This window comes from Schistocerca nitens, chromosome 2 (assembly GCF_023898315.1).
Source record: "Schistocerca nitens isolate TAMUIC-IGC-003100 chromosome 2, iqSchNite1.1, whole genome shotgun sequence".
NCBI lineage: Eukaryota > Metazoa > Arthropoda > Insecta > Orthoptera > Acrididae > Schistocerca > Schistocerca nitens.
Genome location: NC_064615.1, coordinates 650025292 through 650169470, shown reverse-complemented (window position 1 = coordinate 650169470; position 144179 = coordinate 650025292). Strand labels below are relative to the sequence as shown.

The 144179-nt window shown below is 41.9% G+C and overlaps 1 protein-coding gene across 1 annotated transcript; it reads right to left on the bottom strand.

The window, feature by feature from the left end:
- Window positions 1-57851: 57851 nt before the first annotated feature.
- LOC126234542 (clavesin-2-like) lies at window positions 57852-139175 on the bottom strand. The gene is made up of 8 exons (XM_049943237.1): window positions 139042-139175; window positions 76478-76635; window positions 70481-70572; window positions 69807-69957; window positions 69328-69521; window positions 69109-69219; window positions 68362-68506; window positions 57852-58023 (listed from the first exon to the last, which is right to left on the bottom strand). The coding sequence occupies exons 2-8, from the start codon at window positions 76593-76595 to the stop codon at window positions 57965-57967; spliced, it is 870 nt and encodes a 289-aa protein (XP_049799194.1). The 5' UTR covers window positions 76596-76635; window positions 139042-139175; the 3' UTR covers window positions 57852-57964.
- Window positions 139176-144179: the final 5004 nt, after the last annotated feature.

Genomic DNA, 144179 nt, shown 5'->3' with positions numbered 1-144179 from the left:
ATATCGATAGATATCAGTTTACAGTTGTCAATAATACAAACAGGAAGGAAATACCAAAGGCTTATGACACAGTTGATGACAGAATCTATTACATAAACTAAAAATATTGGGAATATGAGATGTAGGAAATAAGTACTTTAAGTCTTATCTAGAAAACAGGGTGTGACAAGATGAAATTTCAAGTACTTCAAGAAGATTACTAGTAATACATTTATCAGACTCAAGTTACATTAATCGAGACGTACCCCAGAGGAATGTATTGGACTCAGTTCCTTTTCTGATCTATATTAATGATTTCCTTCATTTTGTCAAAACTAGAGAACAATAATGTTTGCAGACAAGAGTGTAATATATGACATAACTAGAAATGCTATAGGACTAAATATAATAACTGTAAAAATATAAGAAATTTATGTTACGTAAAAAGAACTATTGTATCAATCACTGATGACATCTGTACTGCACCATGGATGAATCGATCAGACAGTCACTAGTACTCGTATTTTTGGGTTGATCCATTAATTCTTGGGTATTCTTTATTGTGTGTTTATTCTTATATGCATGGTGGAAACCATGTCAGTCATAGTCATTAACTATACTGATTTGATTTTTTTGAGAAATTTAAACAGACAAAATAGATTACTACAAATGTTTCGTTGACAACATTGTCATTCTTTTCTGCTTCCGATGTACATAAATCCGTAACAGTATACATATAAGTAATCAATATATCTCTGTGTACCTAAGATTGAGCTGAGTAGAGATTTACAGAACTTTCTACCTTTTCTCACTCAGTTCTAAGACGGAGACGACACAAGAAAAGTGCGGTTCCAGTTGATCATTATTAGCAAAAAGGCACTTTCTATAGTCATTTCTGCCAATATCTAAGACATGTCATTATGTGACATGTAATGATAACGAAAAATAATTTGGCGTATTTATATATAATATAACCGAAAAAACATGTAGGACTACACATTCAAAATATTATTATTATACTCCAGTATGAATAAACCAGCAAAAGGTGATAACAAAATTAATTTTTGTGTTCTGAGTTTTTTTTAAACAAGGATGTTCCATTCTGTTACCAGAAAGGACCAAAGCAATTTAAATTTATAATATTTTTCATACCACAGACAGTTAATGATGAAGTAATTTTATATGGGAGAAAAGCAAATATTAAAGACTAAATTTTTAATCAGAAAATTTATGATGTGGATTATTAGAACACCTTAGTCCTGTTGAAGGGTACAGAGATGGACATTGCTAAAATGCATTCACCACTAAATAGTTTGCATGATATGATGAGATTGTTCAGTGACTCAGAAGCAAAAAACTATTAACTTTTTAGATATCACAATAAAGAAAATGGAATCCATATTTTAGGTTGGTGCATAAGTTCGTAGCGTTACTTTTGCAAGTTCATATTCCGGTTTTTAGGCGTTTATTTATTGATTGTCAGTTTTTACTTGTAGTTCACTGTCGCTGTCCGTTGTGATTTTGTCGTTTGGAGATAGTGAGTGGAGTGCAAAGTGGAGAAATCGGAACAGGTCCGACATACTCTTCTGTTTCAGTTCAATAGAAGGGTGACAGCACCAGAGCCAGCCAGAAACATTCGCCCCGTGTATGGGGATAATGCCATTGGAAAGAGCATGATAAAAAATTGGTTCTCTCGTTTTAAGGGGGGCTGTTTTGACGTTAATGACTCTTCACATTCAGGGCATTCGGGGGTTGATGAAGATCGCTTAGACGCATTAACCCAGGATGATCCTCGTTTTAAGGAGGGCTGTTTTGACATTAATGACTCTTCACATTCAGGGCATTCGGCGGTTGATGAAGATCGCTTGGACGCATTAACCCAGGATGATCCTCGTTTTAAGGAGGGCTGTTTTGACATTAATGACTCTTCACTTTCAGGGCATTCGGGGGTTGATGAAGATCGCTTAGACGCATTAACCCAGGATGATCCTCGTTTTAAGGAGGGCTGTTTTGACATTAATGACTCTTCACATTCAGGGCATTCGGGGGTTGATGAAGATCGCTTAGACGCATTAACCCAGGATGATCCTCGTTTTAAGGAGGGCTGTTTTGACATTAATGACTCTTCACATTCAGGGCATTCGGGGGTTGATGAAGATCGCTTAGACGCATTAACCCAGGATGATCCTCGTTTTAAGGAGGGCTGTTTTGACATTAATGACTCTTCACATTCAGGGCATTCGGGGGTTGATGAAGATCGCTTGGACGCATTAACCCAGGATGATGCTTGTCAGTGTACTCGAGCACTGGCAGCTGTGATTAACACTGATCATTCCACCATTGTGCGACATTTGCGTGCAGAGGAGAAGGTTCAAAAATCCGGTGTATGTGTACCACATGCTCTATGTCAAAATGACAAAAATCAGCAGTTGGGCTACGCGCATCTCTCCTTATTCGTCATCAATTGGCCCGTGAAGTACAGCGACCATTCTAATCCTGTGTCGTTACTGGTGATGAGAAATGGTGTATTTACGCTAACGTAAGGAAAAGAAAGGAACGATTGAGCCAAAACAAAGCAGGACCTCCTGTGCAAAGGCCTACCCACATAAAAGATATTGTTATGCATCAGGTGGAACAACAGCAGTGCGGTGTACAACGAATTGCTTCTCCGAGATGTAACCATCACTGCTGACAATTGTTGTCAACAACTGAGACGTTTTGCAGACGCAGTCCAAGAACAAAAACCAGGAAGAATACGTGAAGTGATGCTGCTCCACGATGACACCCGGCTGCATTCTGCCAAACTGACAAAAAACACTATACATGAGTTGTGTTGAAAAGTAATTCCACACCCACTTTATTCACTCCATCTTGGCCCCCCAGATTTTCATCTTTTCCACTCTCTGCCGGAGAACCTTCACGGAAATTCCTTTCCGGACGGAACCGCATTCCGAACACGGCTCGACGAGTTCTTCGAGTCAAAACCAAGTGATTTCTACAGTCTTGAAAAGATACCCCAGCGTTGGCGGACTATTTTAATCAGTGAAGGAGATTATTGTTGATGACTGAAGTCTCTGTTATGTGTATATGTTGTGTTTAATGGAGTTACGGAAAAACGCTACGAACTTCTGCACCAACCCAATACAAATTCGGAATTTATAGCAAACCGGCAACTACAGACTCATTAGTCAGTAACGGATAATGACCCCAACACTCCTTAAAATAGCATACTTTTACCCAGTGATATGGACGCGTATGACGAACATCTACAGAACAAGTTGAAAAATTTACTAATGCACTGGACTGGTGAGTAAAACTGGCAACCGGCCGCGGTGGTCTCGCGATTCTAGGCGCTCAGTTAGGAGCCGCGCGACCGCTACGGTCGCAGGTTCGAATCCCGCCTCGGGCATGGATGTGTGTGATGTCCTTAGGTTAGTTAGGTTCAAGTAATTCTAAGTGCTAGGGGACTGATGACCACAGATGTTAAGTCCCATAGTGCTCAGAGCCATAAAACTGGCAATTCCAGGGATTAGAAGTTTTTAATATGCCGTTCAAGCTACAAAACGAGGGAACACCAAAGCACGTGAAAATTCTATTTCTCTTGTCTCGTTAATAGCTTATATACACATGCAGTATGAGAGAAAGTATTAATAAGGTTAAGGCTAACATTTTACATGTTAAATTGCAACAGCTGGTTGGGCTGAAAGCAAGAGCCAAAGAACAGACGAAGCCGAGCAAGAACTAAAATCTCTATACTATCTTCCACGAGACAACCATAGGAGGAATTGGGAAGTGAAAGAAATACAAATAGAAGAAGGAAATGTGGTGTCCCTATGTAGCCACTTCATGAAGGAAGACATTCTCAAATCAGTAAAAGAAACAGCACAATGGAAGTCATCAGGCTCAGATGGAATATCTGAGTTTTATTACGAAATTTTGGAAGTCGATTTAACAGCATTTCCATGATGCCATGAACTGTGTTTGGACACATGACGATAGTCTGCGTGATTTTAAATAGACGAAGTTCAGGTCAATATCCATTTGAACTTTGATTGTAAGTTCCAAGACAAAGCATTGAAGATTAGACTGAAACACGTGATGAAAACAATCATATCAGACAACCAGACAAGTACTGTTCCAGCCTAATCTACAGTACCAGCCGTATCTGGTTACAAAACTGTGATAGGGGCAATGTCAATAACAGAAGTGAGTGCTGCCTTGTTATCAGCTGACAGTCTGAAAGCTTTTGACAGAATTAAGTGGCAAGTACCTTCATAGTGTAAAAGGCTGTAAAAGGGTTTAGTCAAGAATTCGTAAACGATACTGAAAGACTATACAGATCGTCAGTAGGGGGACAAAGTTCGTTGGGCGCATTTTGTCAGTGCAGGCTGCTTACATCAAGGGCAGGTATACACTCAGGGGCAAACCTGTTGTTCACCTTTGATTGAGTCAATTGGGCTTAACACCCTCCCCTCCCTTCCCCCTTATCACTCCAAGAAAATGGCGGGAAAAAGGTCAATTGGGCTACTCCCACTAACCTAAGAAATTGATGGGAAAATTTTGGCGGGAAAATACGTCAATTGGGCTACCTCCAATAACCTAAATCATCCCACCACCACTTCTTCCTTGGAATTGGTGGGAAAAGGACTCAGTCTGTTCTGGGCTGATGGATATGATAGGCATAAGTTTTTATTTTGTATGCATTGTGTATTTAAACAATTTGAGTTGTCGTAGGCAGCAGGTCCATCCAGTGTGGTCACCATGAGGTCTGGAGCCCAACTGACCTAGTACACAGTACCGCCACCTGTCATGCTGTCATCCCTCCCGTGACGTAATCCAAGATGGAGGTGCAGAAAAAAAAAATGCGGGAACAGGACTCAGTCTGCGTCGAGCTGCTGGAGAGGAAAGAGTGTACTTCCCTTATTTTCAGTGGGAAGTTGAAAAATTTATTTAGCGAAGAATTTCACGTAGTTTGTTTATTATGCTGATACAAAACACTCACCATGTCATTCTTTGGGTCACAATAAATAGCCTACAAACCTGGAAACTGCTCGTAAATTACCGAAATAATGAAGTACACTGACGTACAGACACGTTCACTATGTGTAAAATTGTCAAAATAATCCATGCAAACATTCTCACACCGCTTAAACAGCCGAAATAATGCAGTGCACAAACACTCATTGCATGTAAAAAAGCTTACGAACTATCGTTAAGAGATTCGACCGCAATGTATCAACGAACTGTTTCCTATAGAGGTAAAGGGTGCGCACGCCGGGGTCATGTGTGCACGCCGGACAAGCCTGTCCCACATGCGAGATGCCTCCGGCCGCGCATGTGCTTAGCTAACCATTGTGGCTAATGCATCGCCTTTGTACCTGCAGGTCCAGCGAGATAACTGCCTAGCAACTCACCCTTGCAGGCGCAGCTAAAAGGTTTGTCAGTGTTATACTGACATCTCATGTTTACGTAGCCGGCCGGAGTGGCCGTGCGGTTCTAGGCGCTACAGTCTGGAACCGAGCAACCGCTACGGTCGCAGGCTCGAATCCTGCCTCGGGCATGGATGTGTGTGATGTCCTTAGGTTAGTTAGGTTTAATTAGTTCTAAGTTGTAGGCGACTGATGACCTCAGAAGTTAAGTCACATAGTGTTCAGAGCCATCTGTCTACGTAAATAATGGCCAAATATCCCGCTGGACACACTGAAGAAATGTTTTGCAGTGCATTCAGAAACTCTTTACGAAAATATCCTAGAATAACACAGGATGCATTCTTCCTAGTGATCCTAACGGGACAGCCTGTCCATTACATACCAAACATTCCCGTAAATTGTAAAGTATTACAGAAATGGTTAACGGTCGCTTTTGTTGTTGTAGGAGCTTTCGTGATGTCTCAGCTGGTCTGCATGGAAATTCTTGTACTAACAGCACCTGTTTATGAAAATATCACAGAATAACAACGAAGGCACTCTTCCTAATGGTCCTTATTAGGCACCCCATCAATCACATGTTTCCCTTCCTGGAAATCGTAACGTCTTGCTTTCAACATAGTCTCAGAAACGGTAAACGTTAGCTCAAGTTCTCACCGCTAAAAGCCTTCATCATGTCTGTGCATGCTTGTGGAAACACTGTTAATCATAAAAGCATTCTTGTTGTTTGGAAAGAGAGCACTGTCTAAGCATAGATGGGAAAATCTGAACAATTACGCAACAGAATTCGAAGCACTGTCTCACAGAAGACAAAAATGGCTGGAATTTTCGGTGACCTACAGCTACTGCTCTTTAGATTTCCTAATGCCACAATGGCGGATGAGGGACAGCATCACGCCAGAGATGGATGGTCTGTTTCAACTTGTCTTTGAACACTTTAACAAAGAAGACATCACGCTACTCTCAGAACCAGTCGGTAGAGGACCCTATGCCCCAACACAGTGGATGTCTTGTGACTGAATGAAGTGTTCTGATTGGCTCTTACTAATTTACCCACCAAACTGCTGCTGCTGCTGCTGGTGTGATAGCACTGTCCGCCATTTTTTCTACAGTCTATACTTCAGCAGCAAAACTATTTTGTACAGATCGCCATATTGCACTGACACTTAAGCCATGTATCAGTGGTCTACAGACCGTCAAATGCGGAAAGACACTTCCTCAGTTACACTGCTCTGCTATTGTTGAGCTAAGATTGAATTTTTTGGTGTGAAACCCGAAAAACTACTGCTGCTGGTGTGGAAGCACTGTCCGTCATCTTCTTCAGACAAGACTTTCAGCAGTAGAAATATTTAGTGCAGATCGCGCTATCACACTGACAGTTAACCCCTGCAAAAATGATCTACAGATCATGAAGTACAGAAATACACTTTCTCACATACACTGCTCTGCCACTGACGACGAAAACTTGAATACTTTAGTGTGAAACCAATCTCCAACCCGGCTATATCACCACATACCATATCGATGTAGTAAACACGCAATTCGTATCCTGCGCCATACAAAATCGCCATTTCTGCATCCCTCATATAAGTGTCGGCCACCAGACACTCATACATATACCAAAAAGACAGATAGCATAAGCACATGCTCTCTATGTAGTCATTGCAGCAATAGATATTTCCTACGAGCTCAGTAGGTCATCCACCTCAGCCACCAGTCACAAGCCATCTGCCCCCACACACACACTGGCCTGACGCATGACTAAAGCGCCCTCAGTGGACCAGTGTGACTCTCCAAACTCTTATACAAAGGCTGGGTCGGTTCCCCTCGTTACTGATTCTGACCCCAACCTGCTTGCTTGCTTGCTTTCTACAATCATCTCCAGACTCTGGAATTACAAGAACGCGAAACTTAAGCGAAGTGCAGCGAGGTGGAGCATGCTGTAAACCACTGAGAACTAGCAAATTATCTTGTCTGTGAAGACCGTCACCCGAAAACTCGAAAAAAATGAGGAAATTGATAATTCTACTCTCGAATACCGATGTCGATGATATAACAGATTCCAAATCATCCTTATAATTTACAAAGCCAAATAAGGTGTTCTCATGTCTAGAGACCCAGCAAACGTGTCTTCTACCCGTCTTTTACCTGCTTCTTGCACACAATTCACACCACAATCTATATTTTCTCAACCAAATAAAGACAGGAAATGTACAGATACAGTCAATCAGACAATCTACACGGGAGGGAATAACGCTCCAACGCAAACACTCGTCCGTATTGAATCTTCTCAAATTTTCATGCAGAGCACGAAGGCTGTACAACACATTAGTTCACTTTTCAGCTATCTAGAGGGCGACACAGGTCAGCTGCATTCCTGTACCCCAGCCGGCCTTTCATTTGGACGGCCCCTGCCGTTAGAAGGAAACGTGAATCGTTTCCGCCACAGGCCACAGGCACCATGTACTCCTCTCATACGAGGCAGAATCGTCCTAGGAAACCGGTCACATATTTTTTATCATTGTACCTACAATTAAATATTACGATTGCGGTCTCAACTGGACAATATTCGACAGTGAGTGAAGTATCAGAAATACCCCATGCCGATGGCTGTGGCTCTGGAAATAGAAATATCTGTACCATTCTTATGACCGGACATAATTTTTCAAGTACAAAAAATCTTTCATTCCCTTTGCAGCTATAGCAGTTTTCCACGTCAAATCCATACCTGCCTCACAAAAGGACATATCCGTTTCCTTTGCTCATGCCAGAACACACACACATACTTCATAACACCGCTGCTCAAGGCGAATCTATAACGCATCCCCTACTATTAAGTATAATACTTTTTCAGTAACTGAATGGTGGCGATACGAAACAATACTGACTGAAAATGAGCGATTGTGGACATGTCTTATAAAATTTTCTTGTTCATGGTACCACTGTGTCTTAGAGAGACGTAACCGTCTTATAAACCAGCTCGACATGAGTTCATCTCGAGAAATCTTGTGTACTTTGATGGATGCGGTACAGTAGTTATGGACTCAGTATGCTCCATTCTTTCACGAGACATGGAATGTAGCGGTCTACTTGTCTACTGCACATTAAATCGGTGCTGCAGTGCAGGTTGGTCAAAAACAGTGTGAGGAGATCTTTCAGTCTCTAACTTTATCCTAAGAATGCGAGAATATCTAGTGACTCTCATCCACATAGAGAAAGACATAAATTACGCACTATGCTCGAAGTGCTAGAAATATGTAGATCGCTGTCTGGCATACTTTGATGTATATGTACGGCAATTAGCAATGAATGGACCTACTGCACAGTTATCCATCTACATTCACAATGGTACTCGCAAAGTAGAGGAAGGACAGTTTAGCGATGAAACAGAATCTGGGAAGCATGCTGCCTCGTCATTGGTTGGTGTTGAAATTACTGTAAAATTGGTAAAATTGTTCACACTATCAACTGTAATGCTTATTATTACAGTACATCAACGGCATCTTTTACCATCCCATTCATTCACTGGTACACTGTTCATTACCACATAATGATTGACTGAGATGGCTGGTTTGAGGTGGAGAAAGAGTCCTGGTGGAGGGGCAATACCTTTTGGGGATGGTTCACACCGAAACATTTATCATGTGCATGACTGCAATATGAGGAATCAATCGAAGCGGAACACTGATCCATCAGCTATTATGTCACCATGACAGCTGAGTTTAAATGTAGAGCCCGTCAATCACCTTTGGACAGCAGTTTTGAAACGCTCCACAACGTCGCAAAATTCTTCCAGCTTCTTTATGCTGTGAATGTCTTTTATTTAAAATCATCCAATGTGTGTGGTTGTGGTAGGAGCAGCAACAACATGATTTACACCATGCAACATGTGAGAAGCAATGGATGAAAACGTGTTAATGTCAGTTTAGAACCTGCTACAGACCTGGAAGTTGTGGTGGAAGCAACAAAATGTATGGCAGTGAAGAAAGTGTTTTGCAGGAGAAAAAACATGTATCAAGCAACAAAACAGGGACCCACTCTTGCGACTGATACTCTGTGGAATATGGTCCTCCTCCTCCTACAGTACGGGCATTGACACTTTACACTGCTTTGTGCAATGGATCAATATGAGTATATTTAATAGGATCACTGCATTTGCTTGATGCCGGTACACATACGGTATTTTGTTTCGATGTATCAGAAGAGACAGATGTGGTAAAAATCTTATTGAGTCCTCTATCAGATCAAGTTAGCGGAGCTTTTATAGTTCATAATTTTCTTTTTTGGATGGTACAGAATAACGATGATAGAATGTTGGGGTGATGGACGTGAATGGACCATGAGGGATGCGGATCTGCTTCCGACTGCAGTACCTGTATGATATTGTGTCTTCCTAATTTTCCCGATAGAAAACACCACCGTAACTGTTCTTACTGTCTTTATACTACCTCGTGTTGCAGGAGCGGGCTTCATTTGTCGATGACCTTACACATCGTACACGGCTGGTGGAGCTATGACAGCACGTTCCCATTTCCACCGAGTGGTCAAAACACGGTCCTGTTGCACTAACTCAATTTAGCCTGATACTACACGGGTTCAGAATGTGGTAGATACAACTCTCTCCAACTTCTGCTCAGTTCCAATCTAAATTGGTGGTGGTAGATGTGGTATCGTGCTTAATCTAACTTAAACTAACGCTATGGACAACGCACAAACCCATGCTTGAGGGTGGACTCAAACCTCCAACGGGGGCAGCTGCGCAAACTGTGACAAGGCGCCTCAGAGCCCCGGCTACCCCATACGGCACCTAAATTGCAACAATCACTTGTGCAAAGCTGCTGGGCTGGAAGGGTAGAGTCTGAGGAGCAATTACAAGATGCATAGTGACTATCTAAAACCATGTTGTAACTGTGTTGTAACAGATAATTTCGAAACAGGTGATTCGTTTCGAGACATGAGAGTGCCATGATTATGATTCACTACTGGCTGTAATCGTTAAACTACTTCTTAATAGGATCAAACGCAGGTATGTGGTTGAATGGAAAGACTTGATTCCAAATCGCAGACAGCATTTCTGGTGGAAAGAATAGCACTAGAGATCTGAAAAGTCTGTGCACATTTCTTACGACATCTATCAGCACGCCATCTACATCTACATCTACATCTACATTTATACTCCGCAAGCCACCCAACGGTGTGTGGCGGAGGGCACTTTACGTGCCACTGTCATTACCTCCCTTTCCTGTTCCAGTCGCGTATGGTTCGCGGGAAGAACGACTGTCTGAAAGCCTCCGTGCGCGCTCTAATCTCTCTAATTTTACATTCGTGATCTCCACGGGATGTATAAGTAGGGGGAAGCAAAATATTCGATACCTCATCCAGAAACGCACCCTCTCGAAACCTGGCGAGCAAGCTACACCGCGATGCAGAGCGCCTCTCTTGCAGAGTCTGCCACTTGAGTTTATTAAACATCTCCGTAACGCTATCACGGTTACCAAATAACCCTGTGACGAAACGCGCCGCTCTTCTTTGGATCTTCTCTACCTCCTCCGTCAACCCGATCTGGTTCGGATCCCACACTGATGAGCAATACTCAAGCATAGGTCGAACGAGTGTTTTGTAAGCCACCTCCTTTGTTGATGGACTACATTTTCTAAGCACTCTCCCAATGAATCTCAACCTGGTACCCGCCTTACCAACAATTAATTTTATATGATCATTCCACTTCAAATCGTTCCGCACGCATACTCCCAGATATTTTACAGAAGTAACTGCTACCAGTGTTTGTTCCGCTATCATATAATCATACAATAAAGGATCCTTCTTTCTGTGTATTCGTAATACATTACATTTGTCTATGTTAAGGGACAGTTGCCACTCCCTGCACCAAGTGGCTATCCGCTGCAGATCTTCCTGCATTTCGCTACAATTTTCTAATGCTGCAACTTCTCTGTATACTACAGCATCATCCGCGAAAAGCCGCATGGAACTTCCGACACTATCTACTAGGTCATTTATATATATTGTGAAAAGCAATGGTCCCATAACACTCCCCTGTGGCACGCCAGAGGTTACTTTAACGTCTGTAGACGTCTCTCCATTGATAACAACATGCTGTGTTCTGTTTGCTAAAAACTCTTCAATCCAGCCACATAGCTGGTCTGATATTCCGTAGGCTCTTACTTTGTTTATCAGGCGACAGTGCGGAACTGTATCGAACGCCTTCCGGAAGTCAAGAAAAATAGCATCTACCTGGGAGCCTGTATCTAATATTTTCTGGGTCTCATGAACAAATAAAGCGAGATGGGTCTCACACGATCGCTGTTTCCGGAATCCATGTTGATTCTTACATAGTAGATTCTGGGTTTCCAAAAACGACATGATACTCGAGCAAAAAACATGTTCTAAAATTCTACAACAGATGACGTCAGAGATATAGGTCTATAGTTTTGCGCATCTGCTCGACGACCCTTCTTGAAGACTGGGCTACCTGTGCTCTTTTCCAATCATTTGGAACCTTCCGTTCCTCTAGAGACTTGCGGTACACGGCTGTTAGAAGGGGGGGGCAAGTTCTTTCGCGTACTCTGTGTAGAATCGAATTGGTATTCCGTCAGGTCCAGTGGACTTTCCTCTGTTGAGTGATTCCAGTTGCTTTTCTATTCCTTGGACACTTATTTCGATGTCAGCCATTTTTTCGTTTGTGCGAGGATTTAGAGAAGGAACTGCAGTGCGGTCTTCCTCTATGAAACAGCTTTGGAAAAAGGTGTTTAGTATTTCAGCTTTACGCGTGTCATCCTCTGTTTCAATGCCATCATCATCCCGGAGTGTCTGGATATGCTGTTTCGAGCCACTTACTGATTTAATGTAAGACCAGAACTTCCTAGGATTTTCTGTCAAGTCGGTACATAGAATTTTACTTTCGAATACTGTATGTGATTATTCTCAATCAATAACTCAGTGAATATATCGCAGAACCTCTGAAGTTACATCGAGATAGTATGCGTTACTGGAGAAATATCTAGGTGGCATGAGGGAGCGGCAAATACCGGCTTAATACCACATTCCTTAGCCGAATCACTTTCTAACTGTCGACGACGTGTAACCACACGATTGGTCTGTTAATACACACTCAGGCGATCGCCATCTATATTAAGTGTTGCGGTATTTGTATGGAAAAACCACTTCATTCGGAGGTAATGCCATATGTCGATTTATAAGGCTTGTATACTTTTTAACATGGATATCGTTAGCGATACTTGTGAGCACCTGTGGAACCAAGACCGCCTGTGTCAGTAACATAGCCATTGCGATCGTGTTTTTAACATCTGGGGGCTTGTAAGACGATTACACCTCTCCTTCTAAGACACAGTGGTACCATGAACAAGAAAATTTTATAAGACATGTCCACAATCGCTCATTTTCAGTCAGTATTGTTTCGTATCGCCACCATTCAGTTACTGAAGAAGTATTATACTTAATAGTAGGGGATGCGTTATAGATACGCCTTGAGCAGCGGTGTTATGAAGTATGTGTGTGTGTTCTGGCATGAGCAAAGGAAACGGATATGTCCTGTTGTGAGGCAGGTATGGATTTGCCGTGGAAAACTGCAATAGCTGCAAAGGGAATGAAAGATGTTTTGTACTTGAAAAATTATGTCCGGTCATAAGAATGGTACAGATATTTCTATTTCCAGAGCCACAGCCATCGGCATGGGGTATTTCTGATACTTCACTCACTGTCGAATATTGTCCAGTTGAGACCGCAATCGTAATATTTAACTGTAGGTACAATGATAAAAATTATGTGACCGGTTTCCTAGGACGATTCTGCCTCGCATGAGAGGAGTACATGGTGCCTGTGGCATGTGATGGGAACGATTCACGTTTCCGTCTAATGACGGGGGCCGTCCAAATGGAATGAGCTGCTGGGGTGCAGGAATGTAGCTGGCCTAACGGTGTCGCCCTCTAGGCGGCTGAATTGTGAACTAATACTGAATATGTGTTGGTCAGCCTTCGGAATCGCGGTGTTCTGCATGGGAATTTGAGAAGATTCATTACGGACCTGTGTTTGCGCTGGAGCGTTATTCCCTCCCATGTCTGCAGTCTGGTTGACTGCACCTGCACATTTCCCATCTTTATTTGGTTGAGAAAACGAGGATTGTGGCGTATATTGTATGCATGTAGCAGGGGAATGACGGGTAGAGGACACGTTTGCTGGTTCTCTACACATCAGAAACACCTTAGTTGACTTTGTAAATTATAAGGATGATTTGGAATCTATCATCGACATCGGTATTCGAGACTGTAATTATCAGTTTCCTCTATTTTTCTTTCGAGTTTTCCCATAAAGGTCGTCATAGACGAGATAAGTTTCTACTTCTCAGTGGTTTACAGCATGCCCCACCTCGCTAAAGTTTCGCGTTTGTAGGGAAATAATTTCCAGTATTTATCTTCGGAATTATACTGTGCAAGCAATACTGCTATGTAAGCGATATTGCTATGTGCTTGATATTGAGAAGTATCGCGTAAATGGTATGATATTCTAGTAAACCATGTGAAGATACTCATGTTCTTGTAATTCCAGAGTCTGGAGATGATTGTAGAAAGCAAGCAAGCAAGCAGGTTGGAGTCAGAATCAGTAACGAGGGGAACCGACCCAGCCTTTGTATAAGAGTTTGGAGAGTCACACTGGTCCACTGAGGGCGCTCTAGTCATGCGTCAGGCCAGTGTGTGTGTGGGGGCAGATGGCTTGTGACTGGTGGCTGAGGTGGATGACCTACTGAGCTCGTAGGAAATATCTATTGCTGCAATGACTACATAGAGAGCATGTGCTTATGCTATCTGTCTTTTTGGTATATGTATGAGTGTCTGGTGGCCGACACTTATATGAGGGATGCAGAAATGGCGATTTTGTATGGCGCAGGATACGAATTGCGTGTTTACTACATCGATATGGTATGTGGTGATATAGCCGGGTTGGGGATTGGTTTCACACTAAAGTATTCAAGTTTTCGTCGTCAGTGGCAGAGCAGTGTATGTGAGAAAGTGTATTTCTGTACTTCATTATCTGTAGATCATTTTTTCAGGGGTTTACTGTCAGTGCGAAAGCGCGATCGGCACTAAATATTTCTACTGCTGAAAGTCTTGTATGCAGAAAATGGCGGACAGTGCTCCCACACCAGCAGCAGTAGTTTTTCGGGTTTCACACCAAAAAATACAATCTATGCTCAACAGTAGCAGAGCAGTGTAACTGAGGAAGTGTCTTTCCGCATTTGACGGTCTGTAGACCACTGATACATGGCTTAAGTGTCAGTGCAATATGGCGATCTGTACAAAATAGTTTTGCTGCTGAAGTATAGACTGTAGAAAAAATGGCGGACAGTGCTATTACACCAGCAGCAGCAGCAGCAGTTTGGTGGGTAAATTAGTAAGAGCCAATCAGAATACTCCATTCATTCACAAGACATCCTTTGTGCTGGTGTTCTTTTAATCATTGAAAAAGGTCTTCTTAGGAACTTTGTGGGTTTTATTGTTCTGAAGAAGGTGTAGTTATCTATGCCGAAACCTAGGTTAACACTAGGTGCTTTTTTCGCAATCGAGGCGGGTTTCTAGTTTTTTAATATATTAACCAACGATTGCTGACGCGCTGCGATGTTGAAGGACCTTAATAAGACGTTGGCCGACATGCTATCAGTGTTCGTCAATGTTGAGCAGGGCAACTTGAATGAGGTGCTACCTTTCGTGACGTTTGCCTACAACACCGCCGAACAAGACATCACATGATTTACGCCATTTTTCCTGGTGCATGGGCGTGAGGCGACTACGACGATGGAGACTGTGTTTCCGTTACATCCTGATGACATCTACGACGACTACATCGGCCAGTGTTAACCAGAGCTGAGGAAGCTCAACAGTTAGCTCGACTCCGCACGCTGCAGGCACAAGAAAACGATCGCTGAAGATATGACGCGAGCCACCCCCCTGTTGTCTACCAGCCTGGTGACCTTGTCTGGATCTTCACTCATGTTCGGAAGGTTGGTCTCTCTGAGAAGGCGCTCTTTGGACCTTATAAGGTTGTAAGACAGTTGTCTGATGTTACTTATCGAGTTGAAGATTTCGACCCCGACACAAGACGACGAAAGGTCAGAGATACAGTCCACGTCCTTTGAATGTAGCCCTATAAGGATCCTGCAACCCAGGGTAAATTCGAAACTCTAGCGACAGGCAACAAGCGGAAAGGTGATGAAGAGCGCAGTGGCAAAGGAAGTTCTAAGAAGATCACCTCCAGGGCGAACATCAGTCATTGGGAGTCGGAGTATGCAGGACCGATGACTCGTTCCCGCACTAGGAGGACGTAACACCGAGACGCTGTACTCTTAAACAGGGAGCGATGTCGCAGAATCCTTGTTGTAGTGGTTATGATACCAGACTGCTGCATGGAGGATCGTTAGTTCGAAAATCACTTGAATTGTAAAATTTTAATTTCTATATTCGGTTCGAGTACATTCTAGAAGTATCCACAAATGACAAGAATCATTGTACTGGAATGTTCTGCAACTGTATATATACCGTATGTGTTCTGGCCGGAGGCAGTTCGCTCCGCGCTCTTGCAAGTGCAAGTGCTGAATAAACCTTCTTTAAGTGAAGTTAGTGTGCATCATTCGTCTAATTACACCTTCTTCCACGTGACAATATTATTTTTCTAGCATACGACGTATTCTGTAGGAAATGGTCCCTAAATACGTTATTGAAAAGAATTCTTGCTCTTGTCACTGTCATTTTAGCAATATTGCCTAAAGTAGTGACTCTGCTGTTACTTTTTGCTTGGTAAATATTATCAACTCCTACAGAAGGTTCGTAACCATTATTCACTACTATAGTTTTTGTGAATTTCATTTCAACTTTAGATTTTTCAGGAGTTAAAGGTGCTGAAACAGCCTGATGAATCGCTGAATGGAGAAAGGCTTCTTTTATGAGATCTGAAAAGTGTTGAGCCGCAGGGTACAATTTGGTACTAGTTCTTTTTCGAAAAATGTCGAAAGAGATCTAATTATTAATTATAGTTAGAGTAAGATCCAAGAAATTTAGTTGACGGATCTCGTTTTGTAGTGCACAGGTGAAGTTAATTTTTCCATGAAGTTCATTAAGAATCTCAAAATACACGATCAGTTCCATTATTTGGTTGGCTGTAAAGATCAGAGATTCATATATATACCTAGAATAGACTGCATACTTAGATTAAATGCTGTTTTTTTTCGTGTTTGAAAAATTTCTGTTTCATTTAAATAAAATATTACAACTTCTTTAAAATGGTGCAAATTTTTACAGAATATGGCATTACTTCCAAAATGAATGAGGATGTTTGCTAGAATTCCTAGCAATGTGTTGCCTATTGAGAGGTTGTCGGGTTCTTGGCACTTTTTCCCCATTAAATTCAATGTAGTTGTCCTCACTACTGTCTCAAGCAAGTTTCAGTAAGTTGTTCATCAGAAATAGTTTTTTTAAAGACACATAGGTAGTTTTCTATGATGTTGATGGTTGTCTGAACTTATACATTGATGTATAATTCGGTAATATCGAATGAAAATAATTTTATTTACTGGATTCTGACTGTTTGTGACTGAGTAATCATTCTGAAAAACGAAAGACATTTTTTAATTTTTCGTGAAGAAATTTTGCCAAATCATGATAAGCATTGTACTGTTTAAATTGGATAACTGAAACAAGTAATTTATGCACCTTGAACTATGAGCCGAATTATGGGACCTGTGGATTCACATTAACTAGTTTTTTTTTTTTTATGGAATGGTCTGAGCAAGTGCTTAGCATCACCAATAGCAGACCTAATTTCTTTTTGCAGTACAGGTGTTGGGTCTCCAATCAGTTCTGAAATACTGTTTTCTCCAAAAACTTTAAACTTTTTGTTACACATTCATGCTTATTGGCAATAACTAAAGCATTACCATTGTCTGATTTCGTTATAGGGGCTTCATTTTCTGTAAGTTTGGCATTAATGCTTGTAATCAATTTTTTATCATTATTAAATGAATAGTGACTTTTAATTAAGTTTCTGTTGAAAATGTTACATATGTCATGGGCTACCCTCATTTGACGAGAATTTTGCATTTTAATACTGTCAAGACCAATCCCAAGATCTGCAATTATATTTTCAACCACATTTTGGTCTGACATGTTTGTTGGTTAACGGTAAATCGTATATTAACTTTTTTTTCTAAAAGGGATGTTTCTTCCTGCATAAAATGCATTTCAGTCTTATTTAAAATTCTATTAAAAATTTATGATCCGACTTATGAAAGCTATGGGTAACAAAGGATTTTTTCATAGATAAAACACGTTGTAGCTTATCCAGTTTCGTTCCATCCCTACTGTAAATCAAATTTTTACAATTATCTAATATGTCAGTAACAAAATACCAAAAGAAATTAACCTGATAATTAAAATGCACACAAAGAATTTTTGTGAGCTCTAAGTACCAAATGTAAGCTTTTTCATTTCGACTGTCTTTCTTTTCGTAAAGAGCACTCATTTTTTGAGAAATAATCTTTTTAGAATTAATATTTATTTAAGACTTTTCGTGAACTTCACAAAAAAAATTAACTTCACCTGCAGTTTACAAGACGAGATTCGTCAACTTTAATTGCTTGCATCTTATTCTAACTGGAATTAATGATTAGATCTCTTTGACGTTTTTCGAATAAGCAGTAGAACAAAATTGTACCTACAGCTCAACGCATTTAAGATCTCATAAAAAAGCCTTTTTCCATTCAGCGCTTCATCAGGCTGTTTCAGCACCTTTATCTCCTGAAAAATTTAAAGTTGAAATGAAATTAATGAAAATTATAGCAGTTAATAGTGGTTATGAACCTTATTTAGGAGTCGATAATATTTTACAGACAAGAATTAACAGCTGAGTCACTACTTTAGGCAATATTGCTAAAATGACAGTGACAAGAGCAAGAATTCTTTTCAGTACCGCATTGAGGGACCATTTCCTACAGAAAACATTGCCTGCTAGAAAAGTAATATGGATTCAAAGTTGCTTTTTCCACTAATAACAGTTTGAAGAAAAATATAATTCAGAATTTGAAATCTATGATGGCTCCTTTGCATAATTCAGGGTTCTATAATAACATAACCTGCAACATTTGTCCAGTTTATTACACTGAAGAGCCAAAGAAACTGGTACACCTAACTAATATCGTGCAAGGCCCCCACATGCAGAAGTGCCACAACACGACGTGGCATGGACTCGACTAATGTCTGAAGTAGTGCAGGAGGGAACTGACACTATGAATCCTGCAGGGCTGTCATAAGTCCGTAAGAATACAAGGGAGCGGAGATTTCTACTGAACAGCACGTTGCAAGGTATCCCAGATATGCTCAGTAATGTTCATGTCTGGGGAGTTTGGTTGCCAGCGGAAGTACTTAAACACAGTGTTCGTATAGCCACTCTGTAGCAATTCAGGACGTATAGGGTGTGGCATTGTCCTGCTAAACTTGCCCAAGTCCGTCGGAATGCACAATGGACATGGATGGATGCAGGTGATCAGACAGGATGCTCAGGTACGTGACACCTATCAAAGTCGTATCTAGAGGTATCAAGGGTCCCATATCACTCCAACTGCACAAGCCCCACATCATTACAGAGTCTCCACCAGCTTGAACAGTCCCCTCCTGACATGCAGAGTCCATGGGTTCATGAGGTTGTCCCCATACCCGTACTCATCCATCCACTCGATACAATTTGAAATGAGACTCGTCCGACCAGGCAACATGTTTCCAATCATCAACAGTCCAATGTCAGTGTTGACGGGTGTAGGTGAGGTGTACAGCTTTGTGTCATGCAGTCAGCAAGGGTACAAGAGTGGGTCTTTAGCTCTGAAAGCCCATATCGACGATGTTTCGTTGAATATTTCGCACGCTGACACTTGGCCCAGCACTGAAATCTGCAGCAATTGGCTGAAGGATTGCACTTCTGTCACATTGAACGATTGTCTTCAGTCGTCATTGGTCCCGTTCTTGCAGGATCTTTTTCCGGCCGCAGAAATGTCAGAGATATGTTCAAATTTGTGTGAATTCCTAAGGGACCAAACCGCTGAGGTCATCGGTCCCTAGACTTACACACTACTTAAACTAACTATCGCTAAGGTCAACACTCACACCCATGCCCGACGGAGAACTCGAACCTCCGGCGGAATGGGCCGCACGATTAGTGACATGGAGCCTCTAACCGCGCGGCCACTCCACGCGGCTATGTCGGAAATTTGGTGTTTCACCAGATTGGTAATATTCACGGTACAGTCGTGAAATGATCGTACGGGAAAATCCCATTTACACCCCATAGGTGGTGCGCACTCGGTGTTTCCATGTAGTGGCATAATCAGCTGACAAACCTTTCAATTTGATGGTAGTCCTACTGGCTTGCTATGCTTGTGGTTTTAAATTGGCTTTACAAGATAACGTAACTTATTTGACTCGAGTGCTTCAGCTAATATGGTCTTATTATCTCCCTATGCAATTTAAAACTACATAAGTAAGACAATCCATTTATAATACATCTTGCGCTGCTGAAGGTTTTTGAAATGTTTGTTGTTCTCCAGTGTTGATTTAAAATTTTCTGTAGGTAACTATAATTTATTCTGGTGAAGACACACTTAGTAGATATCAAAACCAGGTCAATGCAATAAAATTTGCGCAACCAACTGGCTTTTGTTATCCTTCATTAAAACTAAAACATAGTTGCTGAATATCTGCCAGGTTCAAGATTGTAACTCTTTACGTTTCTGCTCATGCCTTTGAACTAATAATAGTAGGTCATATGTATAATACTTCTCGTCATACCGAAATGGCCATAACCTTCATAAGTAAACCAAACTAATTCTTCTATGGCTACCCGTGGATTATGTGGATTATACAACTTCCACACCTGGACTCTTCTGTTCATCTAAAAAATAAGCCTCCTTCTTGTAGCACCCATAAAGGTTTCTCAGTATCTGTTAGGGTTCACCAATGTTTTTTTTTTCCAAAGAATTCATCAGACTGTAATCTTCCCTTAATATTCCTGGCTGGGCATCTTACCTCATTACTGTATTCGTATAACTAAAGTACAAAAATTAAATTTTAAAAACAACATAAAGTTCGTCTGTTCTTGGCAGTGTGCTCATCCCTAAAGGTAAGAGTGATAGTGCATCTTGGACTTAATTTAATGAACCTTTAACGTATTTTATTTTTATCTGGAATTCCTGAAAAAACTACTTCCAGTGCATAGGTTGGTTGTTCGTATTTCCAATAAGTGATAAAACGAAGGACAATTTGTCTGTTCGAAGGCACACAGCAGTTTTATATAAGAGACTACCCGTCATCTTTGTTTCGCAAGGATAGCGCTAAGTATTAACCCCTTAATACCTGAATAACTTTCTGAATGAAAGATAAAAATAAAAAATCGTGGCGAAACACTCAGAATAATGCAGCACTTGTCAACAGCGCTGGTAGCTTCATGAGGAACCAGCACCTACCGGCAATGGCGATCAGAAACGGTTAACTTTCCAATTATTAGCACAGCACTGGCATAATGCGAATTCGCTACATTCGGCATTAAGGGGTTAATATCTATGCTCGGATGTTTATAATGTGTAGTCTTTACATTACAAAGGGAAGTGCTTGATAATTATCTGTGACCCCCATATTAGCGTTTCGAATTTCGTGTGCATTCCACGCAGTGGCTAACGATTCCTTTTCTTTGACCGTGTAATTTAATTCGTTCCTATTTAGGCACTTGCTAGCGAAAGCTATTGCATCTTGACTGCCTTCTTGTGGGTTCCATTCTACCTGGGACAGCTCACAGGCCATCCCGTATTCCAATGCTTCCGTGGCGAGTTTGAAAGGCTGACACCATTTCGGATGTTGTAGAATTTCTGTATTTACTTACGCTTGGTTTATGTTGTTAACATCTTCTGCAGCACCTTAATCCCACATAAGTTTAGTTCACTGTTTCAATTGGGACAAGAGACGTGGATCATTCGTTGGTTGTCCTCTTACATATCGCCTATAAAAACCAGGCAACCCTAATAAGGAGCTAAACTGGTTTATGTTTTGAGCTTCTGGACAGTATTTTCTGCTTGAATCCATTCAGGGTTAGGGCTCACTCCCTTTATACTCACTATGTATCCCAAAAATTGTAACTCGTATCTTCTGAGATGGGATTTTGTAAGTTTTATTGTAATACTTTCCTTTCTTAATGATAAAGAAGGTTCTTTCTAAGTGTTAGATAATACAAGGGGATAAAGTTATAAATGAGTCTTGAAACCAGCAGAAGTGCGACATTACGAAACCAAGGCACCGCCAAGTTGGTCACAGGCGGTGAAGGGGCTGCATAGTTAGTGGCTTCGCAACACTAGAGTGGCGACAGCCAACACTTGCCACCGGTTTATGACGCAGCCTGCAGGAGTACTGCAACTTAATTACAGCAGGCAGGAGTCACCAATACATTCCAAATGGTTCGGCATGGCACACTAACCACAGTAAACTGCAGAAATCAGCATGGAGAATTATTATTTAAGGACGCTCTAACAAGTCAGTCACAATCAAACAGCTGAGCAGTTATGTGGCTTCGAGCCTGCACCAGTCCACACTGCAACAGTGATGCAGACGCTTCTGCCTCAGCCGTCAGAAGAAACACTGCCTGCAGCCTATGCTTCTGCGCGCAAGGATGTAGCTCAAAACTCTACCGCTGTCCCAAGAGTACCATTCCAGGTTCCAGCCACTGGTGCCCCTATTGGGGTACAAATAGAAGCCCCCTATGTTCTGAGCTTGGGAGTGTGATGCAGCCTTACGTACCTGTGGTCACTACTACCAGCCATGCTCACGATGGTTGTGATACACAGGAATCTGGCGACACAGCACCAGCTGCCCAGCAATGGAACATGCAGTTAGCAGCCAGAGAGAGTCGTTTCAGTGGAGATACTATCGCATGCTCTGAACTGCCCAGTGACAATACTAATGAAGCCTCAATAAAGCAGTTATTGTAATCATCATTGAGCCTTTTTCAGCTGCCCAAAATCCTCCCTCTGCAGAGAATTCTGACCCACACTAAATTATCAGACACATCGTGTTATGATTGCTGTCAGGACGACTGCTGGAGATGATCATAATGAAGAAGATGGACAGTCAAAAGACAACAACCAGAACCTTCTGCAACAGGAACGCCGTATGCAACAATACGATTAGGTGCCAAATTCAAAGTTTTGTGTGGTTGTTTTACTAACCTATCTTCGTTCTTTTATTGTTTGGGTATGATACTTGGGTTGGTAGTAAGTAGGTATAGGGAGAAGCAGTACGTTATTCAGCGGGTAATAAATCAAGTAAATCAGCGACAGGGAGAGTTAGGGCATCTAAAGGGGGAAAGGAGGGAACAGACGCTTCCTAGTACACCTATCCTGGACACAGAAACTGCTACATTGGTTACACCAGCTTCAGGTAAATATGGGGAGGCTATATTTGTATTTTTCGATAGTTTGTACATAGCCACTAGGTTAGAAAATTGGAGTAATAAGCAGTTGTTGAGTGAAGCCAAGCTAAAACTTGCAGGGGATGCTAAGATATATGTGATGTGCCATGAAATGTTAAGGGAAAAAGTCACTCATTGTCTTCACGGAAGGGATGGTAGACAGATATACATTATGTGATCAAAAGTATCCGTAAACCTGACTGAAAATGAGTTACAAGTTCGTGGAGCCCTCCATCGGTAATGCTAGAATTCAATATGGTGTTGGCCCACCCTTAGCCTTGATGACAGCTTCCACTCTCGCACGCATACGTTCAAACAGGTGCTGGAAGGTTTCTTGGGGAAGAGCAGCCCATTCTTCATGGAGAGCTGCACTGAGGAGAGGTATCGATGTCGGTCGGTAAGGCCTGGTGCTCTATAGGATCCAGGTGAGGACTCTGTGCAGGCCAGTCCACTATAGGAATATTATTGTCGTGTAACCACTCCACCACAGGCTGTGCATTATGAACAGGTGCTCAATCATGTTGAAAGATGCAATCGTCATCCCCGAATTGTTCTTTAACAGTGGGAAGCAAGAAGGTGCTTAAAACATCAATGCAGGCCTGTGCTTTGATAGTGCCACGCAAAACAACAAGGGATGCAAGCCCCCTCCACGTAAAACACGACCACACCATAACACCACCGCCTCCGAATTTTGCTGTTGGCACTACACACGCTGGCAGAAGACGCTCACCAGCCATTTGCCATACTCACTCACACCCTGACATCAGATCGCCACATTGTGTACCGTGATTCGTCACTCCACACAAAGTTTTTCCACTGTTGAATCGTCCAATGTTTACGCTCCTTACACCAAGCGAGGCGTTGTTTGGCATTTACCAGTGAGCAGCTGCTCGACCATGAAATCCGAGTTTCTTCAGTTCCCGCCTATCATAGCACTTGCTGTGGATCCTGATGGAGTTTCGAATTCCTGTGTCATGGTCTGGATAGACGTCTGCCTATTGCACATTACAATCCTCTTCAACTGTCGGCAGTCTCTGTTGGTCAACAGCCCAGGTCGGCCTGTATGCTTTTGTGCTGTACGTGTCCGTTCACGTTTCCACTTCACTATCACATCGGAAACTGTGGACCTAGGGATGTTTAGGAGTGTGGAAATCCACGTACAGACATATGACACAACTGACACCCAGTCACCTGATCACGTTCGAAGTCCGTGAGTTCTGCGGAGCGCTCCATTCTGTTCTCTCACGATCTCTAATGACTACTTGGTCGTTGATATGGAGTACCTGGTAGGAGGTGGCAGCACAATGCATCTAATATGAAAAACGTATGTTTTTGGGACTGTCCTGATACTTGTGATCACATAGTGTAGGAGGAAGAATACATTGAGATATTACCGCGAGCAACTTAATAGTGTGTTTAAATAGCATCAGGAATCAGTGGAGAGTTTCGTAGACCATATTCACAAAATTAATGTCAGTTCATATGTGTGGTGTCACCGCCAGACACCACATTTGCTAGGTGGTAGCCTTTAAATCGGCCGCGGTCCGTTAGTATACGAGGTGCGGCTAGAAAAAAACCGGACTAGTACTGGTGAAACAATAAAACGAATGCAATAAGGCTGAAAGTCGCGTGGCCTGTCACGTGACTCTCACTCCGCCTACTGCTCGAGTTTCATCTGCCTCCTGCACTCAGTCTGCCCGTGGCGTCTGTTTTAAGTAGTTGACGTTTTGTCTGTGCGTCGGAAAATGTTGAGTGTACAGAAAGAACAGCGTGTTAACATCAAATTTTGTTTCAAACTAGGAAAATCTGCAAGTGAAACGTTTGTAATGTTACAACAAGTGTACGGCGACGATTGTTTATCGCGAACACAAGTGTTTGAGTGGTTTAAACGATTTAAAGATGGCCGCGAAGACACCAGTGATGACACTCGCACTGGCAGACCATTGTCAGCAAAAACTGATGCAAACATTGAAAAAATCGGTAAACTTGTTCGACAAGATCGCCGTTTAACAATCAGAGCAGTGTCTGAGTTAACAGGAGTTTCCAGGATGTCAGAACAAATCATTCTTCGGCGTTCCTTCTGTTCAATTGTGAGACACTTTGGAACCATTTTTGAACACACTTTGTCCATGTTGAAACTTTCATGAAGAATCTGCCTAACACTTTCCTTGTCAACTCCTGTTAACTCAGACACTGCTCTGATTGTTAAACGGCGATCTTGTCGAACAAGTTTACCGATTTTTTCAATGTTTGCATCAGTTTTTGCTGACAATGGTCTGCCAGTGCGAGTGTCATCACTGGTGTCTTCGCGGCCATCTTTAAATCGTTTAAACCACTCAAACACTTGTGTTCGCCATAAACAATCATCGCCGTACACTTGTTGTAACATTACAAACGTTTCACTTGCAGATTCTCCTAGTTTGAAACAAAATTGGATGTTAACACGCTGTTCTTTCTGTACACTCAACGTTTTCCGACGCACAGACAAAACGTCAACTACTTAAAACAGACGCCACGGGCAGACTGAGTGCAGGAGGCAGATGAAACTCGAGCAATAGGCGGAGCGAGAGTCACGTGACAGGCCACGCGACTTTCAGCCTTATTGCATTCGTTTTATTGTTTCACCAGTACTAGTCCGGTTTTTTTCTAGCCACACCTCGTACGTCGGACCCGCGTGTCGCCACTGTCACCGAGCGCCGCCACACGGCAGGTCTAGAGAGACTTACTAGCACTCGCCCAGTTGTACAGCCGACGTTCATAGGAATGGTTCACTGACAAATTGCGCTCTCATTAGCCGAGACGATAGTTAGCATAGTCTTCAGCTACGTCATTAGCTACGACCTAGCAAGGCGCCATAATCCTTTGCTATATATATTGTGATGCCTGTACCGTCAGACCAATGTTCACCAATTGTGGATTAAAGTTAAGTATTGTACCAGTTACCTCCTGTTTTGCTAGTCTTATTTCTTTGACCTGTTCCAAACCTCACGCCAGTCTGCGTGTAATTAAACGCGTGCATTTCGGCCTCTTCTAGCAACACGGTGTTGGCACTTATGCCAACACTTCAATATGAACTAACGGAAAATGATAATGCTAATGAAGCCATCTTGCAGTAAGCTGTGCAGAGAGCACTCTTCGCCTATTTTCGGTCGTTGCAGCCAGGAATGTCTCGAAGTGTTTGGATGGAATTTCCAAAGCCTCTAAACGAAGCCATAGAAACAGCACAGGTGTTAGTCAAAACTGATGTGGACACGAAGCTTCAGGAAAGGAGGTTGTATTTAATACAAATCTTAAATGTTTTAGGCTTAGACATACAGGGCATATGAGTCATAACTGAAAAGAACAGCAGTGCCAGATATGCAGACAGTTTGGACATTCTGAGCAGAATTGTAGGGACAGAAATTCACAGAAACGTGGGAGACAGCCACAGGGCAGACTTCACTCCCAGTTAAATGAGGCAGGGGATCGAGTCTCCACTGTACAATGCTCCCACTAAGAGCTACAGCCTTTAGGAAATCAGTGGTAGAAGATCGCAGGTATCTGTGGAAAGTAGGGGTATACTTGGGAAATTGAAATTACATCTGCAATTCTTGGCACTAAGTGGCGTAGGTGGGGGTCACGAAGCTTAATTTGGTTCCATACAAATAAGTCTCTGAGTAGCGGTTCCGGGTTGATGTACAAATTCTTCCTGCTCTCGGCAGGTGCTAAGAATTCATTCGTGGTTTAGTTTTCCTGGTTGCACATCACGCCATAGTTGACTTGGAATGATGTGTAGTAGAAATGGATGGCACATTGCTTCATCTTGGCTCTATGGCCAGAATACTGTTACTGTTGCAAAGTTCACCCAATGGCCAGGGGCGACCAGCGACCACCTAAACTGCGTGCAAGGTCCCTTAAAGTCCCCTTGAAGGCTATCATACCAAAATGTACGGCAAAGATAATCTTGGCTGGTGTTTCATCTGATCTGCCAATGAATTCTTTGTGCGTTGTTGAATCTTTATCTGAAAATGAAGAACTGAACATAGTTCTGTGTAGTTTATCCTACATATGGTAAACTGAAGGAAACAGTCTTTCAGTATAGATAAATTTAGCCCCGAAGAGATAAGCTGTCAAGCAGTACTCCAATAGCTAATTTAGAGGCACTAGATGAAGACAGATTGAACAACAAGGGACAGTCTGCTGGCTTAACTGCACTGAAAAATAAAGTAGCACATCTGGAGGGCAAGGAGGACATGGAAAGACTTTTAGAAGAATACACTGGGTTCTTTGATACTTCTGCCCCATTACTTGCCATGTTACTAACTCAACATCATATTCCCACTGGAAATGAAGCACCTGTTCATAAGAAGTCATATTGTGTTCCTAAAACCTTACAGACTGCCATGGAATACTTTACAGCTTCAAGATGGGATCATAGAAACAAGTAATAGCCCCCAGTCAGCACTAGTCGCCATCCGCTGTCATACTGAAAGGGTCGCCAGATGGCAACGAAGTATAGTGGTTCTGTTGGGACCACCATTACATACATCAGAAAACAGTGTCAGATACTACCCGATGCCAAATATAACTGAAACGTTAGACAATCTGTACATGTTGATATTTTACAATAGGGATCTATGAAGTGGACACTGTAAATTAGAGGTAGCACCTGCAGACCACCCTATGACAGCATTCTTAATCCCTTCTGGTCTTATCAATATTCTTTACATGCACTTTGGGCTGAAAAATGCATCAGCCACTTTCCAGCGACTATTATATAGTGTATTGCGAGGATTAAAATTGAAGCAATGCATGGTGCATTTAGATGATATAATTGTATATTCCAATTACATCCAGGAACATATAGTGAATTTACACAAAGTTTTCAATCGTTTATGTGCAGCACAGTTTTACAAGAAGAGCATTACTTGAGCCACATTATCAGCTGAAACGAGATTTGCATCAATGCATGACTTGACGTTATCAAAAATTTTGTGACATCCACTACAGTAAAAGAATTGCAATCATATTTAGGTCTCCCAAATTTTGATTGCAATTGATATGTCCAAACATTTGCTGAAATTTCAAGACACCTAACTCAGTTGTTAAGGAAAGGGTTAAGTTTCATTGGTCAGAAGATTGTGCATCAGAATTATTAAGACTAAGAGATTTGTTAACACTATTCCAGTTCTTGCCTTTACAGATTTTCAGAAACAGCCCATACTAACCTGTGATTCCAGCAATTTTGCCTTAGGCTGTGTCTTGAGTCAGGAAATAGATACACAGGAACGCCTCACAGCATATGAACTGATGAGCCAAAACAGAACGATCACCTGTTTAATAGTGTGTTGTTCCACTTTCAAACACAGTACAGCAGAGATTCTGCTTGGCATCGATTCTACAAGCCCTTGACAGAATTTCAGATGTATGTGGCACCAGATGCCTATGCACAGGTCAAGCAATTCCCACAAAATAGTGGATGGTGGTTTGCGAGCATGCACCTGGCACCCAATACGTGTTCGAGTGGGTACAGGTCAGGCACATTTACTGGCCAACACATCAATGTCAGTCCACTACAAAGCCCCTCGACCACTTTGATATGATGACACCCTTGCAACACAGGAAAATGTCATCACTGTTGGGGGAGACTTCAAGTACAAAGGTCCTTAATAACATTCCATAAGATTTCGGGATTGCAGCCGGATCTCATCGACTTCTTTCCACGATATTTCGGCTGCCAACCTTACAGCCATCTTAAGGCGAGTGTTTGACACTGGAGATTGCTAGTGCAAGTCGCTCTATTTATACTTAAAAGTGCCGCAGGCGCGCATGCGCAAGTTACCGTAGCATGCGCGCCACCTGTCGATTCCAAGGCCCTCTACAATATTACTGCATCTATGGAGCGCCAACGAATGCATGAAAAAAGGAAAACATGCACACAGATGTGTCCAAAACAATAAAAGGAAAATTTCAATATCAAATATAAAATTACTTGTCGCTCGACATGTCAGAAGCCATAAAAAATTTTCTTTTGGTTGAAATTAAAGAAATCAACGGGTCCCAGGCCTTATTCAATAAAAAGCCGCCATCACGATTAATGAGATTTTCCACTAAACGTATTTCGACGGATTCCTTCACTACTGAATCCCAGAAGGATCTCGATGGGGCCAAGATTTTCGTGGCCGAATAATCCATAGTATGTCCTGTGGATATACAATGTTCGGCTATGGCCGACTTACTGGGCTGTAAAAGGCGAGTGTGGCGCTCATGTTCAACGCAGCGGTCGTGTACTGTGCGTGTGGTTTGACCAATGTAGGCTTTCCCACACTCACAAGGTATTTTATAAATTCCAGCCTTCCGTAATCCCAGATCATCCTTGGCTGAGCCCAGAAGAGCACGAGTCTTTGTAGGTGGCCGGAAGATTGCTTTCACACGATGTTTCTTTAAAATTCTGCCTACTTTCGATGAAATGTTCCCGACATATGGGAGAAATGCTCTGGACTTAAACACCTCCTTATCCTCTTGATCTTGTGGGTGGTCACGATTTTTCCTCCTTAAAGCAGTACTGACCTGATGTGCAGAATATCCATTATGTTGAAATACCGATTTCAAGTGATCTAATTCGTCTGCAAGGCTGTCTTTATCAGACACGACATGTGCCCTATGCACCAACGTTCGAAGAACACCCATAGTTTGTGACGGGTGATGACAGCTTGACGCCTGTAGGTACAGATCCGTATGCGTGGGTTTTCGATAGACAGAATGCCCCAATGACCCATCCACCCTGCGTTTAACCATGACGTCCAGAAATGGTAGGCAACCATCCTTTTCAACTTCCATCGTAAACTGAATGTTTGTGTGGATGGAATTCAGATGTTGTAAAAACCGTGAAAGCTCTTCTTCACCGTGAGGCCACACTACAAAGGTATCGTCCACGTACCGCCAGAAGACCGTTGGTTTCAACATCGCCGAATCGAGAGCCCTCTCCTCAAAGTCTTCCATATAAAAGTTGGCTACCAGAGGGGACAGAGGACTGCCCATGGCAACACCGTCAAGTTGCTCAAAATATTCATTATTAAATAGAAAGTAAGTAGAGGACAGGGCATGGTGAAACAGCGCCGTTATATCGGTCGTAAACTTATTGCCAATAAGTGACAATGAATCCAAAAGAGGGACCCTCGTGAAGAGTGAAACGACATCGAAACTTACTAACAAGTCCGAATCCTTCAGCTGTAGTGTTCTCAGTCTATTGATAAAGTCCGCAGAGTTGCGAATATGGTGCGTACATTTGCCAACGAAAGGTCTCAGTAGCGAAGCCAAATGACTAGATAAATCATACGTTGGAGCACCGATATTGCTCACTATGGGGCGTAAGGGCACATTATCCTTATGGATCTTTGGAAGACCATATAACCTAGGTGGAATAGAACTGTGAGGTCTCAATCTTTTCACAGCTTCTTGCGGCAGAGAAGAGGAGTTTAGCAACTCTGACGTTTTCCTTTCTACTTTCCGAGTAGGGTCTTTATCAAGCTTCCTGTACGTTGTCTCACTCAGCAAACTATATATCTTCTGATCATACATATCACGTGGCAACAGCACAGTAGCATTCCCCTTATCCGCCGGAAGGACCACCGTCTGAGGATCTTCCCGTAACTTGCGCAGCGCAGCCTTTTCCATTGAAGAAATGTTGCTCTTCTGAGGCCGAGTTCTCGTAAGGGCGCGACATGTTTCCCGCCTGATTTCTTCTGCTGCTTCACTGGATAGAGGCCTGACAGCTTCTTCAACAGCACTAATAAAATCTGTTAAAGGTAAGGTCCTAGGTGTCGGAGCGAAGTTCAGACCTTTCCCAAGTACCGACAGTGTCACGTTGTCTAAATCCTTATCCGTGAAATTTACCACAGAGCGTCGAAAAACTTCTTCTTGTCGTGACGTTGCTGAGAGTCGGTCGAACTTCGATGATTGTCTCAAAGAATACTCCTGACGGACCCAGTCTGATTTGGCCCATGTTACACCATCGACCCATTCCCAGGAAAGGGAAGGAAGATGAGATACAATCTCCATATGCAAATAAAACAGCTCTTTCGAAACCATGTCCAGTTCCCGGCGAGTAAAGCGTATCCTCTCCTTCACAAGGGCTAAACTTGCTTTACGAGTGATGAACTTCGCAGCGGCGGTCTTGATAAAATGTGTCACTCTGGCAAACTTCGGAATAAGGCCATTATCCCGGCATTTCAGTAAGAAACATAAAGCACTTAACAATCTCACACGTTTGTTTCGTAACTTATCCAACTTCTGGATGTTAGATGCCATCTCCTCCCCGAAATCTTATGGAATATTCGATACGCCGGATGAGATCCGGCTGCAATCCCGAAATCTTATGGAATATTCGATACGCCGGGAAAATTTCAAGAGTCACGTCCTTAATAATGTTCACATAATAATGTTCATATAGTTCACTGCTGTCATGATGCCTACAATTACCAGCACAGATCTCATAAAGCCCAACTCAATGTAGCCCATAGCATAATTATCTCCTCACCAGCCTGCATCTATGGCGTGGTGCATGTTTTGTGCAGCCATTTGCCTGGATGACAGCATGTAAGGACCCAACCATTGACCTGATGTAGGAGAAAATGCAATTCATTCGACAGGTGACAGATTTCTATTGATCCACAGTGAAAACTCAGTGATGCTGTGCCCATTGCAATCATAGCTGATGATGCCATTGAGTCAACACAACATATAGGGATTATGTGATGTGGAGCTCCATGTTCAAAATGGCCTTTGAATGATATGTTCTGAAACAAATGTGCCTGCACCAGCATTGTACTCTGTTATCAGATCTGCCGCAGATCACTGCCTATCCTGGATTCTGTGAAAAACACAATATCCTATGTAGCAATCAGTTTGGTTTTCGCAAAGGGAAAAACACATCAGGGATTATCTTGGAAATCATCGACCAAACCTTAACAGCTTTTGAAAACAATAACATGGTATCACTGGTATCATGTGACCTAAGCAAAGCTTTTGATTGCATTCCTGTTGACGTACTACTGGGGAAACTAGAGCCTTGTGGGGGGAGAGGAAGCACTTTAGCTGTGATAAATTCTTATTTAAGCAACCGAAAACAATTCGTTTCAGTCAGAAATGTAAATTCATGCATAATGTAAATCAGCATTGGTGTACCAAAAGGGTGTATTCTTGGACCCTTCTTCTTCATTGTAGCTATTAATGATTTACCTAAAAATATAGCCCTCCCTGTCATGTGTTAAGCTGATGATACAACACTAGTTATCACACATCAGAACATTTCAGATCTGAATAAACTAACAAAAGAAACACTTGATAAGGCCCTGGACTGGTTTGCAGCCAATAAGCTCCTGTGCAATCCTGATAAATCGCAACAACTTTTAATGGGAATATCAAATGAAGTAGGCAATAAGTCAGTAAAACTCTTAGGTATTCACATTGACTCTGATCTCTATTTGGAGGAACATGTCAATCACGTATGTGAAAAAATATCTCGGGTGGCATACCTTATCTTGAAACTAAGGGAGGCAGTGAGCTTAGAGTACCTTAGGGTGACATACTTTGGGCTATTCCAGTCACGTATTTCATATGGTCTGATTATATGGGGCACTACCCTCACATCAAGAACATCTTGAAATTACAAAAAAAGTCTTATGCATCATATGTGAAAGAGGTCGACCTCTTTTTTCCAGACTCAGAATACTCACAATTATAAATTTATACATCTATGTGTCTGTACTCTGTATTAAAAATAATAATTCAGAATTTATTGCCAGAGGGGAAATACATAAACACAACACCAGGATAAGGGTAATTTAGACATACCATGCCAAGGATTAGCAAGAACAGGAAATTCCCACAAAGTTAACTCACTCAAAATGTTCACTAAACTGCCAATTCACGTTAAGTCTATGGATATAATTTTTTTAAAAATTAAGTGATACAGCTGGCTGTCAGATCATCCATTCTATGACATTAAAGAATTCTTTGAGATACCTGAGGAGGATATTAACATTTAAAAGTTGTCAGTAGTTAAACATATTATTGTGTGCTGTGGTTAATCATGTGTAATAACATAGTGTATACAATAAACAATACAATAGTATATTGTATTAGATTATGGTATAGCTTATTGCATTAACTTTTAGAAGCTATCCTGGTGTAATTTGGTACACTGTCATGATTGAAATGTATTCTATAATGTACTGACACTTGTTCATTTTATTATTCTGTATGTACTAGTACATCCTGTATGATGAAGCCAATATCATTGTAAAATTATCTATGGTGAATAAAATTCTTGCTTCTTGATTGCACAATGGGCGATCCTCTGACCTCTACGTTTTGTGATGAGACATGGTCATCCAGTACCATAGGGCCTACTTGTTCTTCCACCATCCTTCAACGACTTTCCATGGGTGCTCAAGACAGAAGTACACCAAATAGCGACCAGCTTCACCATTTCTTGTTTTCAGCTGCAGCATCTCAACAATGTGCCCTTTGTCAAAACCACTCATATCAGTGGATTTCCGCATTTCCGGACCATACCTTTGCTATAATGACAGCCCATTCATCTCTTCCTTTTACATTCTTTCCTTACTGCGCCATGTGGCTGTAACACCACCAGGAGGCATTGAGCCTCACAATGGGCAGTGGTCATAATGTTTTGGCTCATCATTGGACAGCTTAATTGAGCAGAAATAAATAATTCAGCAACTGAGAAAAAAATGCTAGCATTATTATTCAGAATACCATACTTTATATCCAGTGTTACTTATACAGACGTCATTTTAAAATAACAGCCGATCATGTAGTAATCAAATGGTTATTATGACTTGAAGATTGAAGTAGCGGGTTAAATAGATGGGCATTGCATCTCAGTGAGTTTGATTTCGAAGTAATACATCATTCGGGAAGGTAACACACAAATACAGATTATCTGAATCACAAACTATGCACCGTGGAATGTGCTGGCATATAGAAAGATGAACCGATCAAGGCACAAAGCAGTGATCTAGATTGTCAGCGGTTTTCCAGGAGGTCGCATTTCAGCATGGAGGATCGTGTATTGTACAGGAAGATGAGATATGGGCTAAACACTATAGCATCAGAGCGATTACGAAACGAAGTGTTGATTCAATTTTAGTGGGACACACTGATCGCAGAGCAATAGAACGCAGAGTAGCCAAAATTACTGGTGGGTCACAAGCAGTCAGGACATCAATCATTACATAAAGAATTGCATACCATTTGTCCAAAGGGCAGAGTTCAGTGACCAGAAGATTATTCTACAAAGGTTTGGGTTTGAAGTCCTTGAACCTTTTGTGAAAACACCCACAGGAACGTAGTATGTTTTGATAATAATAATCAATTTTCACGTTTCGCTTCTATCGTGGCTATATTAAACCAGAAGACCAAAACCGTAACATATGCAATGGTAAACCAATGGGTACTCAAGTTTGTAACGCCTGATGCAATAAAAACTGACAAACTTTATATTTGATTTAATGAAGCAGTTATGCCAGTTATTGCACATTAAGAAACTGTGGACTAGTTTGTAACATCCACAGGCAAACAGTCAAGCAGAAAGGGCTCATCAGCTGACTGCAAAGTTGTTAAGCTACTACGTTAAGTCACAGCATGTTAACTGAGTCGTTTCTCTTGCATATGTCATGGTAGCATACAGTTCAAAAATCAAGAAGAGCACAGGATTGGCCTCCTATGAGGTTGCATTTGGTCAACTTTTTGTAAGACCAGGAAGTGACATTTTGGCAGTGAAATTCCTCCGCATGGCTGAAAGGTATTTGGTCATAGATGAAAAATATGAAAATCAAAGCATTGGAATGACAGGACTGGACACATAATAAGAAACTAGTGTTACCTAAGTATCACATAGGTCAATGGGTTAGGATGAGAAACCCATATGTATGAAAAGGAAAAACCAAGAAGTGTGTGACACATTATTAGGGCCCCCTTTTGGTTACAGAAATGACATCGCCTGATAATGTTAAGCTAAAACTGCTTACTTGTCCCTTGATAGTCCATATCTGTCAGATTCGTCCCCTTAAGTGAACCATACAGGTCTGCCACCAATGTCGGTAGCACCTTCAAAAAAGGGGAGAGGAATCTGTAGAAAAGGGAAAGGTTGGACAAGAAAAGCGTGAAAGTTGTGTAGTTATACCAACACATCACTCTGCACTTAAATTGTGGAAGGAATAATAAAGTAATTAGAGAACAGCAGGATAGCTGTGAATACAGTGTGTTTACAAATTTTATGTGTTTTCTTATCAGTTATTCAGGTTATGTGTTTTATAGTTATATTGTACAGGATGGCGGGTATGGGCAGGCGGTGGGCGTTGTGGAATAATAGGGTAATTTTTAGAGAAAGGCCATTTATTGGCTAAAGCATGATGAAAGGGGATACATAGGCCTAGGGAGGTGAGGGTGAGCCAGAGCTTATAATTTGGCGAACATTGTTCGCGAAGCTACCGAAAGTGGTTGTCTGCCAAAACTTAAGTCCACAGTGCCGTAGCACCGGGAGAAGCGGGAGATGTTCAGTGCTACAGGGCGCGCATCCGACTCGCGGGTGAGCAAGAATACAAGAGAGCGGGCCCGGCGACGGGCGGCCGGGTATATTCGACGCACCACGCGGCTTCCTCCACCCTGATTGGTCAGGACCGAGCAAACCGTGCGGGCGGCATGGAACTTTCCAGAGCGTCGCCTGCTAAGCGACGCCTGGGGCGGCGTTACCTCGTCAGCACACGAGAGAGGCGCGTGAACAAGGTGCCCTTTCTCGGTGCTGACTTCCTGTTACTAGACCGTGGGACGAAATAATTTACAGGCAGCTAACACTGCCGTCCGTGGCTTGGCCGAAATGGAAAAATGAAGTTACCGGTTGGAGGCTCATATAATAAAGTAAAATCTCTTATTGTCTGGCTCATCCTTTACATTCCTCCCCCTTCCGTGGGAGCGGAGAACGTACGTGAATTCGCTCAATGTAATTTTTATTTGAATGTAAACAAATGTAGCTTGTAAAACAAAGTAACATTACTTGATTAAGAATGGCCCTCACGGAAGACGGCAGGGGTCTTAATCTATGGGAGGGTATAGAGACTCTAAAGACCTCCTAAGGGTCGCAAGGGGACTTACATCAACAATATTGTTTGCATATAAGAACCATCATAAAACATCATAACATCATAAAATATCAAATCAAAATCAGAACAAAACATAGCAATGTGAATTAGATAAATATGTCAAGTGTTCTTGTTGCTAAGTTGAAGTAAAAATGTCTTTTTTTTTCTTTTGTTGGAATAAGTTGAAAATATAAACATATCACCACTGATGAGTCACGGCGAGGGCGAGTGGCACGAGGCGGCGTGGTGTGTTGTCCTCAGCGGGCAGCGTGCAGGCTGCCGGCGGGTAGGGGGCGTGGCCGTGGCCGTGGCCAGGTCCGTGCACTGGAACTCAGCGCAGGGAGGGTATGAGGGGAGGTCCACACATTAAACACAGTTGAGAAGGAAGTTATCACTAAGGGAACACTTCACTACACTACACTAGTTTTTCCACATTGGGTGATATTTCAGTTTCACTCTTAAAACTAAGGGAGGGCACATGCCTGATAGGTTTTTGTTTTCTTTTTTTTTTTTTAGGTCCATATCATTACAACAATAAGAATAACAGTTATCGGGGTTATCGTGGCGCTGGGTACAATGGTTGTACATGGTTTAATGGCGGTTTGCCATTCATTTATGTGTGCCAACAGGCGAACGTAAGAAATTTGTCCTTTTTTCATATTTTAGCAAGTCATCAATTGACGATAGGTGATCATTTGATTTATTAGATAAAGCTGGCAAGTTAGCTGACAGAGGAATCATGAAATGGCTTTCAGGTATAAAAAAAACATAATTAAAGAGGCGCGAATACTAATTGAGTAAGCCATAGTGGCATGAAAGGTTATTAATGGTGTTCCAACAGGAACCGTTTGCTGAAGATCTGCGCGGAGGCTACGTCAGAGTAGCAGCTGACTGCAAGGCCAATCTCGCGCTACGTCAGAAAGGCGCGCGGCAGATAACTTCCAAGGGCAGCGCCGCGTCAGAGCTGCCCGCGGCAGCTGAGAAGCGAAGTCGAGGCGGGTGCGCACGTGCGCGGCGCAGTAAGCATGCGTCAGGTGTAAGCGAGAGAGAGATGAAGCCTACCGACGCTGTCCACTGCGCTGTCTGTACTATACACACTCTCTACATGTTCTCGGGCTCCTGCGCCCGAGGAGTTTATTTATGTGCTCCAAAATGAGAAGTGGCAAATATTAATGTCACAAAAGGGGTATACTGTTACTGAATAAAAGGGAATAGATGCGCGCAATCGATTTGGTTTACTCAACGATGACCAACAAAACAGAAGTGGGATTACTCGTGACATCACGCTAGATGCGTTGTTACAGCGGGTTCTGTTGAAAATTACATTATGCCATAGTAAATTACTTCATAAGTGACAGATACGTCACAACCCCGTAACATAGGTCCTATGAAATCCATTTTAGCCCAAACATAATTTTTACAAAAACATGAAAATATAAAAATGAGTACACAAATGTCATATTTAATTTACTGCATGTTCCATATCACTAAACAAAGAAAGTTAAGTGCCTCTTTGGGCTCACACTCTACATGTAATAACATTCACATTTTGAGAAGAAGTTTCTCGTAACTCAATATATTTGCTGAACATATCAAGTGAAATTGACAGTTGTCTTGTGACAGCCAGAGCGAGAGCACCAGCAGCAGCGAGTACTGTTTGTATAAAGCGTTAATTTTGCATTTTGTTTACGACCTTCCACTAAGGAAGGGATTCTATTTGTGTTTATCTGCTCTGCACAGAAACTAACAGTTCTTGATCGTTAGGAGAGAAATTTATTTTTTACTTATTTGCTGCGCTTAGCTTTTAAATAGTTTTTCTGGGAAAACCTAGCGTAGTATTCGCGTCTCGTATTTCAGTGAGTGTTTCTTGATTATCAGAGTAGCTCATCAGAAGATTATCTTGGGAATTTGTCACCGTATAGAGTAGGGTAAACATAGTCATGTGTAGGGACTGTGGTTGTTGTGAGCGGACGCAAGGAGAATAGGCCACTCTTCGGGGGCAGGTGGAGGCTTTGTCTGTTAGGCTCATCGAGCTCGAGGCGCAGGCGTCGGCTTGTAGTGGCGTTGGGGCAACTGTGGTGAGACCTATGCCTACTTCGGTGGCCTTGGAATCACATGGAACCCCTGATGTCGCTGCGTCTTCCGGCAGTGAGCATCTTCTACATCTACATCTACATTCATACTCCGCAAGCCACCCAACGGTGTGTGGCGGAGGGCACTTTACGTGCCACTGTCATTACCTCCCTTTCCTGTTCCAGTCGCGTATGGTTCGCGGGAAGAACGACTGTCTGAAAGCCTCCGTGCGCGCTCTAATCTCTCTAATTTTACATTCGTGATCTCCTCGGGAGGTATAAGTAGGGGGAAGCAATATACTCGATACCTCATCCAGAAACGCACCCTCTCGAAACCTGGCGAGCAAGCTACACCGCGATGCAGAGCGCCTCTCTTCCAGAGTCTGCCACTTGAGTTTGCTAAACATCTCCGTAACGCTATCACGGTTACCAAATAACCCTGTGACGAAACGCGCCGCTCTTCTTTGGATCTTCTCTATCTCCTCCGTCAACCCGATCTGGTACGGATCCCACACTGATGAGCAATACTCAAGTATAGGTCGAACGAGTGTTTTGTAAGCCACCTCCTTTGTTGATGGACTACATTTTCTAAGCACTCTCCCAATGAATCTCAACCTGGCACCCGCCTTACCAACAATTAATTTTATATGATCATTCCACTTCAAATCGTTCCGCACGCATACTCCCAGATATTTTACGGAAGTAACTGCTACCAGTGTTTGTTCCGCTATCATATAATCATACAATAAAGGATCCTTCTTTCTATGTATTCGCAATACATTACATTTGTCTATGTTAAGGGACAGTTGCCACTCCCTGCACCAAGTGGCTATCCGCTGCAGATCTTCCTGCATTTCGCTACAATTTTCTAATGCTGCAACTTCTCTGTATACTACAGCATCATCCGCGAAAAGCCGCATGGAACTTCCGACACTATCTACTAGGTCATTTATATATATTGTGAAAAGCAACGGTCCCATAACACTCCCCTGTGGCACGCCAGAGGTTATTTTAACGTCTGTAGATGTCTCTCCATTGATAACAACATGCTGTGTTCTGTTTGCTAAAAACTCTTCAATCCAGCCACATAGCTGGTCTGATATTCCGTAGGCTCTTACTTTGTTTATCAGGCGACAGTGCGGAACTGTATCGAACGCCTTCCGGAAGTCAAGAAAAATAGCATCTACCTGGGAGCCTGTATCTAATATTTTCTGGGTCTCATGAACAAATAACGCGAGTTGGGTCTCACACGATCGCTGTTTCCGGAATCCATGTTGATTCCTACATAGTAGATTCTGGGTTTCCAAAAACGACATGATACTCGAGCAAAAAACATGTTCTAAAATTCTACAACAGATCGACGTCAGAGATATAGGTCTATAGTTTTGCGCATCTGCTCGACGACCCTTCTTGAAGACTGGGACTACCTGTGCTCTTTTCCAATCATTTGGAACCCTCCGTTCCTCTAGAGACTTGCGGTACACGGCTGTTAGAAGGGGGGCAAGTTCTTTCGCGTACTCTGTGTAGAATCGAATTGGTATCCCGTCAGGTCCAGTGGACTTTCCTCTGTTGAGTGATTTCAGTTGCTTTTCTATTCCTTGGACACTTATTTCGATGTCAGCCATTTTTTCGTTTGTGCGAGGATTTAGAGAAGGAACTGCAGTGCGGTCTTCCTCTGTGAAACAGCTTTGGAAAAAGGTGTTTAGTATTTCAGCTTTACGCGTGTCGTCCTCTGTTTCAATGCCATCATCATCCCGGAGTGTCTGGATATGCTGTTTCGAGCCACTTACTGATTTAACGTAAGACCAGAACTTCCTAGGATTTTCTGTCAAGTCTGTACATAGAATTTTACTTTCGAATTCACTGAACGCTTCTCGCATAGCCCTCCTTATGCTAACTTTGACATCGCTTAGCTTCTGTTTGTCTGAGAGGTTTTGGCTGCGTTTAAGCTTGGAGTGAAGCTCTCTTTGCTTTCGCAGTAGTTTCATAACTTTGTTGTTGTACCACGGTGGGTTTTTCCCGTCCCTCACAGTTTTACTCGGCACGTACCTGTCTAAAACGCATTTTACGATTGCCTTGAACTTTTTCCATAAACACTCAACATTGTCAGTGTCGGAACAGAAATTTTCGTTTTGATCTGTTAGGTAGTCTGAAATCTGCCTTCTATTACTCTTGCTAAACAGATAAACCTTCCACCCTTTTTTTATATTCCTATTAACTTCCATATTCAGGGATGCTACAACGGCCTTATGATCACTGATTCCCTGTTCTGCACTTACGGAGTCGAAAAGTTCGGGTCTATTTGTTATCAGTAGGTCCAAGATGTTATCTCCACGAGTCGGTTCTCTGTTTACCGGTCAGCCATCACTCCAGGGTGAATGGCGGACAGTGGTGGGCTCGCGTGTGCCTGGCCGAAAGGCGAAGGTGGGATCTGGCCGCGTGGCAGCTGCCTTACCCCTTTCCAACAGGTACGGGGTGCTTCCTAGTGGTGATGACATCGTTTCCGAGCCACCACAGGATGCCTCGCCTGTTGGGCCAGTGGCCGATTCTCCGGCAAGGTCCCGACAGTCACAGAGGGCGGGCCTATTAGTTATAGGGAGCTCCAACGTTAGGCGGGTTATGGAGCCCCTCAGGAAAATAGCGGGTAGGTCGGGGAAGAATGCCAGTGTGCACTCGGTGTGCTTGCCGGGGGGTCTCGTCCGTAATGTGGAGGAGGCCCTTCCGGCAGCTATTGAACGCACTGGGTGTGACCGGCTGCAGATAGTAGCACATGTCGGAACGAATGACGCCTGCCGCTTGGGTTCTGAGGCCATCCTTGGTTCCTTCCGGCGGCTGGCTGATTTGGTGAAGACAACCAGCATCGCACGCGGAGTGCAAGCTGAGCTTAATATCTGCAGCATAGTGCCCAGAGTCGGAAGCGGTCCTCTGGTTTGGAGCCGTGTGGAGGGTATAAACCAGAGGCTCAGACGACTCTGCGACTATAATGGTTGCAAATTCATCGACCTCCGTTATTGGGCGGAGAACTGTAGGGCCCCCCTAGACAGGTCAGGCGTGCACTACACACCGGAAGCAGCTACTAGGGTAGCAGAGTACGGGTGGCGTGCACACGGGGGTTTTTTAGGTTAGAGGGACCCCCCCTTGGGCGAAACTATAAAATACCTGACGGCTTACCAGAGAGAACATCAGCATCGTTGATAAAGAACGTCCGTCCTCAGAGACCAAAAACAGGAAAAGTTAACGTAATATTGGTAAACTGCAGGAGTATCCAGGGCAAGGTTCCTGAATTAGTATCGCTTATTGAAGGAAATAGTGCGCATATAGTATTAGGAACGGAAAGTTGGTTAAAACCGGAAGTGAACAGTAACGAAATCCTAGACACAGAATGGAATATATACCGCAAGGATAGGATAAACGCCAATGGTGGAGGAGTATTTATAGCAGTAAAGAATTCAATAATATCCAGTGAAGTTATTAGCGAATGCGAATGTGAAATAATCTGGGTTAAGTTAAGTATCAAAGGTGGGTCAGATATGATAGTCGGATGCTTCTATAGACCACCTGCATCAGCAACCGTAGTAGTTGAGCGCCTCAGAGAGAACCTGCAGAACGTCGTGAAGAAGTTTCGTGATCATACTATTGTAATAGGGGGAGACTTCAATCTACCAGGTATAGAATGGAATAGTCACACAATCAGAACTGGAGCCAGGGACAGAGACTCTTGTGACATTATCCTGACTGCCTTGTCCGAGAATTACTTCGAGCAGATAGTTAGAGAACCAACTCGTGAAGCTAACGTTTTAGACCTCATAGCAACAAATAGACCGGAACTTTTCGACTCCGTGAATGTAGAAGAGGGTATCAGTGATCATAAGTCAGTGGTTGCATCAATGACTACAAGTGTAATAAGAAATGCCAAGAAAGGAAGGAAAATATATTTGCTTAACAAGAGTGATAGGGCACAAATCGCAGAATATCTGAGTGACCACCATCAAACGTTCATTTCTGAGGAAGAGGATGTGGAACAAAAATGGAAAAAATTCAGAAACATCGTCCAGTACGCCTTAGATAAGTTCGTACCGACTAAGGTCCAAAGCGAGGGGAAAGATCCACCGTGGTATAACAATCATGTACGAAAGGTACTACGGAAACAAAGCAAGCTTCATCATAGGTTTAAGAGTAGTCGAATCATAGCTGATAAGGAAAAGCTGAACGAAGCGAAAAAGAGCGTAAAGAGAGCAATGAGAGAAGCATTCAACGAATTCGAACATAAAACATTGGCAAACAATCTAAACAAGAACCCTAAAAAGTTTTGGCCATATGTAAAATCGGTAAGCGGATCTAAATCCCCTATTCAGTCACTCGTTGACCACGATGGCACCGAAACAGAGGACGACCGAAGAAAGGCAGAAATACTGAATTCAGTGTTCCGAAACTGTTTCACTGCGGAAAATCGTAACACGGTCCCTGACTTCAGCCGTCGCACGGACGCCAAAATGGAAAATATTGAAATAAACGATATCGGAATTGAAAAACAACTGCTATCACTTAGTAGCGGAAAAGCATCCGGACCAGACGAGATACCCGTAAGATTCTACAGTGATTATGCTAAAGAACTTGCCCCCTTTCTATCAGCAATTTATCGTAGATCTCTGGAAGAACGTAAAGTACCTAGCGACTGGAAGAAAGCGCAGGTCGTTCCCATTTTCAAGAAGGGTCATAAATCAGATGCGAATAATTATAGGCCTATTTCGCTTACGTCAATCTGTTGTAGAATAATGGAACATGTTTTATGTTCTCGTATTATGACGTTCTTAGATAATACAAATCTCCTTCATCATAACCAACATGGATTCCGCAAACAGAGATCATGTGAAACTCAGCTCGCCCTATTTGTCCAAGAAATTCACAGTGCCGTAGACACTGGCGAGCAGATTGATGCCGTATTCCTGGACTTCAGGAAGGCATTTGATACGGTTCCGCACTTACGTTTAGTGAAAAAAATACGAGCTTACGGAATATCGGACCAGGTTTGTGATTGGATTCAGGATTTCCTAGAAGAAAGAACACAACATGTCATTCTTAACGGTTCAAAATCTGCAGATGTAGAGGTAATTTCGGGAGTACCGCAAGGAAGCGTGATAGGACCTTTATTGTTTACAATATACATAAATGACTTAGTTGACAACATCGGTAGCTCCGTGAGGCTATTTGCAGATGACACGGTTGTCTACAAGAAAGTAGCAACATCAGAAGACTCGTACGTACTCCAGGAAGACCTGCAGAGGATTAATCAATGGTGCGACAGCTGGCAGCTTTCCCTAAACGTAGATAAATGTAATATAATGCGCATACATAGGGGCAGAAATCCATTCCAGTACGATTATGCCATAGGTGGTAAATCATTGGAAGCGGTAACGACCTTAAAATACTTAGGAGTTACTATCCGGAGCGATCTGAAGTGGAATGATCACATAAAACAAATAGTGGGAAAAGCAGGCGCCAGGTTGAGATTCATAGGAAGAATTCTAAGAAAATGTGACTCATCGACGAAAGAAGTAGCTTACAAAACGCTTGTTCGTCCGATTCTTGAGTGTTGCTCATCAGTATGGGACCCTTACCAGGTTGGATTAATAGAAGAGATAGACATGATCCAGCGAAAAGCAGCGCGATTCGTCATGGGGACATTTAGTCAGCGCGAGAGCGTTACGGAGATGCTGAACAAGCTCCAGTGGCGGACACTTCAAGAAAGGCGTTACGCAATACGGAGAGATTTATTATCGAAATTACGAGAGAGCACATTCCGGGAAGAGATGGGCAACATATTACTACCGCCCACATATATCTCGCGTAATGATCACAACGAAAAGATCCGAGAAATTAGAGCAAATACGGAGACTTACAAGCAGTCGTTCTTCCCATGCACAATTCGTGAATGGAACAGGGAAGGGAGGATCAGATAGTGGTACAATAAGTACCCTCCGCCACACACCGTAAGGTGGCTCGCGGAGTATAGATGTAGATGTAGAAAGAAAAGTGACACCAGTTTGGTGCAGGTGGGGTGCAGATTGTGTCGTTGGATGTCAAGGCTGTTGCTAACAAGAGGAGAAAAATAAAACTCGAAGTTAGAGACTTCTATAGTGGGAACAGAAAGTGTAAGAATTTGAATTAGAGACAACTAAGTTGAGCGTAATTTCTGAAGGACTTTTCCTTTATGAAGGTATAGTGCACGGCGCACCGTTGACACGACATTATCGCCTACTTAACTGTGTAAATGACAATTCTGCGACTCCAAGATAGCTACTTCATACTTCTTCTTCAAACTCGACATCTCTTAAATAAACAAAAAACTTTACTGTGCTACCAAATTCGCCGTCTTTATCCTCTCAACATCTTGCGACTAACTTAACTTTGCGACCAAATTCGCCGTCTTCATCCTCTCAACATCTTGCGATTAACTTTACTTTGCGACCAAATTCGCCGTCTTCATCCTCTCAACATCTTGCGACTAACTTTACTTTGCGACCAAATTCGCCGTCTTCATCCTCTCAACATTTTGCGACTATACTCGCCGTCTCTATAACTCCATGGTGCTGGCCTCATTGGGCCCAGCTGGTTGCTTAAAACTCCGTCTATCATTGGTTATCTCGCAGTGTCCTGGGACACGTCATACAGTTAAATGCTGCTACTTCAATATTCGGTATTCCTTCGGAAAATACAATGGGAAAACAAAGAAGGCTCAAGGTTTTGAACAGAGATTTCCGCTTACTGGCGTTTAGCTGCGGGCTAGACGCGGTTCGCGTCTGACGTTGCCTGATCAGCTGTCGTCAGAGAGAACACTGTTCTCATGAACTCTTCTTCGACATGGAAGATCAAAGTCTGGGCTGAATAGTTTTGTGTCTGTTGAAAGTTGACAGATCAAAGTGGGTAGAACGGACTATGCCGCGAAACGGAAAAGTGGAGGAACGACACAGACAGCGAAGGGACCGCGCGGGTGCCAGCCGCGTCACGTAAGGTACGTGCCCTTGCGGGTGGTTCATGACTCTTCAAGTGTTGTGTTGAGAGAGGAAAGATGAAAGTGGGTAGGATGGACTATGTCGCGAAACGGAAAAGTGAATAAACGACACAGACAGCTAAGGGACCGCGCGGGTACCAGCCGCGTCACGTAAGGTACGTGCCCTTGCGGGTGGTGCATGACTCTTCATGTGTTGTGTTGAGAGAGGAAAGATGAAAGTGGATAGAATGGACTATGCCGCGAAATTGAAAAGTGAAGGAACGACACAGACAGCTAAGGGACCGCGCGGGTGCCAGCCGCGTCACGTAAGATACGTGCCCTTGCGGGTGTGGTTCATGACTCTTCATGTGTTGTTCTGTTGATAATTGAAAGATGAAAGTGGGTAGAACAGACTATGTCGCGAAACGGAAAAGTGAAGAAACGACACAGACAGCTGAGGGACCGCGCGGGTGCCAGCCGCGTCACGTAAGATACGTGCCCTTGCGGGTGTGGTTCATGACTCTTCATGTGTTGTTCTGTTGATAATTGAAAGATGAAAGTGGGTAGAACAGACTATGTCGCGAAACGGAAAAGTGAAGAAACGACACAGACAGCTGAGGGACCGCGCGGGTGCCAGCCGCGTCACGTAAGATACGTGCCCTTGCGGGTGTGGTTCTCTTGTTCATCCAACAGACTAGGTATATGGCCAAAGCTTGCTCGTTCTGTGGGTGTGATTCACTCTGTTTACGTTATCTATCACGGGGGTAGGCATGTGGTATGTCCCTCCAGATAAACATTCAAATACAAATCAAAATAAAGCATGGTTACATCCTTAACTACTCTTCCAAAACAATTTATCACCTAAGACATCATTATTATTAAACAAATAGTTGGCAGTACTCGGGAACTTACTCTAGCATACTTGAAATCCTACAAAATGATTATCCTCATCAGTATAGTAACACAGCGACACATGGAAACACTAGGTTGATACAAATACTAAATTACTGGTGCTGGCAAAACTTTAGCAAAATTCTCTAAATAGGTAGTAATAAAACAGTCAAAATGAACAACAATAAGATAATACATGGACTTAAGTAATTGGACACAAGTAATTAGACATAAGTAATTGGCAACTCGTCATAGTGATACAAGACATGGCAAAACCGCAACAAAAGCAAAAGTTTAAAATATTATTTCTTTCAAACAAAACTTCCTTATCCTCCAGTTACATTTTGTAGCAAAATGAGTGTACGTATCCCTTGGTATTCCTTTATGCTCTCGTTTGCATCTCCATACCAACTGATCTTTGGTACTTCTACCCACAAGAAAACTGTCATTAAGTAATGGCAATGTTGTGTGTAATGCTGTGGAATAGTGTGATGTCACGTTAATACTTCCTTTAACAAGATTCTGATGAAAAATGATTTTATGTCTCCTTCACTGGACAGACCAATAGTTATTAAACGTGTGATAAACCGTTTCCTGTGTTGATTTGCTTTTGCAAATATTTGTGATTATTAGTCACCCAGTCAATCGTTCCGGTGTGTATTGGTTGTTCCTTTTGTTCATTCTCTCACTTACCTGCTTCCATATAATCAATATTGGCGGCTCGACGAAGCTGGTTGCATCTCGAAGACGTCGATACGACTTACCTGTCGGTGCTTTGGTTTAAAATAAAATTAGAGTTCATTTGTCATTTAAAAAGTGTGTAGGGAGCAAAGTATGTTCCTTACTACTGAAAATGTGCATAAAGTTATTCATAGGGTTCGTTATACAATGGTTAAGAATTTCTGTGTTGAGGTTCAGTGCAGCTTGAGGTGCTAAGGTGCGACACGCGTCGCGCTCGTGAGATTGTAAGTTGCTGACAGCACATCTGACAGTACGGCTGCGTCCGGTTTCACTGGCTCGGCGACATAACTGGCGTCCACGCTGGGTCCGTCCTCTTACTACGCGTGGAGTTTAGTCTCTCGGTACTGTCACAAAATTTCCTTCCAGAGTTATCTTATGTTGTTCACGACAGTTATGCATGGAGGATGTTCTTTTCTAAGGGACTCTAATAACTTAAATCGCTAGAGGTCACAAAACTATCAGGTTCCAATTATTTTACTTAAACACTCTGTTCTTCTAAAATTTAGGTAACTGGCAGGTGTTAGGCTTCTAGATAAACTGTATTTTGCGATGGCATTCCAAACCCAACTCCTTGGCTAACGCGTTTCCCACACAGCGGTCGTTCACAGGACAGATATAGCGGCAAGTGCCGGCTTCCTTGACACCATATAGATCCGTTTATTAACCGTGGTGGTAATACAACATAGCCGGAGATCGATCTGAAATTCCAATGTTTTCTAATCCTGACAGTTTCCACAATGCGTACCAGGAAAAAGTTCTCTCTCCGACAACACAAATAGATCCCTATCTTAGATCAGGCTAGTAAAATCTGTAGGGCAATATTGAGCTGGTGAATTTATTTCTATAATTATCACTTTAGGTTGGCTGTTTAAACTGCAACGTGCGAATGTACGAAGGTGTAGCGTGGCTGACGCACGTGGCGTGCAGGGTGAATGGCGGGTGATGAGGAGGGGCGAGGGGAAAGGTGCAGATGCTGCACGCGCCAAAGACAGAGGCGGTGGGTGGGGAAGTGGGAACCGCAATGGCCGCTCTCTCGGCAGGCCGCTGAGAGGGAAGGGAAGGGGGCCGCGTCGCCAGCTGACAGGGAGGGGCGGGACTCGCCGCATGTGAACAGCTGTAGACAACAGCGGCGGTATTTACGCGACTCCTTCCGTGGCATTTAATATACAGAAATACGTGGTACCAAAAAACTTACCTTGTTGTCTGTTCAACATCGCATCATGAAAACAATAAAACAGCACTTGAGGAAGACTCCTTTTCTTTAGAGTAACATATTGGTTGTTTAACTTGGACATACTTATTCTTGTTATTATCGTTGTGTGAACATTTAACAAAACATACATGTAATAGGGTGTATTTCAAAGGACAGGTAGACGGCAGCATGTAGTCACTGATCTACTGGCAGTTACGAAGGCATGTTACTATCATGTTTTTATGGTAAAGCTTTAATAGCTGTGTTCGTGCACTATTCACTAAATTAACAAGTGAAATGTGAATCCCTTTGAAATATACAAGATTAACTGATTCTTTCTCTAAGTGTTCTGTTGAAAAGGACAACTTTCCCCTTAATTCCATGATTAAAAAATGGTTGTGTTTTTAATTCTCGACTGCTACGATAACATTACTGGAGACATTAAAAAACAAGACAAAATGATTACATAACTTCCATCACTTCCATTAGCATGTGACGTCATAAATTCTATTACTAGTTACCAGTGGTTGCCAATTCTTATGTCTACTTATAACTAACATGCACAACTTAATTAAAGGTATAGTAACGACGGTGTTTTCCGTCAATTGATTATCTTGCTGCATGCAGGACTTTTCCAACTGTTTACATACCATCTCAGATCTACTCTCTGGAACGCAAATCATAGGGGTTTGACCTTAGAGCATATCTACGTTGCTGTCTAGGCGGTTGTATTACCTTCTTTCTTGCTTTTTTGGGTGGAACTACTGGCGTAATAGGCCCGGTTTCACTGTTAGGCGGGGGTGGCTCGGGTCCTTTATACAGTTTCAATCTGTCAAAATGAACGATCACTGTGCGTTCCGCTAACTGAATTTCCGCATTTACTGGTGAAGTAAGCCGGATGATACGGTACGGTCCTTCATAAGTAGGTGTAAACTTTTTGGTTCTTCCCTTTTTAACTACTGGATTGCTCAACATTACTAGGTCTCCTACCTTGTATTCAGGCATTTTTGCTTTTTGATTACTTCTCTTTAACTGTTGGGCGGTGGCTCGGGCATTGTTCCCTCTTAATTTTTTCCAAATGGCTTTTAGACGTCGAGCTAGACCTTTCACATCTTTGGATTTAATTCCAGGGGGCAGTTTGTCAATTTCAAATGGCGAATTCATAGGGCGCCCATATACTGCTTCATAAGGTGAGTACTCTGTAGCTTCATGGACACGGCTGTTATATGCTGACGTAACGTATTGAACATACTTGTCCCAGTCAGAGTGATGTTTATTAACATAGTAAGACAGCATGCGCATAACGGTGCGGTGGACTCGCTCCAGGCGACCGTTTGCTTTTGGGTGGAACGGCGTCGTTCGCCACTTTTTAATTCGCAATAACCGACAAACTTCGGTAAATACCGCAGACATGAAATTCGTACCCTGGTCTGTGAGTATAGCTTCAGGGCTTCCGTATGGTAACACCAAATGGGTGACAAAAGCACGCGCTACTGTTTCAGCGGACATATCTGGTATGGGAATGAGAATCAAGAACCTAGAGAAATGATCTATAAGGGACAGAATGTACCGATTATTTTGGGGGCTCACAGGGAAAGGACCGACAATATCTGCTGCTACTACTGCCCAGGGATAAGTGGCTTCTGGTACCTGCTGTAAAGGCACTTTCGTTCGAGGTGGTAATGACCTCTTAACGCAAGGTAGACAATTTTGTATATACTTTTGCACGTCTTTCCGTCTTCCTGCCCAGAAATAACGGGCGGCTATTCGGCAATTTGTGGCGCGAAGGCCGTTATGACATGCCTGCAGGCTATCGTGACACTGTGCGATAATCTTGGAACGTAATTCTTTCGGGATTACTGCCTGTTTACCCAAGTGGGTCTTTCGATATAAAATTCCATCTTCAACGGAAAATTCAGGCAAAGCCACATATTTCTGACATTCGACGTCTCTTTGCTGTGCCTCCCTTAATTCTTCAATAGAAACGTCATTAGCTACGATCACTCTGACTTTTCGGCTTAATGCGTCGGCGTTTTGATGTAACTTCCCCGGTTTGTGTTTCACCTCATACTCAAATTCGCTCAATTTCAAAGCCCAACGAGTTAGCCTACTACTAGGGTCTTTTAAGCTCAACATCCACTGTAACGCGGCGTGATCAGTGATGACAGTGAATTTTCTCCCATACAAATAACATCGGAAATAAGTTACACCAAACATGAGTGCTAGAAGTTCCTTCTCAGTTGTGCTATAATTTGACTCTGCTTTATTAAGCTGTCGAGACGCATAACCAATTGGTCGTTCTTCGCCATCTATCTCTTGTGACAGGATGGCTCCTACAGCATAATCTGAGGCGTCCACTGACAGTATGAATGGTTTTTCAAAATCCGGGTTCGCTAGTACAGGGGCTCTAGTTAAAACATGTTGAATTTGTTGCATAGCTTTATCACATTCTTTGGTCCAAATAAAACTAACTCCTTTTTTCAATAAATTAGTCAGGGGCTTAGCAAGGGTGGCATAATTATTCACAAAACGTCTGTAGTAGTTTGCAAGGCCTAAAAATGACTGTAGTTCTTTGACATTTGTCGGTGTTGGAAATTCCTTTACTGCGGTGGTCAAACGGGGGTCCGGTTTGACACCTTCTCCACTTATTATATGACCTAAATATTGTACTTGTGACTGGGCGAAAGCACACTTTTCTAATTTTACACTCAAATGAGCTCCTTTTAACCTTTGCAAAACATCCCTCAGTCTTTCTGCATGTTCTTTTATCGTTTTAGAAAAAATAATAATGTCATCTAAATACACCAAGCATGTTGTAGGTTTCAACCCACGCAGCAGCAAGTCTGCAAATCTTTGAAAAGTGGCAGGGGCGTTTCTCAATCCAAATGGCATCCTTACAAATTCATACAATCCTGTAGGTACAACAAAAGCAGTTTTATGGCGGTCCTGGGGTGCAACAGGGATTTGATGGTACCCAGAACGCAAATCAAGGGTGGTAAAATACTTACAGTTGCCCAATCGGTCCAGTGTTTCATCAATGCGCGGTAACGGATATGTGTCTGGTGTCGTTACCCGATTTACTGCCCGCATATCGACACATAGGCGATAGGCTTTCTCCCCATTTACTGATTTCTTTGGCACAACGACCACGGGAGACGCCCACGCACTCGAGGAGGGTTGTATGATTCCTGCAGCTAGTTGCTGCTGAATCGTATCTTCAACTACAGACTGCAAATGATATGGTATACGGTAAGGTTTTTGTGCAATTGGCCGAGCTTCTCCGGTCGGAATTTCGTGCTGAACCAAATCCGTAGCCGGTAGAAACTGCCTCTCTTCAAACAACCACGAAAATTCCTCTAATACTGGTTGCAACATTCTTTTCTCCTCACTGTTTAAATGACCTAACTTCTCTGTTAACTGACTCCTTAACGTCGACGCGACATATCGCACTTCCCTAACTGAACATTTCTTTCCTTTCCTTCCTTTCTCATCTTTATCTCGCTGCTTCTCAGCTCCTCTTATTTCCTCAAAAATTTCCTGTCCACTGGCAACAATAGTACCCTTCGGTATCACAACATCTTCTACACCAAAATTATCTATACTTACTGGTATCGCAAAACCCTTCTGTCTCCTCTCCGGTCGGCAGATACTTCTCTTTATATGTACTGACTGACGATCTAAAACATCATTCTGGGTGAGCGGGTCAACCAGAATGTCTGTCTCGGGCTGTTCTTGATTTTTGACATCTATCCAGAGAATCATTCCACTTCCGCCTTTTATCCTCACAGGGTCAGTGGTTTTTATCGCCCACATCTGCGGTTTTATGGGAGACTGTGAACGGCGCCTTTCGCAGCTCCCTCGCGTCTGACGGGGGTGCGCACTGGCAAATCGGTGAATTGCTTCGCCGAACTGCACAGTTCGCGTTCGATAATCCACTATCCCCTGATAACGGTGCAGGAAGTCATTCCCTAGTATGATGTCAAATTCACCCTTCTTTAGCCTTACTACCTCCATCCTCTGACTGTATTTACCCTCGTTAATTTGCAGATTCACTACACACGAACCTGCAGGGACAATTACTTCCTCTCCAAGGCCACTGATATGGTACCGGGGTGGCTGTAACACCCTTCGATCATTTTTCTCCACAAACAGTACACTAACTTGAGCACCAGTATCAACTAAAATTCTAACTAATTTGTTCCCGAGTACGCCAAATAGACAACGTGTTCCACCTCTTTACATTTTTCGATCCTAACCGGGTGTATTATTTTTGTCGGGGGCGCGGGTGGGTGGTGGAACCTGCCCCCCAAGCGTTTCCCTGATTCGACCCCACGTTGCGGCGGTGGCCGCGCATCTGATTAGAAAATGGAGACTTTGTGGGGCAAACATTATTAGCATGACCTACTGTCTGGCAAATAGTGCAATACGGCGCGCGACAGCGCATTGCCGTATGGTTGGGCTTCCCACAACGCTGACAAAATACTTCTTTTGCTGGGACCGGTACTGAGTTCGTTGGGCGCGGGGCGGCAGCGCAAAAACGCAACACCTCTTCGCGTAGCATTGCCAAACGAACAGCTTCAAACAGAGAAGTGGGGGAGGTTGCTTTGACTTCTCCTCCGATGCGGGGGTCAATACCGCGAACAAATGCATCAATTGCACGCGCTTCGGCTTCTGAGCGCAAAATTCTGTTTTCACTGGCATTTTCACCTAGCTTATAGGTACGACAAGATACTGCTCGTATGCGATCTGCAAAAGCATCAAAATCCTCATTAGGCTTCTGCCTAAGGGTTGATAATTGATCTCTGTAATATGCGGTACCTCTGGTATCGGAATAACGCGTAGTCAATCCGCGGGCCAATACTTCGAATTCGTGCGTGTCACGCAATTCGTCCACCGTTTCTATGAACATTCGGGCTTCCCCTGTCAACTTCAGTCTGGCTACATTGACCAGTAGATCATCCGGCCAGGCACACGTGCGACCCACATCACGAATATTTTGTAAAAACATAGCCACATTTTCGTGGGACTTCCCAGAAAACGTGGGAATGAAATCAGCCGCAGGAAAATTGCTTACAGTCGCCATGTTAGCAGCAATTGTGGCGTTTGTATTAGAGACAGAATTAGTGTTAGTTGCTTCTGGATGAACATTTGTTACAGGGGCGGAGCTAGCCACAGGTATGGAAGTTCGCGCACTAGCTTCCAGCGTCTGTTTCAAGACGCGGTTTTGCTCAAGTAGCTCCTGATTTTGTGCGAATAACTGGCGCATTTGTGCATTTATGGCCTCGAGCGGGTCTTGCGAGACAGGTGCCTCTACGGGGGTATCCCGTTCCGTCGCTCGTGTTCCCATCGGCATGTTTACAATATTATGGGACGCTAGTGACCAGAAAAAAGTAATGATTGTTACAAAAAAAGGACGGCCACAAAGATTCTCAATCCAGCGGCGGAAGATCGTCGAAGCTATAGTTGTAAGCATCGCGGCGACTTACATGGTGATGGCGGCGGTGCGACGCATTGGTGGCGGCGACGGCATGGTGCAGTGGCTGCGGCGGCGGTGGTCGGTGGTCGGCGGGCGGCAGCGGGCGGTGGCGGCGGCGTCCGGACCCTCGGGCAGCGGCAGATGTGTTGGCGGCGGACGGCGCTGGCTCGGCCGGTCGGCGATGGCGGCTGGCCCCTGGCGCGTCGGTGACAGCGGCGCGGCGGCAGCGGGCAGCGCGGCGGCGCCCGGCTCACGTGGCTGACTGGCGTGGGCTGCCTCGCTGCAGCGCGCGCCCTGTGCGTGTTTAGTGGAGCAGCCACGGCCCACGTGCAGCAAACGTGGCGGCCGGTTGGCGCATTCCATGCGCGAAGTGTACGGCGTTTTGCCGGGAAAAATTTAGTGTAGCGACAAAGTCACTACGGGAACGCAATCCCACTTCTGACACCAATTGTACAGGATGGCGGGTATGGGCAGGCGGTGGGCGTTGTGGAATAATAGGGTAATTTTTAGAGAAAGGCCATTTATTGGCTGAAGCATGATGAAAGGGGATACATAGGCCTAGGGAGGTGAGGGTGAGCCAGAGCTTATAATTTGGCGAACATTGTTCGCGAAGCTACCGAAAGTGGTTGTCTGCCAAAACTTAAGTCCACAGTGCCGTAGCACCGGGAGAAGCGGGAGATGTTCAGTGCTACAGGGCGCGCATCCGACTCGCGGGTGAGCAAGAATACAAGAGAGCGGGCCCGGCGACGGGCGGCCGGGTATATTCGACGCACCACGCGGCTTCCTCCACCCTGATTGGTCAGGACCGAGCAAACCGTGCGGGCGGCATGGAACTTTCCAGAGCGTCGCCTGCTAAGCGACGCCTGGGGCGGCGTTACCTCGTCAGCACACGAGAGAGGCGCGTGAACAAGGTGCCCTTTCTCGGTGCTGACTTCCTGTTACTAGACCGTGGGACGAAATAATTTACAGGCAGCTAACACTGCCGTCCGTGGCTTGGCCGAAATGGAAAAATGAAGTTACCGGTTGGAGGCTCATATAATAAAGTAAAATCCCTTATTGTCTGGCTCATCCTTTACAATATTTATGTTTTACGAAAGACTAGATTGTAGAGGATGTAATTTTTGTGAAAGGGATTCACACAAGTGTAAATAAACCAAAAACATTTAGTGTTTAAGTTCTTGTTTGAAGGAATTTTGGGTGAGTATATATTTTCAATGATACTAGTACCAGCGGAACTTTAGCACTTGGGTTGACAGAAAAACATTGATATACCTGGTATAAGTTAATTACACTCTAAGATAAAAAAAAGATGCATCACGAAGGAATTATCCCAATGGGATGGACATCAGTAACTGTGATGTACATATACAGACAATCAAATTATTACAATTTCAGAAAAAAAAAACTGGATGATTACAAACTGAACAAGTCAATAATGTGTTGTTCCAGCTCTGGTCCTTATGCAAGCAGTTATTTGCCTTGGCATTGATTGACAGAGTTGTTGAATGTCCTCCTGAGGGATATCGTGACAGATTCTGTCCAATTGGCACATTAGATCATCAAAATATGGAGATGGTTGGAGGACCCTGCCCATAATGCACCAAACGTCCTCTGTAGGGGACAGATCTGGCAACCTTACTGGCCAAGGTAGGGTTTGGCAAGCACAAAGACTCTCGCCGTATGTGGGCGGACATTATCTAGCTGAAATATAAGTACAGCATGGCTTATCATAAAGGATTGCAAAATAGGACATAGAACATCATCGAGTACCGCTATACTGTAAGGGTGGCGCAGATGGCAATCAAAAGGGCCCTTTTATGAAAAGAAGTGGCACCCCAGAACATCACTCCTGGTTTCCAGGCTGTATGGTTGGTATACCATCACTGTCTGGGGTGTCTCCAGACACGTCTTCAGCTTGGAATCTCATTGACTGGAGTAGAACAGCCTCTAGTGAAGAGTCCTACATCAAGCTGAGCCCTGATGTCCAGCAAAGATGTGCCTGGAGATGCCTTGAACAACAGGGGGATACCAACTTGACTGTCACCTGCCACACGCACTGACATCCACAACTGATGGCCTAGGATGCCATTTCTTTTCATAGCATGACCCACTTAGTTGTAATCCACGGCACACTTATAGCACAGCGGGACATCAATGATGTTCTACGTCCTGTTGTGTTGTGCTTCATGACAAGCCATCCTGGATTTACTTTTCAAAAGACAATGCTCACCCACACACTGGGAGTTTTTACTGCTTGTCTTTGTGCTTAACAAACGATATCTTGGCCAACAACATCGCTGTGTCTCTCCTCAATTGGGAACGTTTGGAGTGTTATGGGCAGGACCCTCCAACCATCTCGAGATTTTGATGATATAACATGGAAATTGGACAGAATTTGGCACAATATACCTCAAGATGACATCCAGCAACCCTATCAGTCAATGCCAAGCTTTCTCTTGAGTAATTAATCCAATTTTTCTGAAACTGTATTCAATCTACTGATTTCTGTCCCATTTGGAGACCTCTATGGTGGTGCATCGTTGTTTTTATTTACCTCAAGCAAAAAACTATCCATTGTAAGCAGATTTTTCCAGGTCAGGAATTATGATTGTTTTTCACCTTTATACAGATTCAGGTACACTCATTTGAAGCCAAAAACTTGGACTGGCACCCTATTCCAAATGGTTTCTGAGAGAGAACACATTTAATGTACATTTGTCTTTGGGCTGTTGGTGCGTGTGCTATATTCATTGGATTGATCATGGTAGCACAGTTAACTGGCAGTTAAGATTATTAGACCATATGCCATTAGATTTTTGTTTCTGAGGTTGGATGAGGTCCAAGGTATATAAATGAAAGATGAATACACAAGATAAACTGCTTGGTTGCAACATGGATGCTGCTGATCTCATTAGTGAATGTCCAGAAGCACTCAGACAACCGACACAACTTGTTCTACCAAGAGTAGAGAAATGCATTGAAGTTGATGGCTGAGGTATTCAAAAGTTTATTGTGAACTGTGCAACAGCTTTAATGTGATGTGTATGATAATGCTTAGAGGTGAATATGTTAAGAACACATATTTTTCAATTGATATTTTGTAAAGCTTACATTGTAATGTTTATCCGTGTCATGTGTAAACCTGGCAACACAGTGAATAATGCAGAAAATAAATAACAATGGATATTAAATATGTCGACCTAAGAAACCATTTGGGATAAGGCATATGTCCATATTAGGTTTTTTGTTTCAAATGATCATTCCTGTCACATCCCTGAAAATTGACCATTTCTCCTGGGACACCCTGTATATTCAACTGCCTCTTTCACACCAAGATAAATCATGAGTCCTATAGAAAGTGAAATGAATGTCACCAACACAGACACTATACAAGCAGTATACAAAGAGCAAGACATTAATTATCAAAGACACAAAACAGTTTCGCAGTATTGGCCTGAAATTATTTAACGCACTACAGAAAGATATTCACTTATTATCAAAGGAGCACCATAGAAGTAAATTTTTTTGTAAATTAAAAGTGTAACCCCTGTACAATACTGAAGACTTTTTCCCTGGTAATAGAATAGTAGCCACATCAGTTGAAACTTAGTGCCATGACCACAACAGTAACTTTGCTGTTTAACTACTCTATGTTCTAGTACTGATTTTATAGTTGTGTCATTATTGTAAAGTATGCTGTAATCTAGTTCTTAAAATTAATATGTTTTTAGCATCTATTTTGGTATCATAGTTTAAACTGCAATATTATATTCATTTTATTGTGGTAATATCATTCTAGTCTTGACACAGTTTATCCAGCCATCCATGGCGAACAGCATAGTATTGGTGATAAATTGGGAATATGATTGTAGTTGGAACATCTACTATTGTTTCTTGCTAACATGTGTTATTAACTCTTATAATTTGCACTTATGTCTCTTCTCAGTGGGGAATTCTATGTTTATATCACCACATATTCATTGTGTTTACTGTGTCTAAGAATTCCATATTATGGAAAGTACTCATCCATGTTGGAAGACACTGAACATGAATTGTGCATATGTGGACATTATTAGAACTGTCAGAAAAGTAGGATGGTAGTTTGGAATAAAATAATGATATAGGCAATACTAAAGAAAGTAAGCAGACTTAAAAAATATATGATAACACAGACAGCTGGTGTACATGGTCCTTCACATTCAGTTTATTATTCTATTGTAAAACGACTAAGAATCTGTAATAGAATAATGTTCAAGATACTTTGTTTGAGAATAATGTTCAATATACTTTGTTCAAGAATAATGTTCAAGGTACTTTGTTTCTAGGATATACACTTCTGCATTATTTCAGTGATATTATTGATACTCATTGCAAAAATGTTTCTGTTGTTTTTATTGAATAACATAGTACTAGAATTCTGTATTGTATTTTACTGACTTTTTATACAATTGTTTACATAACAATTTCTCTTACCATCTAAAGACATACATGTTAGAAATAGTCAGCTAAACCTTGACATTCATTTTCAAATTCCACTTTTGAAACTGTCTTGAGGTTTCATACCATATCCATATTTGTTCCATGCTGAAAAAAAAGTTCTGAACATCAGTTTTTCATTATTCATAAAACATTTAGATGTCTGAGCAAATTGACACATAATACAATGTTCGGGAAAATTAAATAATATTTTAAATGATTTGGGTCTGAAATAATGTTAAAAATATTAAATACTTAAAAAATGAAGATGTTAGACAACTAAATTACACTTTGGAATATTGACAAAAAGTTGAATATCTTTATGAGGAGACAAAAAAACTATTAAACAAAAGTAAATACAATGGTGGACCATAAAGGCCAACTTTAATCCAGAAGTATAAATAAATTTGAGAATAATTTTTTTCTGCAGGAATGTTACAGAAGTCACACTAATAAAATTTCCTGAAAAGGAAGATTTTATGTGGCCAATATCACCAACCAGGTGTCCACCTGACTGAATAATCACCACCAGACTGTGGCCAGGAGCAAACATAACAATCCAATACAGAGCATGCTGCTAGGACTAATATGCTGAACTGTGGAGCCGCTTCATGAATGAAAGTATCTGAATTCCCCCCTACAATTATAGCTTCTCTAAACTGCATAGTTGAGAAATGTCATTACAACAGATCCTTCAATCTCTCAACCCATGTGGCTACAATCTCTGTTTACTTATTTGTTTCATTTAATTATTTATTTAGCACTTTTACTTTTTCATCTACATTCTCCTTTCTTATCTCTTCCTCATTCTTAAGGAATCTATTTATCTCCCTTTCAATCTATCTTTACTTCTCATTCCATCCTCTCTGGACTGAGTCTGGTACTGTACTAACTGATCTACTCTCACTGATGACTCCCCATTCGCATCTGTCCATCCTTTTCCTCACTGCAGATGGGCCACTTCATCCTCTGGTATGAGTGTTCTGCCCTTTCTTCTCACTCTTCCGCAATCTATCCACCTCTCCTCCTCAAGAAATGAACTGATAGTTCACAATGCTAGGACTGTGTTGTGTACTTTTACTTTTATATCTGTCTATTGTAGTATTAACTGAAAACCGGTAACTATAATTGTTACACCATAATCACCAGAGGTACAGAGATCTAAAAATAATCATCATGGGTGTATCACTATGTCCATTAGCACTTACTGGCAACTTAGTTGAGGCAAATAATCCAAAACTGGTCACTGACAACTTTAGAAGTGCTCAGTCAGATCAATATTACTGCAAATTGACATAAAAATCTCCACAAATAATGAGTCTTGAGTTAAATCTGCATAACCTTATTAAATCTATTTCTATCAGTTTTATGAAGCTTAAAGTACGTCCTGCTGGTGGCCCGTAAATGTCAGTACAACGAGTTTGTATGTTTCCTGATTCATTAGTGAGTCACCACATTTGAAGATCTGTTCAACAAATAGCTGCTGAACCACACAACTGGTGACTTAGTTTTTTCCTTCTCCATTTTTTGTACCTGTAACAACTACCCCTTTCCCTTTGCTTGTTTCACCACATTACAATATTAGCTTGTTTTAATCAATACAAACTGTTCAATTTCACTGATGTTCTGATAAATGCAACATATTTGGAGATATTCCATCTGCCTTTTCACATTTCAGTATATTAGTTATAGGAGTTAATTCTGTTTATTACTGGGGCTTTGAGGTTTTGTGTAAGTTAGTAAATGAACGTTTCTGAAGTTCTAAGGCTTTGTAAAAGCGGCAGAATTTTAATTTTTTTAGTAGCTGTTTCAACTGCAGCTGTATTTATTCTATAGATCTATGTTTTGGGTATCTTTTGAGAGAATTTATGCTAAAAAAAGATCTAAAAATGTCTAAAGAAAACATTGAAAATCATTGGGATAAGATGGACACCTCTTTAATTTGAATGGATGCTTCCAACAGCTTCTTACCAGAAGCATTCAGATTCAAATCATGGTGTCTATGATACATAAAGCCCCTACTGTTTTAAGGAATTTTCCAAACTCTGCAATCACACAATTCACAGAATGCCTTCTGTAGAGCTTAACGTACCTCTCAGAGTGACAACAATTTCACACTAGTGTCAGGAGCATTCTCAGCAATGTGCCTGATGCCATCATCAATTGTGTGAATGAAGTTTCAGCCCAAACTGTTGCCTACACCTCCTACCACTATTACATGATCTTCTTTTCCAAAATCATTCTCCAAAGACCAAAATCACAGGTGGCATGATTGCCCCAGCAAGTGGCTTCACTATAGTAGTGACCTGGCAACCATTTATTGAAGGGTTTTGTACCAATTCTGATAGTCTTCTGCCCTGCAATAAGGCCTTCTTGATCTTATGAACACTTTCCTTTCTAGCCTTACCTTGCACCACCTACATCTACCTGCCGGATATTGTCAGACTGCTTCTAAAGTTGTTAAGTTGTCTTTATGTTTTATCCACATTTTCCAGAGTACTGAAGCTATTTAAAGTACTAGACTGAAACTTTCAGATTCGCACTATTTGCTGAATATTTTCACTGATTTGGACAGCTGAAATGCAACTTAGCCTTCTCATCTAGTCCTAAAATTACTTCTGTGAACTGAAGTTTCCAGTCATGTTTAAGTTTAAATATTAACTGTTCTTTTTTTAGTATTATATAGTGATAGAAATAATATTTGCATCTGGTCAGAAGTGAAGAGCATCATATTCATGGAGATCGTATCACAACATCCAATATGAAAATAATCCTTTTTGTCAATATAATGTAAACTGATATTTAAAAAAAATCTGCTCACCAAGCGGTGACAGGAGAACTCACACATAAAAAATGGTTTTATTTATGCAAGCTATCAGAGCCAGTGGCTCCTTCTTCTGCCAGAAGAGTTGAAAGGGAATGGAGAGGGGTGGAGGAAAAGGAGTGGAGAGATTTAGGAAAAGGGGTAGAGTTCAGAAAAGTCATCCAGAGCCCTGGGTCATGGGAGACTTACCAGACAGGGAAAGAAGGAAAGACTGATTGTTGGGGACTGCACTGGATGAGATTTTAAAACCTGGGAGATTAAAGGTGGTAGACAGAGTAATATCCAAGGCAAAGATTACTGCTAAAACATCATGGATTAGTTAATAAGAGTGAAGAAACTAAGTGCATTGTATGTAACAGAGGTGGGAGGTGGATGGCTAAAAATAGACAGGTCAGAAAATGAAAGATTTAGAAAACTAAACTGGAATGCTTCCCCCATGAACCATGGACCTTGACATTGGTGGGGAGGCTTGCGTGCCTCAGCGATACAGATGGCCGTACCGTAGGTGCAACCACAACGGAGGGGTATCTGTTGAGAGGCCAGACAAACATGCGGTTCCTGAAGAGGGGCAGCAGCCTTTTCAGTAGTTGCAGGGGCAACAGTCTGGATGATTGACTGATCTGGCCTTGTAACATTAACCAAAACGGCCTTGCTGTGCTGGTACTGCGAACGGCTGAAAGTAAGGGGAAACTACAGCCGTAATTTTTCCCGAGGGCATGCAGCTTTACTGTATGATTAAATGATGATGGCGTCCTCTTGGGTAAAATATTCCGGAGGTAAAATAGTCCCCCATTCGGATCTCCGGGCGGGGACTACTCAAGAGGACGTCGTTATCAGGAGAAAGAAAACTGGCATTCTACGGATCGGAGCGTGGAATGTCAGATCCCTTAATCGGGCAGGTAGGTTAGAAAATTTAAAAAGGGAAATGGATAGGTTAAAGTTAGATATAGTGGGAATTAGTGAAGTTCGGTGGCAGGAGGAACAAGACTTTTGGTCAGGTGATTACAGGGTTATAAATACAAAATCAAATAGGGGTAATGCAGGAGTAGGTTTAATAATGAATAAAAAAATAGGAGTGCGGGTTAGCTACTACAAACAGCATAGTGAATGCATTATTGTGGCCAAGATAGACACAAAGCCCATGCCTACTACAGTAGTACAAGTTTATATGCCAACTAGCTCTGCAGATGATGAAGAAATTGATGAAATGTATGACGAGATAAAAGAAATTATTCAGGTAGTGAAGGGAGACGAAAATTTAATAGTCATGGGTGACTGGAATTCGTCAGTAGGAAAAGGGAGAGAAGGAAACATAGTAGGTGAATATGGATTGGGGGGAAGAAATGAAAGAGGAAGCCGCCTTGTAGAATTTTGCACAGAGCATAACTTAATCATAGCTAACACTTGGTTCAAGAATCATAAAAGGAGGTTGTATACCTGGAAGAATCCTGGAGATACTAATAGGTATCAGATAGATTATATAATGGTAAGACAGAGATTTAGGAACCAGGTTTTAAATTGTAAGACATTTCCAGGGGCAGATGTGGATTCTGACCACAATCTATTGGTTATGAACTGCAGATTGAAACTGAAGAAACTGCAAAAAGGTGGGAATTTAAGGAGATGGGACCTGGATAAACTGAAAGAACCAGAGGTTGTAGAGAGTTTCAGGGAGAGCATAAGGGAACACGTGACAGGAATGGGGGAAAGAAGTACAGTAGAAAAAGAATGGGTAGCTCTGAGGGATGAAGTAGTGAAGGCAGCAGAGGATCAAGTAGGTAAAAAGACGAGGGCTAATAGAAATCCTTGAGTAACAGAAGAAATATTGAATTTAATTGATGAAAGGAGAAAATATAAAAATGCAGTAAATGAAGCAGGCAAAAGGGAATACAAACGTCTCAAAAATGAGATCGACAGAAAGTGCAAAATGGCTAAGCAGGGATGGCTAGAGGACAAATGTAAGGATGTAGAGGCTTGTCTCACTAGGGGTAAAATAGATACTGCCTACAGGAAAATTAAAGAGACCTTTGGAGAGAAGAGAACCACTTGTATGAATATCAAGAGCTCAGATGGCAACCCAGTTCTAAGCAAAGAAGGGAAGGCAGAAAAGTGGAAGGAGTATATAGAGGGTTTATACAAGGGCGATGTGCTTGAGGACAATATTATGGAAATGGAAGAGGATGTAGATGAAGATGAAATGAGAGATAAGATACTGCGTGAAGAGTTTGACAGAGCACTGAAAGACCTGAGGCGAAACAAGGCCCCGGGAGTAGACAACATTCCATTAGAACTACTGATGGCCTTGGGAGAGCCAGTCATGACAAAACTCTACCATCTGGTGAGCAAGATGTATGAGACAGGCGAAATACCCATAGACTTCAAGAAGAATATAATAATTCCAATCCCAAAGAAAGCAGGTGTTGACAGATGTGAAAATTACCGAACTATCAGTTTAATAAGTCACAGCTGCAAAATACTAACACGAATTCTTTACAGACGAATGGAAAAACTGGTAGAAGTTGACCTCGGGGTAGATCAGTTTGGATTCCGTAGAAATGTTGGAACACGTGAGGCAATACTAACCTTACGACTTATCTTAGAAGAAAGATTAAGAAAAGGCAAACCTACGTTTCTAGCATTTGTAGACTTAGAGAAAGCTTTTGGCAACTTTAACTGGAATACTCTCTTTCAAATTCTGAAGGTGGCGGGGATAAAATACAGGGAGCGAAAGGCTATTTACAATTTGTACAGAAACCAGATGGTAGTTATAAGAGTCGAGGGGCATGAAAGGGAAGCAGTGGTTGGGAAAGGAGTGAGACAGGGTTGTAGCCTCTCCCCGATGTTATTCAATCTGTATATTGAGCAAGCAGTAAAGGAAACAAAAGAAAAATTCGGAGTAGGTATTAAAATTCATGGAGAAGAAGTAAAAACTTTGAGGTTCGCCGATGACATTGTAATTCTGTCAGAGACAGCAAAGGACTTGGAAGAGCAGTTGAACGGAATGGACAGTGTCTTGAAAGGAGGATATAAGATGAACATCAACAAAAGCAAAATGAGGATAATGGAATGTAGTCAAATTAAATCGGGTGATGCTGAGGGGATTAGATTAGGAAATGAGACACTTAAAGTAGTAAAGGAGTTTTGCTATTTAGGGAGTAAAATAACTGATGATGGTCGAAGTAGAGAGGATATAAAATGTAGACTGGCAATGGCAAGGAAATCGTTTCTGAAGAAGAGAAATTTGTTAACATCGAGTATAGATTTAAGTGTCAGGGAGTCGTTTCTGAAAGTATTTGTATGGAATGTAGCCATGTATGGAAGTGAAACATGGACGATAACCAGTTTGGACAAGAAGAGAATAGAAGCTTTTGAAATGTGGTGCTACAGAAGAATGCTGAAGATAAGGTGGGTAGATCACGTAACTAATGAGGAGGTATTGAATAGGATTGGGGAGAAGAGAAGTTTGTGGCACAACTTGACTAGAAGAAGGGATCGGTTGGTAGGACATGTTTTGAGGCATCAAGGGATCACAAATTTAGCATTGGAGGGCAGCGTGGAGGGTAAAAGTCGTAGAGGGGGACCAAGAGATGAATACACTAAGCAGATTCAGAAGGATGTAGGTTGCAGTAGGTACTGGGAGATGAAGAAGCTTGCACAGGATAGAGTAGCATGGAGAGCTGCATCAAACCAGTCTCAGGACTGAAGACCACAACAACAACAACAAACTGGAATGAAGAAAGGAGTAGAAATTAATGTAAATTAAGCCAAGTGGGTGACGAGAAGAAAGGACATGTTGTATACTAGGTCCCAACTGCGGAGTTCTGAGAAACTGCTGTCTGGGGGAAGAATCCAGATGGCATATGTGATGAAACAGGCACTGAGATCACAACTGTCATGTTGAAAATCATGCTCTGCAACAGGATATTATGTGTTGCCAGTATATATCTGCTGCTTATGCCTATTCATCCTAACTTATAGCTTGGTGGTAGTTATGCCGATGTAAAAGGCCAAACATTGTTTACAGAGCAGTTGGTATATGATACATGTAATTTCACAGGTGGCTCTCCCTTTGATAACTTATGTTTTGCCAGTTACAGGAGTGGTATAGTTGGTAGTAGGAGGGTGCATAGGGCAAGTCTTGTACAGGGACAGTCACAGGAGTAGGAGCCATAGGATAGGGAGATGGGTGCAGAAGGAGCATAGGGTCTGATAAGGATATTTTGGAGACTGGAAGGGTGACAAAAAGCTATTCTAGTTGCAGCCATCCCGCTACCCTATGGCTGCCATCCCTGTGACTGTCCATGCTGCAAGACTTGCTCTACGCATCCTTCTACCACCATTCATACCACCCCTGCAATCCCTGTAACATATACCATCAAAGGGAGAGCCACCTGCAAAATGACATGTCATATACCAGCTGTTATGTAAACACTGTTCAGCCTCTTACATCAACATGACTACCTTCAAACTATCAGCTGGGTTGAATGTGCATAAACAGAGGGTGTATACCAACAACACACAATATCCTGTTGTAGAATATGCTCTACAGCATGACAGTCATGATCTCAGTGCCTGTTTCATCACATGCAGCATCTGGATTCTTCCCCCCAAAAACCAGTTTCTCAGAACTACACAGGTGGGAACTGTCACTACACCACATTCTTGGTTCTTGACACCCACTTGGCCTTAATTTACATTAATTTCTTCTGTCTCAGCATTTCTTCACAATAACTACTCCTTTCTTCATTCCAGTTTAGTTTTCTGTATCTTTCATTTTCTGACCTGTCAGTTTTTTGCTATCCCCCTCCCCCCTGTTACATACAATGCATTTAGCTTTTTCACTATTATTAACTCATGCACAATGTTTTAGCAGTAATCTCTGTCTTGGATATTACCCCTCCATCCACCTTTAAGCTCTCAGGTTTTAAAATATTGTCTAGTGCAGTCCCCAATAATCAGTCTTTCCTTCTCATCCTGTTTGGTAAGTCTACCCTGACCAGGGCTTCTGGGTGATTTTTCCAAACTGTACCCTTTTTCCTAAACCTCTCCAGTCCTCATCGTTCACCTCTCCCCCCTCACTGTCAACCCTTCTGCTGGAAGAAGGAGCCACTGGCTCAGAGAACTTGCATAAGTAAAACCTTTTTTTATGTGTTTGTTCTCCTGCTGCTGCTTGGTGAGTAGATTTTTTTATCTATCCAATTACATTATATTATGAAAATAAGGCTGACATTCCTCACAGTGGTGTTCTTTCTCTATGATTCTGTGGTAGTCTGCACACTTGACCATTTCAAGAGTAGAACCTTAAGCCAGGTATCTGGCTAAAAACCCTTGTTCAGTAAAAGGCAACAACCAAGGAAGTACTAAATCTGATTTCTGTAGATTATTGTCTAACAATTTTTCATGTGATCTCGTCTATCTGCTATGCTAAATAACTTGAGTGGTGAAGTTTGTTTGTGGGAGAAAATCAAAATGATTCATGAAAGATAATTTAGGTTTTGAAAATAAAAACGTAATTTATGAAAGATAATGCTCACATAATTTGTAGAGGCAGATAGTCTGACGTAAAGAATTGATTAATGGAGATTGTTTGATAGATGAGAACATTCACTGCCATTGAAACAATCAAAATAAATCATAATAATTCATTAGGTTACACACAAACATTAGTTTTATGATAACTGATGATTTAACGTCCTAGGTACATGTATGATAATACTGTTATAACTGCAAATGCACTAATATTATAGTTTTGTAACTATGAAATTGTAAACAACAGCATCTACATTGTTGGTTTAGGGAATCAACAATTGCCAGTGATGGATCACACCCGAGAGCACAAAATTACACAGTCAGTGTATGTATTGTGTTTCTGTGTGAAATTTGTGGGTTAGAGCAATGGATGAGTTATCACTCAATGAATTGTACTCATGTAACAATGTTAAAAATGTGCTGCAATCAGTTTTTACAGCAATTAAGCATGGTTTTATTGTTTTATTTTGTGTTGCTATGGCCATATGACATAATGACTTCATATTACAGTTTATACTGTTATTCAGGAACCGTGAATCGCTCCAAAGAGTGTAGTTAAATCAGAAATGATCACATACATTAACAGGAAATAGAAATATAAAAACATTGATACTCTTGCAATTAAATTGTAAGATTTTGCCATGATCAGCTTGTGTCATAAAAGTGGAAATGTATAGAAGTTAACAGTAAGAGTTGAAACAAACAGGGCTACAGCTAATGATTTTCAGCTATTCATTAAACAACCTGACACATTATTTAAGTTTTTAACTTTGAAACAGAATTAGACAATGTCAAGCAGAAACTTTCTAGATGATACCTGTTCTAGAGCTATCATTTAGTCCTTTCCCATTTTATGTAATCTACTTCTCTCTCATGGAATTTGGTCTATTGTTGAAAACAGTTTTGTAGATGCATCAAAACCACAACATCATAGTTTGAATGTCAGGATACAACTTTCTTTTAAATCAACTGAAATCCATTTTTTACAATTAATTAAAGGTGGACTGCATTAATGGTGATGACATCAAGATGCATACTACTAACAAGTGAGTCTCTGAGTTGGTGAAGTCACTTCACTGTACATTTGTGTTTTTGAGTAACATATTACCCAGACTGTTGGAAGAAATTCCACTTGATTTTCATAAAATTAGGTGGTTCCAACATGATGGAGCTCAAGCTCACGTTTCCCACGTCATTTATGAACACTTGCATTAGGTGTACCCTGAAGGTTGTGTAGGAAGAGGAGGCCTTACATTCTTTGTCAGTGTGGTCATATGATCTGAGATTATTTTATTTTTTCTAGGGGGGGTAATTTGAAAGGTCTTGCATATGAAACACTTGCTGAGACTGATCAGTCTCTTCTGATATGAATTCTAATTCCCTATAACATTGTTTGACAACTCCAGGGTTTCTTGAATGGGTACAACACAACTTTGCACACTAGTGTTGCCTTTATTGAAACAGGAGGATATCACTTTGAAAACATTTTGAATGCAGCACTTTACGCAGGTCAAGTAAACAAATAAAAGTATTACAAAATTTGTCATGAGCAGACCAACAGTTTTCTTATTTTTCACCCATAAATATTGACTAAATCATTTAAAAACCAGGGCTCCCTTTCTCAAAGTGATACATTTGTCTGTTTCTAACATACTTGATAGCTTGTATCATTACAGAAACACTCAGTATAAGCAATGCTAAAACATATGCATTTGAATGTGTGTGTGTGTGTGTGTGTGTGTGTGTGTGTGTCCATGTGTGTGTGTTTGTATGTGTGTGTGTTTAAATGTCTGATGAAGGCCTTGTTGGTCAAAAACTCATTTTCTGAGAGTCTTTTTGCTGTGCCTATCTGTGCCTAAGCATCTCCGCTAAATGGTGAGTAGCAACTAGCATTTTCACATCATTATTACATTTCCTGCTCGATTTTCCACTGTTGAATTTTGCCTAAAACATATTAAGTTAGATTTCCAGTCAATGGCTTAGTTTTTGCAAAATTTTCTTGGTTACCTTGTTGTATGCATGCTTCATGAGAAATTTAAATATGACAGTTCTTAGAAACAGCACTGATTAACACCAAACTATGAATATATTACCTTTGATCATGTTTTCATTATGTTGAATTTTGGATCTGAACGAACTGAAGTTGAAATCAGGAAGCATTCCTCCTAACTGCTTTGGTAGTATCTCAAAAGGCACATATTCATGCAGGGAAGACATGTTTCTACCATGAATATGAATCTGAAAAATTTAGTCATTAGAAACAGGTCTAACATTTACATCTTCATATACATATTACAACAATAATGTAGTCTTATTATAAACATTGTAGAAAAGGTCTTGTGGAGTCTAAATACTTGAGGATTAAGGGAGGCTGCTCACCGAAAAGCAGAGGTGTGGAGTTGTCTGTAGACATACACAAATGAAAGAAAACTTGCTAGCTTTTGAAGTTATCCTTTGATGAACTCTCTCTCTCTCTCTCTCTCTCTCTCTCTCTCTCTCTCACACACACACACACACACACACACACACACACACACACACACACACCATAATCAATCCACCTACCAAACAATAGCACTGGCACTGCTAGTCTATCTGGCACCACATAGGGACATAGGCATGCGTATGCCGTTCGTGTGCTAAGGAAAACTTCAAAAGCTAGCAAGTTTTATTTCTTTTGCGTGTGCCTATCAACAACATAGGATTTCAGTAAGTGGTCTCCTTTAATCCTAAAGTATTTATGGTCTTATTATAATATGTTGCTACACTAGAATAAAGAAAGTCTCTAAGAAAGGTAGCTGTTTCAGATTATACCCATATTATCTTGATATAATACTCACTCTTCTTCTCAGCTTTTCTTTCAAAAATGGTTTACAAAGTGCAAACACTGCACTAAAAAGTGATGGTGCATTTACAACATGGATACCCTTGAGCCTCAAAGGGAAGCTATCCTGCAAATCCATATTTTCATACATAAAATATTACTTCACACAAACATATTTTTTTCATAAGCATACATGGCATAATATTAGTTGCAGTAATGGAATGCTGATTTTTACCTGGAACATTTTAACGAAAAGTGATAAGTTTGATGGTGTTGCAACTAGGAAATGTTGAAGTCCGTACCCTGTCATATCCACAATAAATACTGCACCAGAAATCTGAACATGAGGATCTTCACAGCAAAATGAAAGCACTGTTGCTGTCAACCGGAAGCATTCTTCTAAGACAATCTTTTTGAAATCCACTTTTTCTGAAAGGCTGTCATTTAATTAATCTTGGTAATAAAAAACAATTCTATTACACTTAATCTGAAGAGTTAATAGTACGTGTACTTAAGAAAGTATTATAATCAGTCACATAAGGAGTTATGTTATGTGAAAAATACTTACCTTGAAAGACTTTAAATAAATGTCTGTACTCATGCAGCAGATTCAGAATCAGTAAATAATTGAATTTTCAGTGTGTCAAAATATTTAAGTGCAACTATATCAACAATACATAAATGCAGTTATTGATCTTTAAAAATGACACTTACCAAATCTCATGATAACTACAATCCTTCCATCGTTATCTTTTTGGTCTAGCACTGTCATTACATCCATGTCATAAACATATCCTTTTTCTGATGGAAGACAGCATTCAAGTTGTTTTGGATGTGCCTTTTTAATTTTGTAAAAGTTTTTGAGCTGAAGGCAGACCAGAAACGTTGTTAAAACAAGGGTGTAACAGGAAAGATCAGTTCAGACAACCTCAAATATTAATTTACTTCCTTCACCATAATGACTCACAAGATCCAAGTGAATTGAGATTCACAAGAAAGATCAGAAAGACACGATGTTTCATGTGAATATTAAGGTGCTAGATTTTTCAATACAAGTAGAAGAAAAATTTCAAAAAAAGAAAAAGTTTTGAAACTAGCATCACTAATTGAATGAAAGAGGTGATGTGATGAATACATAACATGCCAGTGAAATGGAATGCTATTACACATATATAAAAAAATTGCTTCATTTATGCACAGTATCCCACTGTTGTAAATAAACCAAATATCAGTGCCATTTCAATACTACATCTGCTGTTAGACCTTACTGGGCTATATACATATCCTTTACCTATGTACAGAGGTAAAGAGAACTTCAGTATTTTGTTGAGACTTGCAAACTTACAATGGAAGAAAATTAGCATGCTGGTACAATTCCACAATCTTACCAATTTGAACGCTTCATTCACATTGTGTTTTCTTGCTCTTAAAAAAGCTAAAAGGAATATGTCATCAGTTCTTGAATATAGCCCTTTTTCACCTGAAAATTGACAAAATACTTTCTTTATTTTTTGAAATGAATAGATCTTGTAATTTTAGCACACAAAACACAAATTTATAATTTCATGACTATATTTTGATAAGAAATAATATGTCCAAGAAGTGGGCCCTGAAAATGCACTGTCATATAATGTGAACATGTCACAAAACATTTTTCCTTTCAATAACTTTTGAGAGTGCCCATATTTTGCAAAATTATGCCAACAAACAAATGACACTTTCATGATGACTGACTGATTTTTTAATATACAATTGTCACCCAGAATCTTTGTTACATGTTACAAAATCATGAAGCCATAAACTACCAAAGGTTGTCTCTCTAATGGAGTAGTCAATGATTATCAGATGATGAATGGCAAGTAGAATTCCTGTTATGTATTCATAGAGTGAGGTGGAGCAGTGGCTAAGCCACTGAAATCACATTCAGAAAGGGCAGTCTAATAATCGCTATGTGGCTATCCAACATCTGATTTTCCATGATTTCCCTCGGAGATTACGATAAATGATAGGATGCATACTTTGCAAAGGTCACAGCCAATATCCTTTCCCATCCTTGTTCTATTTGATCTTGAGCACAACCTCTAATGGCATTGTTATCTACTGGCTGTGAAAACATGATCTTCCTTTTTTGAGGATATATTAAAAACACAAAATTGCAGGGAAAACAGCTGGCTGCAATAGAAGTCTTGAGAATGTTTCATTGCTTCCCTGTAGGCTTTAGGAGTGATGCAAGTTAGAGGCAGAAAGCTAGTGAACAATGATGGTAATGGAGTCAATTGATTGCTGGCTCAGCCACACCTCACCTGTACAGACTATGAGATATCACAATGTATTGCAGAAAGAGAAACTGTGCTAGAGAAGAGAATAAAACAGGGTTGTAGCCTATCTCCAATGTTATTCAAACTGTATAATAAAAAAAAGCAGTAATCAAAACCAAAGCAAAATTTGGAGAAGGCATCAAATTTCAGGGAGAAGAAATAAAAACTTTGATGTCTGCCAGTGACACTGTAGTTCTGTCAGAGACAGCAAAGAATGTGGAAGAGAAGTTGAATGAAATAGATGGTGCCCTGAAAGGAGGCTGTGAGAGAAACAACAACAAAATCAAAACTAGGCCAATGGGATGCAGCTAAATTTGAACAGGTAGTGGTGAGGGATTTATACTAGGAAATGAGATGCTACAAGCAGTAAATTAGTTTTGCTATTTAGGCAGTAAAAGAATAGATGGTGGGTGGCTGAAGTAGAGAGGCAATGGCAATGGTAAGAAAAGTATCTCTGAAAAGGGGCATTGATTAATATATTTAAGTGTTAGGAAGACTTTTCTCAAGGAATTTGTCTGGGGGAGGGGAAGGGGGGGGGGTTAGCCTTGCACAGGAGTACAATATGGGCAATAAGCAGTTCAGAGAAGAAGCGAATAGAAGCTTTTGAAATTTGATGTCTTTTTATATTCACTGATGGAAAAAAAGTCACAACATCAAGAAGTAATTAATTCAGAGTAATGAAATTCTGGGAATATATTTGTCTAGGTAACATATTTAAGTGGTTAATATTGCACAATCACAGGTTAACATAAGCATGAGATAAGCCACTGCAAATGTGAAATGCTGGTACATTAATAACTGGTTTAACCACCAAAATGTTGAATGCAAGCATGAAAACATGTATGCATTGTTTTGTAGAGGTAGGCGCAGGATGTCAGTTTGTGGGATGGAGTTCCATGCCCATGACCATGCCCATTTGGTCGGTCAATACAGGGATGTGTAATGCTGGTTGTGGATGACACTGGAGTTGTCCTCTGATGATGTCCCACATGTACTCAGTTGGAGACAGATCTGGTGATTGAGAAAGCCAAGGGAACATGTCAACATTCTGCAGAGCTTGTTGGGTTACAACAGCAGCATGTGGGCAAGCGTTATCCTGTTGGAAAGCAGCCCCTGAAATGCTATTCATGAATGGCATCACAATAAGTCGAATCACCAGATTGACAAACATATTTGTAGTCAGGCTCTGTGGCATAGCCAAGAAAGTGTTCCTGTTGCTACACAAAATTGGACTCCAGACCATAACTCCAAGTGTAAGTCCAGTGTTTCTAGCATGCAGATAGTTTGTTGCAGGTCCCCAACTGGCCTCCTTCTAAGCAAACCACTGCTGTCATTGGTACCAAGGCAGGACAGCTTTCATCAGAAAACATGACAGACCTGGACTCTGCGCTCCAATGAGCTCTTGCATGACACCACTGAAGTCGCAAATGGCAGTGGTTTGGGGTCAGTGGAATATGTCCTACAGGGTGTCTGGCTTGGAGCTTCCTTGAAGTAATCGATTTGTAACAGTTCATTGTGTCACTGTCCTGCCAACTACTGCTCATATTGCTGCTGCAGATGCATTTTGATGCACAAGAGTCATATACTGAACTCTATGGTAGTGTCACATGGCAGTCTGGAGCCCTGTGTTCTTGTGACTGTACATTCCCATGAACACTGCCGTCAGCAGTCATACATGACACAGTGGATACATTCTACATCTACATCTACATTTATACTCTGCAAGCCACCCAACAGTGTGTGGCGGAGGGCACTTTACGTGCCACTGTCATTACCTCCGTTTCCTGTTCCAGTCGCGTATGGTTCGCGGGAAGAACGACTGCCAGAAACCCTCTGTGCACGCTCGAATCTCTCTAATTTTACATTCGTGATCTCCTCGGGAGGTATAAGTAGGGGGAAGCAATATATTTGATACCTCATCCAGAAACGCACCCTCTCGAAACGTGGACAGCAAGCTACACCATGATGCAGAGCACCTCTCTTGCAGAGTCTGCCACTTGAGTTTGCTAAACATCTCCATAATCCTATTACGCTTACCAAATAACCCTGTGACAAAACGCGCCACTCTTCTTTGGATCTTCTCTATCTCCTCTGTCAACCCGACCTGGTATGGATCCCACACTGATGAGCAATACTCAAGTACAGGGTTATTACAAATGTCTGAAGCGATTTCACAGCTCTACAATAACTTTATTATTTGAGATATTTTCACAATGCTTTGCACACACATACAAAAACTCAAAAAGTTTTTTTAGGCATTCATAAATGTTCGATATGTGCCCCTTTAGTGATTCGGCAGACATCAAGCCGGTAATCAAGTTCCTCCCACACTCGGCGCAGCATGTCCACATCAATGAGTTCGAAAGCATCGTTGATGTGAGCTCGCAGTTCTGGCACATTTCTTGGTAGAGGAGGTTTAAACACTAAATCATTCACATAACCCCACAGAAAGAAATCGCATGGGGTTAAGTCGGGAGAGCGTGGAGGCCATGACATGAATTGCTGATCATGATCTCCACCACGACCGATCCATCGGTTTTCCAATCTCCTGTTTAAGAAATGCCGAACATCATGATGGAAGTGCGGTGGAGCACCATCCTGTTGAAAGATGAAGTCGGCGTTGTCGGTCTCCAGTTGTGGCATGAGCCAATTTTCCAGCATGTCCAGATACACGTGTCCTGTAACATTTTTTTCGCAGAAGAAAAAGGAGCCGTAAACTTTAAACCGTGAGATTACACAAAACACGTTAACTTTTGGTGAATTGTGAATTTGCTGCACGATTGCATCAGGATTCTCTACCGTCCAGATTCGCACATTGTCTCTGTTCACTTCACCATTAAGAAAAAATGTTGCTTCGTCACTGAAAATAAGTTTCGCACTGAACGCATCCTCTTCCATGAGCTGTTGCAACCGCGCCAAAAATTCAAAGCGTTGCTTGTAGCAATTGTAAATGGTAAGGCTTCTGCTTTAGCCTTTTCCGTAAGATTTTCCAAACCGTCGGCTGTGGTACTTTTAGCTCCCTGCTTGCTTTATTCGTCGACTTCTGCGGGCTACATGTGAAACTTGCCCGCACGCGTTCAACCGTTTCTTCGCTCACTGCAGGCCGACCCATTGATTTCCCCTTACAGAGGCATCCAGAAGCTTTAAACTGCGCATACCATCGCCGAATGGAGTTAGCAGTTGGTGGATCTTTGTTGAACTTCGTCCTGAAGTGTCGTTGCACTGTTATGACTGACTGATGTGAGTGCATTTCAAGCACGACATACGCTTTCTCGGCTCCTGTCGCCATTTTGTCTCACTGCGCTCTCGAGCGCTCTGGCGGCAGAAACCTGAAGTGTGGCTTCAGCCGAACAAAACTTTATGAGTTTTTCTACGTATCTGTAGTGTGTCGTGACCATATGTCAATGAATGGAGCTACAGTGAATTTATGAAATCGCTTCAATCATTTGTAATAGCCCTGTACAGGTCGAACGAGTGTTTAGTAAGCCACCTCCTTTGTTGATGGACTACATTTTCTAAGGACTCTCCCAATGAATCTCAACCTGGCACCTGCTTTACCAACAATTAATTTTATATGATCATTCCACTTCAAATCGTTCTGTAGGCATACTCCCAGATATTTTACAGAAGTAACTGCTACCAGTGTTTGTTCCGCTATCATATAATCATACAATAAAGGGTCCTTCTTTCTATGTATTCGCAATACATTACATTTCTCTATGTTAAGGGTCAGTTGCCACTCCCTGCACCAAGTGCCTATCCGCTGCAGATCTTCTTGCATTTCGCTGCAATTTTCTAATGCTGCAACTTCTCTGTTGCTGCAAAGTCTTTTTACAATATCACAGAAGGAACATTCTGCTTCTTGCAATCCTATTACATGATTTTGTTCAAACTCTATGAGTTGTTGATAATGGCATCTTTATTACTTTAAAGGCATTCTTGATTATCATCAACTCATCACATCTAGTCTGAAAGGTGACTACCATGACTGTTACAACACGTATTTAAAGGAAACCTGATTTGCATCCTCATAGAGGCATTGCTAGCACCACTAGCATAATATTTGAATAGACAGCATCTTTCAGATGTAGAAATGGGCCTAGCAATGTTTGTTTATGTCTCACAACCTTTTTTTCATCAGTGTACATGTAAATAAGTATATTGATATCCTACATTGCTTCAAGTAGCCATAAGTGTTGGTAAACTGTAAAGATATGTAAATGCATTAATATACTGTTGTAATTAAGAAGTTGTACATGTGTACAAAAGTGTTCCAGTAATCTACAAACAGGTGTCAATAAGTGTGATAGTAACCTTTATGGTCCTTTAATTATACAAAATTTTATTTACTCATTAGCTATACTTATATTTACCTTATATGTTGACAAGGCCAGTTGTATCAAAATATACTGAATGACTGAAGTAAACATTCTAATAATTCTATGTCTATTAATTCTAGTAATTCAACTATATTATGAAAAGGATAGATAGCCACTGACCACATAGAAAAGGCATTGAGTCACAATGAAAAGAATGCTGAACATTTAAGCTTTCAGATACAAATTCCCTTCTTCAGAAATAGAAAAAAACCACACAGTCACACAAACATAGTTCAAATACACATGGCCCACAGTCTTTGGACACTGCGGCCAAAACTGCAGAGCGTGACTGTGTCTGACATAAGCAGCAATCTGGGATGAGTGATGGGGTAAGGAGGAGGTGTAGGGTGGGGAGGGAGTGGGATAGTATGTTAGGGGTGGTGGAAAAAGTGATGCCATGAGAGCATGCAGGAATGTAGTTAACACAGGATAGGGCTGCTATGTGCTAGGCTGTGCTGTAGTGAACATGTGTGTGGGAATGTGTGTTTTCTATTTCCAATGAACGACTTTTTTGTCCAAAAGCTTAAATGTTTGGAAACCAACAATTCTCTATATGGTGAGTAGCAGTCTGTTCTTTTTTCTTTTCATAATGTTGTTGTTATTCCATCATGGACTTTATATTGTTTAAATTCAGATAATTCATTTGCATATCTGAAAAATAATACCCAAAAAGTAAGATACATCATACCTTGAACAAGTGTTCGCAAGGCATATATGTTGTCTTCAATCTTTGTTGGATCTTCCAACACCTCATGCTGTGCACGTTGCTTCCAGCTCTCATCTAATGATTTGTGAAAACTGGACATATCCAGGCAATGTTTTCAGTTCTTTGTCTAATTTCATACACTGTCATGAAAGAGTGATATTAGTTGCATATTAAAAATATTATTGAGTATTTTATAAATTGTAGCTTTTTACATCATATAAGTTATCACAAGACAATAATGACAATTTTTTGTTAAAGATGTAGAAATATAAAGGCTGTACCACCCAGTCATACAGTAACAAGCACTTAGTTGTAAGGAGGATACTGTAAACTGAGAACATGGTATGCTCCATAGCATTTGTAATAAATTGCAAAAAATCCAGACTACATTTGATTAGACAACTAAATAATGTGAAATATTAACATGGGCTGCAAACAGACGTTAGTTTGACAGATGTGCTAATTTTGTGGACAGTGTGAGAGCAAGACACATTCATGATAAAACACTTCTGAAACATTTTCTTCTTTGACAATTTTCAGAATTGTTTCTATTTACATGGATGATTTCATCCTGTATAATGCAATGCAGCTTTTTTTTTTTCAAAAAGTTTTAAATCCAGCTATCAAACTTACTATACATCCCATAAATGTTAATGCGCTTTAAAATATTTTAGTGTCACACTAAATCATAAGCTATCAAAATTCTAGAAATGAGTTTCACAGATTCCACTTGATGATCTCTACTCATGACTAAAAGGATATCACATGTGAAGGGAATGAGTTGAGTTTAACAAATGGTTACTGACAAAAACCATGCAAAATCATTTTCCCTGATGTAGGTTTTTTGTTTTATTTCTGAAAATAGTCTAGGATACAGAGACAGACAAAATGGTGCAAATGGCTCTGAGCACTATGGGACTCAACTGCTGTGGTCATAAGTCCCCTAGAACTTAGAACTACTTAAACCTGACTAACCTAAGGACAGCACACAACACCCAGCCATCACGAGGCAGAGAAAATCCCTGACCCCGCCGGGAATCGAACCCGGGAACCCGGGCGTGGGAAGCGAGAACGCTACCGCACGACCACGAGATGCGGGCACAGAGACAGACAGGTGAATACTCATTTGTAGACCATATTTGTGATGAATCAGGTCATTAGCTCATTTGGTCAGGGATGGGAACTAGGTGGCAAATTAGGATGGTAAACCTTCTTATTGATCTAGCATGCGTGATATTCTACACAGTTTGTCACATCCATTTAAGCAATTGTCATGCATTTTTGTGTGTCCATATCATAAATATTGCACAAAAGTAATCCAAGCAAATAGAATAGAGATTACATGATTCATACAAAACAAGTAATATGAAATGCCGCTTCTTACTCTCCTTACGTAAAGGTGACCTTTTGGCATCAGAAAATTAGATCTCAGAAACAAGTACAAACTCATGCTGAAGATGCATTAGTTAGAACTGCAAGAACAAAGACTGGTGGGCAAACAGTCAACTGTAGAAAAGAAGTCACTTCTTAATGATCACCATGAAGTTATGAAATTTTAATCTTGGGTGCTAAAACTAATTACAGATTCCCATCAAAGTTTGCAGCAGAGATATGGTGCAGACATCCTTCCATATTCAGCCACATTTTTATTATACAAACAGATTAACAAGAATGTTTGCTTCATAGCAGATCATTCCAGATTGTAATTAGTATCATTAGCAACATCTCAGTTAAACATTCAGAATAAAACTGAAGACAGCATTTCCCACATTCGCATTATCATTATACTTCCAAATCACTGGTGCATTCAGCATGCCTATGGCTCATATAGTGAACTTGCTAGAGCTTCTGGGACTTACTGGAACATAGGAGGAGGAGGAGATTATTATTTAATGTCCTGTTGACAACAAGGTCATTAGAGAGAGAGCTCAGATTAGGGAAACATGGAGAAGGAAAGTGGCTGTGCCTTTATGAAGTAACCATCCTAGCATTTGTCTTAAGTTGTTGTTGTGGTCTTCAGTCCTGAGACTGGTTTGATGCAGCTCTCCATGCTACTCTATCCTGTGCAAGCTTCTTCATCTCCCAGTACCTACTGCAACCTACATCCTTCTGAATCTGCTTAGTGTATTGATCTCTTGGTCTCCCTCTACGATTTTTACCCTCCACGCTGCCCTCCAATGCTAAAGTTGTGATCCCTTGATGCCTCAAAACATGTCCTACCAACCGATCCCTTCTTCTAGTCAAGTTGTGCCACAAACTTCTCTTCTCCCCAATCCTATTCAATACCTCCTCATTAGTTACGTGATCTACCCACCTTATCTTCAGCATTCTTCTGTAGCACCACATTTCGAAAGCTTCTATTCTCTTCTTGTCCAAACTAGTTATCGTCCATGTCTCACTTCCATACATGGCTACACTCCATACAAATACTTTCAGAAACGACTTCCTGACACCTAAATCTATACTCGATGTTAACAAATTTCTCTTCTTGAGCAACGCTTTCCTTGCCATTGCCAGTCTACATTTTATATCCTCTCTACTTCGACCATCATCGGTTATTATACTCCCTAAATAGCAAAACTCCTTTACTACTTTAAGTGTCTCATTTCCTAATCTAATTCCCTCAGCATCACCCGACTTAATTTGACTACATTCCATTATCCTTGTTTTGCTTTTGTTGATGTTCATCTTATATCCTCCTTTCAAGACATTGTCCATTCCGTTCAACTGCTCTTCCAAGTCCTTTGCTGTCTCTGACAGAATTACAATGTCATCGGCGAACCTCAAAGTTTTTACTTCTTCTCCATGAATTTTAATACCTACTCCGAACTTTTCTTTTGTTTCCTTTACTGCTTGCTCAATATACAGATTGAATAACATCGGGGAGAGGCTACAACCCTGTCTCACTCCTTTCCCAACCACTGCTTCCCTTTCATGCCCCTCGACTCTTATAACTGCCATCTGGTTTCTGTACAAATTGTAACTAGCCTTTCGCTCCCTGTATTTTACCCCTGCCACCTTCAGAATTTGTCTTAAGTAATGTAGGGAAATCATGAAAAACCTAAATCAGGATGGCCAGATGTGAATTTGAACTATCATCCTTCAAAATGCAAGTCCAGTGTGCTAACCGCTGCACTACCCTGTGAGTTCTCATTTCCATGGACATATACTTCTGTCCTGTACAAAGCACTGAAGTTCATGGCAGAGCATACTTCCCATTTTACCACATATTAGGATTTCTTTCCTTTATATTTGTGTAGGGTACAAGAAAATAATGACTGCCTAAACATCTCTGTCTTCTGTTATCAATCTAATTTTGTCCTCACTACTATATAGGAGTGATACCTAGGGACTGTTATATACCCCTAGATTTATTACTTAGTACTGGTTTCTGTAAATTTATAAGTAGGCTTTCATGCGATAGTTGCCATGTGTCTTTGAGTATCCACTAGCTCAAGTTTTTCAAGAGTTTTGCAATGTTACCATGTGAGTCAACCAAGCCTGTCACCATTTGTGCTACAATTACAAATTTGCATTTCATATCCTCTGTTAGATCTGCCTGGTATGTGTATTCAGATCTGGCTTTGTATTTAGGAGCCCAACATCAAAGGTATAAGCATTATATGAATATAACCTAGTATGCTAATTTAAGGAAAGTATTCAGTTTACAGCCTGTGTGAGAAAAGTTATTCCATTATGTGAATGATTCATCAGTACAATGTTCTATGACTGAAGCCTACTATAAACCAATTTTGAAGATGCTGTCTAAACTCATTGGATTAAAACAGAGAAACTTGAACTGTTTTCATCTGTTGCTATAGTAGCTCGACACTGGTACCAATTTTATCCAGTGTCTAGTTGTTTGATTGTTTACTAACATCAAAGAAGTTAAATATTTCTTGGCCTGTGAAGCTGTTACTGATAATTTCTTACATAATATCAGTAGCACATCATGGTTTAGAGTGAGACATGCAAATTAGAAACCATTCTTGAAGATCCAGACTAAACAAATCTCTTATTTGACTCTACATCATGCCGCATCACATTGACAGTGATATCAAGTTGAGGTATTTCCACAAGAACATGTCTTTTGGACATACATAGACAGATGGTAGCTGTATTTTACTATGAAGTGTATTAACTTGAGTATTTGCAGTCTTTTAGTTTCCAGAGAATGAAATATTGTGTCTATGCTTGACATGGAAATGAAACCATCAACCACAAAGACAAATGATTGCTTGTGTTTTATCATTCCACCAAAGGGAGCAGTAAATACAAGGTAGCAACCAGAGGGTGCAATGTATGGCTGAAGCTGAACTGTTAGGACACCTTACAACTGTCTGCAGGTGGTTCTCACCTAGCAGTGCAATGAAGCATTCATAATCTACTGGAGGGGACAATTTGGAAAGCCAAAATTTCCAGTTTTGACTGTTTCTTTGCACTGCCATCACCTTACCGTGTGCAATGGCACATGACTTCGACAGCAGTGGGAACATCAGCTGCATGTCATAACATCGCAACAGATTGTGTAACATTTTCTGAATTAGAACTGGTTTGATGGGATCATAAGTGTTAGCATTTTTTTAATCCTAGAATGTTCAGAGATTGAAATACTTTGTCATATACCCAGTGGTAATTCAGATGTGGTGTATTGTATGATATATAAATCTGGCGATGACTAGTGTGGAATATGTCATAAATTATTGTCTTCATTGTTTGACTGATGACCTTTTGAAGCAGCCAGTATTGAAGCTCTCAGAGGCACAATAGTAGTATAAGCAGTGTTTTAGGAGCAACGAGAATTACAGTTCCAGAATGAGATTTTCACTCTGCAGCGGAGTGTGCGCTGATATGAAATTTCCTGGCAGATTAAAACTGTGTGCCGGACCGAGACCCAAACTCAGGACCTTTGCCTTTCGCGGGCAAGTGCTCTACCATCTGAGCTACCCAAGCATGACTCACGCCCCATCCTCACAGCTTTACTTCCACCAGTACCTTGTCTCCTACCTTCCAAACTTTACAGAAGCTCTCTTGCGAACCTTGCAGAACTAGCACTCCTGAAAGAAAGGATATTGCAGAGACATGGCTTAGCCACAGCCTGGGGGATGTTTCCAGAATGAGATTTTTACTCTGCAGCAGAGTGTGCACTGATATGAAACTTCCTGGCAGATTAGAACTGTGTGCTGGACTGAGACCCGAACTCGTGACCTTTGCCTTTCGCGGGCAAGTGCTCAGATGGTAGAGCAGGGTTGATAGGACTCAGAAATTGAAATTTTTTATGTAAATGAGTTAGTAAGCTTTGAGATCTGTCATGCCCAAGAATGATGAAAATTTATAGGTGACACAAAAAGTTTATTGCAGCATCACCCTAAAATCTTTGTACAATTATCAATATTTATTTTACAAAACAATAGAACTTAAAAATTTGTGGAACATGACAAATGAAGAATAATCATTAGAGTTCATGGTCTTTTGTGCTTGAAGTGTGCTTGCTTGTGTGTATGAATAATGTGTGTTTCTCTGTTTCTCCCATTGTCATGAAGGCTGTGGCCAAAAGATTTATGTAACCATGTTTTAATTGTGCCTGTCTGCAACTTAACATGTCTTCTTTACAGTAAGTAGCAATGTGCCTTTTCCTACATTCTTGGCTATAGAAAGGTTTTTATGAAGTTTTATTGTGTGGCACATGAAGTTCTTCTGCAAACATGGTGGCCTTTGGTCTGTGAAAAGTGTTAGAGCTGTGCAACAGTTGTTCTTATGAAGCCTCTCCAAATCTGCTTGACACACATATCATGAATTAGGGATTACTAGACCAGAGTACACACAATGGATTGCACCTGCATGCATTCCATGTCCAGATAAGACATGCATTACAGCCAGATGATGGTACTCATTGAGCGACTTTTGTGATTTGTTTTACAGGGGAGGCTACTTTCCACATACCAGGTAAAGTTAATGGGATTTGGAAATGCCACAAGTTGCCCTAGATAATGTTAGGGATTCCCCTGAAACGAATGTGTGGTTTTAAATCAGGATAGAGCTACTGGCTATTTCTTTTTTGTTGAAAACTGAGTAACAGCTATCACCTATCTGGATATGCTAGAACAATTTGCAGAATTGCAACTGAGAGACATTCAGCCTGATGTGATTTTCCAACAAGATGTTGCACTACCACAATGGGTATTGCATGTTAGAAATTTAATTAACGAAACAGTTCCTGACATGTGGATTGGGCATGATGGTCACATTGCCTGGCCTGCAAGATCCTCAGACATAATGCGTTTAAATTTCTTTTTTGAAGGACCATATAAAGGAGAAGGTTTACAGTACACAAGTATCATATCTGCCTATATTAAGAATGTTGTCAAATGTATGATATCAAATTGAATATTGATTAGACATAGCAATAAAGGGTACACATGTTGAGGTTTATTGTCATTGTAATAAAAACTTGGTGATTTATTCTTTAATTTATCATAAACTACAAACTTGTAAGTTCTATAGATTTTTAAAAAATAAATATTGGTAATTATACAAAGAGTTTAGACCCATCTTGTAGATCCTAGAGAATTAATGGTTATAAACTCACTTCTATAAGTGTCTGAGAATTCTACAATGAATAAAAAAATGTCCTCCATATCCAAGGATGGGATCAACATATTACTTTTAAAAAATACTACATGCCAGGTAAAGTCCTACAATCAATAAGGAATGTTAGAAACATGATTACACTAATAACAATGTTGTTGTTCTTGTTGTGGTCTTCAGTCCTGAGACTGGTTTGATGCAGCTCTCCATGCTACTCTATCCTGTGCAAGCTTCTTCATCTCCCAGTACCTACTGCAACCTACATCCTTCTGAATCTGCTTAGTGTATTCATCTCTTGGTCTCCCCCTACGATTTTTACCCTCCACGCTGCCCTCCAATACTAAATTGGTGATCCCTTGATGCCTCAGAACATGTCCAACTAACCGATCCCTTCTTCTGGTCAAGTTGTGCCACAAACTCCTCTTCTCCCCAATCCTATTCAGTACCTCCTCATTAGTTATGTGATCTACCCATCTAATCTTCAGCATTCTTCTGTAGCACCACATTTCGAAAGCTTCTATTCTCTTCTTGTCCAAACTATTTGCTGTCCATGTTTCACTTCCATACATGGCTACACTCCATACAAATACTTTCAGAAATGACTTCCTGACACTTAAATCTATACTTGATGTTAACAAATTTCTCTTCTTCAGAAACGCTTTCCTTGCCATTGCCAGTCTACATTTTATATCCTCTCTACTTTGACCATCATCAGTTATTTTGCTCCCCAAATAGCAAAACTCCTTTACTACTTTAAGTGTCTCATTTCCTAATCTAATACCCTCAACATCACCCGACTTAATTCGACTACATTCCATTATCCTCGTTTTGCTTTTGTTGATGTTCATCTTATATCCTCTCTTCAAGACATCATCCATTCCGTTCAACTGCTCTTCCAAGTCCTTTGCTGTCTCTGACAGAATTACAATGTCATCGGCGAACCTCAAAGTTTTTATTTCTTCTCCGTGGATTTTAATACCTACTCTGAATTTTTCTTTTGTTTCCTTTACTGCTTTATGCTTTTTTACACTCAATACTTAATAATGGAATTATTTTCTGAGTCATGTATGTTATTAAAACTTTAAAAGAAAGTAGGCACAACAGTTTTATTCAAACAGCAAAGGGAAATACACAAACCACTATTTAAGAAGATGAATATATTGCTCCTTCCTTGCCAATACGTACTAGAAATATTATATTTCACTGCAGAAAGCATTAACAAACTTGGATTGCCACCATCATGACACAAGATCAAAAACCTTTTTAAGACTAGTTCCCCACTCAATAAACCTGTACAGTAAAGGTGTTAAATGTATGGGAATAAAATAATATAATCACCTTCTGGCATCAATAAAAGAAAACTGGAAAATAAATAAATTTAAAATGAATGTAAAATTCCTCTTAATAAAATGCTGTTTTTACATTATCCAGGAATTTTTGGAATATGACCTGTCCTGTAAACAAAAGCAAATCAAAACAGTTATACCTAAGCCATTTCCATGGATATCTTATGATATAACTAGAAATAAAAGTAAATGAATTAAAAACCGTTTGAGGATGTAAGTCATCTTGCCCACTCATGCAGCACATAAGATAATAATATGTGAAGTTGTAACTATTAGATCCTACACAGCATAGGTAAAAATAACACTATCAGAATTATAATGTTCCAGTCTGCTGTTTGTAAAGAGCCTTTAGCAAAATTTTGTGAAAATGCTGGATGATATTCATGTTGTATATGGTGTAATATGAGTTTTTGTATTGACGTATCCGATGTAATATGTTTTTTCATATTGACTTATCCCATATAATTTGTACATGCTTCTGTACTGGTATGATCCACAGGACAAATAATAAGTAAATAAACAGATAACTACTCCATTGACAATGTTTGAGGTTACTATTAATATTGCCACAAGTGGTAGGGCATACAATGTGCTGTAGTTGTTAGCATCACTGAATGGTATGCTGCAAGTTGCCAGTTAAAACTCAACCACCAGCTGTTATTTGTGGCATAGTAATTATCATTTCTGGAAGGTTCTCAAAATATTTATGTTATATTTGTATAAATAGAAGCACACTCTGTCCAAGGAGTTAATTACAGGATGACCATATTGAATGGTTTGCATAAGGACATTCGAACTGCACGGGTGGCTGCAGGGCATGGTGGGAATTAGTGTGCACATGCACACATGTCTTGTTGTTGTCGGTCATTCACACATAAAAATTTCACAGTACAGCATGCCTGAGCGTATAGCACTTGTGACAGCCTACTGTGCAAGCAATAACAGACCAACTGCAGCTCAAAGGTAGTTTGCAACTGAGTTCAAACTGAAGGTAGCTGGTCTAAGTGTACTAACAATCAAGAATTTTATTCGCAAGTTTGAGAGGACAGGTAGTGTTCATGATGACAGCACTGAAAACGTTTGTCATCCAACAAGGGTAAAACACCTGAAAACATTGAGAAGACACGTGCTGCATTTCAAACCAGACCCAGAAAATTGATCAGATGATCCGCACAACAGGTGACAATCAACTGAGAGACACTGCGACAAATTGATATTGAAGACGTGCATCTGTTCCCATACAAAATTTAAACCCATCACCCATTAAGCCCCAGGACCATGACCAGCAGTTGTGTTTCACCAACACTATTGCCCACAGAAATGACAAACAGGACTTTGATAAGGATATGGTTTGGTTTAGTGATGAAGTTCACTTTCATTTAGAGGGGTTCATCAGTAAGCAAAACTGGTGCATTTGGGGGACTGAGAATCCACATTTCATGATCCAGAAGTCTCTTCACCCTCAACAGGTCTTTGTGTGGTGTGCAATATCCAGTCACAGAATAATTGGTGCAATATTCCTTGACAGCACGGTGACTACCAAATGGTACATGAAGGTTTTGGAAGATGACTTCATCCCCATTATCCAAAGTGAGCCTGATTTCAACAAGATATGATTCATGCAAGACAGAGCTCAATCACATCGAAGCAGGAGTGTGTCTGATGTTCTAGAGGAGCACTTTGGGGACTGCATTCTGGCTCTGGGGTACACAGAGGTGACTGGCATGGGCCTCGATTAGCCACCATACTCTCCAGATCTGAACACATGTGACTCCTCTTTGTGGGGCTATGTGTACAACAATACACCCAAAACCATTGTTGATCTGAAAATGGCCATTCAGGAGGTTATCGACAGCATCAATGTTCCGACACTTCAGCAGGTCAAGCAGAATTTTGCTATTCATCTGCACCACATCATTTGCAAGTATGACAGGCATATCGAACATGTCATAACGTAAATCTGAATATCTGTAGTGATGTTTACATGTTAAATAAAGTGTGTGCATGCCAGTGTTTGTAACTAATTTATTTTCAAGAATTGTCACCCTGTATGTTCTAGTTATATGATACTTTTCATAATAAATGTACTTTCAGTGTTAAGTGTTGTGTTTCATTGATGATCCCGCTTTCAGATTTGGACTTGAGTGTGATTATGAGGTGGCAATGCTTTGTGGAGACACCAAGTGCTTCAAAACATCTCCATCACCATGACTGCAATCAGCCAATGGAAATGCTGTCACTGACATGTGCAGGAACCAGAATACAAACAGTACATTACTCGAGAGGTCGATATATTCAATACCAGTGGATTCCAAGCCAGCAGTAAGAGGCACATGAGGCATCTGTCATTGTTTCCCAGAGATGCAGGCCAGGATCTGGTGAAATGGTTAAAAGGATTCAACTGTGCCATCAAATCCATCAAGTGGAATGTCATGATGTGTTTGACTAACTTATACTTTTACCTGGATGGCATAGCCCAACAATGGTCCAAGACTAGTGAAGAAAAGCTCATTAGCTGAAACAAATTTCAAGCTGAACTGAAGAAAACATTTGGTGGCAATCAACAGCAAGTCTGCTTAGCAGAAGAACAATCTAAGAACAGGGGCCAATTTTATGGCAAAACAACACAGTCATACATACAGTATTTTTTGGTCTTATACAACATTGTGAATCCAAATGTGACAGAAGCCAACAAAATCAGAAATTTGATCAAAGAAGTCATAGAAGACATGTATCAAATTACCCTGGTAAAAGTTGTCGTAACAACAGAAGAATTTTTAAAGTGGTGCCAGCATATAGAGAAAGTGCCAAACAGAAAAAAAGGAGCTGTGGTGAAAGAAAGACGACAGACTCCTGTGTGGCCCCATGACAACTGCAAAAGACCAATATGACCTTGCTTTTTTATACATCAGGTTATAAGAGAAGAGATACAGTATCTTATGTAGATCAGGACCATTGAACTAAGTATACATGTAATAGGCACCATGCTGAAGAAGAGGTGTATCAATTTTTGGCACCAATCTGCACCACTAATTCAATGCTTCAGGAAGAATGGACTCAGCCAATTCAGACTTACGCTGCTGCCATCAAATGACAACACAGAATCCAACCAATGCAGGTATGACCAACTTCTCTGCCTTGAATAACACCTACAGAAGAACAGACATTTGGAGGACAGAGGACAAAACAATGGTGTCTTTCCACTGTGGATACCCAGGACATATAAGCTAACGCAGAGAAAGAAGGTGAGTGGTTCAATAACTGTTTCACTGCAAGATGTCAACCATCACAACAGTCCTATCTGCGTGAGTTAACTGCAGATGGGTATAGTCAATGTATGAGACAAAGCTCATCATCATACGCTGAATAAGGTCATTCCCCAGAATGTTGTAGCCATTCCCTGTCATCATATAGAGTTACGAGACCCTTGACTAGCCAGTGAACTCAGGAGACTAAGTGAGGTGATAATCTATGGAGATGAGGGCACCCAAATGAAAATACTCCATGGATGACAGTTACTGAGGTGACATAAAATCTCATTGATGATCAACCTGTCCAGGTGCTAGTTAACTCAGGGCTTCCTTTTTTGTAATGTTTGATGCTTATCATTGACAGTAAAGAAGAGTATGTTCTATTACACAAAAGCTATTGTGCTGAAAGGCGCAAATGGGAAATATGCCCAACTGACAGGAATATGTTTTGCTAGGTTAAGTATCATGAAAGAATGCAGTCCTTTGAATTTGTTATTTTAATATAATGTAGTCATAATGTTAGTCTAGGCTGGGACTTAATGCAGGCATTGGAAGCAGTCATAGACTGCAGAAGATCTGAGCTAGAGATTGACAAAACTATTCCAACAAGCACAAATAAAGAATATTGCTCTGGACAGTTGTCTGTCATTGAAGATGTTACCCTGCAAACATGAACAAAATGAGTTCCAGTCATCAATTGAGATGCTCAGTTAAACTATGAAACTTTTGTCAGTTGCAAAAAAGAAGAAATCTTATCATTATCACTAGCAAGAAATCTACTTGCCAGCGATAATCATAAGCATTGTAGGTGGTCAAGGAGAACTTTGTTTTTAAATGTCACAAGCAGCCACAATTCATTCCTAAGGGTATGAGCTTATGGACAGCCAAATCAATCAAGGAATAGCAGGTTAGTTAGTATTACTGAAAAAAAATCATGCTCCTCCGCCACTACAGATCACCCACAGAAGGAAACCAGTATCAAACTACCAATAGGTTCTGCCCTTAGTGAGGAACAATCTGGTGAATGATACCAGTAGTTATGTGGCGAGTGATACCATTAGATATGCTGTCTTTGAACAAATGATCGACAATCTATTTTGACACGTTAAATGAACAATGTGTCTTTGCTGTCCAGTTGACAATGTCTTTTTCTTAGGACATTTGAAAAATGTCTAAGCCACAGACAACCATGTTGACATGTACTCAGAGTGCAGCCCTCCACCTGCCAAGAAAGAAAAATCTTGGGGAGTATAGTGTATGACAATGGAGTCCATCCCAATGCAGAGAAAATAAGACCAGTCATAGATTTTCTGGATCCTCAGCACGTCCTTGATGTGAGAAGCTTTCCCAAAATGTGCTCGTCCTTCCACTGATTCACAGAGGACTTATTTACCAGGGCAAGTCCCTTGCAAGAACTACTGCAGGGAAATGACTAATTTTTCTGGAATGAGGTGGAAGAAATCTCTCTACTTGTCCTTAAGGAGGTGCTAACACCTTCTCCAGTCCCAGCACTGTTTGATGAGAATGCCAAGACAGAATTTCACACCGACACTGTTTATTAAGAGATAGGTGCAATTCTGGTATAAATCCAGACAGGTGCTGAATACGAGACAGATTATGCTTTCCATGTACTCTCCAAGTTCGAGACGAACTACTTTAGAACTGAGAAAGAGTGCCTTGCAGTTGTTGGGGTCATCAACAAGTTCCATTCTTATTTATTTGGCAAAACATTCACCACTGTGATGGACCACCATCCTCTGTGCTTCCTTTGGTTGGGTTGTTTGGGGAAGGAGACCAGACAGCGAGGTCATCGGTCTCATTGGAGTATGGAAGGATGGGAAAGGAAGTCGGCCATGCCCTTTCACAGGAACCATCCCGGCATTTACCTGAAGCGATTTAGGGAAATCACGGAAAACCTAAATCAGGATGGCCGGACGCGGGATTGAACCGTCGTCCTCCCAAATGCGAGTCCAGTGTCTAACCACTGTGCCACCTCGCTCGGTATAAAGTCCATAAACAATTCCACAATCGTAATTAAGGCTATTCATATGTGTCCATTCTGATCAAATATGCTACATAATCACAAAGACCAGTTTTGGCTACAGCTTCTGGTTACCTGGGATTCATGAAGGCTCAAGGCAGAATCATGCACAGGTAATACTGGTCAGGTCTCTACTGCTCCATTAGACACTATAAGAGCCATGTAAAAAATGCCAAAAATGGAAGTATATGCCACATTTGCCTCCAGAAAACACAACTGACCTCGATCCTGTCACCCAGTGAGCTCTCGCTTGTCGTCGCTGTAGTTGCAAATGGCGGTGATTTGGGGTCAGTGGAATGCACGCTACTGGGCGTCTGGCTTAGAGTTGTCCTTGAAATAACCGATTTGTAACAGTTCTTCGTGTCACCTTGGTGCAACTGCTGTTCAAATTGCTGCTGCAGATGCAGTACAATGCCCCATAGCTCCATGCCGAACATAATGGTCTTCACTCTCAATAGCGCCACGTGACGGTCCGGAGCCCAGTCTTCTTACGACCGTGCATTCTTGTGACTTTCGCTGTTAGCAATCATGTACTGTGGCTACGATCCTGCCAACTCTTTCTGGATTATTACTGAAAAACATCCAATTTCTCGTAGCCCTATTACATGACCTCGTTCAAACGTATTTGTCGCCTTAAAGGCATTCTTGACTAGCATCAAAGATTAGCGGTCACGACCGTTACAGCGTATATTTAAAGCACACATGATTTGCATTCTCATACGGCGTTACTAGCGCCACTCTGATGCGACTGGCGAGAAAACTGAATAGACATTATCTTTCAGACATAGAAAGTCGCCCACCAACTTCTGTTTATGTCGCACAACTACTTCTTGGTGTTGTGATTTTGTTCCATCAATGTATTTATGGGTCGAGTACATGAATGATGTATTTTGGCAGTTGGCCACTACAGGCTTCGACCTCCACACCCGAGACAATGGCTGTGTGCTGTGCAGAGTTGTGGCTCGTTTATATTTCTAATGAGTCGTTTACGAAGTTAGTTACAATCACACTTTAAGCTAACATAACATTAAGAATTAATTCCATTTTAAAATTAGAGACAGACAATCGCAGGACTAGTGGCAGAGTTAGCTACATACTGTATGGGTCAGTTTGTCTTGTCTGTGCTAAATGTTTCATTCACTAAACATTCAAATCCGTTTTTTTTTTCGCACATTGTTGAACAAGTGAAGAGTGTTCCAGCAAGCAAATAATGTGAAATTAAATTTCAGTCAGCCATGAACTTGAATGAAAGAAGAATAACTGTTTCAGCAACAAGAAAAAGAAATGCAATTGCTAATGACTTTGTATGTGAATCTGTTAAAATACCTTGGTAAGATAGCAAAATCTAAGGTGTTACATAAGGCATATGTATTTCACTTTATAATATGTACAATTTTGTTGATTTTATTGTTCTGTTTTGATTGTTATATTGTACCTGAAAACTCTTCCGAAACATAATACAAGAAACTAATCTCCTGCTGATGGCCCTTCGTCACAATCCAGCAATCTGTTTTTGGGCAGTGCTACTGAGAATGGTTTGTTTAATATTATGTTTTTATTGATGTAAGTATCACTCTTTCCAATAATGTAATTGTCCAAGACAATAATTAGATGCAAAGGAATCGATGCCACTATTGGTACTTGTACATGAAATGAGAGTGAAATAGTATCCTGTGTCACACTTATCTTTATATATATACAGGGTTATTACAAATGATTGAAGCGATTTCACAGCTCTACAATAACTTTAATATTTGAGATATTTTCACAATGCTTTGCACAGACATACAAAAACTCAAAAAGTTTTTTTAGGCATTCACAAATGTTCGACAAGTGCCCCTTTAGTGATCCGGCAGACATCAAGCCGATAATCAAGTTCCTACCACACTCGGCGCAGCATGTCCCCATCAATGAGTTCGAAAGCATCGTTGATGCGAGCTCGCAGTTCTGGCACGTTTCTTGGTAGAGGAGGTTTAAACACTGAATCTTTCACATAACCCCACAGAAAGAAATCGCATGGGGTTAAGTCGGGAGAGCGTGGAGGCCATGACATGAATTGCTGATCATGATCTCCACCACGACCGATCCATCGGTTTTCCAATCTCCTGTTTAAGATATGACGAACATCATGATGGAAGTGCGGTGGAGCACCATCCTGTTGAAAGATGAAGTCGGCGCTGTCGGTCTCCAGTTGTGGCATGAGCCAATTTCCTAGCATGTCCACGGGTTACGCGTGAAACTTGCACGCACGCGTTCAACCGTTTCTTCGCTCACTGCACGCCGACCCGTTGATTTCCCCTTACAGAGGCATCCAGAAGCTTTAAACTGCGCATACCATCGCCGAATGGAGTTAGCAGTTGGTGGATCTTTGTTGAACTTCGTCCTGAAGTGTCGTTGCGCTGTTATGACTGACTGATGTGAGTGCATTTCAAGCACGACATACGCTTTCTCGGCTCCTGTCGCCATTTTGTCTCACTGCACTCTCGAGCGGTCTGGCGGCAAAAACCTGAAGTGCGGCTTCAGCCGAACAAAACTTTATGAGTTTTTCTACGTACCTGTAGTGTGTCGTGACCATATGTCAATGAATGGAGCTAGAGTGAATTTATGAAATCGCTTCAATCATTTGTAATAGCCCTGTATATATAATTCTACTGTACGTGTGTATATCACTTAACTGCTCCTAAATGGCTGGACCGATTTGAATGAATTTTTTTTTTTTGTATGCATTTGGGTGGCACCCTGGATGGTTTAGATTCACAAATGATCCCGCCAGATGGCGCTGCAGTCGGTATCTAGGTTATTTATCTATACTTCAACGAAACGGCTGGATTGATTTGAATGAATTTTTGTGAATGCATTCAAGTGGGGGCCTGGATGATTTAAATTCACAAATCAGCCCGGCAGATGGTGCTGCAGTCGGTATCTAGGTTATTTATCCATACTGCAACTAAACGACTGGATCGACTTGAATGAATTTTTATTTATGCATTCAAGTGGGGGCCTGGAAAATTTACATTCTTAAATCAGCACGGTAGGTGACGTTGCATTTTTGTGTGCAATATGGAGCGTATTATATTCAGATATAAGTTATGTGCATAGGATTTTGTTTATTTTACGACATTTTAATTTGAGTGTATTATATTATGAGCGTTTCATTATTTTGACATTTTCATTTTTTTTACGGTGTCTTTTGATATTTCAGGTGTCGCATTTCAGTGAATATTAAGTGTTATATATCCACATATAAGTTACGTACATAAAACAATGCCATTTCTTCGTGGATGAGGAGGAAATATTGGTCGACGGACTTGGAATTCACAATTAATCCAGAGCCGTCGGTTTAATATATCAGCAGAAGATCAATTGACGGACAATGAAAATTTAAGAAACCAGGCTGCAATCAGACTTGCTAATGAAAGTCAAGAGCAACGCAACGAACGCCTTCGAGCTAATGCATTGAGACAAAGACACATTCACAACACGTGAACAACAGCGTTTGCAAGTGTATCGCGCATTGACACATGCATCACTTCTTCGCCTTGCGTTTGAATATGAGTCGGAAATCGACTATTCGTCACATTCACAAATTGTAATCGGTGCTATGAACAAACAATGCCAACACTGTCATGCACTCAAATACAAAGGTGAATCGGCCGGTTTCTGCTGCGCGTCTGGAAAAGTTATATTGCCACCACTGAATTCGCCGCCGGAATCCTTCAATTCATGCTTTCAAGTGACATCATTTGGAGCAACAAAAATCGTTCAGAATGAGGATAGTCGCAATTTTCACTCAAAGTTAAAGATTCAGGGCCAAGTGTATCATCAAATTGGTTCTTTAATGCCGATGCCTGAAACCGATTCAAAATTTCTGCAAATCTACTTCATGGGTGATGAGGAGCAGCAAATAAACGCACGCTGCCAGTACAACCATATCGAGCAGATGGAGGAGCGAGAAATTGTGGGTATTTTAGAACCGTTTTTACAGAATCACAACCAGTTGGTCCAGTTGTTCAATATCGTTTCAAACAGACTGCAAAACGACAACTATACAACAAAGTACCATCTGGGCAGCACGCGGGCCAATATAATGCACCGACCATTAATGAAGTTGCAGTAGCTATGGTTGGCGACGCATTTGAACGTCGAGATATACGAATCCAATGCAGAGATAACACAGTGCATACGATTGAAGACATTCATCACTCTTACGGCGCTTTGCAATATCCATTGATATTTTGGGAAGAAGGAGAAGATGGGTATCATTTAAATATCCAACTAAAAAATGCAGGACAACGTCTGTCGGGTCTACTAAGTTATATTATAATGCATGCTGCCACTGACGCTTCATTCTTGTCGGCCATTCATTTCATTTCACTTTTGTGCACATTTGCAATAAAATAATGAACAAATTAAATACTTATCTTTATACCAACAATGAGTATCATATATCAGATATGCCTCCCAGTATCCAGCCATCGAACAATCACGCAGGATACTACAGAAACCACACTAGTTCGAATTTTTGTAGCTACCGTATTTGATCTGTCTTATCTTTATCTGCATGTTAAAAAAACTCATTATCAGGTTCCGTCATAACTGCAGCCTAATTTCTCTATTTTGCCTGAGTGTGTCAGAAGAAGCGCGAGGCAACATGCCAACATAAAAGAATTGTAGACGTTTTCAAGGTACGTCGGAACTTTAGATGTAGGAGTGTCTCTAAACTTTTCCATGCAGCTGGCATTCCACAAACATTCAGCATGTGTGAACTCAGCATTAAGGTGTTTAAAGAGATAAATATGTATCCTACTTTCATTGTATTGTTTCTGTCGACACAACACCATTCGAGGAATTGTGGCTATAGTTGGAGTCACGAATGATGGCAGCCGATTTTAGGCTTGTTCTGTGCCGTAAGTCACGAGTTCTCAGATACTCCCAATGAGTGTTCCGCAGTGTTCAGAGAGCTCTGCCGTGAATGTTGTACACAGTTAGAGCATTATATGCGATCGTAGCGAGTTATTCGGTGAATTTTTATTCCCTTTGTCGCGGGTTGTCAAGGCTGATGATGCTGAGCGACATGTTCTACACAAGCACATGAGCAACATAATTTGTTGGGTACACGCTTTCATCAAGTGCAAAGCTCTTGTATGCGCATACCGCAACTGTTGCTTGGATCCGACAACGATGCAATCTCCGTCCTTGGATCGACCTTCGCGAGCTGCCGTGGATCGGACTATAACATGTCAAAGGCAGAAGCTTCCTGGCAGATTAAAACTGTGTACCGGGCCGAGACTCGAACTCGGGACCTATGCCTTTCCGGGCAAGTCCTCTACCATCTGAGCTACCCAAGCACGACTCACACTCCGTCCTCGCAGCTTCAGTTCTGCCAGTACCTCGTTTCCTACCTTCCAGACTTCACAGAAGCTCTTCTGTGAACCTTGTAGAACTAGCACTCCCGGAAGAAACGACATTGAGGAGACATGGCTTAGCCACAGCCTGGGGGATGTTTCCAGAATGAGATTTTCAGTCTACAGCAGAGTGTGTCTCCGAATATCCTTTCTTCCGGGAGTGCTAGTTCTGCTAGGTTCGCAGAAGAGCTTCGGTGAAGTGTAGAAGATAGAGACGAGGTACTGGTAGAATTGAAGTTGTGATGAGAGGGCGTGAGTCGTGCTTGGGTAGCTCAGGGCAGAGCACTTGCCTGCGAAAGACAAACGTCCCGAGTTCTAGTCTCGGACCGGCACACAGTTTTAATATGCGAGGAAGTTTCATATCAGTGTACACTCCGCTAAAGAGTGAAAATCTCATTCTGGATGTCAAAGGCAGTATGAGAACATCTGCAGCCTGACATTTACCAAGGCCAACTCGGTGATTCTGTAAGAAAACAACTGATACTGGGAACTCAAAGTTACAGCTCTTGCTAAACATCAACATTTTATGATGCCAGTCTACAGTCTTGTTAGCTATTTGTTGATGGATGGGGAATACATGTATCAGTTGACATAGGGGAGTATGATCGCAACAGTGTTGGGAGGGTATTAAAAAAAAGTTGATTCAGTTAAGCATTGTTTGGGGGCGCGCTCGTCTTCTGGAAGCTAAAACTTTGCCAGAAGACTGCAAGTTTGAGTATTGTTTTGCTACGGATGAAGCTTTTACTCTTACAAAACACATAATGAACCTACATAGTCGCAGGCAATTAATTAATGAAAGTCGTAAACTCTCTAAGACAAAAAAAAAAAAAAAAAACTATGCACCCTGAAGGAGTCACGCAAATTGGTCACAAACTGATATATATATACAGGTATCGACGGAAAATGCAAAACTGTAAAATTTGGCGGTCTCTAGATGAATATGTGACACTACAGCGCAATTTAAATGCGCAGCTGCCAGACGGGGAACATGTCCATTGAGGTAAACAAAGATGGTGAGTTGCCATTACGTCACAAACTTGAAGCCCACGTCCGCCATCTTATATAGCTCAAAACATTACGTTCACCGCATTTATACCTCCACGCTGATCCCCGTGACGTCACTCTGATGTGCCCGTGCTGTTTCGACCTTTATAAATGTCTGTCACTTTTGTGGTCGTATGCCAAATAGCTTATGGTGCTTTGATCGTGTGGAGGCGTAGTTGATTCATCAAAAATGCTAACTTGCTTCGTTTACGGGTGTACTAATTGATCTAATGTTTAAAAGAATCACACTTATTTCATTCATAAGTGGAGCCTCCCTAGCAATATTGTCTGTTGTGTACATGAATTATGTTTGCACTTTTTACTTTTATTGTTTCTTGTATTTTTCATTGCCTTCCAAACCGCAACCGCTCCTGCTCCGAGCAACGCTGTATCGACGGTCTCGTCCCCACACAACACACCGCTACGTGAATATGCCGATTGTTGGTGCAACATCTCATGCCTTAAATTCCTCCCGCCGATAATTGTGTATTGTTCGCATTTCCTTCCTCTTTAAATAAAAACGATTCTGGCTAGAACAGCCGGAGATAGCTGTCTTGTGTGTGATTTATTTATGTATGAGTTTATCAATGTGTGTGTAAAACAGTGTATGTTTTGTTTCCTTTGAGAAGGAAGCTCTCCTGACTATCGAAAATGCAAATAAATATTTAACACAAAACAACCTGTTTATGAATCAGTCTAAAACAATGAATGTAGTATTTCAGACCAAGCACAGTGAAAATTATAATATAAATGTTAATGTAAATGGAAAGACTATTAAAGAAGTAAGCAGCACAAATTTTTTAGGAACTATAATAGACAAACATTTGGGATGGGGGGAGCACATAGATGCACTGTGTAAAAAGATAAACAAACAGATCTTCATCATGCATAAAACAGCTAAGGCTGTGGATGATAAAATCCTCAGATCAATGTATTATGGACTTGTCTTCCCACATTTGTCTTATTCAGTTCATGTATGGGGAAGTGCACAAGCTGGCTACCTAAAAAGAATATTCACAATTCAGAAAAGGGCAGTGAGATGCATTGCAAAAATACCACCAAGACAGACCTGTAGGCAAGCTTTTGTACACTATAATATTATGACAGTATATTCACTGTACATATACCAAAGCATAATGGCGGTAAGGTCAAGTGATAAACACCTCCTAAATAAAGATATACACAAACACAGTACAAGAGGAAATGAAAATTACTACATGATAAACAGAAATCTAAAACTGTCTATGACTGCCCCAGAAGAAGCAGGCAAAAGGTTTTTTAATAAACTCCCCAAAATCATTAAAAAAGAAACAGACCTAAAATGTTTTAAAAATCATTTGAAACTATATCTCACAGAGAAATGTATATACAGTTTGAGTGAATACTAAGATGGTGTTTAATATGTTATATCATTACTGAAATGTACGTTTAAAATTATCATGTATGTTGTTTGGATTTGTGTGTACATATAATGTGAAACATGTAATACCTTTGTATGATTATGGACTATTTCTGTTTAATCATTTGTTTCATTTATATATAATGAAATCAAGTATGATGTTAATAGCTTATTGTATGACACACCCAATACTCTCAGCTGAATTTTCAGCTGGAGTCCATGGGCAAAGAATAAATAAATAAATAAATAAATAAATAAAAATAAATTTGTGAAGAAGACTTTGGCCGAAATCGTATGTGAACAGTCTCTTCGTCGTGCCTGCCTGCTGCTCGGTGAGTGAATAGCGTAATATAAATGCTTCGCAGTATAGTTATTCCCTCAAGAAGCTTCTTCTAAATAATCCACTGCACTTCAACGTGAACAATTATGTACATAACTAGCTGGGGTACCTGGTTTTGCTCAGGGAGTTGATGTGAGATTGTGTGGTAGGTAGAATAAAAGGATAAACTTTAAAACAGAAGAGGTAAAAAAACTATTGAAAATATACTATAACGACTTACAATACTTGTTAAAGCATAAGAGGTAAAAAAAATTATTGAAAACGTATTCTATTTACAATACTTGTCTGTAAACAACATTTTTCATTTTGTTACCCGTGATACATACGCACAAATTTTTCGAATTTTCTTCTCAAGATGACCGTGAGCGCAGCAGGAGTCTTTGAGGTTGATGCCGCAATATTTTAAAGTTTGTCTTTGCGCTTTGCTAATTATAAAACTATTGGCCAGTTTGATTGGAAATTGCAGTCTTTTAAATTGGAATGATAATTCGGTAGAGATCAGTGTATTCTGTGGATAAATAGTATGTCCTTTGTACTTTCCAGTCATAAGTTCGGCTTCTATGATCTTATTCGATAGCTGTTTGACGATCATTCTTGTTCTATTGCATAGTTTTGGTGAGCTGAAATTTCTGAGTAGTATGATCGGAGATCGAATTTTACGTAATGTCCTGTCCATGGCTTCCAGTGGTATTTTATGTGCCATTTTGCATTCATCCCAGAAGATAATTTTACCTTGCTTTAGGAGTTCACCCCGTCCAGATGCTCTTGAGATTTTACATACCGGGAATTATTTTTTGGCTATATTCAGCGGTTGTTGTAGGGCGAAATGGGCAATTACCATAAGTGTGGCTGCAATGCTGGATGACGCCAGTGCGAGAGTGATATGTTGTTTAGCACTTATTTCCGCTCGCAATGATTTATTAGAAACGTTTTCCCGATGCCGCCTGGTGCGTCCAAGTAAATAATTCCGCCATTGTTGTCGATCCGATCCATGATAACGTTGTAAATTTCCCTTTGATTGTTATTGAGGAGTGGTTTCTTGTGAGCAATGTATTTAAGTAGTTCGCCAATGTTGTAGCTTTTTCCCTAATTTTGAAGTTTATCACACTGATAGCATCTTTTAGTGGTGCTTGCATGTACTAGGGTCTGATTGTTTACTGTTAAACGTTTATCTTCTAGGCGACTGAGTGTTTCATTGAAGATGTCGTCGTTGGATTCGATGCTCAGTTCAGGATGTGCTTGTCGGATTTGGTACAGTATATCACCACTCATACTTTGTTTGAAGGAGTCCCATAGCTGTTCCGGATTCGATGGGTTACATGTTGTTAGAATTGTGGCGAATAAGTCTCTCATTTGTTCAGATGAGGCTTCTTGTGGTGATAAATTCCAGTGGTTGTCGTTTTCCAGTAGTCCTGAGCATTGGCATGCTTCTCTGTACGTCTGACATAGATAACCGTCTACAGTCTTGAGATCTGTGAAACTTGTTGGTCCCCATATTTCGTGTAGCAACATCCGTAGACAGAAACATTCGGCGCTGGTCGGATGTATGGTGTATACTCGGCCCTCTTTTCTTTTTCGAAGATTTTTCTTGTTGTGTTCCAAGTAGGGAGTATACATATATTAATGTTTTCGCGAATGAATCCGTTTGGCACAGTTGGTAAAAACTGTTAATGTTGTGTTCTGAGGTGCTTCGCTTCTAATTCTTTTGGTGGTGGCTTTTTTGAAGTAAACTCTCTGTCCATTCTCCAAATGTACTGCTAGATGTTGCACAGTTGGTTCGCGTTCGTGTATGGGAAACCGAAAACCCACCTCGCTGCTTCGTTACTGTTGACGTATCTTCCTATTTGGTACAGGAGGATCTCCTCGTTTTCGTTTTGCCGCGCGGGTTATCCGTGCGGTCTGAGGCGCCTTGCTGCGGTTCGCGCGGCTCCCCCACCTCCGTGGGAGGTTCGAGTCCTCTTACTCGGGCATGGGTGTGTGTTGTCCTTAGCGTAAGTTAGTTTAAGTTAGATTAAGTAGTGTGTAAGCCTATGGACCGATGACCTCAGAAGTTTGGTCCCATAGGAACTTATCACAAATTTCCAGATTTCGTTTTTGTTTTGTTGTCACTTATATATGGCGAATTGAGGTTTAGTGGCCCGCACCGCATTCGATCGATGTACATTCAGCATCTAACGGTTCCAAAGATGTGGTATTTTGTGATGGCTTCATCAAACCTCACTTGTTTTTGTCGGAAAACTCGGGCTATTATGTCGTGCGGAGGGGAAGTTCAAATGTCGTCAACGTTTCCGCCGTTTATGACTGCGTCTCGAAGGTGGATGTGTTCTTCTACATCTACATATATACTCCGGTAGCCCGCTAGCCACCAAGAGGTGTATGGCGGAGGGCACTTTTCGCGCCAAAGTCATATTCCCCCCACCCCTGTTCCACCTGCGGATCGCACGAGGAAAAAACGACTGTCTGAACGCCTCAGTACGGGCTCTAACTTCCCTCAGCTTTGAATGGTGATCATTGTGCGATATGAAAGTTGGTGGTATTAATATATGCTCTACATCCTCGGCGAAGATCGGATCTTGGAATTTAGTGAGCAGCCCCTTCCGTTTAGCGCGTCGTCTATCTGCAAATGCGTCCTACTTCAAACTTTCTATGAGATTTGCAACGCTCTCGCCATGGCTTAATGTACCAGTTACGATTCTTGCCGCTCTTCTTTGGACCTTCTCAATGTCTTGAATCAGACCCAACTGGTAAGGGTCCCATACAGACGAACAATACTCTAAGACTGGACGAACTAAAGTATTGTAAGCAATTTCCTTTGCTGAAGGATTGCATCGCTTCAGGATTCTGCCAATAAATCGCACTCTAGAGTTCGCCTTACCCGTTACTTGTGTAAACTGATCGTTACATTTGAGATCATTTCGAATAGTCACACCCAGATACCTGACGGATGTTACCGCTTCCAGAGACCGGGAATTTATTTTGTACTCGTACATTAATGGGGATTTCGCTTTGTTATACGCAGTAGGTTACACTTACTAATATTGAGAGATAACTGCCAGTCATTACACCATGCATTTATTTTCTGCCAATCCTCATTGATTTGTTCACAACTTTCGTATGGTACTACTTTCCTGTAGACTACAGCATCATCGGCAAACAGTCTAATGCCTCTGTCAATACTATTAACCAGGTCGTTTATGTAAATCGTAAAAAGCAGCGGACCTATTACGCTGCCCTGGGGCACACCTGATGTTACGCTTGTTTCTATTGAAGTCTCCCCATTCAGGACGACATACTGCTCTCTGTCTGTTAGAAAACTTTTATCCAACCGCATATGTCATCGGATAGACCGTAAGCTCGCACTTTTTGTAGCAAGTGACAGTGCGGAAATGAGTCGAACGCCTTTCAAAAGTCGAGGAATATGGCATCGACCTGGGAGCCGGTATCTAGAGCCTGTTGTATATCACGCACAAAGAGGGCCAGCTGAGCCTCGCATCATCACTGTTTCCTAAAAACGTGCTGGTTTCTGCAGATGAGCTTCTCAGAGTCTAGAAAGGTCATTATGTCCGAACACAAATTATGCTCCATGATTCTACAACAAATCGATGTCAGTGAAATTGGCTGGTAATTATTTGCATCCGATTTTCTACCCTTTTTATACATTGCTATGACCTGGGCCTTCTTCCAGTCCCGTAGAACTTTCCGCTGTTCCAGTGATCTGGAAAGGTGCTATATTTGTAGCATAGCCAACATAAAATCTTACGGGGATACCGCTTGGGCCAGATGCCTGCCTGGCGTCTAACGATCTTAACTGCTTTACAATCCCAGATGCACTAAACACTATGTCAGCCATCCTTGCGTTTGTTCGATAATTGAAAGGGGGAATGGTGCTGCAGTCCTCTACCATAAACGAGTTTGTGAAAGCTAGGTTTAGAATTTCGGCCTTCTGTTTATCATTATCCGTTACATTGCCCGTACTGTCAGCAAGAGAAGCTATTGAATTATTTGTAGCGTTCATAGATTTTACGTACGACCAAAATTTTTTGAGGTTATTTTTAGAATCTGCAAATAAATATTGCTTTCAAATTCGTTGAAAGAATCTCTCATTCACCTTTTGACAGCTGCTTTCATTTCGCATAATTTCTGTTTGTCAGCGGGGCAATGAGTACGTTTGAAACGACTGTGCAGAATTCTCTGCTTTCGCAGCAACTTCCTGATATGTTTGTTGAACCAAGGCGGGTCCTTTCCCTCCCTTATATTTTTACCAGGCACATATTTCTCTAGCATGTGGTGGACAATACCTTTAAATTCCGACCAAAGATGCTCAATATCTTTGTTCGCCTGGTGCAGGTCTTTCAAGCTGACGCCACTTCGGCGACCTGCGCGTCGATGGGGATGAAATGATGATGATTAGAACAACACAACACCCAGTCCCTGAGTGGAGAAAATCTCTGACCCAGCCGGGAATCAAACCCGGGACCTTAGGATTGACATTCCGTCACGCTGACTACTCAGCTACCGGGGCCGGACAGTGTCCCGCGGTGAATGCTTGAACCTGACTATGAAGATATTCATTAATGACACTTTTATATGCTTTCCCAAACAAGAAAACTCCACGCTGTTTCTTTGGTTTTTTTTTTACAACTTCCACTGACACAGAAGTCACGACATTATGGTCGCTAATGTCCACTCCCGGTTGCTGAATGGTAAGCACGACAGAATGTTAATCCTAAGGGTCTGGGTTCGATTCCCGGCTGGGTCGGAGATTTTCTGCGCCCAGGGAGTGGGTGTTATGTTGTCCTAATCATCATCATTTCATCCCCATCGACGCGCAAGTCGCCGAAGTGACGTCAAATTTAAAGACTTGCACTCGGCGAACGGTCTACCCGACGGGAGACCCTAGTCACACGTCATTTAATTTTATGGTCACTAATACCTTCTTCTAGATTAACTTTCTCAAAAAGATCAGGTCTGTTTGTCGCCAAGATATCTAATATGTTCCCATCTCGATATGGTTTTCTAACCAATTGCTCAAAGTTGTATGTTGAGAGCGCTCCTAGAATAACTACACACGAGTCTTTGTTTCTGCCCCCTGTGATAGTTCCGAGCGTAGTTTCTTCTGATTCAGTCTTATGTAAAGCATCCGTCCCGCATCTCTTTTTGCATAGGTGTCTACCAGGAATTGTTGGAATAAACGGCGAGTGTTGAGAATGTGATTGTTTGTTTCACTGTATTTGACCATTAAACGGTAAGCATAAACTCCTTAGACATGACGTTTTTGTTTCTAGTCCTGTTTGGCCGGATTTGTTTCACACTAAAATGATATCCGCCCTCTCCGTGCAGAAATACTAAAGGACATCGGAGGGTATCATATGAGCGCTGTGTCTCTGCAATGTGTTGTAGCCCTTCTCTTATTCGTTGTACAATTATGACACGGCTTGTGTTTTCATTGTCCACATTTACGATGGCGACTTCGTCTACCTGAGGGGCATTAAACCGACGTTCGTGTTCTTCACGCGGTCTTTTGTCGGCACGAGTTATAACTTTAGCCATCATAAATCATTCGGTTTAGTGGTGAATATGTGAAGCAGTTGATTGTATTCGTGTAAGATCTTCTGTACACCTCGGACGTCTTCTCGTCTCAATCCACTGATATTCGTGCATCGTTGATCTACATCTACAACTACATAGATACTCCGCAAGCCACCGAATGGTGCGTGGTGGAGGGTACACTGTATCACTACTTGTCAATTGCCGGCCGCGGTGGCCGTGCGGATCTAGGCGCTTCAGTCCGGAACCGCGGGACTGCTACGGTCGCAGGTTCGAATCCTGCCTCGGGCATGGATGTATGTGATGTCCTTACCTTATCTTAGTGGTCCTTATGCGCAATGTGTGTTTTCCGTAACACTTACGTGTTATTGGAACCTACCAGTTACAAATCTAGCAGCCCGCCTCTGACTGCTTCGATGTTTTCCTTTAATCCGACCTGCTACGGATCCAAAACGCTCGACCAGTACTCAAGAATAGGTCGCACCTGCGTCCTACATGCGGTCTCCTTTACAGGTGTTGATGTTTGGTTTGTGAGGGGCTCAACTGCGCGGTCATTAGTGCCCGTACAAAGTTCCAATTTTTACATAGTCCATTTTCTTTTCACAATCCAATCTAGTTCCTCTCACAAATGGTGATGAAACTATGAGGACAACACAAATACCCAGTCCCTGGGCATAGAAAATCCCCAACCTGGCTCGGAATCGAACCGAGAACCCCGTGATCCAGAGGCAGCAACGCTAGCCCCTAGACCTCTACCAGCGGACCTCCTTTACATGTGAACCACTCTTTCCTAAAATTCTCCCAATTAACCGAAATCAACCATTCGCCTTCCCTATCACAGTTCTTACAAGGGAACCTCCCCATCGCACCCCCCTCAGATTTAGTTATAAGTTGGCACAGTGGATAGGCCGTGAGAAACTGAACACGCATTAATAGAGAAAACAGGAAGAAGTTGTGTGGAACTATGAAAAAATGAGCAAAATATATAAACTGAGTAGTCCATGCGGAAGATATGCAACATCAAGGATAGTACCCGCACCGCAGCGTCGTGGTCCCCTGGTTAGCGTCAGCAGCTGCGAAACGAGAGGTCCTTGGTTCAAGTCTTCCCTTGAGTGAAAACTTTAATTTTTTATTTTCAGTTTATGTGACAAACTATTATGTTTTCATCAGTTTTTTGGGAGTCATTATCACATCCACAAGAAAACCTAAATCGGGCAAGGTAGAAGAATCTTTTTACCCATTCACCAAGTGTACAAGTTAGGTGGGTCGACAACAAATTCCTGTCATGTGACGCACATGCCGTCATTAGTGTCGTATAGAATATATCAGACATGTTTTTCTGTGGAGGAATCGGTTGATCTATGACCTTGCGATCAAATGTTTTCGGTTCCCATTGGAGAGGCACGTCGTTTCGTCTACTAATCGCACGGTTTTGCCGTGCGGTCGCAAAACACAGACACTAAACTTATTACAGTAAACAGTGACGTCAATGAACGAACGAACAGATCATAAATTCGCGAAAATAAAGAAATTAAAATTTTCAGCCGAGGGAAGACTTGAACCAAGGACCTCTCGCTTCGTCGCTGCTCACGCTAACCACGGGACCACGGCGATACTCGACTAACGCACTCCTTGCATCTACATCTACATCTACATCTATACTCCGCGAGCCACCTTACGGTGTGTGGCGGAGGGTACTTATTGTACCACTATCTGATCCCCCTTCCCTGTTCTATTCACGAATTGTGCGTGGGAAGAACGACTGCTTGTAAGTCTCCGTATTTGCTCTAATTTCTCGGATCTTTTCGTTGTGATCATTACACGAGATATATGTGGGCGGTAGTAATATGTTGCCCATCTCTTCCCGGAATGTGCTCTCTCGTAATTTCGATAGTAAACCTCTCCGTATTGCGTAACGCCTTTCTTGAAGTGTCCGCCACTGGAGCTTGTTCAGCATCTCCGTAACGCTCTCGCGCTGACTAAATGTCCCCATGACGAATCGCGCTGCTTTTCGCTGGATCATGTCTATCTCTTCTATTAATCCAACCTGGTAAGGGTCCCATACTGATGAGCAATACTCAAGAATCGGACGAACAAGCGTTTTGTAAGCTACTTCTTTCGTCGATGAGTCACATTTTCTTAGAACTCTTCCTATGAATCTCAACCTGGCGCCTGCTTTTCCCACTATTTGTTTTATGTGATCATTCCACTTCAGATCGCTCCGGATAGTAACTCCTAAGTATTTTACGGTCGTTACCGCTTCCAATGATTTACCACCTATGGCATAATCGTACTGGAATGGATTTCTGCCCCTATGTATGCGCATTATATTACATTTATCTACGTTTAGGGAAAGCTGCCAGCTGTCGCACCATTCATTAATCCTCTGCAGGTTTTCCTGGAGTACGTACGAGTCTTCTGATGTTGCTACTTTCTTGTAGACAACCGTGTCATCTGCAAATAGCCTCACGGAGCTACCGATGTTGTCAACTAAGTCATTTATGTATATTGTAAACAATAAAGGTCCTATCACGCTTCCTTGCGGTACTCCCGAAATTACCTCTACATCTGCAGATTTTGAACCGTTAAGAATGACATGTTGTGTTCTTTCTTCTAGGAAATCCTGAATCCAATCACAAACCTGGTCCGATATTCCGTAAGCTCGTATTTTTTTCACTAAACGTAAGTGCGGAACCGTATCAAATGCCTTCCTGAAGTCCAGGAATACGGCATCAATCTGCTCGCCAGTGTCTACGGCACTGTGAATTTCTTGGGCAAATAGGGCGAGCTGAGTTTCACATGATCTCTGTTTGCGGAATCCATGTTGGTTATGATGAAGGAGATTTGTATTATCTAAGAACGTCATAATACGAGAACACAAAACATGTTCCATTATTCTACAACAGATTGACGTAAGCGAAATAGGCCTATAATTATTCGCATCTGATTTATGACCCTTCTTGAAAATGGGAACGACCTGCGCTTTCTTCCAGTCGCTAGGTACTTTACGTTCTTCCAGAGATCTACGATAAATTGCTGATAGAAAGGGGGCAAGTTCTTTAGCATAGTCACTGTAGAATCTTACGGGTATCTCGTCTGGTCCGGATGCTTTTCCGCTACTAAGTGATAGCAGTTGTTTTTCAATTCCGATATCGTTTATTTCAATATTTTCCATTTTGGCGTCCGTGCGACGGCTGAAGTCAGGGACCGTGTTACGATTTTCCGCAGTGAAACAGTTTCGGAACACTGAATTCAGTATTTCTGCCTTTCTTCGGTCGTCCTCTGTTTCGGTGCCATCGTGGTCAACGAGTGACTGAATAGGGGATTTAGATCCGCTTACCGATTTTACATATGACCAAAACTTTTTAGGGTTCTTGTTTAGATTGTTTGCCAATGTTTTATGTTCGAATTCGTTGAATGCTTCTCTCATTGCTCTCTTTACGCTCTTTTTCGCTTCGTTCAGCTTTTCCTTATCAGCTATGATTCGACTACTCTTAAACCTATGATGAAGCTTTCTTTGTTTCCGTAGTACCTTTCGTACATGATTGTTATACCACGGTGGATCTTTCCCCTCGCTTTGGACCTTAGTCGGTACGAACTTATCTAAGGCGTACTGGACGATGTTTCTGAATTTTTTCCATTTTTGTTCCACATCCTCTTCCTCAGAAATGAACGTTTGATGGTGGTCACTCAGATATTCTGCGATTTGTGCCCTATCACTCTTGTTAAGCAAATATATTTTCCTTCCTTTCTTTGCATTTCTTATTACACTTGTAGTCATTGATGCAACCACTGACTTATGATCACTGATACCCTCTTCTACATTCACGGAGTCGAAAAGTTCCGGTCTATTTGTTGCTATGAGGTCTAAAACGTTAGCTTCACGAGTTGGTTCTCTAACTATCTGCTCGAAGTAATTCTCGGACAAGGCAGTCAGGATAATGTCACAAGAGTCTCTGTCCCTGGCTCCAGTTCTGATTGTGTGACTATCCCATTCTATACCTGGTAGATTGAAGTCTCCCCCTATTACAATAGTATGATCACGAAACTTCTTCACGACGTTCTGCAGGTCCTCTCTGAGGCGCTCAACTACTACGGTTGCTGATGCAGGTGGTCTATAGAAGCATCCGACTATCATATCTGACCCACCTTTGATACTTAACCCAGATTATTTCACATTCGCATTCGCTAATAACTTCACTGGATATTATTGAATTCTTTACTGCTATAAATACTCCTCCACCATTGGCGTTTATCCTATCCTTGCGGTATATATTCCATTCTGTGTCTAGGATTTCGTTACTGTTCACTTCCGGTTTTAACCAACTTTCCGTTCCTAATACTATATGCGCACTATTTCCTTCAATAAGAGATACTAATTCAGGAACCTTGCCCTGGATACTCCTGCAGTTTACCAATATTACGTTAACTTTTCCTGTTTTTGGTCTCTGAGGACGGACGTTCTTTATCAACGATGATAATGTTCTCTCTGGTAAGCCGTCAGGTATTTTATCGTTTCGCCCAAGGGGGGTGTCCCTCTAACCTAAAAAACCCCCGTGTGCACGCCACACGTACTCTGCTACCCTAGTAGCTGCTTCCGGTGTGTAGTGCACGCCTGACCTGTCTAGGGGGGCCCCAATAACGGAGGTCGATGAACTACTCAGTTTCTATATTTTGCTTATTTTTTTCGTAGTTCCACATAACTTCTTCCTGTTTTCTCGATTGATCTTTGTTCAGTTTTTCAAGGCCTATCCACTGTGACAACTTATAACTAAATCTGAGGGGGGTGCGATGGGGAGGTTCCCTTGTTAGATGCTCGTTCCACCTCATGTCGCACTGCAACGTTACGCCCAGATATTTAAACGACTTGACTGTGTCAAGCAGGACACTAGTAATACTGTATCCGAACATTACAGGTTTGATCTTCCTACTCAGACGCATAAACTTACATTTTTCCTCATTAGGACTAGCTGCCATTCATCACGGCATCTGGAAAATTCGTCTAAGTTGTCTTGTATCTTCCTACAGTCACTCAACTGAAGCACCTTACCGTACACCACGGCATCGTCAGCAAGCAACCACAGATAGCCGCCAACCCTGTCCGCCAAATCATTTATGTAAATAGAGAATAACGGCGGTCCTATCACACTTCCCTGGGGCACTCCTGACTATACCCTTGTCTCTGATGAACACTTGCCGTCGAGGACAACATATTGGACCTATTATTTCAGAAGTCTTATAGCCATTCACATATCTGTGAACTTATCCCATATGTGCGTACCTTCTTTAAGCCTGCAATGGCGCACCGTGTCAAATGCTGTCCGGAACACAAGAAATAAGGAATCTGCCTGTTGCCCTTCATCCATAGTTCTCAGTATATCATGTGAGAAAGGACAACATGATTACGCACGTGATTAGTGAACACAAGCTTCTCGGTCCCAAGAAAGTTTATTATATTGGAACTGAGAATATGTTCAAGGATTCTGCTTACCTTTCTTATTTACTGGAGTCACCTGCGCTTTTTTCCAGTCGCTTGGGACTTCGTGCTGGGCGAAAGATTCGTGATAAATGGAAGCTAGGTAAGGGCCAATGCCAAGAGTACTATTTGTAAAATCAAAGTGTGATTCCATCCGGACCTGGTGAATTATTTGCTTTCAAACCTTTCAGTTGTTTCTCTACGCCAGGTAAGCTTATTACTATGTTGTCCATACTGGACTCTGTCCGATGGTCAAATGACGGTTTGTTTCTACGATTCTCCTCCGCAATGAAGTCATTTGGAGGCAGGCATTGTACGCTTTTTTATGTTTTGGAGAAAGTATTTTGATTCTTGAGTTTCCCGGCCCTGCGGAGGCACTTCCAGTGGTGGTAATCGAATTTTTCCATTCATGCAACAGAATGTGGGTGTTTGTCTACTGAATTTTTTCGCGTTGCAATATTGGCAGATGTTCTGCATTTTCCCGATTACGACGTGTTTGGTTTGTTATATTTTTTTCCTCGTAGTGGAAAACTTCATTTGTGAGATTGTACTGTTTGCTTGTCCTCGGCCGCTCTTATCATAGGGTGATATTTTGATAGCTGGCTTGAGTTCGCAGTCTTTTATTATAAGAAAGTGTCACAATTCTTTGTTTCTTCAGTCGGTTCATTTCGTTGTTCTTCGGTTTCTCTGTTTCTCACGATGCTCCATTCTCGTTCGTTGGCAACTTAAACGTGGTTCTTCCTCTGTTTCGTTTTTTCGCTGTTCTTTCTGTTTTCGCAGTTTTGCTTCAGAACTGGCAAGGCCTCCCCCTCTTTAACGAAGGCCTCCCCCTCTTTCACGTTCGGGCATTGTCTAAAATATAAATCAAATCAACTTTTTATTAACAAATATCCTAAGTACATTTTACACACTTTACTTTCGATTTATATTCAGTCACATCAACTTTTTATTAACAAATATCCTACGTACATTTTACACACTTTACTTTCGATTTATATTCAGTCACATCAACTTTTTATTAACAAATATCCTAAGTACATTTTACACACTTTACTTTCGATTTATATTCAGTCACTGTATAACTTTAACTACTCACACTTCACTGTTCGTTTCTATCCACTCACTGCACTAGTTTTTCGGTTCTTCCCTTCGTCACTGATAAGAAATTGACGTTAGAATCCACGAGACCAACAGTTACGCAAAGTGTATGATAACTAGTGTAAATTTTCCCGTCGCCAGAAATTCCGTCACGCCACTAAGTTTTAATGTTATGCTAATAGACAGCAGACAGTTTAGATCTCCTTTGGTATATTCTGAATACATTTCAAACTAAGTCCCTATATCTATTTTACACACAGTACGATATGGCTAGGGACTGTGCTTGTTGTGAGCTGACACAAGGAGAGTTGGCTGCTGTCCGTAAACAGCCGGAAGCTGCGTTGGCTACCATCGACAAGTTTCTAGCTAATGCTTGTCATTGGGAGCTCCAATGTTAGGCGGGTGATGGAGCCCCCAGGGAGATAGCAGGGAAGCTGGGAAAGAATTTCAGTGTGCATTTAGTATGTTTGCCGGGAGGCCTCATCCATGATGTGGAAGAGGCCCTGCCGGCGGCTATCGAGCGCACTGGGTGCAATCATCTGCATGTAGTGGCACATGTCGGCACGAATGACGCCTGCTGCTTCGCTCTTTTCGGCAGATGGCTGATTTGGTGAAGGAACATAGCAACGCTCGCGGAGTCCAGGCTAAGCTGCCTATTTGTAGCACCGTACCCAGAGTTGATCGCGGACCTCTGGTTTGGAGCACAGTGGAAGGGCTAAACCAAAGGCTCAGACGACTCTGCGACGGTATCGGATGCGAATTTCTCGACCTCCACATCGGGTGGAGAATTGTAGGTTTCCCCTTAATAGGTCAGGCGTGAACTACACGCAGGAAGCGGCTACCAGGGTAGCAGAGTACGTGTGGTGTGAACATGGGGCTTTTTTAGGATAGATATCGCCTCCCTTGGGATCAAAGACGATTTGCCTGTTAAATCAGCTACAGTGACCTCAGAGAATCTAGGTCCTCTTAGATCAGAGATAGAAAAGATTAATATGAGTTTAGGAAACTGCACGAGCATCCAAGGAAATGTCCCAGTATTAGTATCGCTTACTGAAGATTATAATGCACAGATAGTACTGGGGACAGAAAGCTAGTTGAAACCAGACGTCAGTGACAACAAAATGCTAAGTTCAGATTGGAATGTTTATCGTAAGGATAGGTTATTCGCCAATGGTGGCGGTGTGTTTATTGTAGTAAAAAATTCGATAGAATCTGGCGAGGTTATCACGGATTCTGAATGTGAATTAATCTGGGTGAAACTGAGTATCAAAGAACGGCCAAAAATGGTGATCGGAGGCTTTTATAGACCACCTGGGTCAGAATCTGTAGTTGTAGAACGCTTCTGTCAGAACTTGCACAATGTCGTTAGTAATTTTCCTGATCATGCCGTTGTAATAGGGGGTGACTTCAACTTGCCAGGTATAGATTGGGAATGTTACGCCATCATAACTGCTGCCAGAGACAGAGATTCGTGTGGCATTATTTTGTATATCTTGTCCGAAAATTACCTTGAGCTGACAGTTAGAGAACCAGCTCATGAGGGTAACGTCTTAGACCTCCTGGCAACAAACAGACCTGAACTTATCGATTCAGCTAACTTAGAGGAAGGTATCAGTGATCATAAGGCTGTGACAGCATCTATGACGATGGGTCCTACAAGGAATGTTAAGAAAGTTAGAAAGATACACTCCTGGAAATTGAAATAAGAACACCGTGAATTCATTGTCCCAGGAAGGGGAAACTTTATTGACACATTCCTGGTGTCAGATACATCACATGATCACACTGACAGAACCACAGGCACATAGACACAGGCAACAGAGCATGCACAATGTCGGCACTAGTACAGTGTATATCCATCTTTCGCAGCAATGCAGGCTGCTATTCTCCCATGGAGACGATCGTAGAGATGCTGGATGTAGTCCTGTGGAACGGCTTGCCATGCCATTTCCACCTGGCGCCTCAGTTGGACCAGCGTTCGTGCTGGACGTGCAGACCGCGTGAGACGACGCTTTATCCAGTCCCAAACATGCTCAATGGGGGACAGATCCGGAGATCTTGCTGGCCAGGGTAGTTGACTTACACCTTCTAGAGCACGTTGGGTGGCACGGGATACATGCGGACGTGCATTGTCCTGTTGGAACAGCAAGTTCCCTTGCCGGTCTAGGAATGGTAGAACGATGGGTTCGATGACGGTTTGGATGTACCGTGCACTATTCAGTGTCCCCTCGACGATCACCAGTGGTGTACGGCCAGTGTAGGAGATCGCTCCCCACACCATGATGCCGGGTGTTGGCCCTGTGTGCCTCGGTCGTATGCAGTCCTGATTGTGGCGCTCACCCGCACGGCGCCAAACATGCATACGACCATCATTGGCACCAAGGCAGAAGCGACTCTCATCGCTGAAGACGACACGTCTCCATTCGTCCCTCCATTCGCGCCTGTCGCGACACCACTGGAGGCGGGCTGCACGATGTTGGGGCGTGAGCGGAAGACGGCCTAACGGTGTGCGGGACCGTAGCCCAGCTTCATGGAGACGGTTGCGAATGGTCCTCGCCGATACCCCAGGAGCAACAGTGTCCCTAATTTGCTGGGAAGTGGCGGTGCGGTCCCCTACGGCACTGCGTAGGATCCTACGCTCTTGGCGTGCATCCGTGCGTCGCTGCGGTCCGGTCCCAGGTCGACGGGCACGTGCACCTTCCGCCGACCACTGGCGACAACATCGATGTACTGTGGAGACCTCACGCCCCACGTGTTGAGCAATTCGGCGGTACGTCCACCCGGCCTCCCGCATGCCCACTATACGCCCTCGCTCAAAGTCCGTCAACTGCACATACGGTTCACGTCCACGCTGTCGCGGCATGCTACCAGTGTTAAAGACTGCGATGGAGCTCCGTATGCCACGGCAAACTGGCTGACACTGACGGCGGCGGTGCACAAATGCTGCGCAGCTAGCGCCATTCGACGGCCAACACCGCGGTTCCTGGTGTGTCCGCTGTGCCGTGCGTGTGATCATTGCTTGTACAGCCCTCTCGCAGTGTCCGGAGCAAGTATGGTGGGTCTGACACACCGGTGTCAATGTGTTCTTTTTTCCATTTCCAGGAGTGTATATTTGCTCAGCAAGGGTGACAGGATACAAATTTCAGAATATCTCAACAGTCAGCATCAATTATTCGGTGATGAGGACGAAGATGTGGAGAACAAATAGAAAAAATTCGAAGGCATCGTTCAATATTCCCTAAACAAGTATGTTCGGAGTAAGCTTTTAAGGAATGTGAAAGATTCACCATGGTTTAATAGCCGTGTTAGGAAAGTGCTACGTAAACAAAGAGCACCTCATCTCAGATTCAAGGGAAGTAGAAACCTAGCTGACAAACAAAAGCTGAACGAAGCGAAAATGAGCGTAAGGAGAGCAATGAGAGAAGCGTTCAATGATTTTGAAAGTATGATGTTGTCAACCGACCTGAGTAAAAACCCTAAGAGATTTTGGTATGTGAGTCAAAATCATCTATTCATTCTCTCAGCGACCTCATCGGCACGGAAACGGAAGATAACAGAGAGAAGGCCGAAATACTGAATTCAATCATAATGACTTCAGTCTTCCGAAGTTGTTTCATCGCTTAAGATCGTAACACTGTCCCCCCTTTTAATCGTCGTACGAACGACGAAATGGGAGATATAGTGGTGACAGATCGCAGAATTGAAAAGCAGCTACAATCGCTTAGTAGTGGATAGGCGTCAGGACCAGATAAGATACATATAAGATTCCATGAGGGCTATTCGGAAAGTGGGAACGATCGGTCGCGAAATGGAAACCACTGTGAAAATCCGATGAGGCTTCTCACAGACGTTTTGGGCAGCGTCTCTAGTATGTCCGCTGATCGCATCAAGACGCTCTTTTCAGTAGTGCGCGCAGTGTGAGCGAGTAAAGGTGTCTAGATCAACAATGTCTCCCGCCAGGTAGGAGGGCCCCTGAGAGGCTTCATTCACCTTAATGAATGCAGGGACCACCCAACACAACTGCCACCCACTTTGTTCTTCATGGCAATTCTCAGCCGCACTATGCAGGGGCAGTGAAGACGCTCCTGCAGTCTTTTCTATGGGAAGTGTTTGATCACCCACAACACAGCCCTAATTGGCTCGTCCTGAGTATCATCTCTGTTCACATGAAACTTTGGATACGAAGACAACACTTGGGTACATGCTACACGTTATAGACCAGTGTAAAGAATTTTCGGAAAGCACAGGCAGCTGCCTTCTATGAGGATGGCGTCGGAAATTTGGTATAATGCTCCGACAAATGTCTAAGTCGGAGCGGCGACTATGTAGAGAAAAATGGTTCAAATGGCTCTGAGCACTATGGGACTTAACCTCTGAGGTCATCAGTCCCCTAGAATTTAGAACTACTTAACCTACGAACATCACACACATTCATGCCCGAGGTAGGATTCGAACCTGCGACCGTAGCGGTCGCGCGGGTCCAGACTGTAGCGCCTAGAACCGCTCGGCCACCCCGACCGGCTATGTAGAGAAGTACCTGGAAGGTGTAGCTAAATGTGCGAAGAAAACAGTTTTGATTTTCACTGTGGTTTCCATTTCGTGACCGATCGTTCCTTACTTTCCGAACAAACCTCGTATAAAGATTATGCGGAAGAACTTGCTCCCCTTCTAGCAGTAATTTATCGTAGATCGCTTGAGCAGCGAAAGGTACCTAAGGACTAGAAAAAAGCGCAGGTCATTCCCGTTTTCAAGAAAGGCCGTAAGACAGATCTATATCGTTGACTTCAATCTGTTGTAGAATTATGGAACATGTTTTATGTTCAAGAATTATGACGTTTTTGGAAAATGAACATCTCCGGTATAAAAATCAACATGGATACCGCAAACAGAGATCCTGCGAAACTCAGCTCGTTCTGTTCCTCCATGAGATCCTCAGCACATTGGTGAACAGTGCTCAGGTTGATGCCGTGTTCCTTGATTTCAGTAATGCATTTGACACCGTCCCGCAATGCTGTTTAATGAAAAAAAAAAAAAAAAGAAAAAACGAGCTTACAGAGTATCGGAGCAGACCTGCGATTGGATTCAAGACTTTCTTGCGGATAGAACTCAACACGTCGCTCTTAACGGAACTGAATCGACAGATGTAGAGGTAATATCCGGAGTACCACAGGAAATTGTGATAGGACTGTTGCTGTTTACAACATATATAAAATGATCTAGCGTCGGATGCTCTTTCGCAGATGATGCAGTTGTCTAAACCAAAGTAGCAACGCCAGAAGATAGTAAGATTTTGCAGAACGACCTTTAGAGAATTGATGAATGATGCAGGCTCTGGCAGTTGATCTAGGACGTAAATAAATGTAACATATTGAACATACATAGGAAAAGAAATCCTCTACTGTACAGCTACACTATTGACGACAGACAGCTGGAGACAGCGCCTGCCGTAAAATATCTAGGCATAACTATCCAGAGCGACCTTAAGTGGAATGACCACATAAAACAGATAGTGGGTAAAGCAGACAGTAGACTCAAATTCATCGAAAGAATCTTAAGGAAATGTAACTCATCCACGAAAGAACTGGCTTACAAGGCGCTTGTTCGCCCGATTCTTGAGTATTGTTCATTTATCTGGGATCCCTATCAAGTAGGACTGCTAGAGGAGGTAGAGAAGATCCAACGAAGAGCGGCGCGTTTCGTCACGGGATCGTTTAGCTTGCGAGAGAGCGTTTCGGAGATGCTAAACAAACTCCACTGACAGACGTTACAAGAGAGGCGTTGTGCATCACGGAGAGAGTTACTATTGAAATTTCGGGACAGCACTTTTCAGGAGCCGGACAAAATATTACTTCCCCCCACATCCATCTCGCGTATTGACCACGAGGAGAAAATTCGAGAAATTAGAGCCAATACAGAGGCTTACCAACAATGGTTCTTCCCATGCACTGCTCGCGAGTGGAACTGTGTTGGAGGGATCAGGTAGTGGTACCGAAAGTACCCTCCGCCACAAGCTATTAGGTGGCTTGCAGAGTATGATGTAGACATAGATGTAGATGAAGTGTATCAAAAGGTGATAGACAAGGAAACAGCTAGGGATACATGGGATACTTTAAAGCATCAGTTTGAAGTATCATCGACGGATCAGTTGTTCAACATCTGCACAGACTTTTTCTCCTTTAGCCGGAAACAAGGTGATGATGTTTATACCCACATAGTGAAACTTAAAAATCTATGGAATACGTTAAACAATGGGCTGAAAGCTAAAAAAGAAAATATTTTACCAAATCTAATGCTAATTTGCGAAGCCTTGAATATTTTAGCAAGTAAATTCGAAACTTTTCAAATAGGTTGGTTGTTGTTGATAATGAATGAAAAAAGAACATTTGATGAACGCATAGTGCAGTTATGTATGTTCGAAAGGAATTCCATGAAGAATTTGAACAGAGACAAAAAGCCAAAGGAAGTGGAAGTAAACACAAACCAGATGGCAAAGGCAAGTTAATTAAGGATGATTTAAAAAAAGTGACATTTGCAAATATTGTAAATGATAGAGCCACTGGGCTAAGGATTACAGAAACTGGATTTCCGATGGGGATTCAAATAAAAATCGCAAGAGAAGCGAGTAAAGTTGTGCAACTGCTAATGATGCGCTGATGTCTGTCTGTGAAGAGGCCTATGAATGGAACCAGGTGGGTGGACAATGGAGCTACAAGGCATGTAACATTCTAACAACATTCTCAAGGTTACCTCAAAGTCAAGATTCATAATGTGGATCAAGAGAGCTCGTATGATAATTTGCAGGTAGTGGGGACTAGATCGGGAGGACATGGCGTATTGTTATATTTTGGAAAAAGAATGGCGACTTCAAAGTAGGCATAAAAAGTTCCAATTACGGTACCCAGTTAAAAATCTATGTAATATCGACTTTTAAATCGTTTTCTAGAAAGAAAACACTTAATTACACAATACTTTTTCCTTTACCTGTGAGCTAGGGGGACGGGAGGGAGTGAGGCCGCTTTCCTCCTCGCCCCATCCCTGCCCCTGGGAATGGGAGCTGTTAGTGCGAATTTAGAGAGACCGACTGCATCTTAAGATTAAGCGTGTTGAAGATAGGCAACACAAAATCCAAAAAATTAAGAAAGAAGCTTGTAGCATTATCATTTATTTTCTGCAGAATTGGTTCGCTTCCCAGAAGTCTGTCATTAGCCACAGCATCGATAAAAGTAATGTCGTGGAATCATATTGCTCAAGAAGCCCGGATACAACTATACATAAGGAGAGCCTGCGTGTCTGGCTGGAATGAAGTAATTTGTGTGGTTTCACTTTTACAGAGTTTTGAAACTCTCTCGGTTTACCAAGAAATTTAGGACTACATCGGAAATAATTATACACATCCTTCACTAGGTCTTCTGTGCCTCTAGGAAGGCTTAAACAAGTGAAAGAAGCTCATAGCGCAAATGAATGGCAAATGCATTTCATCAGGAACAGACCTGGAATATCTTACTGAAACGAAGTGAATAAGGAATGACAGGTCCCTACCGCTGCGAAACCAGTCGTATTCTCGTTGTAGGAAATACTATTACTATTATTACAGAATAACTTGAAAATCTCCTAATGTAGTGTATCACTAGTAGCATCCGAACAACTCTCTCTGTTCCCTCTGCGAGTCGCCATATAGCCTGTAGCTTACCATACTTAAGCACAAAATGATATTCTGTGTCTTGGTGCAACACCTAACAATATAGTGCGTACTACCATATCTTGATTTCTTCAAATACTGTTCCGCCAGTGGCTTGCCATCCTCTAGCAAATAAGATAAACGTACAAATTCCCATTTCGCTAGCATGTGGCTTGTCATCATCTAGCCCCAAGCGCCTCAATTTTGCACTGAATGAAAGATTTTTCTTGTTGTAGATGTTCATAGCCAGTTTGCATGCTTAATTAATCTTGTTTGTTCAAGATCCCATTGCTTCCTCTTTGCCAGACTACTTTCTGTCCTTTCTCCTAGGTATTTACTTTTAATCTCCTTTCTGTTGTCACCTACCTAGGAGCTGTTCTGATATTCATCTTATTCTGTGTCTATTCGGTGGAAATCTGTCGACCTCCTCAGCAGCTTGTCCCTGTAATTGCATGGATTCACTATCCATCTCTTCCAAGTATTCCGACACTGTCACAATATCGTCTGTTCAAATGGTTCAAATGGCTCTGAGCAATATGGGACTCAACTGCTGTGGTCATCAGTCCCCTAGAACTTAGAACTACTTAAACCTAACTAACCTAAGGACATCACACACATCCATGCCCGGGGCAGGATTCGAACCTGCGACCGTAGCAGTCGCACGGTTCCGGACTGCGCGCCTAGAACCGCGAGACCACCGCGGCCGGCAATATCGTCTGTGTAACCAGACAATCTACCCTTATTCCGTTCTTCTAGAATGCCAGTCATATTCCATACACCCTCATTTCTCGTCGCCACTCCCCGACCACCATATCAAGGGTACAGTTAAAGATCAAAGGGGAGAGTCCATCCACTGTCTGAATCCGGTTTTGATCCTTACCGACTCTGAAAGCTTTCTTCTGTACTTGATGTTGGATGTCGTCTTGCTTAATGCCTGCTTAATCAGTTCAATGGATTTTACATACAAACTCATCTCCTCCAGATTTTGGAACGGAGTTGATCTATTTACTGAATAATAGGTCTTGTCGAAGTCTATGAATGTGAGTATGAAATTCTTGCTTCTTTGTTTTTGATATATGTTTACCAGTTTTATATTCAAGATCTGTTCTATGCGTGATCTGGCCTTCTGAAGACTCCTTGATACAGTCCCATCTGTGGATTTATATGCTTGTCCACTCTTTTCATTAACGCTTTTGAAAATATGTTGTAGGTCACTGGTATTAAAGGTGTTCCTCTACAGTTCCCAGGCTCCGACTTACCTCCTTTTTTGAGTATCAGATGTAATAGTGTCAACATCCTCAATTCAGGAAGCTGCTCTTCTTCCCAAATTTTACTTATAACATGCCTCAGTTCGAGGGTCGTACTCTCTTTAGCAAACCTCAAGAGTTCCGCAGTGATCCTATTTTCCCCAGGAACTTTATTATCATTCAAGGCATTTATGATGGTCCTAATCTCTACTACAGGTCAGGCGAAGCGTAGGCGGATTAACGTTCTCAGAAAATCTAAAAAATGTCCAGTAAGAAGGAAAACACTACCAGAGGAATCAGAAACCTTAAGAGAAAATTAGGAGAAGGAACCCTCAAGTAGGAGAGGACTTAAGAAAGAACAATTTGCGAAGCATTTATAGAATATTCAATACTAAATTCATTAGTTTCGACTAAATCTGAGACATTCAACTGAATTGGTTCGTGATTTCAGGAGGTATCTGATACTGCAATATTTTCGCAGCAGTCCTGCGCCGGGACGTCATACCGCCCAATTCTGTGGGCCACTCACTGCTCTGTTAAGGTTAAGTTCAGATGTAACGCACACTGACGCGCACTAAAGCGCAATCGCATTTCAAGAGAGTTCAAATGACGAGGGGTAGAGCTTTTCAGGGGGTCCAGGCAGAGCGCCTTAGTCGCTGCAGTTTCTCGCTGTCTACTTCGGTTTCAGGTGTTTTGTAAGCGGTCGTTCAATAGCGGAACTACACTATTCATAAAAAATTGGAAAGTCCGATATATCTGGGATAGTTCTCCAACTGCGCACAGTTATCTGGTTGGAATTAAAAGACATTATGATGCTACCGTCAGATGAAGAAAAATGGATTTAAATACCTCAAGAATTTGAACAGAGCGTAGTGTTTCGTCATTGGATCGGATATCTTGAGGGTAAATATATCGGAATATAAAATCCAGAACGAAATAAATCTCGGGTGAACAGCCTGGTGTGGGTGTACTAAGGACACAATATTTCGGCAATCGACCTTGTTGCCATCATCAGATGTGCTGATGTACTGCCAAGGGACGGAAGGCGTGAGGTATATATTAGATTCCCCCTCCCCCTCCCACGGGTGCTCCCTCCACCGACCGCGCCGCGGGTTCTGTCTCGGTCGTCAGCGCCGGGGTTCGACGCCTGGCTTGTGGCCCAGCGTCTGCCGTCCCTTGGCAGTACATCAGCACACCTAATGATGGCAACAAGGTCGATTGCCGAAATATTGTGTCTTTTGTACACTCACACCAGGCTTTGCATCCGAGATTTATTTCGTCATGAAATACGCCTGGAGAAAATGCAGAATCACATAAAATCCACAAGTTTACATTTCCTTATACTTCGCTTACAATTTTTTTTTCTTTAGTACTGTTGGCGCTATATTAATCTGACCAGCGCTATATTTGGGTATACACCTGCACTTATGGAGAAGACAGGATTTTTCACGGTGTGGCCGTGCGGTTCTAGGCGCTTCAGTTTGGAACCGCGTGACCGCTAAGTTCGCAGGTTCGAATCCTGCCTCGGGCATGGATGTGTGTGATGTCCTTAGTTTTTTTAGGTTTAAGTAGTTCTAAGTTCTAGGGGACTGATGACCACAGATGTTAAGTCCCATAGTGCTCAGAGCCATTTGAACCATTTAGATTCCGATCTATACGGAAAACTCACTGGAAAACCTTATGACATAGAGAAACAAAGACCTTTAACAGAAAACCACGACGTGGCACTTCCTTACGAGATCGTAGGCGATGAAGTATTTGCGCTGATGGAAAAATTAGTGAAGCCCTACGGCAGAAAGAAGCTGACTTATGAAATAAAGATACTTAACTAGCGGCTAACTTTAGCACGAAGGTATGTTAAGTGTATAGCGTGTAATAAATGGGGGGTACTACATCGCCTATTAGATATCAGTGTGCATAGCGCCGAACTCATTGTAGTACCGATTGCAGTAGTTCACAACAATGAGGAATGAGAGATAGATTTAAACAGGAAGACCCCTTCGAAGGGAATCTCGCAATTATAAATGCTACTCACAGTGGACGACCCACTTCGTAAGCGGGTACGTTCGGGCTAAATTTACATACTATTTTGTTATGAAGTTAGACTTGAACATTCAGACCGTATGATATGACCGAAAGTGTACTTGTTAACGATGAAGTTTTTCTTATATATATTGAGTCATTTCCCTCACGGAAGATCAAAACCAATTATTCTTCCCAAGCCTGCCGTTTCAAAATTTTACTTTTATACAATTCCAACACTATATTCCAAATTGCTGGCCTTTTTTCAACTTTGTCAAATAGTAGCTCCATGTCAATATTCACGCCTTCGGTATCACTCATTTTTTCGCAACGTCCAACAAACAAAAGTAATAGAAACGCACAGAAAAAACGTCTGGTCACGACGAAAATACGCGATCATCTCAACAGAACATGTGCATTATCTATCTTTGTAACTGCGCGTCAGCGCGAGTTTGTCTGCGTCTAGAGATTTTTGAGCAAACGATACGTTAACGCGGGCTCATGTGATCGCCTGCAGATTGAATGTTAAATCTCTAAATGCGTGATTCCAAAAGGAGTGTCAGGTTTCCGTCATGAGAACACAGCCGAAGACGGAGATCTGGAGTCCGTGCTGGCCAGTAAAAGCGACTATTATGTTCCCCTGCGAGAAAACACCCATGAGAGCAGCTACATTTGGTCGGGTTTTTATCCTTCACGACGACGAACATTTAATATATATTGATTGCTACATTTTTTTGGGATGGTTAGGTTAAAGTGTAGTGCAGGGCCAGTATACTACTAGATGGCTGTGGGAAACCTCCTAAATACACACTCAAACTGGCCGACAGAATCGAATTTTTAGAGCCCAAGACGAAACCAGTCCAATACTCCTCCCTCCAGTTCGTTACATAATTGTTTAGCACGCTAACTGAAATGCGGAATTTATCGCTCTATGTCTGCATGTGGTGCTGTTTTACACTACATAGAGTTTGAAAAGGTCACTTTTTATTCCTTCTTCGAGTGCAGAAAATTATATTTTCTTTTTCCGACTGACATACACTCCTGGAAATTGAAATAAGAACACCGTGAATTCATTGCCCAAGGAAAGGGAAACTTTATTGACACATTCCTGGGGTCAGATACATCACATGATCACACTGACAGAACCACAGGCACATAGACACAGGCAACAGAGCATGCACAATGTCGGCACTAGTACAGTGTATATCCACCTTTCGCAGAAATTCAGGCTGCTATTCTCCCATGGAGACGATCGTAGAGATGCTGGATGTAGTCCTGTGGAACGGCTTGCCATGCCATTTCCACCTGGCGCCTCAGTTGGACCAGCGTTCGTGCTGGACGTGCAGACCGCGTGAGACGACGCTTCATCCAGTCCCAAACATGCTCAATGGGGGACAGATCCGGAGATCTTGCTGGCCAGGGTAGTTGACTTACACCTTCTAGAGCACGTTGGGTGGCACGGGAGACATGCGGACGTGCATTGTCCTGTTGGAACAGCAAGTTCCCTTGCCGGTCTAGGAATGGTAGAACGATGGGTTCGATGACGGTGTGGATGTACCGTGCACTATTCAGTGTCCCCTCGACGATCACCAGTGGTGTACGGCCAGTGTAGGAGATCGCTCCCCACACCATGATGCCGGGTGTTGGCCCTGTGTGCCTCGGTCGTATGCAGTCCTGATTGTGGCGCTCACCTGCACGGCGCCAAACACGCATACGACCATCATTGGCACCAAGGCAGAAGCGACTCTCATCGCTGAAGACGACACGTCTCCATTCGTCCCTCCATTCACGCCTGTCGCGACACCACTGGAGGCGGGCTGCACGATGTTGGGGCGTGAGCGGAAGACGGCCTAACGGTGTGCGGGACCGTAGCCCAGCTTCATGGAGACGGTTGCGAATGGTCCTCGCCGATACCCCAGGAGCAACAGTGTCCCTAATTTGCTGGGAAGTGGCGGTGCGGTCCCCTACGGCACTGCGTAGGATCCTGCGGTCTTGGCGTGCATCCGTGCGTCGCTGCGGTCCGGTCCCAGGTCGACGGGCACGTGCACCTTCCGCCGACCACTGGCGACAACATCGATGTACTGTGGAGACCTCACGCCCCACGTGTTGAGCAATTCGGCGGTACGTCCACCCGGCCTCCCGCATGCCCACTATACGCCCTCGCTCAAAGTCCGTCAACTGCACATACGGTTCACGTCCACGCTGTCGCGGCATGCTACCAGTGTTAAAGACTGCGATGGAGCTCCGTATGCCACGGCAAACTGGTTGACACTGACGGCGGCGGTGCACAAATGCTGCGCAGCTAGCGCCATTCGACGGCCAACACCGCGGTTCCTGGTGTGTCCGCTGTGCCGTGCGTGTGATCATTGCTTGTAGAGCCCTCTCGCAGTGTCCGGAGCAAGTATGGTGGGTCTGACACACCGGTGTCAATGTGTTCTTTTTTCCATTTCCAGGAGTGTATTTGGGATTGACCATTCGAGTAGATATACGAATCTAAAGTATAGCTCAACTGTGTTCTTTCGAATGTACGAGGGTCACTCCAAAAGAAATGCACACTATTTTTGTAAAAATACAGTTTTCATTCTGCGTGTGTGAAAGTTTTACAGTCTGTAGATACATCCTTCCTGCTTGTTTTCAAACTTAGTTCAGCCTGTTCCCGTGATTGGCGCCGTCACAGCATGTCTTCAAGATGGCTGCTACACTTGACGTTCGTCAGAAGCAACGTGCTGTCATAGAATTCCTGTGCTGTGAAAACGAGACAGTGGGAAACATCCATAAGAGGTTGAAAAAGGTGTATGGAGATGCTGCTGTCGATCGCAGTACAGTTAGTCGGTGGGCAAGCAGGTTAGGTGATGAAAGTGGGCACGGCAATATTGAGGATTGTCCTCGCAGCGGCAGGCCTTGTACTGCACACACTCCAGACAATGTGCAGAGAGTTAACCAATTGGTGACTGCTGACAGACGCATCACAGTGAACGAATTCTCACGCTATGTTGGGATAGGGGAAGGAAGTGTTTGCAGAATACTGGAAGTTTTGGCGTTATAAAAGGTTTGTGCCAGGTGGGTTCCCAGGATGTTGACAGTGACTCACAAAGAAACGAGAAAAACGGTAAGTAGCGAACTTTTGGAACAGTACGAGAATGGTGGAGATGAATTTCTTGAAAGAATTGTGATAGTTGGTGAAACATGGCTCCATCATTTTTCACCAGAGACGAAGAAGCAATCAATGGAGTGGCATCATGCAAATTCACCCAAGGAAAAAAAAAAAAAATTCAAAGCCACTCCTTCTGCTGGAAAAGTTATGGCTACGGCGTTTTTCGATTCCAAATGACTCTTGCTTGTGGACATCATGCCAAGTGGAACCACCATAAATTCTGATGCATATGTGACAACACTGAAGAAACATCAAGCTCGACTGAGTCGTGTTCGATCACATCGGCAAAAGCAGGATGTTTTGCTGCTTCACGACAATGTACGGCCACATGTCAGTCAAAAAACCATGGAAGCGATTACAAAACTCAGATGGACAACACTGAAACACCCGCCTTACAATCCTGACCTGGCTTCTTGTGACTATCATCTCTTTGGAAAACTGAAAGTCTCTCTTCGTGGAACAAGGTTTGAAGATGATGACTCCCTTGTGCACGCTGCTAAACAGTGGCTCCGACAGGTTGGTCCAGAATTTTAGCGTGCGGGTATACAGGTACTGGTTCCAAGATGGCGTAAGGCAATTGAGAGGGATGGAAATTATGTGGAGAAATAAAAATATTGCTCCTAAAGGATGTATCTACACACTGTATAACTTTCAAACATGTAGAATAAAAGATGGATTTTTTAAAAAAAACTTGTGTGCATTTCTTTTGGAGTGACCCTCTTACTTAAATATCTCTGTCGTGGAAAACTAATTTAGAATCAGCAAACCATTACAGAGTTTCTATGTCCACAGACAAACGGTATACTGCTGTGGTGATTCCAGTGTACGACAAAGGGAACTAGCATTCTTATTGGAACTGGGGACGGACGCTGCCATGCTTATGATGTGCTGGGAACTGGTGAATGAAATCTGCGGGCCACTGTGTTAGACCGGCTCTTTTCTGCAGCTCGGTAAGGTCTGAACGAGGATGCGACAGAAAAAGGTTTATAGATATTATTTAAACTTTTCATTTGTTGGTGGAATCAGGGGAAAGCAGTCGTATATAAGTTGATAGTAAGAATGAATTTGAATCAGACTATAATTAAAAGATCTTCAACTTTGTTTCATTGTAATATGAACGACTTCGAGGCAGTTAGCCCCGTCTTCAGATGTACTGTAGCTGATCCCCATACATCAAACCGACTTTATTTATATGTACCAGGTACGTATGAAGATGGATCATGTTGTAGTAAAAAAAACTGAAGACCGTTTAATTGCAGCCTGAGATAAATTCATTCTTACTCTCAACTGAAGACGCTATTTCGAGACACCTCTGTAAGGATTCGCATCCAACTTGACTACAGAACAGCGTTTTAATAGCAGACACCAAGGAATCGGCGTGATTTTACGTGAAGAGTGACAACTAAGAAAAAGATATGAAGAGATTGCCGAAGTTACAGTTCTTCCCCCCACGCTCGACAACGGTAAACTTTCAATCTATTGGATTCGGAGTCAATGATTGTTAGAAATTCGAGAAAATTCTGTAATTAATTAAGAGGACGTACCCAGCTATCTAGAACCAAATGCCCCCTTTCCACCTCCCACAAAATCCCCCCATCCCTCACTACTTGCGGATGGATGCCTATCCACGAAGATTAGGCTTTAACGTACCAGCGGCGACGAGATCATTTGCGACGGGTGCTGTTGCAGCACCTAATCTCTGTCCTTCTACGGGCGAACAAATATTTCTCCTACCACCGATCGAAGATGAACACTCTAAAGCCCTTCACCATGTTAACCCACACGTAGATCCTACCACCACCAAACTTGTTTCTTTCCACGATTATCGTGTCGCTGCTTCTGGCTACGACTTGCCCCCCGACCAGAGGTACACTATTTGATCAAAAGTACCCCGACACCTCGCTGAAAATGAGTTACAAGTTCGCGGCGCCCTCCATCGGTAATGCTGGAATTCAATATGGTGTTGGCCCACCCTTAGCCTTGATGACAGCTTCCATTCTCGCAGGCATACGTTCAGTCAGGTGCTGGAAGGTTTCTTGGGGAATGGCAGCCCATTCTTCACGGAGTGCTGCACTCAGGAGAGGTATCGATGTCGGTCGGTGAGGCCTGGCACGCAGTCGGCGTTCCAAAACATCCTAAAGGTGTTCTATATGATTCAGATCAGGACTCTGAGCAAGCCAGTCCGTTACAGGGATGTTATTGTCGTGTAACCACTCCGCAACAGGCCATGCATTATGAACAGGTGCTCGACCGTTTTGAAAAATGCAATCGCCATGCCCGAATTGCTCTTCAACGGTGGGAAGCAAGAAGGTGCTTAAAACATCATTGTAGGCCTGTGCTGTGATAGTGCCAAGCAAAACAACAAGAGGTGCAAGCCCCCTCCATGGAAAACACGACCACACCGTACCACTACCGCCGCCGAATTTTACTGTTGGCACTACACACGCTGGCACATGACATTCACCGGACATTCGCCATACCCACACCCTGCCATCGAATCGTCACATTGTGCACCGTGATTCGTCTCTCCACACGACGTTTTTCCATTGTCAATCGTCCAACGTTTACGCTCCTTACACCAAGCGAGGCGTCGTTTGTCATTCACCGGCGTGATGTGCGGCTTAAGAGCACCCGCTCGACCATGAAATCCAAGTTTTCTCACCTCCCGCCTAACGGTCATGCTACTTATAGTGGATCCTGGCGCAGTCTGCAATTCCTGTGTGATGGTCTGGATAGATGTGTGCCTATTACACATTACGACCCTCTTCAACTTCGGCGGTCTCTGTCAGTCAACAGACGAGGTCGGCCTGTGCGCTTTTGTGCTGTAAGTGTCCCTTCACGTTTCCACTTCACTACCACATCGGAAACAGTGGACCTAGGGATGTTGAGGAGTGTGGAAATCTAGCGTACAGACGAATGACACAAGTGACACCCAATCACCTGACCACGTTCGAAGTCCGTGAGTTCTGCAGAGCGCCCCATTCTGCTCTCTCACGATGTCTAATGACTACTGAGGTCGCTAATACGGAGTACCTGGCAGTAGGTGGCAGCACAATGCACCTAATATGAACAACGTATATTTTTGCGGTGTCCGGATACTTTTGATCACATAGTGTATGTACAATGAGAATTGTTTTGCGAACTGTATCAGGTATCATAAGGGAAGGGCACGTTCATCCATTCATTCATTGAACAGCTCGACGTTGCTGACTGCATAATAACCTCGCCGAACATCGCACTAATGCGGCCAGAACACACGCTGCCGAATTTCTGGCATACATAACAACTTCTCTGAGCCTCCAGTGTCCAGATGACTCCTGCAGAATCTGTTCGCTTTGCAGACAATAGTCTTGTAAACATGGTTTAATCTCGTCTGGTAGTTAAAGAGTGAAATATCTGCTGTGTTTTAGAGTTTTTACTCTTGGTGGGACGTGTATTCACCGATGGCGAAAATTTCCTTTCTCTTGTAATAGTTGCAAAAACCTTGAAATGACACTTTGTATAAAATCCAAAAGGGCTGACACTGCAATTTGTGTTTGAGCTGTCTCGAGTTGTCAGATACTCGTTTCGGCTCCGTAAGGGATCTCTTGAACGTCATTTGCAGTGCCTATTAACTTTTTCTCTTTCAATTTTCCTCCTTTCCTGATTATTTTTCACTGTTGTGCATCACTGGATTAGCAAGAAGTTACCGGAGAAAGGCAATCACAAAAATGGCTCTGAGCACTGTGGCACTTAACATGTGAGGTCATCAGTCCCCTATAACTTAGAACTACTTAAACCTAACTAACCTAAGAACATCACACACATCAATGCCCGAGGCAGGATTCGAACCAGCGACCGTAGCGGTCGCGTGGTTCCAGACTGAAGCGCCTAGAACCGCTCGCCACTACGGCCGGCCGGCAATCACAAGGGACCTCTTCCCACAGTTTTCACAACACAACAACGCTGTCAAATCTCAGAGATAGTAAACAGTATCCAGTATGTAGTCCGACCAGCCTGGTTAACCGCGTGCGTTAGTTCGCCACTTGCAATATTCGTGGAGGTGCCGTGGCCCGGGATCGAATCCCTCTGGTGAACTGGCGACGAGCGCTGATGGGCGTGCCACACTGTATGTGGCTTTTAAGCTGTTTCCCACCTCTTGCTAGGTGAATACCAGGCTACTACCAATGTCCGGACACAGTCACACGATTCGGAAACATTTCCAAAACGTTCTCACACTTTCGCACTAGACGCTGACAGGTAAAGATACTGTACATTCTTTGGAAATATTGACGTTTTCCGTCAGTTGGTGGGTTCGTTACTATTGAAAGGCGCATGTCGAAGTTGCTGGCTCACCGTGAGCGAAGTGGCCAACCAGTCACTACCTAGACTGCACCAAACATTCAAAGTGTTAATGATGTCATTCATTCCGAGGACAGTGTAATAGATGAAATTTGTTGCAAATTTTCCATTGGTAGAGGAATTATGATTACTACCGTTTCGATCCTGTCGCTTACCAGCTATCCTTAACATTACACCATAATTTCTGCGTCTTTATCAGTGACCGTGTAATACAGTGTGGTGACAAAAGTCAAGGGAAACCTCCTAATATCGCGTAGGACCTCTTTTTTCCCGGCGTAGAGCAACAGTTCAAAGTGGCATGGACTCTACAAGTCGTTGGAAATCCTCTGCCATGTTATTTATATAGCTGCCCATAATTGCTAAAGTGTTGCCGGTGCAGGATTTTGTACACGAACTGACCTGTCGATTATGTCCCATAAATTCACGTCGGGAGATCTGAGTGGCCAAATCATGCGCTCGAATTGTCCAGAACGTTCTTCAAACCGATAGAGAACAATTGCGACCTGGTGACACGACGCACTGTTACCCATAAAAATTCCATCGTTTTTTGGGAACATATGATCCGTGAATGGCTGCAAGTGACCTCCGTTTCCAGTCAGTGATCGGTTCAGATGGATCAGAGGACCCATCCATTCCATGTAAACACAGCCCACACCATTACGGACCCACCACCAGCTTGCACAGTGCCTTGTTGAAAACTTGGTTCCGTGGCTTCGTGGGGTCTGTTCCGTTCTTGAACACTACCATCAGCTCTTACCAACCGAAATCTGGACTTCTGTGACCAGGGCATGGTTTTACAGTCGTCTAGGGTCTAATCAATACGGTCACGAACAAAGGAGAGGCGCTGCAGGCGATGTCGCGCTGTTAGCAAAGGCACTCGCGTCGGCCATCTGTTGCCATAGCCCATTAACGCCAAATTTCACCGCACTGTCCTAACTGATAAGTTCGTCGTACGTCCACATTGATTTCTGAGGTTACTTCACGTATTGTTGCTTGTCTGTTAGTACTGACAACTCTACGCAAATACTGCTGCTCTCAGTCGTTAAGTGAAGGCCTCTACCACTGCGATGTCCATGGTGAGAGGTAATGGCTGTAATTTTGTGTTCTCGGCAAACTCTTCGACACTTTGGATCTCGGAATATTGAATTTCCTAACGATTTCAGAAAAGTTGTGTACCATATGTCTATCTGCAACTACCATTTCGCGTTCTGATTCTGTTAATTCCCATCGCGCGATCATTATCACGTCGGACATCGTTTCACATGAATCAGCTAAGTACGAATGACACTTCCGCCAGCGCACTGGCCTTTTATACCTCCCGTACGCGATACTACCGCCATCTGTATGTGTACATATCCCTACCCCATGGCTTTTGCCACCTCAGTGTATACTCCAAACTACGTCATATCTTGAACACCCCTTCAGTCACCACTTTGATATAATTAGTTGCTTCCCCCATTCCCTCTGCAATAAGCAAATTAAACATCAATGATGCCAAGAGCAACCTTGTCTAACACCTTTCCTGATTTTTTACCTCTTGCGCTCTGGTCTGCAAGACGTATGGGACAAGCGAAATACGCTCATATTTCAAGGAGAATGTAATATTTACTATCAAAAACAGTCTTGACCACAATTTATTTATTACGGTGACCGGTTTCGACCACTACTGTGGTCATCTTCAGACCAATGAGTAAGAACCTCCTTCTGCTGGTTAATCACTAGGAGGTTCTTACTCATTCGTCTGAAGATGACCACAGTAGTGGTCGAAACCGGTCACCGTAACAAATAAATTGTGATCAAGACTGTTTTTGATAGTAAATATTTGTTACACATTGATCACTGATCACTGTTCACTCCCACAATGTATTCAAAAGTAGAGAATGTAATAATTCCAAGAAACGCAGGCACAGATAGGTGTGAATATTACGGAACCGACAATTTAAAAGTCACGTTTGCAAAATAATGACACGAATTATTTACAGAAGAGTGGAAAAACTGAGAGCGGGCGATCTCGCGGAGGATCAGTTTAGCTTCCGATGAAACATTGGAACACACGAGGCAGTAATGATCGTATGATTTCTCTTAGAAGATAGCTTGAAGAAAGCCAAACCTAAGTTTATCGCATTTATAGATTTAGAGAAACATGTTGACAATGTTGATTGGAAGACACCATTCGATATCCTGATGGTAGCAGGAATAAAGGAGTAAATTACAGGGAGCAGACAGCTAACTACAACTTTTACAGAAACGAGATTGCTGTTACAAGAGTCGAAAGACATGGAATGAAAGCCGTAACTGAGAACGGAGTGAGATAGGATTGTAGCTTATCCTCCAAGTTATTCTGTCTGTACATTGAGCGAGCAGTAAAAGAAATAAAAAAGAAATTTGGAAAGGGAATTAATGTACCGATAGACGAAATTAAAACCGTGAAGTATGCCCATGACATTGTAATTGTGTTAGAGAGGCCAAACAACTTGGAACAGCAATTGAAGGGAAAGGAGAGTGAACCGAAAAGAAGTTTCAAGATGAATATTAATAAAAGTGAAGCAAAGGTTACGGAACGAAGCGGAATTAATCAGGCCTAAAGTTAAAGTAAGAAAAGAGAAGAAGCTTTTGAAACGTGGTGCTACAGGAAAATGCTGAATATTAGATTGGTAGATCGGATAACCAATGAAGAGGCAATGAATCAAAATTGGTGGCATAACTTGACTACATGAATGAATCGGTTGATAGGATACATCCCGAAGCATCAAGAAATCGTAAATTCGGTAATGTAAGCAATTGGTGGGCGGGGGGTAAAAGTTGTGGAAGGTGATGAAAGCTTGACTACAGTAAGCAATTTCAAATGGATGAAGGTTACGGTACTTGTGCAGAGCCGAAGACTTATGCACGAGATAGAATAGCGAGCATCAAACCAGTCTGCAGACTGAAAACAACATCAGCAACCATTACTTAGTGCTGCCTGTTCCAGTTTGCTTAAAATGGAATTGCTCTCCTCCTAATTTACGTCCGATTTTAGCTTTCATTGTTCGGTGTAGTACTCCAGTGAGAATTTTATGTTGTGCTATGATTTTCATGTCTATCTCTTCGCCCTTCTTAGAAAGCGTAATAAGTAAAGTGTTTTACGAAATTTGAATGATCAGTGGCTCAGCGAAACTCCTGCAGGTGTGGTCGAAACATCAGGTACGCCAGCTCCAGGAAAGTCATTATGACCTTTTTCTTTGACTGCAGTGATCCGCTAAGTCATTGACTTTCTTGAACATGGCGCCACAATTAACACACACTTTCACGTAGGCACTTTGCAAATATTGAAGTGCGCCATCAAATACAAACGCCCAGGAACCACGACGGACAGCATCATTCTGTTGCAGGATAAGGCCCACCCCACATGTTGTCAAGGTTATTTCGATTACACTGCAGCGGCTGGGAAGATATTACACATCCTCCATACAGCCCTGATCTCTCCCCAAGCGATTTCTATACGCTTAGAGCAGTAAGGAAAGAGATTCGTGGCTGTCGATTTGCTTCGAACGAAGAGGCGCATGCCTGGGTACAATCATGGTTCCGTAGGCAAACGCGAACATTTTTCTGTGAAGGCATTGACCTCGTTGTCTCGCAGTAGAGTAAATGTATTAACAGTTACGGCGATCACTTTTGAAATAATTAACAATTTTCTTACTTTTTCCATCTGTCTCGTTTTCATTTGATCTGTGCATTATATATATTGTATATGTATGTATATTTTTGGTCAAATGTTTGTGCGGAACTAAAACAATGTTCTAGTTTTGAAAAAAAAAAGAAGTTTATTCGCTTGAAAGTAATCAGGATAATTAGGAAAAAAGTTATTTAGTGATTTGAGGGGAAGTTGAAATATTTCACGAACAGCGGCTGCTATCAATGTAAACGAAGTGTTAAAAAGTTCGTCACTTCAAGGACTAACTATTCTGGGTATAAAAAGTTACATTGGTACAATACTTAACTGTCAAAAATAAATTGTGGGATTTTTTTCTTTCAGGCTGAAAAAAACTCTAGCTCAGTGGTCAGCGTGGCTGGCAGCCTCGCAGAGTTCCCGGTTTCGATTCCCGTTACAGGCAAGGAGTTTCCCTTGCTAGGAGTACAGAGCCACTGAGCCTCGTGGTGTGAATAGAGGAGCTACTTGACTGAGAAGTTGCGGCTCCAGGAGCAGTGTGAAACAGTTGCAACAATTTTTCAGTCTCAAACATTTTTTAATAAAATATCCTTCAAATATCAGGAAAGAGAATGGTTCAAATGGCTCTGAGCACTATGGGACTTAACTTCTGAGGTCATCAGTCCACTAGAACTTAGAACTACTTAAACCTAACTAACCTAAGGACATCACACACATCCATGCCCGAGGCAGGATTCGAACCTGCGATCGTAGCGGTCGCGCGGTTCCAGACTGAAACGCCTAGAACTGCTCGGCCACCTCGGCCGGCCAGGAAAGAGAATGCGTGTAGCGCAATAAGTAATTTCCCTCTTACAAGTGCCATCGACATTATTTTTCTTGCTCACTTACTTTTCCAGACAAAAAAAGTGAGTGTCAAAAATAGAATAAACCTGGAATCTTCGATGAGATAGTACACTACTGGCCATTAAAATTGCTACACCATGAATATGACGTGCTACAGACGCGAAATTTAACCAGCAGCAAGAAGATGCTGTGATATGCAAATGATCAGCTTTGTCAGAGCATTCACGCGAGGTTGGCACCGGTGGCGCCACCTACAACGTTCTGACACGAGGAAAGTTTCCAACCGATTTCTCGTACACAAACAGCAGTTGACCGGCGTTGCCTGGTGAAACGTTGCTGTGATGCCTCGTGTAAGGAGGAGAAATGCGTATCATCACGTTTCCGACTTTGATAAAGGTCGAATTGTAGCCTATCGCGATTGCACTTTATCGTATCGCGACATTGCTCCTCGCGTTGGTCGAGATCCAGTGACTGTTAGCAGAATATGGAATCGGTGGGTTCAGGAGGGTAATATGGAACGCTGTGCTGGATACCAACGGCCTCGTATCACTAACAGTCGAGATGACAGGCATATTATCCGAATGGGTGTAACGGATCGTGCAGCGACGTCTCGATCCCTGAGTCAAAAGATGGGGACGTTTGCAAAGACAACAACCATCTGCACGAACAGTTCGACGACGTTTGCAGCAGCATGGACTATCAGCACGGAGACCATGGCTGTGGTTACCCTTGACGCTGCGTCACAGACAGGAGCGCCTGCGATGGTGTACTCAACGACGAACATGGGTGCACGAATGGCAAAACGTCATTTTTTCGGATGAATCCAGGTTCTGTTTACAGCATCATGATGGTCGCATCCGTGTTTGGCGACAACGCGGTGAACGCACATTGGAAGCGTGTATTCGTCATCGCCATACTGGTGTATCACCTGGCGTGATGGTATGGGGTGCCATTGGTCACACGTCTCGGTCACCTCTTGTTCGCATTGACGACACTTTGAACAGTGGACGTTACATATCAGACGTGTTACGACTCTTGGCTCTACCCTTCATTCGATCCCTGCGAAACCCTAACTTTCAGCAGGATAATGCACGACCGCATGTTGCAGGTCCTGTACGGGCCTTTCTGGATGCAGAAAATGTTCGACTGCTGCCCTGGCCAGCACATTCTCCAGATCTATCACCAATTGAAAACGTCTGGTCAATGGTGACCGAGCAACTGGCTCGTCACAATACGCCAGTCACTACTCTTGATGAACTGTGGTATCGTGTTGAAGCTGCATTGGCAGCTGTACCTGTACACGCCATCCAAGCTCTGTTTGACTCAATGCCCAGGCGTATCAAGGCCGTTATTACGACCAGAGGTGTTTGTTCTGGGTACTGATTTCTCAGGATCTATGCACCGAAATTGCGTGAAAATGTAATCACATGTCAGTTCTAGTATAATATATTTGTCCAATGAATACCCGTTTGTGATCTGCATTTCTCCTTGGTGTAGCAATTTTAATGGCCAGTATTGTAGTTGGAAACAGTTGCCGAATTTCACTCTGTGGCCTCCATACGTCAGTAACATTTGAGCATGTTAGGTGCTTCTATTAATTGTTACATAGTAGTAGAAACTATAGATGAATTATTCAACCGTTTGACTTTAGATAGCATAGTGTCTCAACTGGTAACATAGTTTACCTCTTGACTTCAGATAGTAGTGGTTCCTCAAGGCCACACAAAAGCGCATTACATCGACACCTCGTATGCCGTATGTCACCGAGCGTCATTCAAAGGGGGGTCAAATGTTTACATACTCTACTTCATCTTACTTTCAGACAAAACATACCATACCGGATTTATTTTTCAATTTTTTTGTGTATTTGAGCTACTTATTTTCATCTTTTGTGATGAAAAATCCAGTATCAATGTAACACGAATCCTTTTGGGAATAAATAAATAATAACAAAGTAACGACGAAAGTGGTGAAGAGTAGTGGGAAAGAGAGTAACGTCTTGCTTGACATCAAAAGTATGGTTACACAGGACGGTTGCAGGAAGCAAGATATCGGAAGTAGAAAGACGTCGGCAAAAAGAGCTTTCTTCAGTATAAGATCTCTACCTTGCAGGAAGTGAGGAACAAGTTCCTGAAAGTATACAGCATTGTTTGGAAGCGAAACGTGGACCATCAGAAATGATGAGAAGATGAAACTGGAAGCATATAAAAATGTGAACCTATCGAAGAATGTTAGAAATTAGCTGTACAGATAAAGTAAATAGAATTCCGAAAACTCTTATTATACGTTAGAAGTAAGCATAGCGTGTCATTTACAGTAGCCGTAGCTGACCCTGTATCTGTCTCGTATAAAGTAGGGCCAAGAGCAAATCCGTTCTATGTTGGTAGCACTGCTCATAACGACGGATCATGGGTCCGGCACCCTTGCCCTTCTTCGGTATTTTTGCGAATATGTTCCGTGCACTTGTGCCGCTTGCTATCATTTGCCAAAAAATTCTTTTCGATAAGTTGAACTGTTCACAAAATAAAAGGGCATTAGTTTTAGATGGTGAAAATCTTACGAAAATTTACACTTTAGCTGAGTTGAACTATTAAGAATATTCAGAAACGAAACAGAGACAGTACTGGATTAGCCACGTGGCAAGGGTTAGCAAATGCTACAGGTCCCGCACATAAGGAAGCCCCGCGCCTGGTTGTAAAAAAATATATATTTATCAAGTTAGATATGAATGGCATTCTACCCACCGTCCAATGGAAAGACGGTAGTGTCCAAATCTGCAATGAGTAGTAGTAATTTTAGCTCATTTCTAAAAGTGATGGCTGGCCACTCCATACATTACGTGCGTAAGTTGACAATTCCGCACAACTTACAGGGGAATTCCCTAATGTTGTCCGAACTAGTCGTAATAACCGGAAAAACAGAGTGCTATTGATTATCACAGGCCAAATATGGAAAAACTTTTTTGCTGAAAATATCTTATTCTTATGTTTTTTAGGGTGGGAAATCCAAATATGATACTTAAAAACTCCATTACCCACCATTTCTTCACATATTACAGTTAAATTTATTAAATTAAGCGATTTTTTGATCAATTTAACACCTTCTACATAGTTAAAATAATACAAAAAGGAGGTGTAATGAATTTAGATAACGTTGATAGCACTGCAGAAAAACATTTGCTGGCTGAAAACGACGATTCTATTTTTATGTTAACAGATGGTGTTTTGTTTAAGTCAACCTAACCTCACTTTCCCATTTCCTGTACATGTGCTCAGTACAATGTCTAATCGTGGTTGTAAAATCTCTGCTGACAGTTTTTGTTATATTTGTGGTGAATCTGTGATTAAAAAACACCAAAGAAACATTACAGACTTTGTGAAAAAGGTTTATCTATCATACTTTGGATCTAAACTTGGTGATCAAGATAAATCTTGGGTGCCGCATAAGGTATGTTGTGTGTGTGTTGAAGATCTGAGAAAATTGTCCAAAAAGGAGAAAAAAAGCCTTTAGATTTGCCGTTTGTATGATATGGAGGGAGCCAAGAAATCATTCCGATGATTGATACTTTTGCAGTGTTGATATTACTGGTCATAATTCGAAAAACAAGAATGTAATGAGCTACCCTAACATTCCGTCCGCCATCCAACTATTGGGGCATGGAGTAGATTTGCCGGTTCCTGAACCACCAGATGATTTAAAATCTATTCCAACAGAAGTATTTTCTGATGTACTAGCTGATATAGATAACCAGATGACGATGAATTCCATTGTCATACAGAAAGTCTAGAGCCCAAATTGTTTACTCAGACCGAGCTTAACGATTTGGTTAGGGATCTGGGCTTAACGAAAGAAAAAGCTGAATTGCTTGGCTCTAGATTGAAAGAAAAGAACTTATTGGCAGTTGGAACCAGAATATAGATGTATAGAAAGAGAGAGCAGCAATTTTCCAAGTTTTTTCAACAAGAAGGTGATTTAGTATGCAGCTCAGACATGCCTGGTCTGATGAATGAGTTTGGTATTGAATACAAAAAGAAAGATTTGAGGCTGTTCATTGATTCATCCGAAACTAGTTTAAAGGCTGTTTTATTACACAACGATAACATGTATGCATCTATATCTGTTGGACATTCTGTACATATGAAAGAAAGCTATGAAAACCTAGAAATAGTGCTAAATAAAATAGGCTATTCTGTTCATGGTTGGATGATATGCGGCGATCTAAAAGTAACATGCACGCTTCTTGGTCAGCAAGGTGGCTTTACCAAAATTCCATATTTCTTGTGTCAATGGGACATTAGGGTTAGGGATCGACACTTGTGCAGAAAGAACTGGCATGTGAGGTTCTTTAAAACCTGGAGAGTAGAACATTGTACACAAAAACCTTGCAGGTCCAAAAACATACTCCTATGATCTCTACATATAAAGGTAGGCCTAATGAAACAGTTTGTAAAGGCTTTGCCCCGTAAAGGTGGATCATGTTTTAAGTATCTCTGCCAAAAGATTCCACACCTTTCAGAAGCTAAACTAAAAGAAGGCGTCTTCGTCGGACCTGACATTAGAAAATTGATGTTTGATGTTAACTTTGAATCCACAATGACCTTAAATGTGAAAGAAGCATGGGTATCATTCAAGCAAGTCGTTACAAAGTTCATAGGACATGGAAAAAAAACAGAATATGTTTCTATTATAGCTACAATGTTAAAGAAGTTTAAAACTTTAGGATGTTTAATGAGCCTGAAAGTTCACTTTTTGAACAGTCACCTAGATTACTTCTCGGACAATATGGGAGATGATAGTGAGGAGCAAGGAGAGCGTTTTCACCAGGACATTAAAGTGATGGAAAAACGCTACCAAGGCCGCTGGAGCACCAACATGACAGGGGACTACTGTTGGTCACTTCACCGAGTTCATCAAGCAACTCATCGTAGAAAAAGCTTCACAAGAAGCTTCAGAGAAAAAAGGGAAAGAAAATACAAACCAATTCCAGCTGACAAGTGAAACCTCTATTAACATATATCATTATTTCAAATAGCTTACTGTAAATACAAACCATGCTTATTTTGCAACAAAGCGCTTCATTAATTTCCCCGTTTACTGTATGGCAAAGGATTTTTATACTATATAATAAAAAGCATACTGCTAGAAAACTATGGCTGATACAAAAAAAAAACTAATGCTAGATTTGGATTCATCTCATAAAAATCTATAAAGATCGGCTATCAAAATAAAAAAGTTGTTCAAAAAATTGTTTTCGTTGGCCTGTGTTACCAGTAAGAATGTAATTAATGGATAGCATTTGCTACGGCCTTGCACTGGCGTAATTCAGCACTGAACAGATATTTGTTTTCTGTGTCGGCTAGACCATCTGTAATATCGTGCATATTTTCGTCTAGAATGAAGCGTAGCAGAAATGAAATACGTATACTGATAAACTCTAAACTTAGACAATTGTATCAAGATTTCACATCTTCACTTACTCCGAGAGAAAATGTTCAGTGTTTATCAACAAAAAAGTTCGTTTGATCGTTGCAATGCTTCATTAAGAACGAGTCAAGTAAAGATGAATGCAACTTACATTCCTTTGATATCAGACACTGTGTAATTGGATAAATACAGTGGGATCTACGTTTTATACTGAAACTCAAACCGCACTAGTGGTATAAAGCTTTGCTAACCACAACAGACACAGTAAAACTCAGCCCAATTCACGTTAATAAACTGAGCTATGAGATCAGAAAAAGGGAAACTAATAGCTGAGATTAATGTGCTAGCACGGGGGACCAATTTAAACATTGTCTATAATAAGGTTTCAATGCCTACTGTAAGTATTTTGAGAACGATGTAATTTATGGCCAGTGGAACAAGAATCATGCTGCGCATGTACTACGAGTTTTATTTAAAATTTACTGCGAGAGCTTTGATAAATCTAGCTCATCAACACCCTCCCCCCCCCCCCCCCCCCCACACACACACCGCTCTCTCTCTCTCTCTCTCTCTCTCTCTCTCTCTCGCACGCACACACACACACACACACACACACACACACACACACTCATACACACAGACGTCAGACGTACCTGTCAAACAGCCGGTCACGCTGTTCGCGAGAGAGACTCACCACTGGACGCAGCACCACGGATTATCTCCAGTGCTGCTGAGCCTGTATCGGCAGTTTGCGCATGCGCAGAATGTAGCTTAAAGTCGGCAGTCGTCTGCGGGAATAGTGATAAGCTTTCAGGTAGCTGTTCTTGCAATACACCTAAAACAAAGATATTGTATCGCGATTTCAATTTGCTAGATGCTTATCGAATCTGTCCCTTTTCTCTCAGGCTCTTCCAACTAGCTGAATCGATTCAATGAAAGCAACAGTGCAGACTTGGAGCAAGTTAACGACGTAGACAGAATAACAGATATACATATTAGTTCTTATTTTTCTCTTGTGTCTTTGTCCCAAATCGGCGCAGGTTCGGGACGGTTATTTAATGGATGTAGCATAGCTAATTTAAGCGGGACGAAATATGTGTACCTCAACTATCTGCGTATAGCGTTATTCATGTGAAACTGAGCGAAAGTTTTTGTAAATGTTTACGAAGCGTGTAACTGAGGTGGGACTTGCGTAATAGCCCGATACTCACTTAATGGGATGTGGAAAACCACCTAATAGCCACATCCATAATCTTCTGTATACACAGTGTAACGGATACAAGTGCAGATATTTCCATTAGTGACTGAAGATGGTGTGTTAAACAACATTACATCAATAGTTACATCATTTGCAGACTAATAATTGGCAATATTACGAGTCCTGTGTTCTTAGATTGGTTAGTAGCTCCAAGTAAATGTGGCAGAGTAAACTATTAATGTTTATTTTCCCCTGGGCAGCAAGTCAGGTGTTGAAACGTGAATGAGTGGACGCAAAACTGCAAGTCTATACTGACAGGCGTAATCCACTTTGTCGTGCAATTAAAACAGGTGATTCTGAGAAAATTAGATTAGGAAATGAAAAACTAGAAATAGGAGACAAGTTTTGCTGTTTGGGTACAGCCATATATGAAAAGGAAACTTGAATGACAAACAGTGCAAACAAGAAACTTTTGCACTGTGTTGTTACAGAAGAATGCTGAAGATCAGACGCGCAAATCGGGTAAGCAATGGAGAAGTAATGAATGAGATTTCGGAGGAAATAAATTTATGGCATAACTTGTCTTAAATACATGCTCGGATGAGGAGACACGTCCTGAGGCATCAGTGAATAGTTAATTCAGTAACTGAGATAATCATAGGGGATAAAATCGTAGAGGGGGCCCATGGCTTGACTACAGTAACGGATTCAAGAGGATGTGGGTACGAACAGTTCTGTAGAGATGAAGAGGCTTGAACAGGATAGACTAGCGTGGAGAGTTGCTTGAAACCAGCCTTCGGACTGAAGACAGTGGTACAGTAGGCTGGAAAATAGGCTCACAACCCGAAATATGCGTCGTAAAAAAAAACTTTTTATGAAACAAGGCAAAAAGTCTTTCGTTAAGTTAATACAATACGCTAGGTTTCACCAAGAATCCATAAATGAATTAATTAAAACGTAAAAAAAAATATTTGTTTCTTCACGTATGAGCCCACAGCCTCGATGTAATTTCTGAATGCTAGAACCGTTTTAGATATCCAAGCAAACTGTCAAATTCTTTGTACAAGATTATCATGTTTTGCGCTACATGACTGGTCATTTTCAAACGCCTGTAATAAGATTACTGATGGAGTAAAAAGGTTAAACACATTTCTGACATCGTTACACTTTGAATATAACTGCTGCTACATTACTTACAATTTCGTTGGTGATACGTGTGTCATATTTACCGTCGCAACTGTAGGTAGTCTAACAAGAGATATAGTATACAACGTGTAACGTTGTGAAAAAACTGTTTTTGTGTTTAATTTGTTGGTATTGTTATTACAGGTATTTGAAAATGATCACCGACCGAAACTGGTCAGTTTTAACGTAATGCACCATGCAATAAAGGTCATCTTGTATAAAGAACTTAGGAGTCTATGGTGGACATACAAAAAATGGATTTAGCATTCAGAAATAAATTTATTAAATAAATTGAGCAGTTTTCTACGTAGACTTTTTTTATAGTGTTCCACAACCATCGTTAATGCTTCTGTATGTGTGATCGTTGCTTACGAACTGCAGTAGGAATGCACTTTGATTACTTTCGATACATTTCGTGGATGCCTTCAATCGACAATTGAATCGGAAAAATCCTTGTGATTTGTCCGCTGTATATCATGTCACAACCATCACATCCGGTTGTAAATATTCCTGATGTATTTAATTGTACCAGTCTATGGCTGGTGCGTCTTATAATTCTTTTCTTTTAGTAAGAAATCCAATTTTGATTATCATATTTTTAAAAGTTTGGCCTATTTCGTTTGAAATGTTGCTTTAATACCCCAGAATTGCGAAATTAATACTTTATTTAGCCGTTTTCCTTTCTAGGGTAGTTTTGTTGGTGATTGACTTCGTTTAGTTTTCAACTTATATTTGTGCATTATTTAGTCAACTGTGGTTCAAAATCGTTTACTTTGGTTAAATTTTCAAGGATTGCTGTTCCTTCGTTAATCTTGTCCTCATCTTCTTCTTGCGTCGGAGCAAGGTAGATGTTATTACTTACGCATTTGGCAAGGTTAGTTTATTGAGTGGCCGTTTGCTCTTCCTGTCTCCACCCCCTTATCGAAAAGATCGAGCCGAATTTACCGTTATGCAATCGAAGGCATAGCACTGCGGTGCCATCCCAAGGACGGTAGGCCAATGCAGCAGCCACCCTTACATACTATCGAGAACTATGAGCAGAAGGAAGGTTTTATAATGGTGGTATGCACGCATGGAGACCAGCCATGGATACACAGCTCGGCGCTTATCACAACAGGAAACGGTTGAAGGGCATATACAAACATGTTCACTGGACTGGTCAACACTAGAGGACGATTATCTCTACTGATAAATACCGGTTTATCTTGCAAAGTGGCTCTAGACGACCTTCAATTTGGCGAGAAGTGGGAAGCCGTTAAGGTTTACGAAAGGGATGTCTTCGGACGAGGAAATGTTTGAGGAACGTTATATCTTTAGGTGGTTATCGAGACTTTGATATCCTTTAACGTGGAGATGTGGATGCGTATGTATAATTATATTGAGATGATATCGTTGTTATTTTATATGATTTTACGCCAGTGTGATAAGTAATGATATAACCATACCAGATGGCAATCTCAACCACATTGGACTCTCAAAGGAAGTGCAAGGGGTGAACAAAAATAGGGAAACCCCAAAAACACAAGACATTACCATGTCTAATATAGTGGAGAAGCGTTTCCGTTCAAAAAAGGTTCCGCTCCTCTCGAAATGGATAAGTACAAACTCTGTATGGTTTTCAAGGGAATCTTATATCATAACTCCTGCAAAACTTTCAAGTTTACCGAACGATGATGGGGGTGGGTAACGATCACGCACACGTCTCTCCAAAGCAGACCACAAAGACTCAGTAATATTGAGATATAGTGACGGTGTTGGGTAGGGGAGATGCAACTGTTCATCCTCGTTCTCACAAAAACCAGTACTGGACGATGTGATTTGTGCGTACAGGCGCCCTGTCTCCTTGGAACACAGCATCACTATTCGAGGACAAGCATTGTGCCACGGGATGGACCTGATCAGGCAAAGTGGTCACATAATCCTAAACAGTAATGCGGCCTTGCAGAGTAACCACGGGGTCCATGGAATGCCATGATGTGACTGCCCAAAACATCGCCGAACCTCCGCCATGTTTCACTCTTGGGACATCAACTCGGCCAGAATTTGGAAACAGAGCGCAACAAGACTCATCCGACCACATGACTTTCTTCCATTGCTTGATAGTTCAGGTTTTATGGCTTTAGCATCACGTTTACCTGTTAAGGGCATTTATATCACTGATGCGTGGTGTCGGCATTCCAGCTCGCTCTGCAACTTGCTTTGGTGCTGACGTGTTAGAGCGTGCGACGTTCAGTTCTACAGTGACTTTTGCAGCTGCCGTGCTCTTATTTCTCGATACAATCCTCTTCAACAACCGTCCGTCACGATCACTCAGCACACACTTTCGACCGCGTTGTGACTTAGCAGATGATATTTTTCCTCTCTCCCTGTATGCCGTGCCTCTTGCAACACCAAACACTTCGGCAATCTTGGTTGCGGGAGCATCCAGCATCTATTTTTCATACGGACTTCATGTCTGGGATAGTAGTAGCCGTATCTACTATGGTTGTGCGAAGCTCGTATGCTTCTTTCCTCCTCCCCCCTACACTGATGTGTTTAATGTGACAAGCTGGAAGCATAACAATTTCTATAATGATATAGCTTGATAATGTTCACGGGGCTGATTTAGTTGACTGATATATAATGAAATAAAGTCACGGTATATTGATAATTTTTACTTATGGACCGTCTGGCAGCAACTGAATAAAACACTATTTTAGTGCCATACGCGTTTCGCCTTTATTTTCTGCAAGGCATCATCAGTGGCCTGGAATATGTACATATGTTAGCTATTTAATTCGCATTTTTGTCACTGTGCCTGTAGGTTATAAACAGTTCTGGTGGTATTTTCTATTAAGTAGTAATGTTTTTAACTGTACTTACAGGTTGCGTGGACAGTTTCTTACATATTACGCTCCTGTTGCATTTTTGGTGTTGTTCTTCTTCTTATGAATGCCAATTTGCGGTTTTTTTCCACATTCCACAGCACTATGAACTGAACGCTTGTTTCAATGCAATGTTTTGGTTTCTGTTGGCGACTGTCGAATGTTTTTGCCAAAGATCGAATGTTATTGCCAAACTTTCGAGTGTAATTATTGAAGTATCTGTGATCTGTTCGTGTATGCATTTGTGTGTATGTGTGTGAGTGTGTGTATGTGTGTGTGTGTGTGTGTGTGTGTGTTTTGGTGTGATATAATTTTTTTGTGCTGTGTGTGTGATGGCTCTGCTTGTGTGTGTGTGTGTGTGTGTGTGTGTGTGTATTTTGGTGTGGTATAATTTCTTTCTTTCTTTTTTTTTGTGGGCTGTCTCTCTCTCTCTCTCTCTCTCTCTCTCTCTCTCTCTCTCTCTCTCTGTGTGTGTGTGTGTGTGTGTCCAGATGGTATGGGGAAGAGTTTTTTAGGTCCATAAGTAAAAATTATCAATATACCG

Excerpts from the sequence above, each read along its gene's own strand:
- LOC126234542 (XM_049943237.1), bottom strand. The coding sequence starts at position 76,595 with ATGTCCAGTTTTCACAAATCATTAGATGAGAGCTGGAAGCAACGTGCA. Across the intron at positions 70,573-76,477 it reads CTTGCGAACACTTGTTCAAG|GTGAAAAAGGGCTATATTCA; the intron begins GTATGATGTATC and ends GTCAATTTTCAG. Across the intron at positions 69,220-69,327 it reads TTTTCGTTAAAATGTTCCAG|GATAGCTTCCCTTTGAGGCT; the intron begins GTAAAAATCAGC and ends ATGGATTTGCAG.